The sequence below is a fragment of the Bubalus kerabau genome, chromosome 22 (genome assembly GCF_029407905.1).
Source record: "Bubalus kerabau isolate K-KA32 ecotype Philippines breed swamp buffalo chromosome 22, PCC_UOA_SB_1v2, whole genome shotgun sequence".
NCBI classification, from domain to species: domain Eukaryota; kingdom Metazoa; phylum Chordata; class Mammalia; order Artiodactyla; family Bovidae; genus Bubalus; species Bubalus kerabau.
In genome coordinates this window covers 24,344,856-24,483,730 of record NC_073645.1, presented here as the reverse complement: position 1 = coordinate 24,483,730, position 138,875 = coordinate 24,344,856, and the positions used below count along the sequence as shown (strand labels likewise).

Genomic DNA, 138,875 nt, shown 5'->3' with positions numbered 1-138,875 from the left:
GCGGACCAACCCCGAGAGTAAACTCATAATGGACTCGAGGCCTCCCTGGCCTCATCTTTTTCACTCCGCTGGCCAGACATTCTCGCCGTCCGGGACCCGGGAGCAACGCCACGAGGAGCCCCAAGTGCCGGGGGTCGGGACCCTGAGCCGTGCGTACCCGATTCGCAGGGCCCAGGATGCGCTACGGTGAGGTTGGCGTCCGGCCGAGCACGGGCCACCTCCTGCAGGCGGCAAATCTGGGCGTAGGTGCGGCCGTCGGAACCGCAGAGCGGGCGCTGAGAGCGGCAGACACACAACGGCTCGGGCACCTCTCCGCGACTCAGGTCGCCACCTGCGTCCAACCGGCACTCAAGCTGCTCGCCGCAGCGCCCGTAGAAATGGGCGCTGGGGTCCAGGTCGCAGAGCTGGCCCTCGAGGTTGGCGCATTCCCAACAGCAGCCGCACGCGTCGCGCACCCGGCCGGCCAGGCAGCCCCGCGGCGCGGCGCACTCGTCTGGCCGGCAGGGAGCGCAGCCCTCGCCCTCCTCCAGCAGCCGCAGCCAGCCGCGCCGCAGGTAATCAGGACCCGGGGATGGCCGCGCGCCAGTCGGAGGCGGCGTCCGCACCACCAGCAGTAACAGCAGCAGCAGCAGGGGCAGCGCCAAGGCAGCGGCGGGCGGCTGTGGCATGATTAGCTGGAAGCCGAGAGCACTCGGGGCATCAGCGCGTGAGCGGCACCCTGCCGAGAAGGAAAGCCAGGTCAGGAAGGTCAGAAGCAACCTCCCTGTTCCTCTTACCAACTTGAACTCTAGCACTGCCCCCTCCCATGTTACCTCGGAATCAAGTAGACCCTGGACACGGAGGCAGAGTGACCCTAAAGGGGTCATCAGTTATGCTGGGTGGTAATTGATTGGGATGTTCTTGAGGGTTGGGGAGAGGTGAGAGGAGGGAATGGTAAAGCTCAAGCACACACAGGCATCACCACCACCACTCTGAAGCTTCCTGCCCCAGAGGTGGATGCGGATGGATGGTCCCAGAAGGAGTTGTTAACAAGGGTGGAAAGGAAGTAGGGCGGAGGGGTGTGTGTGTTGCGGGGGTTGGGGGGTGATGCCCTGGGGCCCAGAGCGGCTCACCTAGTGTCCGGGACTACGCCCCTCAGAGCAGCCGTGACTCCTGTCCAAAAACGCAGGCAGTGGAAAGGGCCCGTCAGCCACCTCTGCTCCGACTTGAGAATCTCTCTGACAGAGCCCACGGACTTGCACTCGGAGATCAGCTCCTCCGCCCCCTCTCCCCGCCCCCTAGACGTCGCACACCCCACCCCCTCCCCTTGTTCTGAAGCTGCCAATTTTATGCAGCCGCACGGGACCCTCCTGGGCCACTTCCCTTAGCCTGGGCCAAAGTCACAGAACAGAAGAGCAGTAACCGGACACCCAAGCTGGGAAAGGACTAGAGTTGGGGTGGGGTGGGCTGGGATGGGCGTAGGGACTAGGGGGTAGGATGGGAGAGGAAGGTAATTGAGAAGCTAGAGTTGGTTGAAAGGCTAGGCCCTGTAGCATCTGACTTTACAGTCCCATCCGCTAGAAGAGCTGCATAACGGCAAAGCAGTAGGAATTCTGGTGCCAAGTCGAGCCGCTCCTGCAGGGCAAAGCCAACTAACGTCTCCCCGCCGCCCAAGGGCGATTGCAGGCCTGTCCACTCCACTTTCCTACCAAGTCGCCAAGAGACTCGGCGCTTAATTCTGCCTCCTCACATCTGGCCGCCTCCTCCCTCCCCACATCCGGCAGGTGCTTCAACCCCAGGAGCCGGGTGATTTAGAAGTTCCAGCCGACTAGCGGCCGCAGGGAGAGGTGGGCGGGGCAACACCCCAATGGGCAGCGTTCCGGGTCGGAATTACAGGTTATGCTTGCGAGGCAGGCAGCGCCGGAGGCATTCGGTCTCGAGGCCGCCACTAGCGCCAACGTGGCACTTCGGGCTGGGGGCGGGGAAGAGAGCATTCCTGGAGGCCTGCCCGCGGTACCCGGGGTCTGCCAGACCCCGCCCCGGCCTGCCCCCAGCAGCCTACAGAAGCTGCGCGGCAGTACAGTTTGTAGGGTCGGAAACTGAGCTCTGCAGCCAGGGAGGGGACGTTATTCAGTCAGGCTCGGTCCAGAAGGAGCTGGCCCGAGATAGAGCGGCTTGGGCTGGCCTCTTCATCAACCCCGAGGTTGGGGGCCGGGCCTCCGCCTGGGCCTCTGGACGGCCCAGAGGAATAGGATCCGCATGCGCACCGAGGGCTCTAGAAGACGGGCTCTCGGAAGCGGTCTGTAACTCTCAACGCAGCCAAGCCCTTTCATTTAGGGAGTCCTTAGCGGCGTAGACGCCACTCCTGACTAGAGGGACTCTGATGAGGTGGGGGTAGGCAGACACACAGTCCTGCAGGTCTCAAATGCAGAAGGGGTCGCAAAGCAAACTTCACGCGAGGCCTCCTAACTGTCGCGAGAATCAAAACAGGAAGTCTAGGAATGCAGAACAGGAAAAGCCCGCGGGTTTTAAATCGGAAAAAGAATGGGCGGAGCCAGGTGTGGCTGCTACGGGTAATTCTTTGTCCTTGGGCCTGGGGGCAACTGAAGTGTTGATCTGGAGCAGAAGTGAACTGTAAGAGAACTGCGGGGAGCCCTGAAAAAAAGAAAGGGATGGGGAACTTGAAATTGCGGGGCTAACTATTGGAGCCACCTAAGGATAGGTCTCTGGTTCTGGTTTACAAAGTATCTTAGGGCGGAGATCGATGTCCTGGTTACAGAGCGCAAGCAATCTGGGATCTCTTAATGAATTGTTGTTGTTGTCTGGTCGTTAAGTCGTGTCCTACTCTTTTGCAAACCCATGAACTATAGCCCTCCAGGCTCCTTTGCCCATGGGATTTTCTAGGCAAGAATACGTGTGTGGATTACCATTTCCTTCTCCGGGGGATCTTCCGGACCCAGGAGTAGAAGCCGCGTCTTCTGTTTTGGCAGGCGGATTCTTTACGACTGAGCCACCTGGGAAGCCCCTGGCTTCTAAAACCAGGAGCCAATATTTAAATTAACAGACTCCACAGATCTAGAAACTTTACTTATCCCACCTTGTTCCCGGCTATTTACTTTCAGCCTTTGCTATGCTCTTAGCGTCTGGTATTAGGAATTGTGACTAACACAATTCTGACTAACTCATTCTGATCTTGGGAACCTAGCTCTTCTCCTGGCAGCACAATAAATTCTAGGTAAATATTTATGGATTAAACATAAATTTTTCCAGACTGTACAAGTCAAGTTTAACGTGAATTTTTCTGAGTCGCTGACGAAGGGTGGATCGACAGGGAAGGAGCGCCCTCTGGTGGTCTTGTGGTTGGTGACTAGAACATGACCGTGAATACAGTAGGCATCAAAAATGTTGATTCTACAGATCTGCTTCTATTTTTTTTTTTTAAGGTTATAAAGGGGACCTGATTTAAATCGGAAGAGGGGTCAAAGTGGACAACTTCATTATTTATTTTTTCTTTTTGGCCTCCATACCGCGCAGCCTGTGGGATCTTAGTTATGGGACCAGGTGACCAGGGATGGAACCCCGCCTCCTCCCCGCAAGCGCTGAGTCCTAACTACAGGACTACCAGGGAATTCCCAGGAGATCTGATTTTATTAAGTAGAGATTTGTTCCGGGAAAACTCCACATATTGTAAAAATGCTTTCAGAAGGACATTTTTTGCTTAAGACACAATTGGAAAGTTTAGATTCTTCCCCATTTCCTTATCATCTGACACTTTGTCCACTAAGGCTCCAAAACACATTCTGTAACATTTATTTGCATCATAAATAGTAAAGAAATAGCAAAAAAAAAAAAAATGTGCATACTCATACTTTGAAAATGTTGACTCAGTTTGACCAGACCATGCAAAACTGTTGAGTCACAGGAAAAGGATCCTTTTTTTTTTAACTGGAAGATAATTATTTTACAATATTGTGATGGTTTCTGCCATACATCAGCATAAATCAGCCACAGGCTTATCCTTAAACCTCCTCCTTAAACCTCCTTCCCCATCCCACCCCTCTAGGTTGTCACAGAGCTTTGGGTTCCCTGCATCATACAGCAAATTCCCACTGGCTGTGTATTTTACATATGATAGTGTATATGTTTCAATACTACTCTCTCAAGTCATCTCACTCTCTCCCTCCCCCACTGTGACCAAAAGTCTGTTCTTTATGTCTGCATCTCTTTTGCTGCCCTGCAAGTAGGATGATCAGTACCATCTCTCTAGATTCCATATATATGTGTTATTATGTGATGTTTGTCTTTCTGGAAGGATTGTTTTAATTCAGATGATGTGGCTACAGCAAAGGATGCTGGGTGACAGCATCCTTTTGCACCAGCATGAGGGGGACTAGTTCAGATGAGGAGGGTTAAGTTAAAATTTGTTGAAGAACAGATAATCCTGCTTCTTACCCCTCCTCACTTTTTCCTGTAGATGCTTGTACTAAAGAAGGAATGAGTTATAGAATATAGTGTGCTTTCCACTGTGAATCACAGCCTGGAGCTCACAGGTTATCATACCTTTCCTTTTTTCAGCCACTGACCCATGAGATAATTTTTAAATATAATAACAGTATGAAATGGGTCCTAGATAGATGGGCAACATAAGATGACACAAGGCATAAAGGATCAATGAGGTAAGAAATTTCTTGGTAAGAAATTACTTAGGAGGACTCACACATTCTAACCTGTCACTTCTTGAACCCTGTTTTGACATGACTGGTGATAATAACAGGGTTGCAACTTTGAGGAAAAAGCAGAAGTGAAAGAATTGGTCCAGACTGACCCATTAGAGATGGATACAGAGGAATTGTGCTTCCCATGAACATTAGAATCAGTTAAGTCAAAAAAGGCTCAGCGTAGATAATTAAGACAGAATACCTTGTAGCTAGCTGGGCCTTCCCAGGTGGCACCTAGTGGTAAAGAACCTGCCTGCTAATGCAGGAGATATAGAGACACGGGTTCAATCCCTGGGTGGGGAAGATTCCTTGGAGGAGGGCATGGCAGCTCACCTCAGTATTCTTGCCTGGAGAACTCTTGGACAGAGGAGACTGGTGGGCTACAGCTCATAGGGTCGCAAAGAGTCAGACATGACTGAAGTGACTTAGCATGCATGCATGCACCTGGTAGCTACCTACTATGACAAATAGGTGAACTCAGTCAAAATAAAAAGTATGTGTAGGAAAATAGGGTTAAGTGACAAGGAGAAGTGTATGAATACTAATTTCAGCTGTGTAAATATTTATTACACATATCATCAACAAACACCCTAAGAGAATTTAGAATGAGGCATATGGTTGAGTGTAATGCTTATAATCCTTTATTTTGTAAAATTATTTTTTATAATAAAGTAGAAGCTGTTTTTATAGGTAAATTAGGATGGTGAGATAAATGTAAAATGTTGGGATAACCAGGTGAGAAGGTAGATATTATAAGTTAGCTGCAAAAAATGGTACCAAATGAAAGCTGCTATCCAGCAGACTAGCTCTCTGTAAAACAGAAGCATTAAGGCAACTTGAATGAGCTTTAAGACATGCAGAAAGAAATCAGGTGAAAATTTTCTTCAGTTTACTTTTCTTATGTCAGGGGAGGCAACTCCTCCTCCAGGCTCCCATTTTCCATGCACCTTTGAGATGGAAATCATAGTTCCATCTAACCTAATAACTTGGCCACATTTTTGTATTAGTAAACTTAGAAAAAATGTTAAAATCATTGAATCTTTCTACATTTCTGTTCACTTTGTTTTTAACCTTTTATTTCATTTCAAAGTATAACAGACAAGAGGAAAAGTGCACAAAGTATAGAGTTCAGTTAATTAATACAAAATGAACACTCACGTGATCATCTTCCAGGTCAAGAAATACAACATGGTTTACACCCCCAGAAGCTCCCGTCATGACTAGTCCCCCCTTTTCCTCCTAGATAACCACTTCTAAACTCTGTGTTTCAATTTTGCCTGGTTTTGACTTTTATATAAACCAGGACACGCCTAGGAATAGAATTGCTGCTGCATGTGATACGCTTGCATTCAACACTAGTTACCACCAAATTGTTTTTCCAAAATTTCTTCCCATTGTGCCACATCCTTGCCAACACTTGGTATCATCAGTCTTTTTCATCTTAGCCATTAAATACATTAGAGATTATGATTCTAAGATGACCAGTTCCACAAGGATTTCCTCCCCTTTATTTTGAAAAATGTTTAGACTTGCATAGAAATTACAAAAATAGCACAGAAGGTTCCAATGTACTTTTCACTCACCCTGTCCCAATGATAAATCTTATATGACCATGATATAACTATCAGAACCAGGACATTGATATTGCTACAATATTATAAACTATGGGCCTTAATTCACATTTTACCTGTTTTTACATACATGTATGTGTGTGTATATAATTGAAAATTTAAGGTGAGTTAATGGGTCTTGAAAGGACCCTGATGCTGGGAAAGATGGAGGGCAGGAGGAGAAACGGACGACAGAGGATGAGATGGTTGGATGGCGTCACCGACTCAATGGACATGGGTTTGGGTGGACTCTGGAAGTTGGTAATGGACAGGGAGGCCTGGTGTGCTGTGGTTCATGGGGTCACAAAGAGTTGGACATGACTGAGTGACTGAACTGAACTGAATGGGTCTTCGGACGGAGGAGCCTGGTGGGCTGCAATCCATGGGGTTGCTAAGAGTCCGACACGACTGAGCGACTTCACTTTCACTTTTCACTTTCAGGCACTGGAGAAGGAAATGGCAACCCACTCCAGTGTTCGTGCCTGGAGAATCCCAGGGACAGAGGAGCCTAGTGGGCTGCCGTCTATGGGGTCACACAGACTCAGACACGACTGAAGCGACTTAGCAGCAGCAGCAGCAATGGGTCTTCTGGTGTTTGAGAGGTAAAGTTCATGCTAAGGGAAAAGCCAGTAAAATCTGCAATACTAGACAAAATGTCCTTTAATATATAAGTTGCTTTTCCATTACCCAGAGTCATTGGAGGGAAGGGAGGCTAATTGTCAGGAAAGCTAGATACTCTCACACATTCACACTCCACATCTACCTGCTGGGATGAGTCCCAGGTACACTAACTGAAGACTACATGTTGTTATGGCACACTCAGAACGGAAGATCTGGTGATAATAAATGATGTCCTCCAAAGCAGCAGGCTCTTCAGTCCCGCCTGACTTTTTACTTGATGATTTTGTGTGAGGCCAGTGAGATACCTTCCTGCTAACACCTCTACAGTGATTCCTCATTTCTTCCACCTTTATTTTATATAACACCCAAATGATTACCAAACTATCTCTGGCGCAGACCTTTATACTAAAAGTCATACCAGTATATCCAAACTGATGAATCTATTTCTCATATTTTCTTCCAAGCAGCCAAGGAAGAAGGCCATAAGCAGCTCCAGCCTACATTATACTTACGGCCCCCAGAAAAAGCATTAGTACATCAAATTGCTCTAATACTTTGGCCACCTGATGTGAAGAGCTGACTCATCAGAAAAGGCCCTGGTGCTGGGAAAGATTGAAGGCAGGAGGAGAAGGGGATGACAGGACGAGATGGTCGGATAGCATCACAGACTCAGTGGACATGAGTTTGAGCAAGCTCCGGGAAATGGTGAAGGACAGGGAAGCCTGGTGTGCTGAGGTCCATGGGGTCACAAAGAGTCAGACACAACTGAGAGACTGAACGACAACAACAACATCAAATTGCAGGGAGCTATGTTGTTGACTCTGCTGGGGTGATGTGCTCAAAAGGAATTAGTCACATGGCCGAGGCCTGACCAGCCTGGAGCTTGTCTCCTCTGCATCAGATGCAGTCGATGCCCAACTCATTTACCATCGACCATCCCAAAGATTTCCTGCAGATGGTTCCTGTACCGTCTCATGGGTCTCTCTACCTGTTGAGTCTTCTGGCCCTTAGACAGCTCAGCTAGCAGGGCAGGCTAAAAATGCCAGGGTTAACTCAGGAGCAAGCTGTAGCCAGTGAAGCAAGAGTTGGAGGATAAATACCCCTGCTTCCTTTCCTTTCAGTGGATAATTCTGTGCTGTATTCTGTCCAGGCTTGTAGAAGAGTTCTCCCTCACTGATGCACCCTTTATTTGCTTTCCCTCACTTCTCTCACTTCCTCTTTCCCTCACTGTTCTCATGGATAACCTCCCAAACAGTCCTTATGTCAGATTCTGCTTTCTGGGGAACCAAAATTAAGATAAGTTCTGTAGAGGGAGGAGGCCAACTGAACAGTCCCATCAAGACCATATCGACCAGGAAAAGTTCTTGGACCCCAAACTACATTTGTTAGTGGCAATAGCCTTGCTTACGTCCCACTTTCAACCTTTACTCTTAAGACAAAATAGAGCTTAGCATTGGCTTCTGTGGCAAGTTAGACAATAGGTTAATATCCAAGATTTTCCTGAGCTGGTTGTTTCCCTGAAGCCAAGGAAGAAGCTGAGAAATGTACGCTAGAACCAAGGAAAAACTGGTGGGAGGCTTTTTCACAGGCTGATGGAAAATGGAGAGGACCTAACAGTAAGCCAGGAACTACTTGGCTTTTAGGTAACCAAATCACAGAGAATCCTAGACTCAGAGAGCATCACAATATGATATATATAATGCTGAGCAGAGAACAATTGCCACCTCTGTTCAGTGTGGACAATTTGGTACTAACAGAACAAACGTGTTAGAACATGGGCTAGAAAGAAGAAACATGAGGGTCAGCATAAACCTTACAGCATGTTCATGGGTCCATAAACCTTACATGTCAGTGTGAAACAGCCTTACAAATCCCCAATTCCTTCGTGTATTTTCCACCGTTTTCCCCAGGAATAAAATACAGGAAGAGAAGCACCTAAAGATGACAATCAGGCAAACTCTGCCTCACAAACCTCCTGCTGGCTCTGTCCCCTAACTGGGGGACACCTCAGGGAGAATGTGTTGAGTAGATTCACACTGAAGTTGAACTCAAGAATTATGTAGAAATAAGGCGCTTTAAATTAAGGAATTGAGATCTTTGGGCCCCTGGGACTTGATTTGCTGCCACACTGCCCTCTACAACATTTTTTTTTTTTAAGATTTATTTATTTATGTATATTATGGCTATGCAGGGTCTTCATTGCTGTGCGAGGGCCTTCGCCAGTTGCGGCAAGCCAGGACTACTGTCTAGTTGCGGTGGCCAAGCTTCTCTCATTGCAGTGGTCTCTTGTTGCGGGGCACGGGCTGGAGGCACATGGGCTCAGTAGCTGTGGTGCACAGGCTGAGTTGCTGTGCAGCATGTGGGATCTTAACCTCACCACAGATCGAACCCGTGTCCCCCTGCATTGGCAAGCAGATTCTTTACCACTGAACCACTAGGGAAGCCCCTTCTACAACATCTTAAAAGAATCTAGAATGTAGATTTATCACAAGAGAGAAGGCTGCTGTATATCAGTCTTGTGCTTTGGGAACTGTCAAGCTTCCAGCTGCTGAGTGCTGTCTGCAAAGCAGGCAGCAGCTGCAGTGGGAGGCAGCTTAAAAGGCCCCATAATCTAGGAAGGGCCTCTGAGAAGTTCTTATTTTACCATAGAATCCAGGCTTTCAGTCAGCTTGGCCAGCAGCTGTGACCCATCTGAACCGCAGTTTATTCTAAGAAACAAGGAATTCAGCCTTCAAACATGTTGTATTTGGCATAGTGGGTTTTCTTCTTAATTGCCAATATTTAAATAATGAGAAATTTTGTATAAATTTAGGGGCCAGAGTCATCAGGCCAGGATGTTAAGAGAGGCCTAAGGGCTCCTAGTGCTGTTCCTAATGCTAAGATTAGGAAGTGAGAAAAGTTGGACCTAGTGTCTAAGCTCTGAATGCTGCCAGATTTTTTGGAAAGAAGAAAACCCAGGGAATCTAATCCACCCTGCCACCATTGAAGATGAGCATTGGCTGCTGTTGGAGTGGGGCTGGTCCTACCCAGCTCACCACAGTCCTGACCAGGCTTACCTCCCTCACTTAAGATTCCTGCTGGTCCATCTGGCCTTTGAGTTTATGATCCTCGAACTAGACGGTTCCTTCAGCTCTAACATGCAGTAATAACAATGACAATAGTTACCGCTTATCAAACCATTCCAGCGTTTTAGGCACTGTGGCTAGCAATATACATACATCAGCTAGTTTCAGACTTAGAAAGGTGGTATTATTAACCTTACTTTTTAAATGAGAGGACTGAGGTACAGACCTAGAGGTAAAGTTGCCCACTATCACACTGACCAGTAAGCAACAGAGCCAAGACTTGAACCTGGGGCTAACAACATCCAAGGCCTGATTCTAACCATCACATTATCCTGACAGTATCACTGTATCTTTGTCAGGCCAGCTCTAGTGCAGCTAGAGCTGGAACTGCAGCTGGTGTCTTATCATTTAAATAACCCATATTCAGGAGCCAAGCTGTAGAAATACAGGTGAGCGTGTGCCCAGATCAGGAGATGGGGAGATGATGGGGAACCTCGTTGGTCACAGCATCTAAGCACCTGAGACCAAAGTGCTTCAGAGCTGGCATGAAGAGAGGGGACTTCCCAGGGGCAGTCTTTTAGACTCCCTGCTCCCAATGCTGGGGGCCCAGGTTCAATCACTGGTCAGGGAACTAGATCCCACATGCGGCAACTAAAAGTCCCACATGTTGCAACTAAGACTCAGCACAGTCAAAAAAAATGTTTTTCAAAACAGAGATGACAAGAGAGATGAGCTTGGGTTTCTGGGGAGGCAATAGGGGAAAGGCAGGCTAGTCCCCTGTTAGAGGCCTTGGAGAGAACCCCCAGCTGCTCCTAGTGCTGGGACAGGCAAGTGGGAGGTGAGAGCATTTACAGATGGCTGATACCTGAACTGCTGGTGTCTGCAGGAATCATCCTCCATATATGTGGTTGGGCTGGAGGGCCTGGTGAATGAAAATGAGGTGGTTTCCTGAGCTGGGGGGCAGTGTGAGCCTCAGAGCCGTGGGGCTTCAGGGCCTCTCTACCCTCCTTGCTTGAGTGGTTGGTCTGTGGTGACCAGGAGGCTCCTTTGCAGGAGGCAGCCCAGCTACCTCACAAGAAAATAAATGGCATTGGCGCCCTCCTTAGGTGTAGAAACACAGCAATTTACCCAAGGCCTCCGGACCACGGCCACATGCAATAATACATGGAAGCGGGAGGGGAAGGGAGGAAAGGTCACGTCCTGAGGCGCCTCAGCTCGGCCCAGGGCGCTGGGACGCCACACACCTGGCCCGGCGGGGAGCAGGCAGGAAGAGGCGCTGTCTGGGGGTGAGGGCACCAAGCGGTTCCGCGGCCCCATCAGGCGGGTGACCCGGAGCCCTGAGCCCGGCGGCTTGGCTGGGGAGCGGCCCCTGAGAGAGCCGAGAACGCCGCAGGCAGGTGGCAGCGCAGGGCGAGGAGGCCGACGGAGGGAGCTCTCCAGCCCCGCCGGAGCCCGGGGTGCGTCCGCGTCCCACCTGCGCGAGGGCACCTAGCCCGCCAGAGGAGGCCCGGGAGTCCGAGGCGGGTCGGATTCCCAGCCAGCTCTCTCCTCACAGGAGGCGGCCCATTATCCGGCGTCGTTAAAGAGCAATTAGATGGAAATTAAGCCGAGAACAAGTATTGATTATCTCATTAAGGCCGGGGGAGCCCTGTCTGTCGGCGAGAGTTTACTGCGGCTCACCCCATTATCTGCAAGGTGAAAGCCTGCGGTCATCAACACCTAGTGAAGTATCGATCTAGTCCCAAACCCAGTCCCGCCCCTTCCCCCTAGAGTAAGGGTTCTAAGAGGTGACACTAGGGGTGTGACAAGGTGGAGGAAGAACTCGGGCCCCCCACTCTCTCTGTCTTAGCTGTTCTCTGTAGCTGCCTTCCTTTCTTGCTCCCAAATCATTTCACACCCTGGTGCTGGCCAGGGGCAGGGCTGTAGGTGTAGGGACTGGAGAGGAAGGTCAGAGGTAGTTCACAACCCTCCAGGCCTGGAGAGATGAGACTCCCCTAGTTTTACATCCAAGGAAGAGAAACTAGAGTTGAGATTTAATGGAAAGAATTTGCCCCAGCTGACACAGCGCATAGGGCACCTCCGGACCCCAAGTCCCTGGAAGGAGGGGGAAAGGCTTCGTTCTGGTTGATGACCATCACCAAAGGCAGAGACACCTGGGACCACCCCACAGATTTCCCAATGCTTAGTAACCTCAGAATTCAGAAGACGTTTCCTCAGGATCCCAGATGATGTGACATTTGGAGAAAAATCACAGTGTGTTGGAGATGAGTTTTTTTCATCCCAGCTTAGCTTCTAGTTTGGTTGTGACCTTAGACAAGTCATTTTGCCTCTCCAGGCCACAGAATCCTCTAAAGAATGGCGTTGAAAGAGCACTATGGCTCTTGAGTCCTCAGACACCATAATCTGACCGACTAACTGCTGAGCTCCTGCCTGGTCTGACTCAGTGGTAAAGAATCTACTTGCCAATGCAGGAGACTCAGGTTCAATCTCTGGGTCGGGAAGATCCCCCATAGAAGACATGGCAACCACTCCAGTATTCTTGCCTTGGAAATCCCAGGGACAGAGGAGCCTGGTGGGCTATACAGTTCATGCGGTCACAGTAGAGTTGGACATGACAGTGACTAAACAACGAGAACCCAGCAGGTAGACACTAGGGAGCCAGCTGAGTGCCCAGCTTCTGCCCACACTCCACGAGTTATGACCTCAATGGAGAGAAGATATCAAACTGATAGTCACAGAAATAGTAATTCACAATTATGAATTAGAAGAGTACAGATGCTGTGAGGGTGTTTAAGAAGAGGGTGGTGGAATTTACATAGGAAACAGGTATTTCCATTAAAAAACAAAAAAAGCAAAAAAACAAAAACAAAAAAACAGGGAACAAGCCTGTTGCCCACTCATCCACTGACCACAAAATTACTGAAGGTGCTCCAGAGCCCATGGTGAGTAAAGTGATGGTCCCTTCCACCTGGAGACTGGTGTCAAGTAGGGGAGAGAGACAATGACATAATAAACAGATGAAGGTAAAAGCACACACATGGTCCGTATACTGAAAAATATGACATGGGGATATGAGTGAGAATAAGAAAAGGAATTTACTTAGGAGAGGGGGTCAAGGGAACCTCTCCGAGAAAGCGAAGTTCAGTCCATCATTTAAAATCAAAAGTCCTTCAGTCAAACCCGCAGGAGGAAGGGAGAGGGCTCACCTTCCTCCCCTACTGGCCTAGCCTCAGACCTCTGCCCAGGTCGGAGACGGAGAAGGAAATAGAATTGCAGTCTCTGGCACTCCTGACCCTTTTGTGGGGCTCACCTGATGGAAAGGAGGTGGAGAGAGGGATGGCGGCGGGTGGTGCGGCCGGCACCAGGTTGGCCAGCGCCGAGCGAGCGGCGCTGCAGCGATATCCGGGCTCATCTCCCTGCCCCGGAGCCCGGGAACTATTAATCTTGGTTGACGGTTTCTAATGTCCTAATTGGGAGGTGGGGAGAGCGGCCCAGTCCGCCCTAAAGGTAGAAGCAGCTAATGGGCCTCTTCATCACCGCCAGGAGCAAGTCCCTGGCGGAGAGCTAGGGGCGCTTCAGCAGGTGAGACGCGGAGCTGGCAGCGACCCTTAATGAAGCTGCCCGAGCGGCGGCGGACCGTGAGGGAGCTGGAGAGGGAGGCTGTTCCGGAGGTGAGTGGAGAGGTCGCACATTCCCGCCAGGCAGCCCAGCTCCGGAGCTCACCTGGGCACACTTTATCTGAGGAGACTTCCTGGGGGCTCAGTGCTGGGGGTGAAGGTGCTGAGTTAGCCTTGCCCAGATAGGAATCTTATCAGAGGTGAGGGGAGCTCGGTAGGCTACACAGGGAGGAGGAGTGTCTGAAAGCCCAAGCCCCCCCTACCGTAAGCAAGGGCTGGGCACGAAGTGGGCACTCTGATGTGTGTTGACCTACGAGGCCTGGGCCCTACGTGTGCGGGTAAGTAGATGTTAGGAACAAGTGTGAATTCGCAGGCCTCTGGGACCCCATAACTCCAGAGCGCCCGGTCTTTTCATAGTTGTGCCCCTCACCCCTCGGTGACTCACTTTCCCTTCTGGGGAGGGTTGGTAAGCTCCCAGTCCTCCAGCTCTCAAGCCCGTCTCTTCCACCAGCACCTGCGAGCGGGATCTGTCTCCAACCCAATACTTCCAACGCAGCCCTCCTCACCCCCGCCCCCATCCTGGTCCAAACTGCCCGAGGAAGAGAAGCGGGGCGGGGGTGTGGGGGGGAGGTGCCCCCATGCATCCGGGTCGGCGCCTCTCCTCCGCCCTCCCCAGGGGCCCGCCGTGCTTCTCTTCGGGATTCACTGTCTCTCACTTGCTGTCAGCCTCTTTCCCGCCCCCTCCCTCTTCCAGCCGCATCAGAAATATATTGTATTCTCGCCTAATCCCGTTCAATTACAGCATAATAAAACACATAATAAAAACCTAATTCATTTTTCTCCTGCGCCCCCCATTTCCCTGCATCTTCTTGCTCGGGATTAAAATTTGTCTTCATGTTTGTGGCACCGCAGTCCCGGCGCCTCCGCATCTTTAATGTATGAGCCGGGAGTTAGGGACCAGCGGGTTCTGCAGTCTTCGCGCCGGGAAGGCGCCCACCAGTCACCTAAGGATGCGGACTGGGAAGGAGAAAGAAGAGTAGACCAGCACTGGGCCTCACCAGCACCCACCCGCTCCCTCCCCAGGGATAGAGGCGGATCAAAGGCCAGCAGATTTGAGTGGCCTCGAGATAGCGCGTCCATTCTTCCAACGGATCCAGCGTGGCCTCCAGGGGGCTTAGTGTGGGACAGGTCTCTGGGGATTTTACCAAGGAGGCTGGGCTACCTGATGCAGCTTAGCTGAAGGTACAGAGCAGCGCTGTCTTTAGCCTCCATTCTCTCCTTTGCTTCTGATCTGAGCTGACCCCATCAACGCAGCTCTGGCTTCCAATATAGCAGCACCATCCCCAGTCCCTAGGGACACTCTACCACCGTCTGATCAGTGTGAACAACTGGATCACTGAAACAAGGTTAGAACTCCCCAGAAGGAATTATTAAGAATTCAGTAGGAGGACTTCCCTATTGGTCCAGTGGTGGGAGCTTGCTAATTCAGGGGGCATGGGTTCGATCCCTGGCCTGGGAAGATTCTACATGTCTTGGTCAGCTAAGCTCCACACCGGCTACTAAAGCCTGCAGGCCTAGAATCTGTGCTCTGAGAAGCCTCTGCAATGAGATGCCCGTGCACTGCAACTAGAGAGTAGCCACCACTCGCCATGACCAGAGAAAGTCTACACAAGAAAATTAAAAAAAAAAAAGTTTTATTATTAAAAAATAAATTAATTTTTAAAAATTAAATTTAATTTTCAAAAAAGAATTCAATAAGAGAAAATTTTCCCACAAAGGCACAGTACTTGGGGAACTTAGAGAGGGCAAGTCTGAGACCCAAGTGCAACCCAGTGATATTCCTTCATTTCTTCCTTCATTCATCTAGGGCAGGAGTTACCAAATTTTCTACATTAATGGAGCCCTTAGTTTTTCAGGAATTTTTTCACAGTACTCTAGGCCAAAAGAAATATCTAACGATTCCCTTTAAATATTTAGTTCCAAAACAACTTAATATTTACATCCTAACTTCTTTATGCAGCTGTTTGAAAACCTAACACACATAAATTGGAAGAAAAATAGAATGGTTTTACATTATTCTTACCAATGGATGGAAAGTGTGTGCCTGTTGGGTTCTGCATAACTTCTCAAACCTTGGAATCAGCTTGGATACTGCCATCATCTCCTATTCCACAGTGACTTTTGTATAGTTCTTGCTTTTTGTGATAGCAACTATCAAAAACCCAGTTTTGCAAAGACATCTTTAAAAGTAAGATAGCACAGTCTAATTTTGGAACTGTGAACTACCTCGAGCTAGTAGTTTGTGCAGTGTCCCAGCAATGTTGATTATTCTGGGGTTTCCCTGGAAGTCCTGAGTTTACTGTGGCACTCTGAGGTGCCTCAGTATACAGTTTGGAAACCACAGACTTAGAGTCTACCTGTTTTCCTTAAGCAACAAGCCTTCTCAGTGGTCTTAGAAAAGTGCAGTTCAGTTCAGTTCAGTTCAGTCACTCAGTCATGTCCGACTCTTTGAGACCCCATGGACTGCAGCACGCCAGGCCTCCCTGTGCATCACCAGCTCCCAGAGTTTACTCAAACTCATGCCCATTGAGTCAGTGATGCCATCCAACCATCTCATCCTCTGTCGTCCCCTTCTCCTCCTGCCTTCAATCTTTCCCAGCATCAGGATCTTTACAAATGAGTCAGTTCATCACATCAGGTGGCCAAAGTATTGGAGCTTCAGCTTCAACATCAGTCCTTCCAATGAATATTCAGGACTGATTTCCTTTAGAATGGAGTGGTAAGAAGTCATCTGATTTAGCCAAAGGAAAAGAACTAAAATCTTATCCACAGTTTATGGGTCAGATATAAACAGGGGAGTCTGATAGCCTGGGGGTTCAGGTGTTAGAAGCCAGCGTGCAGAATGTGGCTCTGAAAGAAAATCACTAGCAGTGATGATCAAGTCTAGCAGGATGAACCAGACACAGAAGCCTTGATTACCATAAAAAGCAGTTCCTTAATCTTATATCACCACTACCCACTACCACCCCTGATCCTACTGTGCCGTGATACCCTGGAAAGGAGGTCATGACAATGAAAGTATATCACCAGAGACCAGCAACTCTGCTGTGGGAAACCGAACAAGAATGAGGTGATGTCTCTTTCCCAGCATACCTTAAAAGATGGCAGCTCAAAAAAAAAAAAAAAAAAAAAAAATGGCAGCTCAGAGCCAGCCCCAAGAACTGGCAGGTCAGCACCACAGAAACTGCCAAGAGGAAAAGGCAATGGCGTGTAGAAGGAAGCAGATAGACAGCAGAGTTGGAGACAGTGGCTCTGATTACGTGTTAGATATTGTCCCCACCTCCCTGCATTTAGGACTCCTAGAGAGACAGAGAGGGAGGGCTGAGTTCCTTCTCTTGCTGGCTATCACATGTTGGAACATCTCTAGGAACAAGCTTCACTTTGCCTAGGGGACTTATCAAGTCACATTACCCCCAAGATTCTGACATACCTCCCTGGGAGGGTAAGCTGAAAATCCCTGAAGCTGTGAGCCACTGTTTCTGTTGTGAATATGTCATGTCTTTTAAGTTTGTTGAGGAGTAAAATAGATTGAGAGCCACTGTGTCAGTAAACTAACCTTGGACAAATATCTGAGTGGGGTTTAGAGCACTTTTGGATTCCACATTCATTTATTCAGGAAACATGTATCGTGTACCTACCGTGGATCGGGCACTATTACAGGTGCAGTGGGCATGCACACGAAAGTGAAGATATGAGTGGTTGCTTAATGGGTATAGAGTTTCAGACATGCAAGATGAAAAAGTTATGAAGATCTACTCCACAATGATGTGAATATACTTAACACTACTGAACTGTACACTTAAACATGGTTAAGGTGGTAAGGTTTATCTTACATGTTTTTTTAATCACAATAAAAAAATAGTGAAGATATGATGCCTGCCCTCAGCTTTTTTATTTAAACTGGAGAGAATCATTTGTATAGGATTAATAGGAAAACATACTGTAGCAAATACCACTCAGGTTAATTCCCAGCTCACGATAATTGCCCTTCTTTGAGAACAGCCCCAACCACAGAGAGGGACCTGAAGTAATGATGCACAATGCCCTTGCAACTTGACCCTGACCTCTGGCTACCTCCTAAGGGCAGACAACTGATCTAAGCTGCACCAATTTTTGAAACTTGAACAGAGAGACTGAAGCTGTTACCTTTATGACAGTGTCTGAGTACTGCCATTGCTGAGGCCTCTGGAACTGCTCAGCTTCTTGCCCTTTCTAAGGCCTGGTTGATTAGCTCCATCTCTGGTTCTGAGAGCTATGGCAGAATCCTTTCAATTTAATGAAGCTATCCACAATCATTCTCTACTGCTGTCCACAAATAACTTCAACTATAACTCAAACCAGTAGTGCTCCTTCTGGGAAATAAAAGGAGGATTTGCTGGTGACAGAGGAGGGGAGGTCTTCAGTCAGAAAAAGGCATAGGTGGTTAATTTACATATTGAAATAGCAATTTCTTGTTTCATAAGCACTTTACCCTGAAGGAGCTGCAGTGTTGCTTGTTACAGACGGAGTTATTTTCCTAGTGGATGTGAGGGGATGGTGGGGAGGACAGAGTTGTGTGAATAGCCTAAATTATTCACAGCCCCTCCCCCATTCTCCTCGTCCTTGTTATTCAGTTGCAAAATGTTGCTGGGAAGACTGGAAGGAGAAAGCTTGAGGAGGCTGTGGCCTGAAGTTAAGGCTGCTATGGTCCTTCTGGCAGCCTGGCCTGGGGCTGCCCGAGAGGGAAAATTTTTTATAAAAGAAGAGTGAAGGGGGCAGCTTCAGAGGCTCTCTTTGGGAAAATGATACAACTGGTTCGAGGTTCCTCCACAATTTCTAGCAAAAGATTGTTCGGCTTCAGGACCCGAGATCAGTGCAACATGCAGGGAGACTGACGAAGGGGGGACCGTCTGCCGAGCACTGGCTGTGTGCCAGCAGGTGGGATGGGACTCTTCACCCAACAGTCCATTTCTACTCAGCGCTGGGCACAGAGCCACACTTAGCAGAGTTTACTGAACTGTGGCATGCAAGGGTAGAGAGACGGAGAGACCGCGGAAGGCGCAAGATGCAGAGTCAACAGCCTCATAGGCCGCTGCGGGGCGGGGGTGGGTGGGGTGGGGGGGCGGACAGGCCTTGGAACCCAGGAAAGGCCTCGCGTGATTCCTCGAAAACCTCGCGTATTTCTGGGCGGGAAGTCAAAAGGCGGACGCTGGGGCGCTTGTGGGTTTCGAAACTGGAAACTAGGGAGGGGATTTGTTGGATTTAACGGCCCAGGACCCAGATGATCAACGAAGCGGATCTGTGATCTGTGACGCAGGTTCCAGGCTCAGGTAGGCGTAGAGAACTGTATCCTCAGCTTGCGGCGCTAAAGCCGTTGCCCGGGAAATGGGGAGGAGGCGGAGCCAACCGAACTTGGACTGACAGGAGCCACAGCAGGGGCGGGACTCTGCTTCTAACTGGTTATGTTCCTCGCGAGGGGCGTGCTCGCTTATGACCAAGCGGCCGCAGGGGCGGGTTGGCTTGAGACTGACAAGCTTGACTGGGGAGGAAATGAGACTTGGTTTTAACAAGTAGGGCACCAGCCAGGGCGGGACTAGGATAGTCTGATTGGCATAAGTCCATAGGGCAGGAGCTAAAGCTAGCCCGAACCACCTGTCCTACGCAGACATTTTAGACACAGTCAGGGGAAGGACATGGTGAGGTGATTTGGGAGAACAGCACTGAAACATTTATATTCAGTTCAGTTCAGTCACTCTGTCGTGTCCAACTCTTTGAGACTCCATGGACTGCAGCACACCAGGCCTCCCTGTCCATCACCAACTCCCAGAATTTACTCAAACTCATGCCCATTGGGTCAGTGATGCCATCCAGCCATGTCATCCTCTGTCGTCCCCTTCGCCTCCCACCTTGCCTTCAATCTTTCCCAGCATCAGGGTCTTTTCAAATGAGTCAGCTCTTCGCATCAGGTGGCCAAAGTATTGGAGTTTCAGCTTCAACATCAGTCCTTCCAATGAATATTCAGGACTGATTTCTTTTAGGATGGACTGGTTGGATCTCCTTGCAGTCCAAGGAACTCGCAAGAGTCTTCTCCAACACCACAGTTAATAAGCATCAATTCTTTGACGCTCAGCTTTCTTTATAGTCCAACTCTCACATTCATATTTGACTACTGGAAAAACCATAGTCTTGATTAGATGGACCTATGTTGGCAAAGTAAAGTCTCTGCTTTTTAATATTCTGTCTAGGTTGTCATAACTTTTCTTCTAAGGAGTAAGCATCTTTCATGGCTGCAGTCACCATCTGCAGTGACTTTGGAGCCCCCCAAAATAAAGTCTGCCACTGTTTCCAACATATATATATATATTACCATATGTAAAATAGCCAGCAGGAGTTAGATATATGAGGCAGGGAACCCAAAGCCAGGGTTTTGTGACAACCTCAAGGGGTTGGGATAGGGAGGGAGGTGGGAGGGGAGTTCAAGAGGGAAGGGACATATGCATACCTAATGCTGATTCACATTGATGGGTAGCAAAACCCATAACAATACTGTGAAGTAATAATTCTCTAATTTAAAAAAAGAATTAAAGAAGAAGAAAAAAAGATGTTGGCCTCCACTGGAAATATATACATTAAAAAAAAAAAAAAAAAAAAAGATGTCGAACTCATTAGCCCCAGTGGCCAAGGAAAACAGCCCCTGGCTCCCTCCTTATAGCCAGGGTAAGCCAGGCCTCCAGATCCAAGTCATTTTTCCCCCTTAGAACATGGACCAGGAGAGAGGAAGAAGGCTGGGGAGGAAGGCCAAGGATGCTGATACAAGTTCCAAGAGAAGGTTCCTGGAGTCTGAGCACTGGGAGGAAGACAGGAGGCCCAAGAATGGGGCAGATTACTTTCCAGTGAGTAAAGTGCTATCTCTGCGCAAATGCTAGCTTCCAAAGAAAATTCCAAGCATGTGGAAGCAGTTTAGAAAGCATACCTCACTAGGATTTGCCCCTAAAGAACCTGTGAAGTTAACCTTAGCCAAACTTTTTTTCTTTTGAGAACCTGGTGTGAAACTAGGAATTTTGGTGGCAGAAAAGCCTTCCTACTAACTGGCCCACTGGTGCCCTGGCCAGTCTTCTCTCTAACATGGTTTAGTATTATTTGCGGAGTACAATAATTGTTACTAAATGTTCTTAATGATTTTGTTTTACAAATATTCCTGCACCTCACTTCCTAAGTAGATTTCTTTTGCCTAGATTTTCCAGTAAAGTGCAAGGCCTCTTTTCAAGGGGATTGCCAATGGCCAAAGCTATAACTATAGAAAGAGGTTTCAAGATTTGACCCAGGGTGCCAGCTGGGCTTGGTGGGAGACACTGTTCCCTGGCAGGATGCAATTGAAACTGGTTATCTAACTGTCATCCCATAGTTAATCAAGAATGGGAATCTTTGCTTATACTCCTTGTTATAAAACCCTCAAGCTTGGAAACTCTTCAGTGGCTTTGGTGAAAGGTCTGTCCATTTTTTTCTGTCCTGTAAACAAATTGGGCCAGGGAGGAGATGCCCTGGAATGTCAAAAGGACTAGAAGAACGACCTCAAGTTTAACTGGTGGGTGAGGAAAAAGCATAGCACAGGCTTCAGAGGCACTCAACTTGGCTTGAATCCTGATTCCACCACCAGATAGTTGTGTAGCTGTAAGCAATTTTCTTAATGTCTTAAATAAGTCTGTTTTCTTGCTATAGTGAAAGCGATAGCCGCTTAGTCATGTCCAGTTCTTTGCAACCCATGAACTGTCACCTGCCAGGGTCCTCTCGCCATGGAATTCTCCAGGCAAGAATATTGGAGTGGGTATCCATTCCCTTCCAGAGGATCTTCCCAACCCAGGGATTGAACCATGGGTTTCCTGCATTTTTCTTGCTATGAATGGACATAATATGTCTGGCCTCACAAGGGTGTTTGTGGAGCTCAAAAGACACAATGGACTTACAGCACTTAGTTTCATTAAGCCTGCCTGGCATGACTGGCAGGACTCAATTAGCAGTAGCTAGTGCCACTCCAGTGTTCTTGCCTGGAGAATCCCATGGATGGAGAAGCCTGGTGGGCTGCAGTCCATGGGGTCGCACAGAGTCGGACACGACTGAAACGACTTGGCAGCGGCAGCGGCGTCACCCCCTGCTGTCCATCAAGTAAACTACTTTCCACAAGGAATGAGTGAGCTCAGGCTGGGGTAATAGGTCACTTGAGGCTGTTGTGGGACTATTCAGTCCTAAAGATTCCTAAAGATTTCTCTTGACAACCTACTGTGAGAGCTTTAGGCTGGGGAAAAAAGGAGATGAGTGCGTAGAGGTGTGTGGCACCCTAACAACTTCTCTGATGGAGCTAGGCAGTCCTTAGCCCTCTAGCCTTCCTCTCTTAGAGATCACCACCCTATCCCATGCCAAATGCCTGAAGACAACCAAGAAGCCTGAGCTGATTTGTAAGTGTGCGATCAGCCCCTTCCCACCCCCGTCCCCCACCCCAGCTCCCCTCTCCTCCAAGGGAATAGGAGGTGGAGTCATCATCTACCTGCATCCTTCCTGCTTTAGTCCTCTGGGTGCTGATGGAAGATTGATTTTTCTAATCTCAGAGCGCCCTCTGCTGGCGTCTGAGGCTCCCTACAAATAGGGAGGGAAGAGACTAAGACTCGAATTTTGTAGGGAGAGAAGGCTCCCTACGGAAGACTGCAGAAAGGAGGCTCTTCCCTGGCACTCAGGACGTGGAATTGAGTGACAAAGAAGAAACAGACAGGTGTTCAGTTTACTGAGTAACAATGGCACCATAGCTTTTATTACTGGTGGCGGTTGGTTGCGGGAAGCAGGAAGGTGCTCTTAGAGGATCTCACTGGGGCCTTCACCCCACTTCAGCCAGAGATCACAGGAGTTGGAAGCAAGGTCCAACTCTTCACTCTGTGAATTCACCAGCACATATTCCATCCCCAAGCCCACCTCCCCTTTGGACCAGCCATTGACATCTGGGCCCTTCTGCCTCTTGGAGATGGGGGTGGGGGTGGGAGCAGAACCAGCCTTCAAGAAAGAGAAGGAACTAGGATCAGGATGCTGCGGAATGTCTAACAAGATCAGTGGAACACAAAATCCCCTGTCTTAAGATTGTACCCTCAGGCTTCGTTGCCCTGAGGCGTCTTACAGCCACTCAGACACCTGTGGAGTGTAAGCACCATTCCCACAGCTGCTTCCCTCTGTCAGAGGGTGCTGTGGGGGCTCTTAAAAAGGAATGCTTGCTATGCCTTCAAGGCTTTTTGGTTGTGGGAGGTGCTGGGATTGTAAGTTTAGCTCGAGGTTATGATGTCAGAGTGGACTGAGAACTCCTGGGATTGTGCCCTAAGTAGTGGGAGGCAGGGAGAATGGGAAGCCGGCAAGAGCAGTACAGGATGCTGACACTCCTTTGTTCTATAGAGGAGAGGAAATGACCCATTCCGGGATGTGGGGGATGGGACAAGCCCCCTGCCTCCCTTATCCCCACATGTCCTCCTCTGCCAGCTCAGTTCTCGAGTCAGCTTTGGGAGCCAGAAAGCAGAAATCTGAAGGATTCAGCCCAGTTTGGCCTGCTAAATGTCCTTCAATCTCTGTCGTGAGATCCTGGGGCTCCTATGTCCAGAAGGGGCAAGGTCCCATCAGAAATGACTTGGCTGGTGAAACTGTTTAGGCAAGAAAGCCCTGTACTCTGGCTGGCAGATAGCCAAGAAGGGAAGCCAGACATGAGGACATCCCAGGACAGCCTGTACACACACACGTTATCACTTATGTACATACACAGACGTATTAGCGTAGGAGAAAGGGATTATGTGACCCTGCCTTTTGAAATCAGAGGAGAGAAAAAGGCTTATGGGGGCACCTCTCAGCCTAATGGATCGCTGGTCTCAATGGCTGCTCCCCCATCAGGCCCTCCGCCCAGCACCAGGCAGATGGAAAGCAGCAAAGATGGCAAGGCTCCACTAAGCAGCAGCCCAAGGAGGCGAGGAAGGAGGCCACGGGCTGACCCTGCCTCAGAGCCCCTTGTTGTAGTAAACCACTTCGATGCTGGGGTTTTGCTCCTGAATCTGAGCTCTCAGCTCCGGCTCCAGCCTGCTCACGTGTATGGAGCTGTAACAGAAGAGCAGGCTGGCTGAGTGTCCCCTGAGCCCACCCCTCACGCTCAGGGACCACCATCCCTCATCCTCCCAGGCTGCAGAATCTTCTGCTCCGACTGCCAGAGGCCCAGATCACAGTCATTCCCTCACCCCCAGGATAAGGTGAATGTCCATCAGGCCCCTTCTTGGAACACACTGATGGGACCTAAGGTCAGCTGCTACCACAGGTGTGGAAAAGTGGAAGTGAAAGTGTTAGTCCCTCAGTTGTGTCCAACTCTTTGCGACCCTATGGACCTGTCCAAAGCCCCCAGCCAAGCCCAGGGACAGCACTTACCTTCTCTGGGGGAACAGGGCACAGCACAGGGGGGTGGCAAATACCAGGCTGAGGGAGAAGAGTGTTAGAGAGGTTTGTGAAGCGCTGATCTAAGAGTGTTCCCTCCCAGTCCCCCACCCCATCTCTGGAGACCCTACGGATGGAAACTGATTAAAGCCAATGATGACAGATGACAGTACGTTCTCGCTGAGGAAAGAGCCTCCAGAGCAGTGATCCGGAGCGCCATAGCCAGTGACAGAACCGGGAATTAAATGTGCATCAAACTCTGAGATGGCACCAAAAGGCTTATTTCCATGGTGGATGCGGGACCCCTTCGAATAGACTCTTGACCTTCAAGAACAAACCTCACCCCTTAACACACACTATGCTTTACAGATGTCCAAGACCCCTACCACCTGACTGTATGAATGAATGACATATACAAACATCTTAAAAGCAATAATACCCACCCACATTCATCACAGAAAGGACACTCGCACACACTCTAGCTGTCTTCCTGCATACTTACCAGAAACCCACCAGGCCCATCTGCAGTGGGGCCCCCAGCCAGGGGCGGCGCTACGGGGAGAGAGAGAATATAACAGTGTGTGTCCCCTGCCCCCCTCACCCGTAAACCCATACCACGGCGGCAGTTCTATCCCATCAGCTCTACCTTTAAGCCTCTGATATATGGCCCTTTTCTTTCCCCTAATCCCATAACAGCGATTGGCCGCCTTCCACTCCAGCCAGGCATGCTTGCCAACACCCTTCCTAGCACACCATCCTAACCCTTACCTCTCAGAATCACTTCCTACACTTCCTCCAGGAGCATTTCTCCAGGAAGCCTTCTCTAACCCTCCACTCCCTCCCTCCCATCTCACTGCATCAATCTGTCCATTTCCAAACACACCTCCTGCTCTGCACACCCTTCTTGATTTGCTCCAGCCATAGAGACCACCAATGTGTTGCTCCGTGTGTGTGTGTGTGTGTGTGTGTGTAGCTGGCACTCAATAAATATTTGTGAATAAAGGATTCATCAAATGAGTCAGAGCTCATATTGTAAACTACAGGATGTTCTGTCCTGTTTACACACGTGTGAGCCTGTGTGTGTGTGTGTGCATGTGTCTCAGTGCTTTTCACAGCTGACAGCACGAGCATGATACCAGGTGTGACTGTGATGGTCCCCCCCTTGTGTGTCTCTGGAGCGACACCAGCTTCCTTCAGGACAGAAACCCTTTCCATTCTTTCCTGCCCTTCTCCTCCTGCACCCTCAGTGCTCCTTCACTCCAGTTCAATTTAGTCTTGCTGAATGAATTAATGAAGAGGGAGGGGGAGCACAGCGGTGCAGACAGGTGGCAAGTCTTAGACTTAGGTCAGGCTGCAGAGGAGGTTGGGGACTGGTCACTTCTGCCCCCAGGCACCACTACTTCCAGGATGGGAAAGGAGAAGGTGACCTACCTTCAGGAAGTCTTTCTTCTCCAGGGTGTCCATGATCACCGGGGGAATAGCTGAGGGAAGAGCAGGGCAGGGAGGGAGGGAGTGAATGGAGTGAAAGTCAGGACCCTCAGGAAGGGGTGATTCCCCCTTAGCAGCTCCTCCCACTCTCCCCAGAATCTTACAGCACCCAGAATCCTCACACCCCCTGGATAATGGCATCCCTTCTCTTAGGGCCTCCCGTGCCCCACGGAGCCACTCCTGCCTCACCCATGGCAGGAATCGCCATGCAGATTCTTGATATCACCACCTGGAAGATTCCTTTCTTGGCTGCAGCCACGGAATGGCCAAGCCTCTGACCCTGTTCATTGGTCACTGGGATGCCCACCTGAAGCTCCCTGAGAAGGGAAAGGGGTGGGGATCAGATCACAGGCAGCTGGTCCCTGGGGTCCCTCAGACAGCCTAGATTCAAAGGCTGGTTCTCCAACCCCACCATCCCCCCAGCACCAGATGGAGACTAGGCCCGGCAGTTTGCATGGCCAGCTGGTATGCCTACAAGCACTCTGTGCATGCACACGCCAGAAGCAGGGGCCACTCACCTTTGCCTCATCAGGGGGATGTTGATGCAGTTGGCAGCTGCAACGGCTGCAAAGGGCACAAATCTGCCAACCAGTGGGGGAAGATGCTGGGGGAGGAAAGGTGTCACTGAGTGGCCCTAAGGGCCATGGGGTGGTGGGGAACTCTGAGGAGAGTCACCAGGAGTCTGTAGGTTGGGTGGAGGAGGGGAAAGGGAAGAAGGAGGTAAGCAAAGAGCGAATGGGGGGGCATTTACCTTGGTCAGGGATTTGAGTCCTAGGGCCGTGGCCACAGCCCCGGTGGTGGCACTCACATATGCCGTTCCCAGCTGCCTGTGGGTGGAAGAGCTAGGTGAGGTGGAAATGAACCACCCAGCATGTGGCTCTTTGCTCCAGGGACACGCCAAATCCTCAGTAACTGAGGTGTGGGAGGCTGGCCTCACTGCAGAGAAACGTCTCCCCTGCTCCAGTGTAGACCTGTCCGGAAGCCGCAATCCCTCCACTTGAAGAGGGTCCCCCAAAGCATACACAAGAAGACCTCGCACCATCAGTCAGGCCAGGAAAGCGAGCAGGGGACTGGCTGAGAGGAGGGCATTGAGCCACGGGCTGCACAGGCCCGGGGGGACAAGAGAGAGAAATGGAGGGCCGGGAGGAGAGCCCCTGGGGTGAGCTCTCACCCCACAGTGATGGGAGCGTCGCCACTGCGGTTGGAGTAGTTCACGACGGCATTGAAGGACTGATTCAGCCACTGCCAGAATACCACGGTTGGGGTCTTCCTGAGGGAACAAAGGTCCTTATTTCCACAGTGTCCCACATCCTTGGACACCGACAATAAAACCCCAAAGGTTATCCCCAAACCCTCAAGAGAGGCCCCGGTGATGACCCCAGAACCTGCTCTGATGACCTGTGCATGACCCTCCTTACACAAACACACCTGAGTTTTGAGAAATGGAAGAGATTCTAATACAAGCTCTCAGCCACCCACTATTTTCTGCCCAAACTGGCCCTGAGGACATGCCTAATCATCAGGTTACCCTCTAGCCTGAACAGAGTACCAGGGAGGAGAATGGGATAGGACAAGATAGAACAAGATAGGACCTGCCTGTAGAAGATGAGCATGCAGCCAGTGATGGTCATGTTCATGGGCACCTGGGCCGACATGCGGCCAATCAGGACCACCTTCTCTCCTGTGTCTGGATGGAAGGCAGAGTCGTACACGTACTTGGCCCTCCACAGCTGGTCCTCGGTGAGCCCTGGCGTTACCACGCCAGCCCTGCAGAAGTTGGGAAGGAGCTGACAGGCAATTCTAGGGGGCAGATCCACCCTCCCAAGCCCTGCCCACCCAGCTCAGGGGTGATCTGGACAGAGGACCAGACACTCTGGCTCCCAATCTCAGAACAAATGAGCTTTTTGTCTCTGGGGAAGAATCAAATCTTCCAGAAAGAGCGCTCCTATTTCTATTTCCCTTCTGGCCACACAAAGAAGGGTGCCCTTCTGTTTCTGTCTAATGCCAGGTCATGGGTCATGGTGGTTTCCAATGGGTCAAAAATGGCTGGGGTGCTCTGAGGGTTTTTCCTCCTGGAAACAAGGAGGCTGCCCTCCTAATTTCTTGGGACTCAACTTTGAGCCCCTCCATCCTTGCAGAGGGTGGCCCAGCAGAGGGACAGGTCCTGTAGAGGGTTTGTGAAGCATAGAACAGCCCCCTACCTATAAATATCAACACCACCTCCTCTACCCAAACACCCTGAAATCCTTTGGGCTGAAGTTCTGTGTCTTAGTTGTCAGTGATTCCGACAGATAGAGTCAAGGAGTGAGGGGGTGGAGGAGTAGAACAGGGTCATGCTCAAGTGAGGGGAGATAGGTACAACAAGTACTGTATGAATAGCAGGGAATGAATCCCTGGGTCAGATGGGGTCAGGGGTCACCTGTAGTTCTGCACGATGTTCCGGGAAGCTTCCAGCTGTGCCCCAGACAGCAGCAGATTTCGGGGGTCCGTCACGGTGAAGAAGTGCCGTGCTCTGCCTAGGAAAGTGCTTTGGTCCCAGCGAGGTTCCTGGATATTGATATCTAAGGGCAACTCACCCATTTTCTGCAGGGCAGGGACCAAAGTCAGGGGACTCCAAGAAAGGGGTCCAAGGGCTCCACATGGGGGAGACTTCGGTGGTGCTGCCCTGGTCCCTGGGCCTATTGCCAATCCTTCTGGAGCTCAAGGTAACTCCAGATAGGTAAGCAAGTGGGGGAGGAGCTGCTCTCTAGGCAATGTTCCAGCCCAGGGACCTACAGCCACTGGAGGAGGGGACAGGAGAAAACAGGGCCAGGAAAGCAGATGTCCTTGTGCTCTGGCCTGCTGCAGATTTTCATGAGTGAGGATTTACACGTGTGTGGTTGACGCATGAGCGACAACTAATCCCATGCAGCTACTCTTGTGCTCTGTATGCACAAAAATGCAGATTATATGCATCACGCATCCACATTCATGTCAGCTTTAGGCCCCAGTTGCTTTGAGATCTACATACAAACACCCGAGGCTGTTTGGAAAAATGGCATAAGCTGTACCACACTCCAGGCCCTAAATGGAGGAGAGCAAGGGCTCAACAGCTCCAGGGCTTACCTATTCTGGTCTCAAACAGGGGACTGATGCCAGCCAGCCAGTATGCTCGCAGGCATCCACAAGTTCCCTCTCCAGACCCATCTCCCTCATCCACACTGAACTGCCCAACCCACACTGAATTGCCCAAAGTTCTCCTTGTTCCCCAGGTGGGCAGGGCTGGCATGGACACCCACTCACCTCTTCCTGAGCCACCTGCCTCTAAAGGAGCAGGATTCAGTAAGTGACCCCTTCACTCGGCATAGAGAGGAAAGCCTGAAGCAGCCATCTGGCCACGTTGGGCAAAATCCTACAAAATGACTAATCCTCTCCAACCACACTTCCTCACAGGCAGACACGCCCTCCCCTCTTGCACACTCACATTCACATACCCACACACAGAGACACCAGCATACTCGCCCTGTACAGACCTGGAGGCAGGGTGGACACACTCTGCACACCAAGACCGTTACTTACTTACTTACTTACTTACACACACACGCACAGCCTACATCCATCAGCTGCAGACACTTGAACGTGTGACCACACAGAGCCCCACCCTAACATTCCCTCCCTAACCAACCTCCCCTGTGCCCCATGAGCCGAAGATACTGAATCCTATAGGACAGGGGCAGCTTCCCTTTCTGACTCCCAGCCCTCAACCCTCTACTCCCCTGACCCCCGAGCCCCACCCGGCACAGCGAGCACTCACGCTTCCCTAGGTTCCTGGGCTCCGCTGTTCTGCAGCCCGCAAACTCGCCTTCCTCTCCGCGCTTCCCCCGCCTCCCCGCCCCCGCCTTCACATCCATCACGCGAAACGTCACGCGTGACGCTCACCGGCTTGCGAGGCGGGGGCTCCGCCCGACGAGGCCAGGGATTGGCAGGGCCTGGGGGCGATGAGTGTCATTAAGGGCGACGCCCCCAGCCCTGGCTGCCGAGACCCAGCCCTCCACAGCCTCCCAGAGCCAATCCGGGCTCGGGAATCAGTTCTGGCCGCGTCCCCAGCGCGAGAGAGGAGGGGAGGAGCTGCCCCGTTTACTTGCATTCCCTTGGCTGGCCTCGGGAGGCACCCGGCCTCTGCCCAAGGGGTCTAGGTGCCCCCGGAGAAGGCAGGAGGCGCGGAGGGGCATCCTCTGACGGTGCGCCCAGAGGGACTCGTGTTACCTCCAGGCTTGTTTACTTGATGGCTACCTTGGCCGTGGCCTTTGCCTACTTGGTCCCCTGGGCTCCTACCCCGGTTGCCATGAGGTCCTCTCGCAGCATCTGGACACTCTTACCCCATCACAGATCAGTTCTGCTCGCGCCTGTGTCCTTTCAGTGCCCGCACCTTTCCTCCTCTGTGTCTTCTATCCTCCCCTCTGTAACTTCTAGCTCCGCTGGGTCCCCAGTTTCCTTATGACTCCAGTCCCTATCCCTGCATCACAGACCCTGGCCCCTGGACCTGTCCCGGAGGTGAAGGGGCAGAGAGCTCAAGGTACCTCTGTCTGCATCAAGCAAGTGGATGAGACATTCTTCTTACTTCTGGTGGCCCGAAACCAGCTTCCCTGCTATGCGTCCTTTCCAGAACTGGAAGGCCAGAGAGACACTTTCTGACATAGAAGGAGGATCTATGTGAAGGCAACGTTCAAACACACACACACACACCCCTCAGTCATCATACAGAACATCCATGCCGCAAACTGAGGCTCCAGCTCGAGCTCCTGCCCACTGCAGGCTCACGCCTCTCTCTGCCCAAGTGACATTCCCTCGCTGAGGCCTCAGGGGTGACCGCAGAGAGGTGGCAATTCCATGAGCCCTAGTAAGTAGCTGGTTCGGCCTGGAAAGGACGCGGTTCTAGGCTCGCCTGCACCGAACCGGTAGCGGGAGCCGGGCGAGCCGAGATCCAGGCTTTAAGTTCATAGTGCAAGATGGAGTATCAGAACTCGAACTGGAGCGGGTAGAACCCACCGGCCCCAGCCCAGTTTACAGACGGCAGCCCCAGGCACCCAGGAGTGGTGGTGGGAGGGAGTGACTGGCGGCCTTCCCAGCCAATGGGAGCCCGAGGCTGAGCGGGCCAGCCCTATTCCTGCAGACTTGGCGGGGCGTGGGCGGGGATTCCCGGACCGCTGCTCTCTTTTCGCGCCTGCAGGCGGGCGAGGCCGGCGGCTGCTGCACGCGCGAGCAGGTGAGGGGGGACGGAAAGGGTAGAGCCCGGGGGTGGGCTGCTGCGTTCTGGATTCTGGAACTGCTATGCGGGATTTGGCCCGAGGTTTTGCGTGGGATGTTGTGGGTGGGATTCTCAGCAGCAGGTCCCGTCCCCAAGTCTGGGAGAGGTTCATGCACCTCTTTAGACCCAAGAGAAGGGGGAAGAGAGGAGACTGCAGCCTGGGGCTTGGAGATCTCTGGGGCCCTTGGCTGCAGCTGTCCCAGGTTCTGAAGTCCCTGGAGGCCTCAGCCCCTGGGACTGGCCCCCAGCCCACATACACAGGAGAGGTGGTGCAGTGAACTGTCCTGGCCCAAATCTCTCACAGTGCTTGCAGCCCTAGGGCCGGCAATAATCCTATCCCCATTCTGTCACCCTCTACTGAGGACTGGAGACCTACCTGAGTAGATGACTCAGCTGAGAGCAGGAACTAGGGGTAAAAGAGAGGTTCTCACCCACCTTGTTGTATAAATGGCTCCAAAGTTCACGATGGTGCCTGAAATGGGCAGTTCTCTAGCCAGGGGTGGGAGAGGTGAGAGACCTAAGGGTTGAGCAGGATGCTCAAGCCATGGGGAGAGGGGGTGGAGATCCTGGGGGGCAGCAGGGGCAGCATTTACACCCCTTCCCCAATCCCTGCTCTTCCTGTGCAGGCCTGGAGCACACACTCCTGAGAAGCAGCAGAGGTTGGGGGCTCCCAGTCCTTGAGACCCCGGTTGGCACAGAAGGCTCATGGAGCCCCAGGCGTGGGGGGCCCTCCTCTCGAGGGTCAGCAGGTTCCTTCCGGACCTGCAGGGCACCACTCCAATCTAGCCAGCATGGCACATGGTTTTGCAGTGGGCTTCAACCCGCTGGGTCTTGGAGACCTAAGCTCCAGCTCTCTGAGCTCCCTCTCCTCCCGAGGCCACCTGGGCAGCGAGTCGGGCTCCGCAACACGATATCTGCTGAGAAAGCAACGGCTGCTGAATGGGCCCCCCCGTGGAATCCGAGCCTCATCGCCCATGGGCCGAGTCATCCTCATCAACTCCCCTATTGAAGGTGGGGGCAGGGCCGGGAACTACCAGAGTGGGTAGGGGACAGCAGGCTTAAGTAGGTGAAGGGAGAGCCAGCGTGGGTGGGGAGTCCTAGGGATGCAGGGAGAGAGAGGGCCTCTGGTAACCCATAGATTCTTCCCCGTCTATCCTTTTCTCATCTTCAGACCGGTTTTTCAGTGTTGCAAGATAGTGGAGAGGTCAGAGCTGGGAGGTCTGGGCATGGAGGCGAAGAAGGGGTGTGTGGTATGCTAGCCCCCAAGTAAGCAAGGCCAAGTACTAAATTGGCCCCCTCCCTCCTGTGGACTCTTCCTTTTTCCAGGCTCATCTGAGTATGACTTTTGGGGGGTGGGACAGCATGGAGAAAGACATTCTTCATCAACCCACTCTTTGTGTGCCCAGCTCTATGCTGGGCTGTGGGAGTCAGTGTCCAGATGGGCAGACAGAACTAAAGGCTTCAGGTGTAGAGGATGGAGACAGAGGTAGACTGGAAGATGCTCCCTTAGCAAGAACGGGGAAGGATCGAGGGTCAGCACGGAGTCCCAGGTCTGGGCCCCGAGGGAGAGGGACACCTAATCTTATGCAGTTGCTTAGTGCTGTTTCATGGCACACCTATCTTATACCAGCTCTCATTAGGTCCTGAGGGGAACTTACAGGGAACTAAGTCTCAATTTTCACCTTCCAGAAATTTCCAGTGTAGCAGGGCTTGGAGACGGAGCCATGGTACCAGCTGGTAGTGGGGTAGAGATATCACAGGCAAGGTTGAAATGGAAAGTGTGGAATATGGCAGGTGGGCACTTAGGAGACAGCCTGGTGCAGTGACAGATGTGAGGTGACAAAAAGCCAGTGAACCAGGCAGGACCTTGCCTACCAGCAGGGGAGGGGGCCTCCCTGGGCATGGGCTTTCCCTGAGCAGAACCAGATAAGTATCTCCAGCTGCCCTCCTCTCTCAGCCAGCAGAGCTCCCCTGGCTGGCTCTCAGACTGGACCTTTCAGACCCTGCTCTTCCCTCTGACCTCACTGGGCCCCTCTGTCCCCTGCCCTGCCACAAGGGCAGGAGTGGAATATGCTGCTCAGAGAGCAGGCTTTCCCACGCCAGTGGCCCAGCATGCCCACCCCTGTCGTCCGCCACTCTGGCCTCACTTTCAGGTAAGCAGCAAGGCAGTATGTCATTCTGGACATGGAGCTGGAGTCCCCAGATGAACTAGGAGACACGGAGGAGCAGAAGGGAGGCACTGCAGTACAGCCCCTGCAAATCCCATCGTATTAGAATTACACCTATACCGATACACCTGTACCTCCCCCCGCATACTCCATGCTCGACTATGATGCACACTGTCCCTCAGAAGAGCCTCTTCCAGCAGTTCCATGAGTGCTCTCTCCCTCACCCCATGCCCCAGTCCAGTCAGGAGAGCAGCCTCCCTTAGCAATGATGGAAGGACTGGGGCATCAGTCCAACCAATTGGTCTGTCTGGGTTGGGAGCATGTGAGCTCAGAATTGTCCCCTCTACCTGAGCACAAACATCCCCCAACTCACCACAGGCTGGAGCCCCTCCCCCATGTTATTTTATATGTTATTCTTTAGACCCTTCCAGAGGCCTAACATAACTGATGAGGGAGACAAAGTAGAAAGGGGAACACTGCTACCCACATTGTCCTCGAGAGTTCCCACCAGCTCCTCAAACTCGTTGGGTCCCAGAGAAATGGCATTGTCTTTAATCTCAACCAGCCCCTTCTTCTTGCTCTCCTAACTCATTCATTTATTCATTATTCTGGTTATTATTTTATTCATCAAAAAAAGACTTAGCAGGGACTTCCCTGGAGATCCAGTGGTTAAGACTCCATGTTGCCACTGCAGAGGGCATGGGTTTGACCCCTAGTTGAGGAAATAAGATCCTACATGCTGTGCAGTGTGGCCAAAAAAAAATTTTTTTAAAGACTTAGCAAATATCAAGCACTGTGCAACATACTGGGGAATACCTTGGTGGAAAGAATTACTAAGTCCCTACCATGATTGACTTCCCTCGTGGCTCAGATGTTAAAGTGTCTGCCTACAATGCAGGGGACCCGGGTTCAATCCCTGGGTCGGGAATATCCTCTGGAGAAGGAAATGGCAATCCACTCCAGCACTCTTGCCTGGAAAATCCCATGGACAGAGGAGCATCTTAGGCTACAGTCCATGAGGTTGCAAAGAGTAGGACATGACTGAGCGACTTCAGTTTTTCACTTTACCACGATTGAGCTTATAGTCCAGTGAAAAGAGAGTGAGAATAAATAATATTACAAATGAACAAATTATGAGAAAGGATGGTAATAATCTTAAAGGTATTAATTTGGATGATAGGATAGAGTAGTGGTTATCAAACTTCAGAATACATCAGAATTGCCTGGGGGCTCGTGCAAAGATTACTGGATCCTGCACTCAGAGCATCTGATTCAGTGGGTCTGTGGTAAAACTCCAAATTCACATGTGTGATAATTTTCCAGGGGCTGCTGATGCTGATCTGGAGAGCTCACTTTGAGACTCCCTGGGAGGAGGGGGAGGGGCCTTTCTTCAGCAGGATCGCCCAGGAAGTCTTCTCTGAGAAAGTGGCACCCAAGCCAGGAGAACTGGAAATAGGAGGTGGCTTTACAAAGGCCTGGGCAATAGCACCTCAGGCAGAGGGAACACGGAAAGGACTGGCTGGTGAGAGGAACAGGGAGGAGGTCAGTGTGGCCCAAGGTCATGAGGCCAGGGAGGGTGGCCAGGGGTGAGTGTTGAGAGGTGGGCAGAAGGAAACCAGGGAGGGCCTTATTGGGCATGGAAGGAATGTGCAGCTCCTTCTAGAAGCCGGGGCAGGCATTGAGGTTTTTAATCAGGGCAAAGGCATGACTGTGTATAGAATGGATTAAAGGAGACAGAGGTGAAAGTGAGGAGATAGTGAGGCTGCTGGGTATCTGGAGAGATGCCTGGTGGCAGGGCTAGGGCACTGGAGGTAGAGAAACTTCCCTCCTCAGGGGCCCCAAGCTCCTAGGCTCGAAACCCAGATTTTGACATCCCCCTGGCCCAGGAAGCTGGCTCTCCGGGAGGGAATGAGGAGAAAGAGAATTGGAGGGCAGGAGAGCAAAAGTCTCCTTGTCTGGGCTGAGAAGGTCCTGGGACCTGTGCAGATAGAATCAGCTAGGAAGCCCCAGTGCCTCTCATGCCTCTGTCCTGCACTGTCCCTGACTGCAGGCTGCCCTTGGGGATTTCTTCCAGAGACACTCTGCTCCTGCACTGTAACTTGATTTCTCTTAGATCAAGTGTGTGTGTGTGTGTGTGTGTGTGTGTGATTTCCCCTCTCAAACACCTCTGAGTAAGCCTCACCCAAGAACTCTCACCTTCCCACCTGGGACCCAAGTTACCCCTCCAGTCCCCTCACTCTTCTCTAACCAGAAGACCACCTCTGAGCCTTTGCTCACTCCATCCCTTCATCAGTGCCTTTCCTTTCCCCTCCACCCACCCAAATCCCACCTTCCAAGAAGCCTTCCCCAATAGTTCTGGTCCCTAAAGTTGCCCTCCTCTGACTTTCCCTGTCTACTGATGGAGAGAACCACTTCTGTGCTCTAGGCACATGGTGGTGTTTTGGGTTTCTCTCCTCATGTAGTCAAATAGCTCCTAGAACCCTCCAGAACCCTCCAGAATCATAGAATCTACAAGGTAAAAGGAGCCTCAGGGATCCTTCCACAACATCCCAGACAGGGATTTACTATCAGCTTCTATGCCTCCAAATAATGAGGAATTCACTATCTTTCATGGAAAATTCATTCCATTGTCTGCCAGCTAAAGGTTTTAGAGAAAGTTTTCCCTTATTAAATCTCCTCCAAATAACTCCAGTGTGTGGGCTTGGTTCTGCCCTAGGGGTTACACAGACAAAAATATCTAATGCCTTTTATAGAATAGTTCTTCAACTATTTGAAGATAGGCTTGTCTCTGCTGTAAGCCAGAGAGCCCGGATTCCCTCGACTGTGCCTCATAGAATGGAATCTTTTTCATCCATCTGACTCTGAGTAGCAGGGTTTTTTAGAATTTGGCCTGTCCCAGTGAGTATGGGAAGCTTAGTAAGGATTACACACACACACACACACACACACACACACACACACACCCTACATTATAAAGGAAGGAAAACAGTGTCTTCCAGCATGGAGTTCTGTTCTGCCTGCTCCCACAGCCTTCCTGCCATGATCTCAAAATCACCCAGAGAGGACTCAGAAATTAGCTGCCTAATGGCCCCCGACTCCAATACTCTTGCCTGGGAAATCCCATGGACAGAGGAGCCTGGTAGGCTACAGTCCATGGGGCCGCTAAGAGTCAGACACGACTGAGCCACTTCACTTTCACTTTTCACTTTCATGCATTGGAGAAGGAAATGGCAACCCACTCCAGTGTTCTTGCCTGGAGAATCCCAGGGACAGGGGAGCCTGGTGGGCTGCCGTCTATGGGGTTGCACAGAGTAGGACACGACTGACGTGACTTAGCAGCAGCAGCAGCAGCCCACATTTAGGGTCCTGGGTGGCTGTGCCCAGCAACCCAGCCTTTGCAGGCCCTAAGTTAGGGTACTCAGGGACCCTCTGTGCCCAGAATGGGCAGGGGAGTCATGCCTGTGTCCCCACCGCCATCAGCCAACAGCGATGAAAGTGACATCATCCATGCAGTTCGAGTGGAGAAGAGTCCAGCTGGGAGGCTGGGGTTCAGTGTGCGGGGCGGCTCTGAGCACGGCCTGGGCATCTTCGTCAGCAAAGTGGAGGAGGGGAGCAGTGCAGGTGAGCGGGACCCCACGGGTGAAATCCTGGCTTAGGATGTGACCCCCCACTTCAGTGGTATGCGGAGCTGTTGGCAGGGATGAGAGGAGAGGACCCTCAGTTTTGGAGGGGCTGATCCAGTGGGGAGATGAAAGGGGCTAATGAATAGGTCCTTGGTCCGATGGGCTAATACTCAGACCCTACCTGGGGATCCCAATCTCATCGAAGAAGCTGTATCCCAGGAAGCTTCAGGGATGGGAGAGGCTCAGCCTCAACCTGGGGGACTTCTCCCCAGGGGCCCCTGCCCACCACCCCCTCCCCTGATACAGAGCAGGCTGGCTTGTGCGTGGGGGACAAGATCACCGAGGTGAATGGGCTGAGCCTGGAGAGCACCACAATGGGCAGCGCTGTGAAGGTGCTGACTGGCAGCAGCCGCCTGCACATGATGGTGAGACGCATGGGCCGCGTGCCGGGCATCAAGTTCTCCAAGGAGAAGACCACATGGTGAGCAGGCCTGGTCTCCACCCCCAGCCCAGCACCACCACCCAGAGCCATGGTGGGAGAGACCTAGAGTCCAGGGCTTCTGCTCTTCCCATCCCCTGGTACTGGAAACACAGGGATCTAATGGTCTGACCTTGAAATGAGAAAAGGCTGTGTCTTTCCCCCAGCCCTCCTCCCAACGCTGCTGTCTCAGACCCCAGTGACCCTGCCCCTCTATGCTGTAGCTGCCGCAGACCAGGAGACAGGGCAGTATGTCTCTCCCCAGCCCAGAGAGGATTTAAAATGGAGCCTGGCAGTTTCGTGTGTGCCTGCTAAGTCACTTCAGGGGTGTCTGACTCTTTGCCACCCCATGGACCACAGCTTGCCAGGCTTCTCTGTCCATGGGATTCTCCAGGCAAGAATACTGGAGTGGGTTGCTATACCCTCCTCCAGGGGTTCTTCCTGACCTGGTGATCAAACCCACGTCTCTCAGGTCTCCTGCATTGGCAGGCAGGCTCTTTACCACAAATGCCACCTGGAAAGCCCAAGCTGTTGCTGCCTTGGGCCTGAGGAAAATATAGTATCTCTCCCTCCTGGGCCTGGGGAGGATTTAAAATGGGGCTTGGCAGTTAGAACTGCTCAATAAAGAAAGATTTCCATGGTTTCCCTAACTTGATGAAATCTATGTCCCAGTGAAGATCTCAGGCCCCCCAGAGCAGTTCCTCCTTTCCTGTGCAATTGTCTTGGCTGCTGGGAGGAGAGGGGTGGGTGGTGGTGGATTGGGGCCCAGGCTGAGGGCCCCCTGTGATTGTCCAGGGTGGATGTGGTCAATCGGCGACTGGTGGTAGAAAAGTGCAGCTCAACACCCTCCGAAAGCAGCTCAGAGGACGGTGCACGGCGCATCGTCCACCTCTACACAACCTCCGATGACTTCTGCCTGGGCTTCAACATCCGCGGGGGCAAGGAGTTTGGCCTGGGCATCTACGTGTCCAAGTGAGACTGGGGCAGGGGATGAAACGGAGTCAGGCTGGGACCTGGGGGTACATCAGCAAGTGGATCCTGGCCAAAGACATGTCCCGGTGACCTAGGTTAGGGATAGGATCTGGAGAGGGGCTGGGGCTCCCCAGGAAGAGGGTCAAGGAGTTTGACCAGGTCATCCCTGTGTTCAAGTGAAGAGTCTGGAATGGGGGGTGAGGGAAGGCATCAGATTGCCCCTTTCCTGACCCCAGAGTGGACCACGGTGGACTGGCTGAGGAGAACGGCATCAAGGTGGGAGACCAGGTCCTGGCGGCCAACGGTGTCAGGTTTGACGACATCAGCCACAGCCAGGCCGTGGAGGTGCTGAAGGGTCAGACACACATCATGCTGACTGTCAAGGTGGGCAGGACTGTGGGAGTCAGGGAGAGGACAGACTCTAGGAAGGACTTCCCAGACCAGTCTAGCACTTAATGCTGCCCATTGCTGTGCAACTTGTGAATTTCCACAGCCTCCTGGGAGGCAAGGCAGGCATTGTCCTCATCTCTCTTCACAGAAGAAGGAACTGAGGCTCAGAAAGGCAAAGAAACTCAGGAATCAGTCATTTATACAGCTGATCAGTAGCAGGACCTGGTTTCAGCCTGCCCCCCCAACACCAGATGCAGTGGCCAGTGCCCCTTTGTATGAGTGGTGGTCTTGGAGGGTAAGGAGAAAATATCCTGCCCAGAAGGGGACGTGGTAGGACCAGGACCTGGATGGTGGGTGTCCTAGGGCACAGGGCAGGACAGAGATTGGATTTCAGGGGAGGTACCTGAATTCATTATTCATGTGGGTCTCACACTTGCCTAAGGATCAAGTCCTTCTCACCCTGGCTCCCACAGGAGGTGATGTCTTCCTCTCCCCAGGCCCCAACCCTGGCCCCTTCCCTGGTCCTCTCCTTTCTGAGCCTTCATCCTTCTCACCATTCAGTGCATCCTCTGCCATCCCCCCACCACCTCTATTTCCCACCTCTCCCACATGCCATTTGTCCCTTTCCTTCCTCTCAAATTATCCCAAACATTCCTCTTCTCCCACTCTGCCCTCATTCATTCACTCAATACTTTTGAATACCTACTATATGACAGCCATTGTGCCAGGTACTGGGCGACAACAGTGAAAAAGAGAGACGAGGTCTCTGCTGCTGGAGGGAAACAGACAGACTAGAGGCATGTGGATTGTGATTGCTGTTGCAAGGAAATTGATGGAGAGGTGGGATAGGGTAATCTGGGAAGGCCCTTTTAGCCAGGGGGATCTAAGGAGGAGACGCCTGAAGAGCTGGCCATAAGATGAGCTGAAGGAAGAGAATTCAGGCAGAAGACACAGCATGTGCAAAGCCCTAAAGTGTAGAGGAAGTTGGCACATTCAGAAATGAAGCGGCTGGTGTCGCTGGAATATGATAAGCTCAGAGCAGAGTAATTGGGTTGAAAAGTTGACTCCTATCCTATTGCTCCCGTATTCTTACCCTCCCTTCCCACTCCCTGCTCACTCACTCCCCTCTGCCCTCCTATCTCCACCATACCCTCCCCAGGAGACCGGCCGGTACCCTGCCTACAAGGAGATGGTCTCTGAGTACTGTTGGCTGGACCGACGTAAGTTCCCAGCTCCCCGAGGTTGGAGGGAAAGGGCCCTAAAGTGGAACTGGGATCTCTGAAGAATAAGTGGGAGGGGCACCAAAATCTCCTCAGGACTCCTGTCTCTGGGCTCCTCTCTAAGAAGTTGCAGGTTCTGATCCAGGCTCTCCTGGGGGCAAGTCTGGGGGTGGTTGGAGAAGTGCCTTGCCTAAGGTCCCGCAACCAGTTAGCAGGACTGCTGAGTAGTGGCTGGTTCCCGAGACCCCATGCTCACAACCTTGCTGCTGCCCAGCACTCCCACTCCAAGCTCATGAGTGGTCTGCAGCCCCGGCAGGGCCCCAGAGTCACCCGGCCAGACCTCTGAGATGTCCCTGCCCTCCCCACTGCCTGCAGTGAGCAACGGGGTGCTGCAGCAGCTGTCCCCCACCTCGGAGAGCAGCTCCAGCGTCTCCTCCTTCACCTCCAGTGCCCCCTACAGCTCAGCCGAGGGCTCCCTGCCCTCGGACCGCATGGATGTCTGCCTGGGGCCTGAGGAGCCCGGCAGCTGGGGCCCGGGCTGGGGGCGGGCGGACACAGCCATGCAGACGGAGCCCGACGCGGGGAGCCTCGTGGAGACCTGGTGCAGTGTGCGGCCCACAGTCATCCTCAGGGACACCGCCATCCGTTCCAACGACCCGCCACCCACCCGCCACCTTGACTCTGCGCTCTCTGAGTCCCCCAAGACTGCTCTGTTGCTGGCCCTCAGCCGACCCCGGCCCCCCATCACCCGCTCCCAGAGCCACCTGACCTTGTGGGGTACGTGGGGGACAGGTTGCTGCTGCTCCCCCCAAAAGCTCTGGGTCCAAAATCTGTCTTGCACCCTGTCCTGGGCCCCAAACTTTCCTTTGCACCAGGCTTTGCCCAGCCACAGCTCCAGAACACACTCAGATCCTGCTTTGGGTTCCATTTTAAACTAGTCCTGGGACCCAAACCAGCCCTAACCAGACCCTCCATCCTTAGGTTCCCAGACCTGTCCACACACACACACACACACACACATACATACATACACACAGTCCTCACATAGTTGGAGCTGTGGGTGGAGGAGGGGTGGGAAGTTGGAAGAGGAACCCCATCCCCATCTTCATCCCCACCTCCCCACACAGCTGCAGATCCTGTCTGCCCCCAACTCTCCCTTCTCTCTGCCCTTCCCCACACCCCTGCCCCTAGTCCTTCCCTTCTGCCCACCCCTCCCTCCTGTCTACAGAGGAGAAGAAGCAGCGGAGGAAGGAGAAGTCAGGGTCCCCTGGGGAGAAGGGGGCCCTGCAGCGCTCCAAGACCCTGATGAACCTCTTCTTCAAGGGAGGATGGCAGGGGCGGCTGGCAGGGGATGGGCACAGAGAGGCCTGGACGCTGGACAGCAGGAGCCCAGCCAAGCCCCGCCCTCGCCTGGACCTGGAGAAAGGTAGGTACATGGGTCAGATGGGAGGACAGAGGAAAAGTCGACTTCCTATTCCACAGCTCTGAGTCTAAATCCCACACTGCCTCATCCCAGCTGTGGGCCACCACCTTGCCCTGCAAGCCACAGGAGTAAAATAGGAGTAATAATACCTGTTGGTGCTAGTGGTAAAGAACCTGCCTGCCAATGCAGGAGATATGGGTTAGATCCCTGGGTCGGGAAGATCCCCTGGGAAAGAAAATGGCAACCCACTCTAGTATTCTTGCTTGGGAAATCCCATTGACAGAGGAGCCTGGTGGTCTACGGTCCACAGGGTTGCAAAGAATCCGACACGACTGAAGCAACTTAGCACACACACACGCAATACTATTTCTTTAGGAATAATGATGAATCAGTGAATCAGTGTATGTTAATCACTTAGTACATGGTCTGACATACAGTAGGTGCTCAGAATATGTAGTGGTCTTTGTTGTACTGCCTCATCTTCCCATTTTACAGATGGGAAAACTGATGAGTCACAGCACAGACAAGAAGACCTTGGGTCAGATGCCCATGCTCTTGGTGCTCTTGGGAGTCAGGGCACTCCTTTCCTAGAGCATTTGGCTTCATCTCCCCTGGCCAGAGCTCCACAGGCTCTAGCCAGTTCTATTTTTTTATTTTATTTTTATTTATTTATTTTACTTTACAATATTGTATTGGTTTTGCCATACATTGACATGAATCTGCCATGGGTGTACATGTGTTCCCCATCCTGAACCCCCCTCCCACCTCCCTTCCCATCCCATCCCTCTGGGTCATCCCAGTGCACCAGCCCCGAGTACCCTGTATCATGGATCAAACCTGAACTGGCTCTAGCCAGTTAGAGCAAGGCCATTTCTAGAGCAAGGCCTTTTCTAAATCAAGGCCCAGGCAGGAGGGCCTAGACAGGCTTCACTCATGTTAAAGGCTTCCTGAGGACTCTTCCAGAGAGCATCTCTTCTCTCTGGTGAGATTCAAAGGCTGGACCAAAAGTGAATAAGTTGAGACTCTTGGGGTTGTCTGTGAGAAAAACTTAATTGAAGCTAGCTTTAAAAAGCACTTCTTGGTTCAGCTATGGATGTAAACTGGGTCTAAAGGTTTAAACAGTCTCCTCAGCCACCTGCACTCTTCATCTTTTGGTTCCTCTTTCCCCTGGTTTGTCTTCATCATCTTGCTGGCTTTGCCATTTGAAGGTAAGAAGGCCACTGTCACTTAGCAACCCGGGGGAAAGAGCCTCTCCTTAAATAGTTCCAGATGATGTCTCAGGCTCTGGTTGGCCCAGCTGGGATCACATGCCCAACACATCACTTGTGACCTGGGAGAGAGAGAGGGTGCTTTCATTGGCCAGCCTGGGGTCATGTGTCCACCCTGGAGTACAGGGACTGAGAATGCTGGGGGTGGGGGATGGGATGGATCCCCTGGTGAAATCAGGGTGCTGTTTCTAGAAGGGAGAGTGAATGTTGGGTAGGCAAAAAGGGCCTGGGCCCTGCCCCTGCCTGGGTCTCATGGGAGAGACAATCCCTTCAAATCAGGGCAGTCTAACCCCCTCCCTAAACTCATCTCTCTTTTCACAGCCCCCAGGGCCCTTCTCTCTCCTGGTTCTCTTCCCAGTTCTCTGGCTACTCCTCTCCCTCCTTCAAAGGCTCCTCTTTTTCTCTCTGTGCCCTGAAGGTAGGTGATTTGCCCTTGGGGTTCTTCCATCCATTCATGTGCTTTCCAATGGACCTCTATGAGCAGGGCACACGCTGTGCCCTCTCTTGATCCAAAGCCTTTACTAACTCCCCACTGCCTGTGAATGAAGCTACTGGCCTGACCTTGGCCTTCAAGACCCACCTCAATAGCCTGGCCTCTTGCTTCCCAGTCATACCGCATTCCAGCCTTGAACTCTCCATTCCAGCCCACGATCCTGCCAGTTCTGAGTCCCCAACCCCCATTTTCAGATGGGAGACCAGGGCTACAACTGAGCCTCTTTCTTCTTCTTAGCAGGGGGAGTGGGGCCCGTGCAGAAGTTTGTCACCTGGAGGCTGAGATGTGGTAATGCTTGCTTCCCCCACTCTGAGCCTGGTCTACAATAGAGCTGCAGATGGGGTGCATGTTGGGGGTGCTAAGGGACTTTGGGCTAAACTCATGGTTAAGCATGGGGTATCAGACAGATTGAGAGGTGCACATTAGGGGCAACTAAAAGAATTGGACTATGCTTTCTAGGAATATAGGGTTACACATAGATATTAGGGTGCATTTTTTGAGGACTTGGAGCCTAAGCTGGGACTCCCAAAGACAGATTTTTGGGGAGATGAGGGAGGGGGCCTTGCTAGAACTCCAATGGGGACAGACTAGTAGGACAGTACATATTCAGGGGGCCCAGGGGCTCTGGGCCAGGGCTCAACTAAGGAGCATACTGGGCTAGGGGTCTGGGATGGGGGCTGAAAGGCCTGAATTGGAACTCCAGTGATAGGCAGATTGCTGTGGGAGACCATGGTGGGGAATATCCGGGCTAGGCTGGGATTCCACCTGAGGAACCTGGGACCCTTAGCCAGTCTATTCTGGAGTCTGACCCCACTGAGGGGAGTCCCTGCCTTGGCTTATGATGGCTTCTGTTTCCTTCATTGTATCCTTTTGCTCCCGCCCTGCAGACCGGGAGAGGGGTTGGGCTCTGCTCTCTGCCAGGTCTGGGAGCCCCTCCAGCCACCTGCCCAATGTGGATGAGCGGGTGCAGGCCTGGGAGAGCCGTCGGCCCCTGATTCAGGACCTGGCCCGGCGATTGCTGACCGATGATGAGGTGCTGGCTGTCACCCGCCACTGCGCCCGGGTGAGCCACCAGCCCACTCTCAGCCCCAGTACTTGGTCACTCAGTCACCCAACCCCTCACTCATTCAGGCCACTATCTGCTGGCCAGTATCTGGGTTTAACACTGTGACCCCACTGGTAAGTAAAGCAGAAGTCACCCCTCTGACATGGTTGCTCAGGAGTGCACACAGACACATGGACGCACACACTGAGTTCACAGTCAGGAAGGAAAGATAGATAGTAACTAGAACCTAAACACCCATAGAGACAAATCATGTGAAGTATTATGAAGGAAAAGGACATGAGAAAATAACCTGAGGCACAAACTAGATGGTGTGGTCTGGGAGGGCCTCCCAGAGGAAGTAATATTTAAGCTGAGGAGAGAAGAAGGCAGACCAGACAGGTGATGAGTTTGGGACCTCAGTCCCTGCAGTCACCTGCTCTGTTTTCTGTTCTCTTCTAAACCTCAGCCTTCCCCAGCTCATGGCTCCTTCCACTTCTGGGTCAGCCGTCAGGCCTGGCCTCTCCCCTGTTACCCAAGTAAGTAATCTTTTGTTCTCCCAACATACCCCAAACCTCCCTCAATATCTACACTGTTTCTCACTGTTCCTTTCTACTTCAGCCAGAAGCAGAGGTTCCCACCGTAGGGTCAAGGATAGATTTGAGGGAGTCTTTGTAGCCTGAATGTTGGGGAGACTGTAAGAGGCACAGGTCACCCCCTCCAGGAGAACTGGAAGTCCCTCTCCTATCCTTCTGTCTCAGGAAGCCCCAGGTTTCCTGTGATGGGTTCCCTTATCTGCATCTGCATCAGTGCATGCATGATCCTCTGTACCAGGGCAAACGGAAGAGTTTCAGGAAATTGTTTGTGGTTCCCCCCCCACACTCCCTCACCTTGGTCAGGGTGGGGCTGTGTTATGTCTGTGTGATGTGTACATTTGTTTATCTGGGTTTGTGTTGACTTAACTACATGATTTGGGCTTCCCTGTTGGCTCAGTGGTGAAGAATCCAGCCGCCAATGCAGGAGACACAGGTTCCATCCCTGGGTCAGGAAGGTCCCCTGGAGAAGGAAATGGCAACCCACAGCAGTGTTCTTGCTGGGAAATCCCCAGGACAGAGGAGCATGGCAGGCTACAATCCATGGGGTCGCAGAGTCGAGACTTTAGGGACTAAACAACACTGTATGATTGTATCTGTGTGCATGTCACCTGGAGACTGAGGCACCGTAATACATGCATCCTTTTCCCAATGCTTGGTTTACAGCAGAGCTACATATGGAGATGCATGTTGGGGGCAGCTAAAGGCCTTTGGGCTAAATTCACTTGAGTGTCATGCTCAGCTTAGACTGCCAAGTGGGGCTGAGTATACCGTCTTTGTAAGCCTGCGACTCTGGGCTCTGGCCACCAGGTGGAGCTCTGTGTCAGTTTCTTTGGATGCTGTTCCCCCATCCCTGGGCTCCTCCCACCGTGCCCAGACCAGGAAGGCCTCTCCCAGAGCCCCGTAGCACCTAGGGAGCAATGCCCACCACCCAAGTCTGACCCAAGCCCCACCCATACCAAGAGATCAGACCTTTGGGGTAGTGTCCTGGCTGGAATGATTAGTAAAGCTCCCTTAGATGTGTGGTCCTGAACCCAAAGCCTCCCTTCTATCTCCCACTCTGAGCCATCTCCCCATCTCCTGACCAGGCATTATAAACTACCTCTCTGATCACTTTACAAACTCTCCAAAGCCCCTTGCAGCCTCTTGTCTTTGGCAGAATAGAGTACAAGTTCCTTATCCTCACATTCAAGGCGCTCCCTGATTTGACTCCCCAGCTCACTAACCTCTGCTTTCCCATGGTCACCATATCATCTTCCCCGGGTATAACATGTAACGGGATTTATACAGGTTACGACTGCGCAACTCTAGGAGCACCACCTGCACTGTAGTCCCAACCCGCACAGCCTATATGGAGGCCCCTTCATGTACCCTGTGTGTGCGTGTGTGTGTGTCCTCTGTCCATGGAATTCTCCAGACAAGAACACTGGAGTGGGTTGCCATGCCCTCCTCCTGGGGATCTTCCTGACCCAAGGATCAAACCCCCATGTCCTGCGTTTTCTGCATTGCAGGCGGATTTTTTACCCACTGAGCCATAGGGGAAGCCCTGTTAAACTTCTATGAACCCATTACTCCACACCACCCTTTCTTCTCAACTTTCTTGTATTTCTTTCATTTATCCGTAAGAGTCAGTGTAAATGCCACCACCTCCGTGAGGCTTACTCTGATCTTCCCAGCCCGCTCTGAGGCGCCCTCTGTGCCGTCGCCAGCGGTTTGTAGTTTGCTGGGGTTGGTGGCTCTCTGTCCTTGTGCCCCTACTGCCCAGTACAGGACCTGGCACTTAGTGGATGCTGAATGCAGGATTGTGGACTTGAAGTGTGTGCACATATGTCATTGGTTCTTTGCCATTACGTGTATCTCTCTCCAGACAAAAGGGGGTGTATTGTCGTCAGTATGTGTATGTGTCAGTCCCTGCAACTTTGTGTGTGGTTCATTTCCAGCTATTTATGAATGTCTCGCTCTGGCCACCAGGGTGTGCTGTTTCCCAGTGTCCTGTGCTTGCCAGGGATGCTCTGTGTGTGTCTGTCGTGGCACTAGGGGGCGGTGTGCTATCCAAGTTGGGTGACTCCCAGTATTCAGTTTGTCAGTTTGCGACGGTGGGGTGTGGCTGGAGGCATCCGGGCAGTGCCAGGCAGAAATGCCTCCACTGCCCTGGCTAAAGACTGGAGAGACTTTCTATAGGGCCACTCCTTCCCCAAACTCCCCATTCCAGCCTTGAACAAAGCCTAATTTGTCGGTCTGTATGCAGACACAAGCTGGGACAGCCAGGCACACAGCCTAGCCTCTGGCTCAAATTCCTTCCTTCAGCCTGGGAGGTGGGGGTGGGGAGGAGAGTCCACTCCCTGCATATCCTTTTCCGGTACAATAGTAGGTAGGAGCCAGATTTCTCAATTTTCAATTTCTCTTCACACTTCCTCATCTGTGTGGCCTGGGGCAAAGTCCTCTCTGAGCCTCAGTTCCCTCATCTGTAAAACAGGAATAAATGATGTCACCTCTCAAAGTGGGAGACCATGTGTAAAAGGCCTAGAAAAAGGCCCAAAGCTGTTACTGGTGTTGCTGTTACCGCTCTGCCATTATTATTGCACGTTCCACCCAGTCACTGAGTAAGACCATCCTGTGGACAGCCCGGGCCTGGGGGAGAAGCTTTCCTAAACATAGGGACCCCCGCATGCCCAGGCATGCCCCCTTACCGGGCTCTGGAGGTCCCTGCTGCTATCTGACCTGTGGTGCCTCTCTCTGCAGTACGTGCACGAGGGCGGCGTGGAGGACCTAGTGAGGCCCCTGCTGGCCATTCTGGACAGGCCGGCAAAGCTGCTGCTGCTGAGGGACATCAGGTGGGGAGGGCTTGGGGGCAGGGAGGGGACCCCCGATATCTACCCTAACCTCTCCAGGGTGGAAGCCCCTCCAGGCCCCCCTGGAACTGAGCCCTGCCCACACCTCATCTCTTACCCTCCCCCAGGAGTGTGGTGGCCCCCACAGACCTGGGTCGCTTCGACAGCATGGTGATGCCTGTGGAGCTGGAGGCTTTTGAGGCCCTCAAGAGTCAGGCAGGTCAGCAGCCAGGGGGCAGGACTGAGGCTCCTGGGCCCTAAGTGGGGCTGGGGGTGGGGGGCCTCCCAGGGGAGAGGGGCAGAGATGCCTGGGCCCTTTCAGCTGTGTCCCTCAGGGAGCCTCATTCCTAACCTGCTCTCCTCTCCAACCAGTTCGGCCTCCTGCCTTGAGACCCACCCGACAAGACACACTACCCAAGCGTCACCTCATCACCCCCGTGCCTGGTCAGTCAGAGTCCCAGAGCACAGGGAGGGGACACACCCCAGGGGGACTCGGGAAGGGAAAATGGGCGTTCCATCCCTGTTCCCACATAGGACTTCGTGGCTTCAGAGATACGTGTGGTGTGGTTCCCTGAAGGGAATCCCTCATCTGCCAGGACCATTTTTATCACGTCCACTAACCATCTGTACTATTATTTACTTACTAATTGGTTTTAAAACCCACTCACTTGTTAAATCATCTCATTCTATGCAATAATCTCTGAGAAGTTACCAGCTTGGTGTGGGAGTCAAATTTTTACTCAGACATGATAAGATAAAACTGTAACTATTCCAATAGAAAGTATTAAAATACTCTTGCAATAGAGCTGGGGCAGTGTCGTAACACTGCCGTAAGAGCACCCCCAGGTCTCCCTACCCCCACGCGGTGAGGACTGGGCTCTGGCCAGGCAGTTTGGGCTGTTGAGGAGAGGGCGGCCTGACCTTGGCCCTCTTCCCCAGACAGTCGTGGTGGCTTCTACCTGCTTCCTGTGAATGGCTTCTCAGAAGAGGAAGATGATGGGGAGCTGAGGGAGCGGCTGGGGGGCCTCCAGGTCTCCCTGGGTGCCTCTGCCCTCTGCCACCCTCATAAAGGGATCCCCCCTCTCCAAGACGTGCCAGTAGATGCCTTCGCCCCACGCCGAAGTGCCTGCACACCCCCTCCTCAGCCACCTCCCGTGGCTCCCCGGCCCCCGAGGCCTAACTGGCTGCTGACCGAACCGTTGACCCTAGAGGACCCTCGGCAGAGCCGGAGCCAGGGCCCAGCCCAGAGCCGCAGCCGTAGCCGTAGCCGCAGCCGGGGCCGAGTCAAGTCCCCCGGCCGCAGGCGTTCGCCATCCCCGGCACCCATCCCCACTCCCAGCACAGCCAATGGGCGCTACCACAAGCCTCGGAAAGCCAGGCCCCCTCTGCCACGACCTATGGATGGGCAGGTGGCCAAGGCAGGGGGCAGTCAAGGGCCCTCTGAGAATGGAACTGGCAGGACAGCTGAGGAGACAGCCACGAAGGTCCCTAGTGGGGAGCTGAGGACCGTCACGCTGTCCAAGATGAAACAGTCTTTGGGTGAGTCCCGGCAGGACTGGGCCTGGTGGGGGGTGAGGGCTCAGGTGTGGGTGAGGTTGGTGGGCTTGGTTTTGGGGTGTGACTTGGGGACCTGGGACAAGGGAAAGAATCAGGGTATAGTTGGGAAGGTCTAAATTTGGGAGGCTTAGGGTTAGAGTGAGTTGAGGATGGAGTAGTAGTAGAATCTGGGGGTTGGCTTGGGGGCCTCTCTATTTGGGGATGGGTCCTAGGTTCTCCAGGGAGCTCTAGGCTTTAGGCGTGTGGCTGCACTGTCATCCAGGATTTCTCCCTCTCACTAGGTATCAGCATTTCTGGGGGCATTGAGTCCAAGGTACAGCCCATGGTGAAGATAGAAAAGATCTTCCCCGGGGGCGCCGCCTTCCTCAGCGGGGCCCTTCAGGTGGGTGAAGGGCACCCAGACCCACTCTTTAGGCCCAGATCTGAATTCTGGCAGGGGGCAGGACCAGTGCATGCTCATCTCCCAGCCAGACATGTGTCGACTAGGTCGTGGGAGGAGGCTTGGAGCAGGGGGTTAACCTGCAGGTTGAGCAGACCTAGGGGAAAATCTGTGCCCTTATGCCAGCCTGGGCCTGAGGGTGGCCCATCCTGTTCCACCCCTAGCCCCAAGGGACAAAAGGCCATTGTCTGTGCCCCACCCTGCCCCCATCGGGCTCCGGGCACAAAAGTCCCATTGTCCATCCCCTCCGCCCAGTTGGGGAGGAGTGTCCCAGCTGGTGGAGGTGAGAGGTTGGGGGTGGGGTGGGGTTGACCTGAGGAGGGAGGTCTGTGATTCTCCCACCCCCATCCCAGGCTGGCTTCGAGCTTGTGGCTGTGGATGGAGAGAGCCTGGAGCAGGTGACGCACCAGCGGGCAGTAGATACCATCCGCCGGGCTTATCGAAACAAGGCTCGGGAGCCCATGGAGCTTGTGGTCAGGGTCCCCAAGCCTGGCCCACTGCCCTTGCCCTCTGACTCATCAGCCCTCAATGAACAGCGGCTTCCTGCTGACCATTCCCCTGCCCACTGACCCCTTGATGGCACTCCAGCTGCCTCCCAGAACTTTCCATTAATGCCCTTCCCACCCAAACCCAGACCCCTCCTGCTGACGCCGGGCTTCTCCAGCTGACCCCAAGCCCAGGCCTCTCTCCAAGCCTCCTGTCTCCTGATACTAATTCCAGGTTCTCCCCAGTTATCCCATAACTCTTTCCACTGACCTCGGAGAATCCTCCTGCCATCCCCTAGACCTTACCTACTAACCTCTTCAGGCTTCAGGAACCTCCCACTCCTGCCTGCCTTGCCTTCTCCACACAGGTGGCTCAGATCCCCTCCCTCGCGTCTCCCTCCCCAGTTGTCACTAAGGCTCTACCTGTTCCAGATAAACTCAGTGTCAAGGACAAGGTGCTACTGGGTAGCCGTGTCACCAGCTCACTGCCCCCAACTTCCCAGGACAGGAAGGGGACACCCAGGGTCTGGAGTTGGGGATTGGTATGCACTTTCTCATGATTCCCTGAAGCAGTGAGGGACAGGGACTTTCAGAGATGGCCCTCAACGGGGTCACCACATCCAGCCCCCAGCCCCAAGCAGTATTCTGTTCAAGGGAGAGGAAGGTCTTTTCTAGTTTCTCAAACCCTGAGAGCCCATTTCATGTTTTAGTCCACTAGGACCTCAGATTTTCTACTGGATTTGCCCTTCCCCATCACCCTTTCCCTACCGAAGATCTCTATGAGGGATATGGGAATAGCCATCAAATAAAAGAGCAAGGGGGTCAAGCAAGTTCCCCTAATCTTTATCCACCACACTCATCTTTTTTTAAAAACAAACAAAAAATTTTTTAATTTTTTTCTTTGGGTTTGTACAAGAAATTTACAATGTGAAAAATATACAAGTGAAAAACGAGGCCAAAAACCTGGGTGTGGGGAGGGGCCACTTGGTCACAAACACAAATAAACATTTCTGAGTTCTTCCTTTGGTCTGACTACAGCCCCCTCTCCCCAGGAGAGGGGGTGCAGAGCTGGGACCTGGAGATCAGACCCCAGTCCTAGCCCTGTCCCCCAAAATGGGCAGGGTTGGGGGGCAGGCACATCTGGAGCAGCTGGCGCTATCTGGCTCGCTCTCGCTTTGGGATGGTGAGGAGAACGTGGAGATGAGGGAGCCCCTTCCTTTTCCGAGACCCCTGGCTGAGTGGGCTGGGAGCGCTGGGGGTGTGTCGGGTTGGCAAAGTAGCAATGGCAGTATTTGGGGAGTGAATGAAATAGGTCGAGTGAGTAGGAGCCTTTGGGTGACAGTGAACACAGGGACCTTCAGGGAGTCTGATCCAAGTCATCGGGCAGCCCTGAGTCCTTGGCAGAGGCCCAGAGACCTGTATCCCAGGGACTAAAGGCCCTTGGGCCCTCAGACTTTGAGGCCCTCAGTGGATCTGAGGCTACTGCCTGCTTTCAGGAGACCTCCGTGCAGGGGGGGTGCTAAGGCCCTAGATTTCGGTGGCAGTGATCTCCTCCAGGCAGATGCAGGGTGCTGGCTCCGCCAGGCCCAGGTCTGCGAGTTCCCGGGCCTCCAGCTCCAGACTGAGCTGCTGCAGCTCCTGCTCCAGCTGCCGGTTACGTCGGTACATCTGGATGTAGTTGTGCTGCAGCTGCTTCTGGTATCGGATCACCTGCTCCTTCTCTGCCTGCCAGGCCAGCCGCTCCCCCTCGAAGCTGTCCCGCTGCTCCTCACCTCGCCGCCGCTCCCGCTGTAGCTCTGCCCGGAGCCGCTCCACCTGGGCCCGCAGGCTGCCCCCGACCCCAGCGGCGGCCCGCTGTGCCTTGGCTTCATCACTCTCTGCCAGGAGGAATGGGTCAGCAGCGGCAGGTGGCACAGGGGGTTCCCGGAGTCCGGCAGCCTCACTGTCCAACTGCCCAGCTTTCTCCCGCAGCCGCTCAGCCTCTTGACGGTGCCGCTGCAGCTCCTGGGAACAGGCCTCCAGCTCCAGCTCCCGTGTCCGGGCCGCCTCCTGGAGGCCCCGTGCCCGGCCCTCACTGACCCGAAGCGCTGCCCGGGCCTCCCGCAGTGCCACGCGCAGGGCCACCAGCTCGCTGCCCTTCTGTACCAGCTCTGCCTGAGATTCCTTCAGTTGCTGCTTCAGCAGGGAGATCTCACCTGACTTCTGGCACACCTAGGGGTAGGAGACAGTTGGAAAAGATGGTGAGAAGGTTCTCCCAGGTGGCCAGGCCCTGACATCAAGCTGGGCATTTGGGGAGAGGCAGTTTGATCACTGTACCTATTTTACAGATGAAGACACTGAGGCAGCTATTCATTGGCTAAGGTGGAATATAGACCCAGATCTTCTGGTTTCAAAGCTGGGGTCTTTAAACCATCATGAAGCAGCAGCTTCATGCAGGTTTGGCAGGAGTGGAAGCAGCAAAGGGCAGTGCCTGCATTTCCAGTTGGGAGGCACTGCAGTATCTTGATGAAAAGCACAGACACTGGAGCCAGACTGCCTGGGTTCAGATCTCAGCTCCACCACTGTGTGTGGAGTGTGATCTCAGGCTGGGTGTGATCTCAGGCTCTATCCCTTCTGGGTCTCATTTTCCTCACCGATGAAATGAGGGTGTGAACAGCACCCAACTCACAGGGTTATTACAAGGATTAGATGATACTCTACGTTACTTGCTTCGAGTAGCAGTACCTGTCAAGGAGTAAGCACTACATTCTCATTCTTACTATTGGTGGGAAGGCAGTGGATGGGAATGTCACTAGCTACCTGAGCACTTAGAGCAGAGCCATGAGGAGACCAAATGTGAAGGCCCCCAAGGAGACCCATACCCAGAAAGGGAGGTCAGAGTGGGGAGCCTCATCTCACAAAGGTGAGGAAGGGGAGGCCCTCTGGGGATGGCAGGTGAGGGGATGTGGCTGGGCCCCTCCTTTCAAGGCTTACCCCCTCACTGAAGGCCCTGCTCCCTGCCCCTCCTGGTACAGCTCACCTCCCACTTGGTCTCCTCTAGCCGTGGCCCGAGCTCCCGTTGCTCCCGCTCGAAGGCGGCGCAGCGCCGCTCCAGCTGCTCACGTTCCTGCAGCAGCTGCGCAAAGTCGTCCTGTAGCTGCCGCTTCTCCTGCTGCAGCTGGAACACCTGAAGCTGCAGCAGCTGTTGGGCCCGCTGGGCCCGGGCCACGCCATCCTCTCGCAGAGCCTCTCGCTCACGGGGCCAGTGCCGCTGCCGCTCCTCGTACACCTGTGGGCGAGAGGACAGGCCTGGGTCCTGGAGGCTTCCCCACACCTCAAACCCTGGCCACCCCCAGCACCCCAGTCACCAACTGCCCTGGTGGCCCACTGTCCTGGGCTCAGGGAAGATGGATTCAACAGTGACAATAATTAGGATACCAACAGTTACAACTACTTTTATGAAAAGAAAGACAACAACAATAGCAAGCATGTGTGTGGCACTTCCCAGGTGCCAGGCATTGATCTAAACACTTTACACCCTTCACCCTGCTTAATCCTCAATGATAACCCTCAGGCTAGGAATATCCCCATTTATGGTGAGTAAACTGAGGCTCAGTACAACTGAGTAACGTGCTCAATCAAGTCTGAAAGACAGTATATGGTGGTGCCATGTCAACCACTCTACAGTTTAAGCCAGACAGCTGGGGTGGGGATGGGGGTCACCAGCCCAACACCTGCCTCTTAGCAGACAGAAATGCGTCTTGTATGCCCAGCACCTGTGGATGTCCTGCCATGCCACCCCCATCACTGCCACTGACCACACCTGGCACATGGTCACCTCACTCTCGTCCAGACTGTCCCGCAGCTGCTGCAGCTCTGCCTCCCGGTCTCGGAGCTTTCCTTCCAGGACACAGTGCAGCAGGGCCTCGTCCGAAGGGGGTGGAGGGGGTGGAGGGGGTGGGGGTGGGGAGCGTTCCCCACAAGAGCTGCTGTCAGGGGAGGCCCGGGGACCGCTGCCCAAGAGCCCCCCAGCCATGCGACCCCCCAGGGAGCCTGTGCTCTTGCTGGAGGAAGATCGGCCGCTGTCTGAGTGGGAGGGCCCAGTGGGGGCTCCTCGGGCTGGCCCCGGCAGGGCGCCCCGCCCAGGGCCGTGGGAGGGCAGGTGCCCGCCTGGGGAGTTGGTAGCCGGCTCGGCACCCCCGGTGCTGTAAGTGGGCAAGCTGGACAATGAGTTTCGGCCGGAGTCAGACAGAGTCCCCGATGGGCAGCCGCTGGCCCAGCCACTCAGTATCAGGGGTTTGTCGGCAGCCGAGGAGGAGGAGGAAGAGGAAGAGGAGGCCGGGCCCCCAAACAGCTGCGTTAGGCTGCCTTGGCTCCCCGACGGTCCGGTGGCCCGAGGACCCAGGAAGCTAGGTAGGGATGGTACCCCTCGAGGTTTGGGCAGCACTGGCTTGAAGGCTGTTGGGCGGATCACAATTTTCTCCATGTTCTGAAATGAGGTGCCATTTGACAATAGGGATGAGCCGCCCAATCTCTCAAAGCCCTTATCACACTCCCTGCCCTCCCATCCGGAGCCCCCAATCCCCATATAGTAATAACAATTGCTACCACTGGCTGAGGGCCTCCTGTGTCAGCTTTACTTACGTCAGGCAACTTAAAATGTACTTCTCAGGTTATTACAAAATCCATGCAAGCAAAATATTATCAGTATTGCATACATAGATGAGGCAATGGAGGCTGAGGGAGTTACAGGCCTTGCTCAAATGCAAACACACAGTAGCTATATAAAACAGTATTTCTAAGAAGTTAACATTTATTGAGTACCTATTATGTGCCAGGTACTAGACTAAACACTTTACACATGTTATTAGATTTAATTCTCCCAACAGTCCTATGAGCATTGACCTGTTACCTCCATTTTACAAACACAGAAACTGAGGCTCAGAAAGGTTAAATGACTTCCCTGAGTGAGGTAGAGCTGGGATGAGAACCCAAGTCTGGTGAATCTGGAGCCCATACTCCTTTCTATAAATAGATCTCCAAATTTCAGCTTCTCCAGGGGACCTCTGGTTCCACCCAGACCCTCAAAGGAAGGGCTGGTCCTCACCTTCTCTAGCTTTCCAGAGACAGGGATGAGCTTTGGTGGGGGACCACGGAGGTGGGCATTGCGTGCCCGCTGCTCTCGGGCATCTTCAAGGTCACTGCTTGGGCTGGGGGGTGACTCTGTCCGGAAGTCCTCGTTGATGTAGGTAAAGTTGGTACCAGGGACAGCCTTCCTGGGGGGCACAGCTGGGCACAGTGGCTCCTGTGCCTCGTAGCCACCCCGCAGCAGCCCATCCTGCTGGCGGAAGAAGGTGGGTCCAGGGGGACCATGGTGGCGAGGAGGAGCCGGCCCCCCAGGGCAGGGCCGGCCTGAGATGAGGCTGCTCACGCTGCCCATGACTGGAGCTTGTGGGGCAGTAGCGGCCTCAGGAGCGGGTTCCAGGGGCACTGGCAGTGTCTGCACAATGGCCATGGCAGCAGAGGCTCAGGCCTGGCCAAGGGCCTCCAGGGAAACCTGTGAGCAGGGAAGTGGCATCAGAGTCTCTCCATCTTGAGCTCCCTCCCTGTATGAAGTCCTGAGTCCCTCCTGGTCCTTAGTCTCAGGTCAAACAGTCCACCCAACACCAGTGAAAACCACTGATATCCTCCCCCTAACACATCCCCTCTTGCATCTTGGCAAGAACCTCCATCCTCCCTGGGCCCCAGACCACTGCCCAATTCTGGTCTGAATAGGGCTGAGGACTGAATCTATCAAGTAGGGATGATGAGGGAATGGGGGTCCCACAGATGCCAGGAATCAGGGAGGGAGCCCTCTGTACCAGCTCCTGGCACTGGTCCCTGTTTCCCTGGGACAGGTGGACTCATTAGATGCAGTCTGGGCAAACTCAGGGGCGCAGTCAGCAACTCAAATGGTAATTAGGGAACAAAGAGCTAAGGCCAGGCAGTGCCCAGCCTCACCCAGCTGGGCCTCAGTTTCTCCCAGACAGAGAGGCGGCAAGGGTGGAGCTGGTCAAACAAGAACCAGAGCTCTTAGGGAGCCCACAGGTGCCCTCTGGGGTCTCCTGCCTCCCAGAGGTGGATGCAGGCTCATGCCTATTTCCATGACAATTCCTAGCCTCACAGCACCCAGTCAGTCAGACCTAAAGAAGCCTCTACAGGCCCACTGCCAACCTCTATGAAACCTTTTAGCTTTTGACATTCCCCAGAGTAACTCCAAAGGGATGAGAATAGAGGCTCTACCATCACCTCTGGCAGCTGCTCCAGGGAAGAGGGCTCCACCTCCCCAGGCCCTGCTCCTTCCTGGAAGCGGATAGCAAGCCTCCACCCGGAACTCCCTCCCTAGTCCTGAGGATGAAGACCAGGGCTCAGGCATCTGCTGAAGTCATCATGCAGAGCGGGGGCCAAGAAGTGGACAGAGAACTGCGTAGGAGTAGGAGTGTATGCATTTTACTTATTTGTGCGTGTGAAACTGCACAAGAACATGAGCACTGTGTGTGAAAACATGAGTGTATGTGAGTACACGTATGTTTGGATAGATGTATCAATACATTCAGATATATACATGCATGTATACATGAAATCATATGGGCATACCTTACAAAAATCTGTGCAGCTCTCTCAGAAAGTATGTGAAAATTATAAATGCATACATCAGTGAATCTGTGATGTATGAGTGTGACTATGTCAGAGAATGGTTCGATGTCCATTCATATATACATGAGTTTATGTATCCGACACAAGTGTGTGAACGGGAAATACTGCACAAGTGTGTACAGAGTGTTGTGTGTGTATGTGAGAGGGTGAGAGTCTGGGTGGCATGCAGGGCCAAATGGGTGAGTGGGAGCCTGGTTTTTGTCACTCACTGGAGTGTGTGGAGAGGAGAGACACATTATTCTTTGCTTGATCTGTTCTCCTTCATTCTTGCTTGTGTTCCATTAAGTCCACCCTCCCCCACCTCCCCGCTCAAGTCAAAAGATCTGGAGGTGTCCAGACTGAGGGAGGAGGAGCTGGGAGCCAGGGGTGGGGGTGACTGGTGCCCTCGGAGCAGGGGTGGGGATTGAGTCCACCCCACAAGTGCCAGTCCTGAGCAAAGCCGATAGAACACCCCCTCCTCTGCCCTCTCCCAGACCATCCAGGGCATGCAGGAAACCGCGGGGAAGGGGCTTCCCCTAAGGCGCCAAGAAGGCTGGCATCTCGGTGTGTTTCCCCACTTCAGTGAGCACAGAGAAAGTGGAAACTGAGGGGAGGAGACAGAGAGATTCAGACAGGGGCCCAAAGGACAGGAGACAAAGACGAAGAGCGGCTTCAGGGCCAGGCGGACCCAGTGAGCTGGGGTCCCCGCGAAGCCAGGGGCCCCTAAACCGAAAAGAGACGCTGAGCTGGGCCCTGAGCGCCAGACACCCACGGAGCCAAAGCCAGGCGCCTGGAAAGCCAGGCCCAGCCAGCCTGGCTCCCGCTCTTGGAGCCCGAGAGAAAAGGAGGGGCAAGTGGAGGCTCCATTTTGAGAAATGCGTTTGTGGCTGTGGGAAGGGAACCCCTCGCACTCCCCAACATCCTTGAGAAACCGCTCCCGTACAGCACACACTGCCCTGCTCGGTGGGCCGGGGGCGGTTGAGGGCTGGATGCAGCCGGGGCCCGAGGAAGGTCTGGCCTAGGTCGGAGTTTCCCACAGACCTGTTTTGGGGGCAGAAGAGTTCGGGAAAGTCTCCCCCTCACCAAACTCCAGGACCATCCAGCGGGATCAAGTCTGAGATCACGAGTTTCCATTACGAGACAGGAAGCTGAGAGCCCCCAATCCGCCCTCCGGAGTTCACCCCCCTCCTTCCGCCTCTTCCAGAAAGTGGGGGCAGCTGTGGAATGCCGCCTCCCCACGGGACCTCCGCCGCGCAGAAGTTGGGGGCGCCCCCAGGTCGCCTCCCAGCCCCGGCCCCCCCTCACCTCCACCGCGCCGCTCCATGCTCAGCCCCGGGCCGCCCCCAGCGCTCCACAGGCGCGCCGCCCGGCTCCAGCCTGCCGCGCGCGGCCACTCGGAGCGGCCCGGTCCGACCCGGCCCCGCCTCCGCGGCGCCCCCGGCCCGGCCTGGCCCCCGCCCTGCCCAGGTGGGCGGTGCAGCGCGGGGGAGGGTCCGAGGGGTGACCCCGCCCCCGGGGCGCGGACACGCGCAGGCACCCGGCGTCACGCGTGTCCGGCGGGGCGCACGCTGGAGCGACGCAGCGGGGCTCAGATTCCCTCCCTCCGAGGCGCGATGGCTGTGTGTCTGGGGCTCGGTCGGCTCAAGACTAGGCGGCGGCGGGTCACCCTCTACCCTTACTTGGGCCCCGGGGCCAGCGGCAGCTGGTCATTGTTCGAGCACAAAGGGACAGGCGCCGCGGCAGCCGCCCTTCCCCCTCCGCTCCTCTAGTCGATGCCTCACCCCCAGGCACACTCTCCGGCTTCAAGAGTACAGAGAGGGAGGTTGGGGGTAACCTAACCCCCAACTCTGGGCCCTGCGTCCCGGCACAAGTCAGGGGCCGACGCTTGGTGGGTGCCTGCCCCACCCCCAGCGGCTTGCAGAAGGCACTCTAGAATTTGCGGAGGCGGCGCCACCTGGCGGCCCGTTCGGAGAACACACCCAGCTACCCCCAACCTTGGGGGGCCCCTACCCTTCTCCCCAGTGCTGTACTCCCTCTCCGGAGAGCCCAGGCCTTCCTCGAGCGCGGTTTTTTGCTCCCCAACCTTCCCTCAGACTCATTTGCTAAGAGGTCAATGCTCAGAGAGAGACGTCCCCTGGGCCCCCAAAAGTCACCCCAGTGGGTGAGCTGCTCCAAACCTACAGGCCAAGCTTACGCCAGCCTCACAGCAGACAACGTTCCAGTCTTCTCAGGGTCAGGGATACTCTCACCCTCTGGCAAACAACACGGTCTAAACACCCACACGACCTTTCCCACACTCAGTCTCAGACACAATCACTCAGTCTGTCTGGTCCATCAGAAGATTCCATGTCCCTTCTTGCCATAATCAGGCCAACTCACAGAGATACACTCAGTATCACGGCTAGTTCCTTTGTACCCAGTCACAATCTTGACTATACTTGTCTCCCAAGCATTTTTCACACTATGACAGTCTTTTTCACAGTCACAAAGACAACTTCTTAAACATATACGTCGTATTTCACAAACATTTTATCACACAGACTTTCCCATAGGGGTCTCTGTGACCTAACCAGGTCAGCTGATGCCCGCATCCCTGGGCAAGGACAGCCTTCTGCCCCCTAACCCCGCCCCCCAGAACTAAGGCCTGCCAGAGCTCCTCTGCCCCAGGAAGGAGCATTCCCCCCGCCCCGCACCCCCCTTCCAGGCCGCAGCCTGGCCGGCTCTCAGTTCTATTTTTAGCTCCATGGAAAGAGTTGTTTTCTTTCTTTTTCCCTGGAAAGGGAAACATAGCCCAGCCACCCTCAGGCTCACCCTAGACCCTCTTGCCTCACAAGTACAGACTGAGCCCCACCCCCATAGAGACCCCCTCTTCTGGCCTTGCCCTGATCCCAGCCTCCTGGGGCACCAGGAGCCTCCTCCCCTTTCTGGCAGCCTGCCCAGAAGCTCAGGCAGCAGCTGGGCTCAGCGTGTGTGTAGGGGTGGGGGGGTGAGGGGTAGCGGGGGAGAAGGAGGCCGAGGGCCGCTGCCCACTCTCATTCGCTGGGGGGAGGGGGCCGTGTTCCCTTCTACCAGAGGGAGATAGGCCCACTCTGGTATAGAGAGGATGTGTACGGTTATGCATTCTCTGGGGAAGGGGGACTCCTACTCTTGCATGAGTGGGCTTTCTGCTCCTACTTTGAGGGGAGGAGCTCCCAGTTCCGCAAGGAGGAGTGTAGTAAGAAAGGGGACCCACAGGCGCTCGCGCAGCTGCTCCCCGGGGCTGGAGGTCCCGGAGGAGGCTGCTGTACACTGCCAGAATTGCGCCCCCCTCGGGTATCTTCAGGAATGGGGGCAACATGTTCCGGGGAAGGAAGGTGAGGAGCCCAGGTAACCAGCCCAACAGTCTCTTGTCCTCCTGCGCTACCCCAACTCCAGGGGGCGTTGTGCTCCCATTCCTGGGGAAGGGCTTATCCCCTCCGGGTGGAGAATGGAATACAGCCCGGCAAGGTATCTTTCAAACTCGCTTAGTACGGGGGAGGGAAGTTCCCGCCGCGAGGCTCCCCCCGTACAGCCCACGGGTCTGCGAAGCGATCACGTGCTCAACGCCTGTTTACGTCTTAGTCTTCACCTGCGGGCAGCAGGGAAGCCGGAACCTCCGGAGGCGTCCCACCTGGCCCGCCCCCGTCCGCGGTCACTGGGAGGCCCTTTTCTCCCACCTTCGTCAAGTACGCGACGGCAGCACACCCTGCCCACTGGGGGTCCGCGCGGGCCAGCGGCGCTGATCTGCCGACAGCAAGCGAAACTCATTAGGCGCGTCCGCCCCGCAGTGCACGTGTTTTCGGGTGTCTCCAGTACGCGCGTGGGTCTATGTACACGCGTGTGTGCGCCCGTCGGTGTGAGTTTTCGTGTAGGTTCCCTGTTCAGACTCTTCGCCCGCGGCCCCTGGACTGCGGGGCCCATCTCTTCACCCCAATCCCCCGCTTCCCGGGATCGGGAAAGTTCACTCCGGGGCGGGGGTGTGCAGGAGGCGAGAGTTCCTACACCGCCGCGGCGCCCCCACTCACTCACCCAGCGCTACCCGAACCGCCGTTCCAGCTCCCGCCTGGCTCCTGACCCAGGGCCGGCACCTCCTGGCCGCAGATCCGCCGGCTCCCCAGCGCGCTCGCCCGGGCTTGGTGGAGGGGGCGGGGCGGCTGAGGCCGCGCCCCCGACCAAGGCAGGGGAGTGGTCTGCCCAGCACCCCCTCAGCAGCAGATCTGGTACCCTGCCAAGCAGTGTCGCGACGGTGGCCCAAGACTGCCCCTCAGACTTCTGACTTCGCAGCTTCTGGAACTGGCTTTTGATCTAGGAAGGGGCCAGTGGCGCCACAGCTAAGCTAAGCTACCTGGCTGCCCTAACCAAGTTGGCTATAGGGCTTTACTGCCACCAGCCTCTGGTCTGTAGGGAGCCCAGCCTGGTCCACTCTCAGCCCACTCCCCAGACACAGGGAAAACCCCTGGGAAGCAGACGCAGTAGGCTCGGATTTCACCAAAACAGACCCAGCCCTTCCTCACACACACCTCTGAGGTTGGGGCTGCTCAAGCAGAACCAACACTTCCCCCTCCCCCGGAGTAGGTGTCTGCCCGGTGAGCAGGCTTGCCAGTTCTGGCCCCACAGAGTGTGGTCAGGCTTCTCTTAGACTTATAAAGTTCCACCCACAGGCACAAACAGGAAGTTGACCTGTATTGCACCAAAGGGTCCCTCCCTCCATGGCACCCAAGGCAGCCTGTGGGAGGGCAGACCGTGATGTCTACAGGTATCTGGGTCATATCTGCAGCCTGAGTACTTGAGCAGCAGGAGCCCTTTGAGTTGATTCTCTTCTGAGACCCATCCCCAGTGAAGGGATGGAGGACCAAAGCTGCCCCCTTACAGCCAAGTGGGTTAGTTAATCTGAGGACAAGGCTGCAGATCCAGTTGGACTCTACTGGGCCAGGCTGTGCCTCAGCTCTCAGGAAGATTCCAGTTGGGCACAGGCTGAGTCCTGGTTCTAGCCCAGGCAGTTTGCCTCAATCCACTTTGGCGGGGTACAGAAACAGTGACTCCTAGGGACCTTACATAGGACCCAGGGATTAACTGCTACTTTTTGGGCTCCAGGGGCTCCTGAAATACTTTGGGCTAATTTTCACGTGAGGGGTTTAAGACAGGTGTGTAATGGAATGTGTGTGTGTGTAGGGGTGGGGCTGGGGGATCATTAGCTTCCCCTCCCCCCTACCATTCTGGTTTGCTCTGTGGGCTGTCTGCTAGGAGGGTGGGGCAAGACAGACAAGTGTAAGTGTGTATCTATCCCTCTATCCCCAATTCATAGACCTCATAAAAGTCTCCTATTGGAAATCCCTGAAAGATTTCCTGAGCACAGAAGACCAGAATGTGGAACCCACATCCTTATAGGTAGGATTGACCTGGTAGTATGCATCTGGAAGGCATGGCTGACGTTCAACGTTATAGACCCTGGATGAGGCCTAGACCAGCCAGCGGCTGGTAATGATTACTGCAGGATTAGGAGGCCTGGCTCCAGCCAGTCTGGGAGAGACCCCCAAGAAGGGAGGCCCTGGAGGAGGTCCCCCTTCCCTCCCCCCAGAGAACAGCTTTGTTCCAGGGTCTGTTTCAGGAAACAACTGTAGTCACAGTTCTCACACACAACAGACCAGAGACCCCAAACCATTCCACAGGGTTCCAGACCTCCCTCTTAGGTTGACAGGGAATGCTTGATAAAGTAGCCTTGCTTCCAGGAAGCAGGACACCCCCCCTCCCCCACCACCCCACCTCAAATACCCTCCTTAACAAAAGGCTTCTCCCCAGACCCCCTTAGAACATCTTGCATTCTCACTACTCTTGCAGGCAAATCTAAAGGGAAACAGACTTTAGAATATCAGAGGAAGTGACATGGGAAAGTGTTATCATTTACCAATATTTCTGACATGGTCTCTTTCTGCGTAAGTTATTTTTATTTTACAATCTCCTTCAAAGTTTCTTAAAAACAAGGAGTCCTGCAACCTCTCCTGCAACCTCCAGAATCAGAAATGCCTGTGTGTCAGGAATGGGGGAAGAGTAGGGCCTAGGTTCTGCATTTTTAAACAAGAGACCGAGTACTAACACACACTAACATAAGAGAAACCCGGAGAGGGTACAAGGAGAGGGAAATGGAAGTGGGTGGGGAGCAGATAAGAATATGCTGAGCCTGAATCCACAATGAGCGAGGCCCTGAGTGACTCATGTCACAGAGGGACAGCTGGTCAGGAAAGGTCTTAGGCATGGGGCCTAGTGACCCACACGTCTGCCAGGGATCACGTGGAGATCCTCAGGGAAGACAGGAATAAAGAAGCACCATCCTATCTTCCCTAGGCCATGAAGAGGTATAAGGGTGTGCATGCATGCAAATCCTGCTTTCTTGGGAGCACGCAGCTCAGATGGAGTTGGGGAGGGGGCTTATCCACTCCCAATTCAAAAAGTGAGAGGTAAATTCAGGTCAAGGAAAATCCAGTTAAAGACTAGGGAGACACCTGGTGGTCAAATAAGAAAAAGCAGAGTAACAAAGGCAATGGAAAAAAATATATGGAAAAATATATATATATATTTTTTTTTCAGTAAAACTGGAAAAGCCTCTACAAAAAGTCATGATTGCATCCACTCCAGCAGTCCCAAGCAGCATACCATGGAATGAGTGTCTAGGTGGCAGGCACTCTGGGCTCACAGCGCCCTTCCATGGCTCTCTTCCAGGCTTCCACCTTTGTAGCTAGCCCTGGTGTTATATACAAGGGTGAAGCACCTAGATCAGATGGTAGTAAGCACCACTTCAGGGGAGGCTTCAGAGTGGCGGGTAGAGGAGTTTGGTGTCCACCATGTCACCCCTTGGCTCTGAAAGCCTGGGCTGGAGTTTTGGCAAGAAGTTCCCTATACCCCTACAGGTTCAGGGAGCCTGACCCCCCTGCTTTGACCTCACCTTGCTCGTTCTCACCTCAGGGCCTCTGTATTTACTTTTCCCTCTGCCTGGATTCCTCTTTCTCCACATGTTCACATGGCTCCATCCTAGTTCTTTAAAGGTCCCAGCTCAAATGTCCTCTGCTCAGAGATACCTTTTCAAATCTTACTCTAAACTAGCCTGTAAGCACTATCACATTACTGTATTTTTCTCCTTTAGAGCATATATTCACCATTGAGAACTATGTTTTTTGTGTGTTTGCACACTGCTTGTCTCTTCTACCAGATTACAGGTTCCATGGAAGCAGGGACCTCATCTGTCTTGTCAGTGCTGTATTCCCAGAATCTGGAACCAAGCCCAGCACATAGTAGGTTCTCAAATATTTGCTAAATTGAATTATCTCGCAATGAAACCATTCCCTATGCTAGGCCCCTCAGACTGAGACAGGGGCCCATAGCTCACAACTACAGGACAGAGGCAGCCCTAGCAGAGGACTGACAGCCTCTATCCCAGACTGTCCTGCTAGGCTTGTTTCAATGTCCAGCTCTGCAGTGTCTTCACCTTGAAGGCTTGGAGAGGTCTGGCTGGTTGGGCTTGCGGGCCTGGTTGGAACAAGTCTCAGAGATCTGGGGCATAGCCCCCTTTTTGCCAGAAGAGGGCTTTTTGGCCACTAGTCCATTGTCATCCTTGATCTTCTTGAGCCGGGCCTTGCTCTTTGGTGGTATGGAGAAGGTGAGAGAACTCTTGTTGAACTCAAGTGGGAAGACACCTACATCTCCATCAAAGCGGTTCTTGGACACCTGCAGATACCGTTTCCCTGGCCCAGTTACCAGTTTCCTGTCCTGCAGGATCAGAACGTTGTCTGCTTCCTGGCTTGCCTGGGAGATAAGGGGCAGAAGGAAGAAGGAGCAAGAAGATATATCAGAGGAGCACAAAGGAAGGCTGAGCGTGCAGGAATAGCAAGAATGTGGAAAGGCAAAAGTACTTCCCCCGTCACCAAAGCTCTCTGAACTACTGACCAAAATGCTGGGGTCACTTGAGTATTTTAGTTCCCTGACAACCCTGTTGCTGTCCCAGATTGTGTACATGCTGTTCCCTCTGCTGCTAACACATCTGGCTGCTTGGCTCGCCACCTCACTCAACCTGAGCTCCTTACATTTAGGTCCCAGTCTAAATGTCTCACTTCCCTGGAGAGAACATTCTTGATCCCCATAAATAAGAAAGGCACCAGCATCTTTCTACTTCTGTCATTCTTTCCCTCAGTTCCATGTCTGTTTCATCATGGCACATAGTTTACGTTCCTTGCCCTGCCTTCCTTGTGTCCAGCCCAGGCCTGGCACGTAGTAGGCATTCACTCAGTGTGCCATGGAAGCTCCAGGATCCCAGGCTGGTCCTGCTGCCCAGAGGGCTCTCCCACTTACTTGCTTATTTCATACCTATTGTTGGCCAAAACCCAACCCAACCTTTGTTGACACCTCTTCTAAGAAGTCTCCCCAGATGTCCCAGGCTGACTCAGATGCCTTTTCTCCCCAAATACCTGTGCTGCCTATCATAGTTCTTAGTATTATCATGAAAGTGAAACTCACTCAGTCATGTCCGACTCTTTGCCACCCCATGGACTATACAGTCCATGGAATTCTCCAGGCCGGAATACTGGAGTAGGTAGCCTTTCCCTTCTCTAGGGGATCTGCCCAACCTAGGGATTGAGCCCAGGTCTCCCACGTTGCAGGCGGATTCTTTACCAGCTGAGCCACAAGGGAAGCCCCAAGTATTATCATATTGCGTTGTAATCACTGTCTCCTTTTTTTGTGTGCTGTGCTACATGGCATGTGGGATCTCAGTTCCCTGACCAGGTCTCCAACCCTCGCTCCTTGCATTGGAAGCACAGTCTTCACCACTGCACTGTCAGAATACATAGCACATATAGTCTTCATGTCATGACTCCAGAGGCAGCTGCCTCCTGCCTGTTCCAGATGGGTAGTCAAAATGATTTAAGGCTGAATGAGGGCTGTCCCTGGTCATACCTGCCCCCTCTACTCTCCATAGCTTGAGATCCTCTAAAGTCCACTTACTTTGGCTGAGCCAAAAATGGATGCTGTCTGTAGTTCTTTATCATCATCCTCTTTTCGGGGGTGAATGACCAGTGTTACATGGCAGCTACTGTCTGTTGCAAACTTCCGAAAGGCCCCGACAATGTAGTCTTGAGCTGCAATCCTGCCCAACAGAGCAAAGAGGTTATCAGACACAGAAGGACAAGAATGAACACATACTCCTGATTCGTTCACATCTTACCACAACATCCCTCTACTTCCCTTTACCCAAGGACTCACACTTAAATCCCTGTCCACACTTACCACTGTCATACTGCACACCTCTATAAAGACAGAAATACATACAGAGAGGTATGTGCCTGCACATATGTCAGAAAACAAGCGTACAGCGTTTACCCAGAGGCCAGCTGCCTGAGAAGATGTGTGTTTAAGTGGGTTACAGCTAGACAAGAGGAGGATGTCACCTGTCTGTGGACAGCTGCTCATGACCCATCATGAACTGCAGATTGTCGATGACCACATGACAAATGTCGTAAACATAGACTGCATGTTGCATTGTGTCTATTACAGTCCTGGGAAGAGGAAGAGACAATGAATTCAAGAGTCAGTTACAAGTAATCTCTAGACCATGGCAGTCTGAAGACTCTGTTGGGAGTCTGTTCTCCTGCCCTCCTGTTCTTTGAAAGTCCCAGGCCTGGAAACCTCACCTGATGCTCTGTTGCCCATGAAAAGTCATGAAATAGAGGGGCAAGTCCTCAAAGCGGTCAGCCCACTCATCGTATTTGTCCAGTTGCTCTTCCAGTCGTCCCACAGCGAACTGTGTCAGCATGACACGGGCTAGTCTCACGTTGCTGATCTCAAAGCTACCCCACAGTGTGTTCACTCCTTGGGTACACAAATCCAGGGCATACTCACTGATGAATGTTGTCTTTCCACTGCCTGTTGGCCCTGCACAGGGGTTGAACACAGACCTGGGTGAGGGAGTAAAGCCCTAACCTTGAAACCAAGATCCACAAGAAGCTTCAAAGTTGGGAGGGGAAGGCTCCTCTTAAACATTTACTATGGCCCAAACCCACATGCTTTAGTCATCTAATCCTCTGCCCCCAAACCCACCCAAGCAGTAAGTTCCCAAAGGGTTACCTGTGAACACTGTCAGCTCGCCCTTCCGATGTCCCTTCAAAAGACGATTGAGGTCTGGGAAGCGGCTCCAGCGAACACCAGCTGCCTGCTCCACGTTTGACAGTTCTCCTAGCACCTCCTCCCGAAGCTGCCGGAAAGACACGATAGACTTGTGCCAGGCGGGCAGGGCAGTACGCAGAATACGAGAAAGATTTAAGCCTTGGTTCAGAGCCTCCAGGGGAGAGGGCTGCTTGTCCCCAGGCCGCACCAAGGAGCATCGTTTGGGGTTCAGTTTTCGGGCAAACAACTTGGCAGCTTCCCAGGACCGAAGGTCATTCCCCAGCCAGAGCACGACCCGTCGGAACTGTTCGAGGTAAGGAAGCAGGGCAGGGGGTAAGCAGGCTGTTCCTCGGGGTAGGGCTAGAGTGGGCAGCCCTGTGGACTGGTTCAAGGCCAGACTGTCCAGCTCACGACTTGTCAATACCACTTCAACATCTCGTCGACTGATCAGTGGTAACCCAAACAGGTTGTGGTAGGCACCAGGCCGGGGAATGGTGGTCTCCACATACTGCACCCCATTGCCCTGGGTTTCGGCCCCTAGTAGCTTCAGGCCTCGCAATCCCAAACCTCCAGGGGAGAACCAAGGGAAGACAAGCCTGCAAGCAGGCCGCAGATAGCGCACGCTGAAACGCTTAAGTGTGTCATCTGTCACTTTGGTGAGGCCAAACATCATGCGAGCTAGCTGGGCCTCCTCTGACTCAGGCAGCTCCCAGAGAGGTATGGCTCGGTCCCAGATCCTCCGGACCTCCTCACTGTCCTCAGCTTCTGGGGTCTCACTGAGTAGGACCCCTTCTCTGGCCCCACCCCCTTGCCCCTCCACGCTGGCCTGAAAGTCTTCCCAGCTCCCCTCTGCTAGGGTGGTCATGCAGAGAAAGCGGCCAGTGGTCTTGTCAATGAAGAGGCTGAAGGAAGTGGCTGCACCAGTCTGGTCCTTGAGCTTTGAGGCCCCCACAAAGGGACTCGGTGCCCGCAGGCAGCTGTGTCCATCCTGGAAGGGGATCCCACGGGCCCGCAAATACTGGCGGATTTCAGTTGTGGTTACAGGCAACACTGGTGCCTCCAAGGCGGGAAGAGCCTCCTTCCTGTACCGTCTGCGAGGAGGGCCGGGGGCCAAGCTTCGGGGCAGGCCTCTCCGTCCCATCCACGCCCCACGCAGGGGCAGCAGGATGCGGAGGGGGTACCCGCTTCGGAGGAGGACCCACATTCCTACTCAAACGGAGGAAGTTACTGCTTGAAATGCCTTAGCCTGGTTCGGGTGCCTTCACTACTAGGTCATACCCTAGGGACCCTGCACGCAGCTCTCTTCTCCCTCTGAATCCTCTTCAGCCCCTCTACATTGCCACCTCACATCCACGCCAGAGGACTTTTTCAAGTCCGCGTTCCTCTGGCCGGTCCCTCCACAGCTACCTCACCTTTGCCACCTTCCGCGCTGCCCCTTCCTGACGCGGTTTCTCTCGATCATCTCCTCGCCACTACCGCCCCTCCACTGCCCCTCTTCGTCGTCCTCATCTCTGCAGCCGTCTGTGTCCCTTCCGTGGTCCCTCGCCTCTGGGCCCCCTGCTAAAGGACCGCTCCACCGCTCCTCTCAAGGGGACTCCAGGCGACTAGTGTCGCTCCGCCGCTCCCGCCGAGGGGCGCCCGTCGTGCCTCCGCCGTGTGGCTTCCTCGGCTCCACGGCTAGGAGCTCCGCCGCTCCTGACCCCAGCCCCCGGGTCACCACTCTCGTCTAACCCCTGTCGCCTGCAACACGGGTCACACGCGAGCCACTAGCCGTGACTTCGGAAGCAAAACTGCCGCCTTGCAAGTGTTCCCGGAAGCGGAAGCCTCTGGTTCGTCCCGCCCCCACTCCGCGAGACCCGGCTTGGCGACTGGAGAGCTGTGGCCATGACTGCCCGCGGGACCGCGAGCCGCTTCCTGACGAGTGTCCTGCACAACGGGCTGGGTCGCTACGTGCAGCAGCTGCAGCGGCTCAGTTTTAGCCTCAGCCGTGACGCGCCCTCGTCCCGCGGCGCCAGGTGAGCCGAGGAAGGGCGCGGGGATGCGACTCCAGCCGCTGTCGCCCCGGGTCAGGGGTCACCTTGCTCACCCTTCTCGGGTCCCTCAGGGAGTTCGTGGAACGGGAGGTGACCGATTTCGCCCGCCGGAATCCCGGGGTCGTCATATATGTGAACCCGCGGCCGTGCTGTGTGCCGAGAGTAGTGGCCGAATACCGTGAGTGGGGCCGGGCGAGGGCTGGAGGGCGGCGTCGGAGGGGGGTTCGGCCCGTTTGCCTGCCGCTCGTCTGACCCCTGCTTCGCTTCTGTTATCCCCATCTCCCTTCGACCAGTTAATGGGGCTGTGCGCGAGGAGAGCCTCAATTGCAAGTCGGTCGAGGAGATCGCCACGCTGGTGCAGAAGCTGGCCGACCAGTCGGGCTTGGACGTGATCCGTATCCGCAAGCCCTTCCACACGGACAGTCCTAGCATCCAGGGTCAGTGGCACCCCTTCACCAACAAACCGACAGCACTGGGTGGGCTGTGCCCTCGAGAGGTCCAGAATCCTGCCCCGACCCAGCGGCTAGCACAATAAAGACCAACTCCATACCCACAGTTTGGACTCTCACTCCAGCAGAGGTGGTTCTTGCTCCTGGTTTGCTTCACGGGAGACAGATGGAGCCCACCAATGGGTACTTTTGCTTGGGATAAAGAAGAGCTGCCTATCTCTTTTGATGTCCACCGTGAGGGGCAAGGGACTGTGAGTCTCCTCATTCTTAGCGAGTTGACATCCTGAAACCTGAGAATCTTCAGAGATTTGACTTGGTCTTCATTTCTTAAATCCAAATCAATAATAGTGATCTCAAATCACAGTGAGGGCTTTCAAGGCTGGCTTCTGAAGAATTCCTTTTGGCCTGTTTCTGTAGCCAGTGACCAAGAGAGTCTGCTGTGAGCCTGGCATTGGGCTAGGCCCTTTATATCTATGTGAATGTTTGTGTGCAGATTAGAAAACTGAAGTTAATAAATTTGCCAAGGTCACACTTGAAGTCTGCTTCAAAATATGTGCATTTTAAAACTGTAACACCATTTTTTGACTATCCTAAAACCAGAAGCAAAATGAATAATAACTCTTCAGGATGGTGTAGTATCAAAGGCCATATGATTAATCTAGGCTTAACCCTTGGAAAGAGTGATTCTCAGACCATCTGATTAAAAGGCAGCATCTTCTAGACCTAGGGAGGGGAGGAGATGATGAGAAAAAGAGCCAGGAGGTAAAAACCTAGAAACTTTTGTATGAATTCTTGAATTATCATTAATTTTGTCATCCCCTTATCACCATGATCAGTAAATAGTGATCATTTTAAAAAGCCTGTGTGCCTGCTCAGGACAATCAGGATGGAAGCTGAGGATCCCAACTTCTGCAAAATTAAAAAAATAATTTATTTCTGGCTGTGTCGGGTCCTCATTGCTGCACACTGGCTTTCTCTAGTTGTGCATAGCCTTCTCGTTGCGGTGGCTTCTCTTGTTGTGAAGCACAGACTCTAGTGCACATGGGCTTCAGTAGTTGTGGCGAATAGCTCAGTAGTTGTATTCCCGGGCTCTAGAGCACAGGCTCAGTAGCTGTGACGCACGGGCTTAGATGCTTATGGGATCTTTCCGGACCATGTCTCTTGCATTGGCAGCCGAATTCTTTACCACTGGGCCACTAGGGAAGCCCTGAAAATGGTTTTATGGAAAGCAAAGCCCACCCTGAAGCATCTTTATCAAAAGCTTAGAAGCCTGTCTCCGGGTGATCAGGGGAAGACCAGCCTAGACCAAGCAGACCACTCATAGTAGCTGTGGGGAAAAGGGTATTTATTAACCAACAGTACGGGGAGGAGCTGAGCCCAGCCTCCCCACTCTGTCACATGCCTGTCCCGCCTACCTGCGTGGTGAGCGGGGGCATTTCTAAAGAAGTGTAGCCAGTTTACAATAAATACATTCATTGTGGGGTAGAGGAAGGAGAGGTTGGGTGAAGAGCAGTAAAAATCCGTGGGATTCCACGTTCTCAGCTACAAAAATAACAGTCATCCTCATCCGAGGGAAATGGGGGAGCTCAGTCAGGTTTTGATTGTCCCATGTGGGCCTGGAGACTTCAGAGGCCCCTGGACCCTGAAAGTGCCCCGGTGAGGTAGGACAGGGGTGGGAGCCAAGCATCCAGACTCCCAGCCTCTGCCCTTTGCATAGTTCCGAGAACGGGCATCAGTGCCAGGTGAGACATCAGATCTCTCCTCCCCCTGCTGTGATCTAGGGGCAGCAAATGCTTGGTCCCCAAAAGGGAGGCTGGCTCATTGAGTGCAGTGTTGGTCACCCGTCCTAAGGAAGTGTCTGCAAGGACAGCTAAATGGGAGACAGGTCTCCCTCTGAAATGTTCATGGACCAAATCCGACAGACACAGGTTCGATGCAGCAAGGGGAGGCTCACAAGGTGCATGTGAATGGAAATGTAAGCACATGTGCGTGAGGAAGACCATGCCCGGAGCTGTCTCTGGCACTCCTGAGAGTGACCAGGGAGTAGGGAGGCTGACTCACAAGGGCTACACATTAGGGAAGAGGGAAGGATGCAGTAGTCTTACCTTCCCAGGCTGGCCTGTTGCCAAGCTCTTGCCAAAGAGGTCATCACATGGGGCTGGGACTACAGGAAGACTAGATAGGATGGGAGGTGGCAATTGAGAGGGTACCCAAAGTCCAGAAGAAGGGATGAAATGCAGGAATGCACCAGGAGGTGGGGGTGGGGCCCTGCAGCCCAGCTGATAGGCATTCTTCCATGTGCGCACGTGAATGCACGCAGGGTTCAGGTGGCTCTGGTGGCTGGCAGAGGTCTGGTTTGTTTTCAGGACCATCCAGCACATAGGGCCAGGCAGAGGGTGGTGACCTTGAGGCCACCTGGACCTGCAGAGCCCTGCCTGGGAGAAAGAGGAAGGGTGTAAGCAGACGAATGGGGCAGGAGGATGGCATCCTCTCCTCCCAAGTGCTTAGGTTAAAAGGGAAGAGGAGTGGGGGCTAGGACTGCAGAGCCTGAGGGGCACCTACCTCTGAGGAGCACCGGTTGACCTGGGCTGCTCACAGATGGGTCTGTGGAGAGACTGAGAAGGGGGCTTTGGCTGGGCCTGACGCTGGCCAGCCCTACAGGGACATCACAATGTTGGGAGAAGGGCCTGGAGTTGCGGGGATGAGGGTAAGGTGTCCGTTGGGGAGGCAGCGGCCCAGCCTGGTACAGGCAGGCTGGTTTGGAAGAGCATTTGTCCTGGGAGGCTGGGCTCAGACAGAGCTCTCATCCAGGTGCTCTACGAGCTGTGTGTGCTTCCTCTTCTCCAGGATGCGGCTGAGCTCCTCCGCGAAGGAGCAGGGCCCCGCTGGCACTCCATTGTTGCTCTGCCTCAGGAGCACGTAGCTGTTGCCATTCATCCTGCGCAGCCGGCTGGGCAGTGTCACCAACCCATTGGTCAGCTCAGTTGGTGGCGGTGGGGGGGGCGGTGGCGGCGGGGCTGGGGTTCCCTCTCCAGGGATGATCTGGAGGCAGCCACCCTCTAGGCCCCCGGCCCGTTCCCCATCATCACCGTCATCATCCTCTCCAGGACACTGGCCTGAGACTGTCTGCAGCTGCACAGCAGAGCCCCCTGCCCGGCCAGCCCGACCCAGTGAGTATTTTTGACGGTGCCCTCGTCCACTTCCCCGAAGACAGGCCACATAGAAGAGGGAGGAAGCCAGGATAAGGCAGAGGCCACCAAGTGCAGCAATGGCTAACACGTAGAGCAGCCGCACATCCGGTGCCAGCTGTGCCCCAGGCATGGCAGGGGCTTGTGGAGCAGGGGCTGGAGTGGCTGGCCGCACCGTGAGGCTGTAGGAGGCCAGCAGGGTGCGGAGGCCATTCTCTTCAGCATAGCAGCCGTAGTTGCCGCTGTGCTCAGGCTGCGTGTCTGTTACCAGCAGCCCATCCACACCCACGCGGTAGCCATCCTGCCCATCACTCAGGCCCATGCTCCCATTGAGCAGCCACAAGGCCCGGGCCAGGTTGGATGGCTGGTCACAGGGCAATAGGACATCATCACCCCGGAGCACAGAACGGGTCTTCAGTGGTGGTGGTGGCCCTGGAGGGAGCAAGGGACAGGAGAACGTGGTCAGTGCCTGCTTATCCTGGGAGGGCACTGGAGATGGCAAGCCAGGTGGTTCACTGTTAGGTCCCCAGCACCACGCACAGAATCTAAAATTGCAGGACTAAGCCCTCTGTGCTCATGGTCCCACGCAAGGTTCAGTGGGCCCGTCTCACTGGTTTCAGTTCCTGACATCTACCAGTGATTCCTCATCTCTGCCTCCAACAAAGAGTTTTCTACTGAGTGTAGACTTGACTTTCTTCTATGTGCCATACATCTCTTGGACATGTCACAGGAACTGAGGCCAAAAGCTCCCTCTTAGATTACACTGGGTATTTTTCTTGAATTGTCATCACCGTGTATGGCACCACCAGCCATTTCCCAGAAACCTGAGTTTCCCTTGTCTCTTTCTCCCCTTCACCTTTGTATCTAACCCTCATTAAGATTCTGCTTCCAGAATCTTTCTCAGACCTGTTCACGTCTCTCCTTCCCCAGCTGCTGGCCCTCACCTAATCCATTCTTTATGCAGCAGTGGGGTGACCTTTTAAAAACACTAAGCTGATGATGCCATCCCCCTGCCTCAGCACAGTCTTGCCCATCTCTCCAGCCTCTTCTCTTGTTCAAACACCAAGCTTGCTCTTCCCTCTACTTGGGTGTCATCCCCTTCCTCGTGCCCTGTATTAGCCAGGTTAACTTGGAGGAGAAAGCATAACAGTGAACAAAAGCTCAGATTCCAGTCAGCCTGCTTGGGGTTAGGCTCAAATTCTCAAAGAGCTGATCGATTTTGGGTAGTTTACTTATTCTCTGTGTTACTCAGAGAGATTGCCCCTCATGGAGATGGTAATAATGGCACCTTTCTCATAGGAATGCTCTGAGAACAAATGAAATGCGTGTGTTTGATCAGTGCTTGCCGCATGGTAAATCCTCGGTACATATTAGCTATGATTATTATGATTATTGCTCTTGCTTCAGATATCAGCTCAGTCATCTGATCTTCCTTGGGGAAGAACCTATTATCTCTCAAACCCTTGTCATAGTTGTAATTATTTCTTTTGTATCAAAAAAAGCCAAAGAAAAGAAGTGTAATTTATTGTGGGATCATTTAATTGCCTGTGCACAGACTTGGCTGTAAGCTCCAGAAATGAAAAACTTCACATCTTGAACCTGTTTGCTTATTTATAACTTTTCGTTTTGCAACAGATGCTTGTTGAATACTTACTCTGTGCTGGGTCATTCTCAGTGAAAGCACAGACAGAGTCATTCAGATATATATATGCACATACGGATGGCATCAGATGGTATAGAGGACAGACTATGCTGCCAGACCCACACACGGCCATGATGGCACTTACCTGTGTCCCTGTTGCCCTCGCAGCCTCGGTTTCCTCTCTCCATGTCCTGTATGAGTGCTGTCCTGGAGACAGAGGATTGGGATTCAAGAACAAGGGGAACTGGGCTGTAGTTTGGCCAGTGGAAGGGTCAGTAAAGCTGTTACTAACAACCGGACCCTACTGCCCGCAGCTGGCAGGCCCTCCTTCACCCCTTAGGCCCTGATCCCGGGGGCAAATGGGACCCTTGAGCCTCCCCCGACCCCCATGCCTCTCACCTGCTATTTTGGGACCTGTTGGCTACGGTGGTGGTCACCATGCAGGCATGGGTGCTGGGGTCCCAGCCACAGTAGGGGTCCCGGGCCAGGATGCAGTCATAGCAGGAGCGGTAGCGGGAGCAGCTGGACAGTGGTAGCTGGATGACGCCACTTGGGGCCCCCACGTAGAGGCTATGCTAGGAGTCAGAGAGAACAGCTGGTTGGCAGCACCTCACTCCCACTTACAGACACACACACACACACACAGCCAGTGTCCAGCCTCCCACCTCCCTCTGTCTACTCTGGCAAGACCAGAATATTGAGGGTCATGAATCAGGGGCTACCTGCATCAGAGAGATGACCAGGTTCTCCACAGACTGGGGATCCTTGAACACCTGTGTCTCTTCAATAATGTGCATCCCAGAGCCCAGGACCACAGCCTTGTGGATCCAGCCATCAGCTGGTATGGGAATGGCAGAAGGTCAGACTCCAGTGGAATCTACTCTCAGCCCCCTGCAATAAATAGCCTAACGGGAACCGCTTGGAGTCCTGAGGTCAGGGACAAGGATTCAGCCAGTAGCAGTGGGTTCTCCCGAGATTGGAAACTCCAAACTAGTCATGGCAAGAATTATTGGATTTAGAAGCATTAGTGACCAGAGTCAAATGTCATTGTGGTTGGTGACAGGAGTCAGCAGTCACCAAGAGCTAGTGGTCCTTGGGGACCAGTAGTGATTGTTCACTGAAGAATCAACATCAGTGGTCACCAGGGGTTTGTGATCGGGGTCCTCCAGGGGACTGGACGTCAATAGGGATCAAGGACTCAGGCCAGCAGTCACCAAAGGGCTCAGGCCAGGGGTCAGAAGCACCTGTGCCCAGAAAGAGCAGGTCATAGGTGGGTCCGGCGGGTGTGCTGACAGGTGTCCCCGTGAGGTGTGTGTAGCGCACACTGCGCTTGAGCAGCAGGGGCCGTCCACGTGTGGGCACTACAGGCCGAGCCATCAGTGGGTGTAACTTCACAAAGTCCAGAACCAGAGATGGCAAGTCCTGGGATGAGTTGTAGCCTTGGCTTCGCAGTGAATCTGTAATGCACTGTGGTGGGGGATAGGGTGGTGAATCTTAGAATTCTACCACTGGCCCACCCTCCCCACAAGGTTAGACCTCCTCCCCATCTTAGGGGTCCTGTCTACTCAGCACTGACCCCAGGCCTCAGCACTCACCGAGCCAGGCCGGGGCTCTGGCACCCCGCCCTCGTAGCGGCCCCAGCGCCGGACACCATCCTGGTATTCCATGTAGGGGCCTGCGAAGACAGCCTGCACCTCGGCCAGGTCATAGCGGCATATGGCTGAGGCCTCGAGGGTCTTCCTAAGGATGGGATGGAGGGGACGAGGCTGAGTCACACTGAAAGGAGCCTGCCTACCTGCCCAGCCTGGAGCCCCCTGTCGCCCTGACCAATGCCAGCTCCAAGTCCACAGGCCCTCTCCTGAGTGGCAGCAGACCCCTGGACGTGCCTGAAGTTCTCTGTCTGCGGCTGGCTTCCCCCCAGGGGGTCCTATCTCATCTCCCCTGACCTCTGCTCCAGTCCCTATGCTGTCCCCATCCCTCGCCTTCCCGCCATCCCTGAACTGACCACTGTGTGGTCAGCGTGAAGGCCGCATAGAAGTGTGTGTGTGCTGAGGTGTCAGCTTGCAGGCTGCAGACACTGCGCAGCGTCTCATACTGTGGGATGTGGCAGATGAGGCGCGCCTTCAAGAAGGAGGTCCATTTCTTCTGCAGGATCTTCTTCCCTCCCAGGTCTCCCTGGGGGGGCAGGGGGCAGGGGGTCAATGGCCAGGGTCAGAGATTCAGCCACTACACCCTTGCCCTGACCTCAGTCCTCCTCACCTTGCACACCCGGGCCACACGGGCCACGCGGTGACTGCTGCGGCTCTGAGCAAAGCTGCCTGCACCCTCCTCAGCAGCACGCTCCGTGAAGAAGTAGTAAACTTTGTCGTCGTCACCCACGGCACTGGCCTGGCTCTCCCGCACCAGGACGGAGAACACAAACTCAGCATCTGTGGGTCAGGTGGCTTCTGAGATAGTTTGGGGATCTCCACCCACTGCCCCCACCCCCACCGCACTGCCCTTATTCAACCACACCCAGGAAGAGACAGGCTCACCTGGGGATTTGGGGATGGGATGATGGTCAACTGCCCAAGGGAGTACGGATGCAGAAACAGTCCCCTGCCCCCCATCACCCTGGGCCTCATCCTCCTAACCATTGAGCCAGTGCATTGGTGCCTCCTCTGTCCTCAGGGAGTGTGGGTGCCGGCTCCGGCGGATGTCAGGGATGCTCCGGAATTCATACCGAGTGGCTGTGTAGAGGCCTCCATCTGAGGCACGAACATGCCCCGCGTGAGAGACACGTCACACACAAGACACATAATACTACATGGGTGGCAAGTCCTAGCAATGAGATCCATGTCTCACAGACAGCATGCCTGTGGTTGAGGGGCCTGTGTGGAGAGGAGAGCATGCTTACCAATGATGAGGCCAGTGAAGCCGCGGGCTGGGTCATAAGGACACTTCTCTTTCCCCTCCTCGAAGCTGGTTGGCAAGGTGAAGGCCTCAGCATCCTAGGGGAGGAAGGGCCCAAAGTCAGTGATCCTGAGGACAGGCAGGGGTTGTCGCCGAAGGTCAGACGGGTCCAGGGTCAGGGAGCAGGGGCGGCAGTCAGGGCAGGGGCAAACACACTCACAATGGCTGCACAGAGAGGCTGGAAGGCGTGAGTCCCACATGCGTAGAGGTGGGTGGCATTGAGCCGCTGCAGGAATCGCACATGGTTGAAGCACTCGGTCTGTGGGATAGATGAGGAGGGCTGTGAGCTCCGGGCCTCCTTAGAGACCGCTTCCATTAGGCCAGCTCTGTGGTCTGGCTCTTGCTCCCACCCACAGGACAAACGGTTCCTTCTAAGATCCTGGTGGGTGTTCTCACTGCTCAGGACACAGACTGTTCCCGGGAACTCGCTGTCCTTTGGTCTCCCAGGGGCATGACTGCTCTTTCCTTGGCTAGCTCAGCTTACCTGACACACTTGGCTGGCTTCTCCTGCATCTTCTGTAGTCCCCTAGTCTGGGGGCTCCAAGGGCTCTTACCACCTGAAGATGCTTCTCTCTTGCATGTTCACAGCACCGTCTGCCAGTCATGGAGCTCCCACACCCGCTTCAGGGTGGCATTACCAAACCTACCCCCCAGGTTCCAGCCATTGCTCCACCTGCTAGCCCACAGACATGTCGAACTCATGCTGTCAGAAACTAGGCTCATCCCCTCCTCCGTCCTGTGCATCTTCTCCCTTAAACCTGTTCTTCCAGTCTTTCCCACCTCACTTCATCCATCCATCCTATTACTCAGTCCAGAAACCAGGCGTCATCTTTGCTGCTTCCCATTCCCTCACCCCCACATTCAGTCTCTCCGTGATTAAGTCTTTATCCTACACGTCCCATGACTTGGTCCACTTCCCCTCCACTGCCACCACCCTAGTCCACATTATCACCGTCATCTCTTCCCTGGGCAGCCACAGCGACCACCTGACAGCTCCCCCACCTCTCTGCCTGTCTTTACAAAAGCTGTTTATTGATTCAGTAAATGAGGAATACATGCACACGGTGTAAAATTCAAAAGGTACAAAGGGATATGTTGTAAACAGCCTCCTTTTTTATCCTGTTGCCTTCAAAGGAGACTGCTGTTACCATTGTCTGGATTTTCCTTTCAGAGAGATTCTACCAGTCAGCACCCTCTTGCAACCCACTTTCCGAGGCATATTTTAAAAATGTAAACCAGATCATGTCACTGCTGTATTTAAAACCCTCTGTGACTCACCAGAGTCCTGAACATAGGGCCCCACATGCTCCTGGCCCTACATGACAGAGCCCTGCCCCTTCCTCTGGCCTCATTCACCCTCCTGCAGCCACAGTGGCCTTCTCTGCCTATCAAATGCCCTAAGCCGATGCCCTCTTGACTTCTTTGCCTTGTTAATGATTCCTCCTCCTGTCTGTTACCCAGGGTTTGAGTTCATGCAGGCCTCTATGTCTTTACCCCACCCTCACCAGGTGCAGACTTTGGCATCCAGCCCTCCTCTCCACCAGCTTGCTCAGGCCTCCCTCCTCTGACCCATATGATGCCCCCCACCTCCGCACTACCTTTCTTCCCTCCAGACTCACTCTATTTTAATTCATTTAGTGCCTGAGACCAGATAAGTATTCTTAAAATAGTGTTTCTCCAAGATGTTTCCATTAAAAAGGGGGGAGCGGGGAGGGGGAGTTCTGTGGTCAAATGAATAGAAAACCACAGGTAAAAGCTACCTTTACTGGAGACACCTTAAAGCCTTAAGGGTATTGCTGTGCATTGTAGGATTGAGCATGCAGCATTTTCCAAACTCATCTAACTATTAAACATCTCTTTTGAAAATTATTGCTTCTGAGAACATGCATTGGGAAATGTTCTTCTAAAGTCAAAGATGGTCCGGGACCAGCAGTGTGTCAGCTCCATCTGGAAGCTCATTAGAATCGCAGAATTGCAGGCCTTTCCCCAGACCTTCTGAGTTAGCATCCACATTTATAATACACCCAGGTGATTCGAGGGCACGTTAAAGTTTGAAAGTCTCTAAAATATCAAATGGTGAGGGTACTACTGTCATAGAATAAAATCCAACCCCCCAGCTGGGTGTTAACAGCCCTCCATAAATTGGGCTCCATATGCTTCACCAGCTCCATTTTCCACCCATGTTACACTTAGAGGCATCCTTTGATGAAATCTCCTGGAGACGCCTTTAAGTGCCGCAGACCCACTAAGTCAGAATCCCCCAGCTTGTGGGCCTTGGGGTATTTTTAAAAAGCTCTCCAGGTTCTTCCCTGGCAGTCCAGTGGTTAAGACTTTGTCCTTCCACTGCAGGGGGTGCCAGTTCAATCCCTGATTGGGGAACTAAGATTCCGATATGCCACGCCACAAAAATATAAAAACACTGTAAAAAGCTCTCCAGGTGAATCTGTTACATAGCCAGATATAGGACCCCTGCAGACATTCTGTTCTTTAGCTAGAAGGGGCTGACACTTCACTAGAGAGTGTTAGTTTCTCAGTCATGTCCAGTGTCCGACTCTTTGCGACCCCATGGATTGTAGCCCACCAGGCTCCTCTGTCCATGGGATTCTCCAGGCAAGAGTACTGGAGTGGGTTGCCATGCCCTTCTCCAGGGGATCTTCCTGACCCAGGGATTGAACCCAGGTCTCCCGCATTAAGGATAGACACTTTACTGTCTGAGCCACCAAGGAAGCCTGACACTTCACTAATACCTATGGAAAAGTGGGTATTTGAGCTATTCCTTGACCAAAGCCTCATTTTTCTCATTGAAAGTGGAGGATAACACCATTTCCTAGGATTATTTTAGAACGAAATTAGATAATAGCTAAGTCAACACTTACTAGAGATTACCTATTGTTATCATGATTATTATTTGGGAGCCCAGAGGAGATTAAGATAATATCCAAAACCACGCTAGTAGGTCACCAGATGTTTGCATTTCAAGTATCGCTCCCAGGCCAGCCCCTCCAGTGGCACTCACAGTGTCTACTGTGGTTGCAGCAACTGACTGGCTGATCTGTTTCTCCATCTGTGTCCCCACCAACTGTGATAGCCCCCACTGAAGAGAAAGAGGAAAGGAGTTGGGAACAGGGCGGATCACATACCTGGTTGTTTTTCCCTTTTTGATGACATTTGCTTTGCATCTCTGGAGAGGCCTCCCAGTGAATCTGGAGGGGGTGGTAAAGGGAATAGGCTGATACATAGAACCCGATGCCTTTGCCTCTCCCAATTACCTGTGGGACAAGGTGATAGGGCCCCAGGGTGAGGTAAGTGTCAGAAGGAGCATTGGATGTAAAGGAGACCTGGGCCAGGAAAGGCAGTGCTGTCTGACCAGGGGGTTACAGAGGACTGACAGGGTTTCCAGGAAGTTGAGGTCCTACGATGCTGAATGAAGCTGGATACCCTCTGGGCAGTCTAGGCTCCAGGGGCTGACCTCTTTGTGAGTCCCATCTCCTATGTCTTGCGCATTGAGAGAGAACAGGGCACCTCGGGCTCCCACCAGCAGCCTTGCGGAGGCCTCCTCCAGCAGCAGTGTTGAGTAGTTCTGGGCTTGGCCCTTGAAGTGCCGGGTCCCAGAGAGCTCTGGGGAGAGCGGGATCAGTGAGCCCAGCCCTGGGACTGCCTGCCTCCCCACCTCCAGCCCCCAGCTCCTGCTGCCTTTCGAGGTTGGGGCTGTCAAACCTTCATAGGGGATGGTCATCCGTGGGGTGGCATCTAGTTCTCTGGATGGTCTCCGCAGTGAGGGTCCAGGGACTGCAGTTGCTGTGAGGAAGCTCAGGAGGAGGGGCCAGAGCCTCCCCCACATCTTCCTGGGGAGGCCCAGACCAACAAGACCCCCAAAAGGAGCCTGGGCCAGAGGTTGGGGGATGATGGGAAGAATAGTCACAGGGTATTAAGGTCCAGGGAGGTTGCTTAGAAGGTCAGAGGTCATGGGGCCAGGGAGGGTCCTGGAATCGGGAAGACATGGAATCACATGATTGTGCGGCCATGGAATCCCAGGTAAGAGGTCAAGAAGAGGGGTGGATTCTAGACTGCCTCTCGGCATCAGTTACAAACTCCATGGTGGGGTCACACAGGGGTTGTAGATCACTGGTGGGGTCACCCTGCCCCAACAGCAGGGCTAGTTCTGGTTCACTGAGGTCTGTTTTCTGAAGAAAAGAAAAAACAAACAGAAAAAAAGTCTTTTCTTCTGTGTGTAGATGGAAAGTAGATAGTATTACCCTCTGAGTTCAGGTGGTATCAAAGCGAGGAGGCCCAGCATCTACGAAACTCCCACAAGAGGATGAACCCCATCATTCTGTGCTCCTTGCTGTTCAGATGCAGGAAGCTGGGTGGAGCTTGCCCACTTTACAAGACCCTAGACTCCCTTCAACCCAAATCTCAGGTGACAGCCCTTCTGTAACCTAGTCAGAAGCTAAGCTAGGCCTCCATCTTGGTAGAGCCCAGGTTCTCAGGAAGAATGCCTTCTCCCAGCAGTGAGACCCAACTCGGGCAGCAGCTGCCCCTCCGCCTGCGGGGGTGCCTTATGCAGGAAGGCCTGGGCAGAGATGCTTAATGGGCCTTTGTTTATTTTGCCCTATTTTCCCTTTGTTTTTTCTTTTCCCTGGCGTGAAAGCTCCCTCTGGAATTTCTCTTTAATTAGATACTTCTCCTCCTCAGCATTCCTCTCCAAGGGGGTGCACATCTCTGCCTTGCCCATGCGAGTCTGTACTGTCCTCTGGCTAAGCATCCACACATGCCCCCACCTGCAAACAGGCACTCACAGGCACCAGGGTGGGTATCTGCCCCTCTTCCCTCCCCACCCTCAGCAGTGCAGTTGTCAGACCTGAACAGGAAGCTCGAGCGTGCAAGGCCACTTAACTGAGGCATGAGCAACAAGGGAAAGGTGAACGATAGGATCCCTGAGACCTTGGCCACCTCCCTTGGTACATCTTGGAGACTGTTACCACAACTGGACCCTGCCTCATGGCAACCAGCTGGGGATGGGGTTGGGATAGGTGGTAGGTCTGATCTGACCCCTGAACTTCAGGCCTGATCTCTGAAGTTCCTTGGTTGGGCTAGGTGTGGAGAAAACCTGACTCACCCAATCTCATGAGACAAAGCCAGAAGGGCCACTGGCCTCTCCCTTTCCTTCCAGGTCAAATATTAACTAGGTGGCCTTGAAGAGAGGGCAGGGGCTGGGAATTGGCCACGGGGAAAACCGGAATTTGGAGGGTTTTTTCAAGAGGTAAAGGTCACTACTGTTCTGGAGCAGAGCCCAAAAATGGAGAATGGCGTATGAGTAGACTGAAGAGGCTCCCTGGACCACAGGAGGGGCATTGGATCCTGGCCTGGGGCTGGGGCAGTAAGAGGCCCCAGACAAACCGCCCAGGCCCCATCTCTCCCTGTGGAGGCACACCTGTTTACCTTTGGGGCCTCCTATTTGCTTAGTGCAGAAGTGGGGCAGGGGCGGGGGGAGCCCTAAGGCTAGGAGGGATCAGTCTCTAGGATTGGGCAAGAGGAATACACCCCAGGTCAGAGGAACCACTCAGAGCATGGTGCCTGGCACACTGACAGAGGTTTAAATGAGTCACGTGTGTCCAGAGGAGGGAGATGTGCATGCACATAGATACACACACATACATATTCATAGGAGGGCTATGAGCACACATACACATGAAGAGTCAGCCACACACATTCACAGTGAGGTCTGCACACATATGTTTACCTAAAGGGCCTGCCACCTGTCTATACATATTTACATGTAAAGTTGTATTCACATGCCTGTTCAATTAGCAAGGCACCCAGTCTCAGGGATTAACAAAGAGGGTTATACACCCAGACATGTCCCTATGGAAGACTGTACACCTATTCACAGGAGGGTCCTGCCCCTGTAGGGACACGCACACAATCCCACGGATACAGTGAGTCAGGCACCATCATGTCCACAAAAGGATCAACTACATTTATATGCACACAGTCCTCAAACACACAATTACATCTACGCAGAGACAAGCGTATGTACACATAGGGGTCCATTTCTCACGGCAGGCTTGGAGGCTACCAGTATCCACTGGGGGTGAGATGTAGAGCAGAACCCTGCCTCCCTTCCCCAAAGTCCTAATTCTAAGGCCAGAATCCAAGTTTGTGTTTGTGAGTGTGTGTGTGTAAAGATGAGGGAAGTTTCTGATCTCAGATGCTCAAATAGGATGCGTGCAAGGGTCAAGGCCAGTCTGACAAGGGAGGGAGGGGCTACATAACCCAGGCAGGAGGAGGCCCCTTGATGTAGCAAAGTAAAGATGCAATGAAACAGGTAACTTAACCCACCTCTACTGCAGTTCTAGATATGGAATTTGGGCTGGGAGTGCTCAGCCTGCATTTAACCTGTTGGGCAGGAGGGTGGGGCTAAATGGGGCGGGGGGACGGGCGGAGCTGCCATCCCCTTCCCCCAGTGACCACAAGGCTTCAAGGTCTCCAGTCCACATCCCGCACACCATCTCCGGTTTCAAAGCTTGCGATCCTCCCCCAGGGCCGGCCCCCTGAACTCTGACCACCTTCCCGCTATTAGATCTTGGGGTGGAGGGAACTGAGGAGGGTAGCCAACAGGATCAATGTAGGATAGGCAGGCTGTCAACCTTCATCCCAGATGTCCACCTGCCTAGTGTAGGCGGTATCCCTCTCTGCCCAGTAGGATGATGGTCTCTCCTGGCCTGAGAGCCCCTCCCCCGCTACCCTCGCCTTCCTTCATCCTGGACAGTTCGCGGTTCTCTCCTCTCCTCAGATCTAACCTCAGTCTCTCCTGCTGCAGCTCGAGGACAAGCTCTCCTTCGATCCCGCCAGACGCCAGGAGACGTGACCCAGATCCCGGGGAGCACTGTTCACCACGCGGGCCCCCGCCCCACTCCAGATCCCGACTCTGCGGTGGCAGGTCTGCGACCAGCGCCGCCCGAGGCCTGGCCCGCGCACCTCTAGAGCTTTTATGCGGGACTAGGGGACTTGGCGGTGAGAAAGGCCTGGCCGAGCCTGGAAGGTTTAACAGACGTAGGGAAGGCCTGGCCTGGCCCCCGCCCCCCGGCGCAGGCCCTACCGCTGCCCGCACTCCACTCCTGTCTCACCTTTGCTCGCAGATCCCCGGCCATGCAGACGGCGATGCGCGGCTCCGCGGCCCCACAGCACCAGCTGCGGGAGGAAGGGGCCGCGGCCGGAGGCGGGGCTGGTGGAGGCGGAGCCGGGGGTGGAGTAGGGGCCTGGAAGGCGGGGCCAGGGAGGCGGGGCCAGCAGGGAAGGGTGCGGGGAAAGGCGCTCTCTGCTTTCGCATCCCCACCCTATACTATAGGTCAAGGCTCACACAGAGCCCTCGGGCGTCTGGCGTGTCCCGCCCCCTAAGGCCGCGCCCCCTGGTGGTGGTTTCATCACCCTGTGCGCTCTGTAAGGACTTATCCCACCTTCCTACCCCTCAGACCTAGGACCCCTTGGGCTTGCTTTCTCCGGGGGATGTGCACACCTGTCCTCTGGCCGACTTAACTCTCCGAAGGCCCTCTGGCCAGTCCTCTAATGCGGAGCTCACTTTTTGCGCTCCTGCTACCTGCTTCTGCTCTCTGCCTAGGGCGGAGGGGCAGAGTAGGTGGACACCAAGTGTTGGGGCAGCTCTCAACCCAGATGAGGGTCTTGATTCTAGCTCAAGTGTCTCCAGCCGCCTGCTCTTTCAGCTTGAGGTCTGAGGGGGTCAGTCTTGAAGGGATGAATAAAAATTTGACCGGAAGTGCATAAAAGACAAATGCTGTTTTTCTGATTAAAGAAGCCACAAACATTTGCACTTGTCCACTCAGACCAACTCTCAGATGTAACTGGGGTCTACCTCCTCAGGGACTGGGTCACTCAGACACCTGCGTTCCCTTCCAGTTCATGTTGAATATCATTCTTACTCCAGATCTTACAGTGAGCTCCTCCTAGGCGAGCAAATATCCCTCCCTTTCTAGACTTGATCACCTTATCCAGAAGCAATCTAAGAAGCCTCCTAAGAATCAACTCTCCAGCTCCGTATTCAACTAGGGTAGTCCTCCCATGCACCCTGGCCCTGCAATTTCCCCTCAACTCGGGTCATGCTTCCTTCCCAACACCTATTAAATCTCCCTCTAGGGTTTAAAATCAGACCTGAGCTCTAGCCACAACCTGGTCTGATCCTCCCTCTCTCATTTGTGACAGTACTGATATGGTGTAAGAATAAGACCAAAATGATAAGAGCCACAGGGTCATAGGTAACTGAGCCTCACATGTGCCTAGGAATCTGAGCTCTGGAGGAGCAGGGAGTAGGGGAACAGGCAGATGAGCACTGGCCTAACAGAGGGTCAACAAGATTGAAGTAGCTGTCATTATTTAACTGAAGGGACCCTGGAAAAGACATGTCATCCCTTTTCTCAGAATTCCCCAAAGCTCAGTTTGGCACTTCATCACATACAGTCTGTAGTTTGTGCGGCTGTGAGACTGCATGTCGCTAGACAGCAGGGCCCACGTCCCGCTTCCACCACCCCCAGCACTCCGTAAATAGGATGTGTGTGTATGTGGAAGGGGAGGTAGCTGGGAAGAAATGTTTACATTCAAGTGTACACAGGGAATTTCCCTGGCAGTCCAGTGGGTAGGACTTTGCACTTCTACTGCAGTGGGGCACAGATTCAATCCCCAGTTGGGGAATTAAGATTCTGTAAGCCTCGTGGTGCAGCCAAAAATTAAAGTGTACACAAACTTTTACAAAGAGTGTCCAACTGAATATTTTTCGTTGTAGCTTCATTCCACCCTGATGGATTATCAGGCCTATTTATTAGATGGGAAACAGGCTCTAAGGTATTAAGTGACTTGCCTTGAAATCAGGACTGGAAAAGCCTGAGAAGAGGGAAGCAGGGTGGAGAACTGTCTGAGCAAAGGTAGAGAAGAGAGAAGCAGCGTAAACCTAAAGAATTGTCTGAGCAAAGGCAGAAATATGCAAGCTTGTGCACAGATGAGTGTTGGGGGAGTGGGCAGAAGGGAAGGGGCATGAAAGAGAAAAGTGAGTTTCATTTGATAAGATGGTTCCTAGTAGGAAAAAGAAGGGAAAAGTCAGCAAGTAATTCAGAAAAGAACACAGAAAAAAAATCTTAAAAGAGCTGATGGATTGAGTAAGTGCAAGCTGGGAAGACCAGGAGACACATGGCTATGAAAAGTAAATCTGCAGTCCTTGTGGGAAAGTGGGCTGGGGATAGTGGGAGGGAGGGCAGGAAGACTACCACCTTATGGTAAAGACAGCAGAGAAATTAAAGGGCAGGGGCCCAGGGGGCTAAGGGACATAGCTCCTCATGTTCACATAGAACTCAGTGCTGATTTAGGTACCTCAGGTGGCGGCAAGTAGGCCAACATGGTTTGGTCAGTTCAGCATTTAACTCACCTACACTCTACATGAGGCAAGCCTTTCTCCTCTAAGGTGCTCTGATGGCTGACTCAGAATCTTACACATTTTTAAATAAACAATGTATAAATCACAATGCTGAATTCTAGCATGGAATGCTAAACTGTAGCTGGGCAGTTACTTCACCATCTCTGATAATATAGATTCAGACCAAATCCATTTCTCTCTGCTGTCCTCCCACTTCAATCTCTGAACTTAATGTGTGACAGGAATTAATGGAACTTTCTATAGGAAGCCCTTTTGATTGATAATACTCCTCTCTGCAAATCAAGTATAAAATATGAATGAGGGGATAGTGACAATGGAAGAGACAAGAAATCAAACCAAGAAATTAACCTCAACTTAGCCATGAATCTGAATCTGGGGACACAAGGTCATTCTTTGTGCAGATTATTACTTACCCTCAAAGTCACTACCCTGGCAGCTTCATAGCTTCCTTCATAGCTTCATAGGGTGGCTATGAGAGGACCCCACTTGAAAAGATTCTAGTGTACTTCACACAGAACACAAATGTGGGTCTTGTTGTTGCTAGGTTATTCTCCCCAACTAGGCTATAAGAAAGTGGCAGAGGCCAGTGCTGGTTGTCCTCAGCCACCTATACACCAGTGTTTAGCTCCAGGATTTGCACAGACCGAGTTCCTCACTGTAGCAGGGGTCCTGGGTGAAGGTATGAAGTCCTGAAACTTGAGCACAGGTTCCCTAAGAGAACTCTGGCCTAGTCACGCTGTCCTGCTTCGCCGTTCCCTGTGGCAGCACTTCCGTTCCGGTCTTGCCCTCTCCACCTCGTTTGCCCAGCACTCTCCCTTGAGGCGGCGTGACCTTTATTTTGTGTGCATACAGCTCTGGCGCTGCTTCAGCAGGCAGTCACCAGTGTAACAACGTAGTCTCACTATTCCAGTGCCTCAAGAGCCTGTTCTGCCTGTTGCTTTTCCTTCCAGCTGGTCATCTTGGGAGTCAAACCCAAAGCTGGGCCTTCTGGTTTGCCCTCTGATTCCAGCCTGGGGAATGGTTAGCAAGGAAAAGGGAGTATCAGGACATGTCCACATAGGATGGAAAACCATCACCCACCACCCCGTCCTCAGCTTTAGAATGCTGAGTTTAGGGGGAGGGGGAAAATCACAATTTTTTTTGCCAGCAGGGACAAAGCAGGACAGAGCAGCCTCTGGAGCTCCCTGTATCAGAATAGAGAACACATACACTGTAATTTTAAGAGATATGGTTTGCTCAGAGGACAGTGAACCCCAAAATACTAAGATCAATTTTAATTATCATCTGAGAAAAGCCTCAGATTAAAACTAATAACAGCTATTATTTATTGAAGTTCTTGCTTTATGCTAGACATTTGGCTAAGCACTTTTCACTCCACTAGCTTACTTAGCGCTCACTAATCCTGAGGTAGACACTAACAGATGAAGAAACTCAAGCTCAGAAAAATAACTTGCCAAAGATCACATGGTTGATACCGTGAATCTGGGATCTGAGGTCAGGACTAAGGGCAAGGGCAAGGCGCTTATCTTGGGCAAGGCTGTGCTACCTGCCTCCCAGTTAAGTACTTGAGGCAGTGTCTGTTTTTGCCTAGGCTGTGGCTCCCCACCCCAGTTGGAGAAAAGTGCTCACAGGTGGTCAGTTCAGTTCAGTCGCATCCAACTCTTTGCGACCCCATGGACTGCGGCACACCAGGCTTCCCTATCCATCACTAATTCCCGAAGCTTACTCAAACTCATGTCCAATGAGTTGGTGATGCTATCCAACAATCTCATCCTCTGTTGTCCCCTTCTCCTTCCGCCTTCAATCTTTACCAGCATCAGTGTCTTTTCCAATGAGTCAGTTCTTCGCATCAGGTGGCCAAAGTATTCGGAGTTTCAGCTTCAGCCTCAGTCTTTCCAATGAATATTCAGGACTGATTTTCTTTAGGATCAACTGGTTTGACAGGTGGTCAGTTTCCTCTTAACCAGCCCATCAGAAGAGAGAAGGAAATACTGGCATGGTTCTGGAACCCGAGGCCTCTGGCAATCATGCCTAGTCCTTCTGTGAACTTGGGAGAACAGTTTCTCCTGTGAGGTCGGCTCAGCCTATGTCTCCCTTTGGCTGGCACGAAAAAAGTGTAAGTGAAAGTTGCTCAGTCGTGTCTGATTCTTTGTGACCCCATGGACTATACATTCCATGGAACTCTCCAGGCCAGAATACTGGAGTGGGTAGCCTTTCCCTTCTCCAGGAGATCTTCCTAACCCAGGGATCAAACCCAGGCCTCCTGCACTGCAGGTGGATTCTTTACCAGCTGAGCCACAAGGGATGCCCTCAGCTGGCATATCCAGAGCTATATATCTGCCTGGCAGGTTGGAGGTGGTCCTAAGCTCTGCCTCTACTCTGCATGGCTTCCCCTTTTTTTGCCCTGAGCTCCAGAAAAAGGAAGCCAGGCCAAAAGTATTCTTTTCCAGTCCTCTTTGCCTAATAAAATACCTTCACCTGGACTTCAGAAGGTAAGTTTCATGAGAGATCTTTGTGTTGTTCACCACTGAATCTTAAAAACAGTGCCTGACATGCAGTAGCAATACAGCTGTTGAATGCTTGTACTGAATGAGGTGATGTAAGAAGGAGATGATCACATTTCCAATGGCAGAGTATATAGCAAATTAACTGGGTATGTAACAGTGAACTGTGTACAACTATGGGGTCAACATGGTTCCTTTCCAGAAAGAGGAAATATCAAACTAAAAAACTGACTGAAGAATCCAATCCAAGAGGAAGAAATAGGTTTAAAAACCAGGTGGGGCAAAGGAAGAAACAGGACGTCCCAGATACTTAACCATCCCCACTCCCAAACAAATATTACCAAACACGTGTTCAAACTGAGAAAAAGCCATTTTAATAGCAGACACATACATTCATAGGACTTTAAACAAGACGTAGTATAAAATCTGTTAAAAAAAAAAAAGGGGGGAAGAAAAAGGAAATCTGCATTTACCTGTAAACTTCCTAAAAGCTGGTGGATTACCTGGCTCACAGGACTGCCCAGAGAAAGCAAATGCACAGATAATGAGGTGCGCCGACACTGTTGATGAGTAAGAAATAACCGCAGATCACACGCTACATGCCCAAGCCACCTGTACTCCAACGTGCCTTCTAAAGAGACAAGCCAGAACGGTCCTCCTCTAATTCTCCAACTCAGTCACTCGCTAATGGGTCACCTCTTCAATTTTTATTTTAATTTCAAAATTACTCTTGGTTTAAAGACTCCACACATTATTACTGGCCCATCCCCACCAACTATACTTATTTTGACAGATATAAAAATGAAAATACTCCAACTGAGCCTGGATGACAACGCACCATTTTCTCCTACGTCCGGGGAGATTTTTGTGAAGTCAAAAGCAAGCTGTTACTTGTATTAAAAAACAAAAACAAAATGCCAACCTTCTAAAAGGTGACAAAGGCACCATTGCCATCAGGAGAGAAACAGAAAATGTACAAATATGACTTTACTGCTACATAGATGCATTTTGTGCATGGAAAGCCTCTTCACTTAACATGATATAACCAACAGAATTATACTTCAGGATAACAAGAAAAGCAGTTTAGATAAGGCAAACAGTTACACACAAAAGCATAAACACTTACAAGTACCTTAAGTTTCAGCTTGCAATAAGGGCAATAAGTTTGACATACAGATCCAGAAAATTAGACAAGGTGATTTTTGACACAGTAATATTGCCAAACACACCACCTCTCAGTGCAAGCTTTGTTTGCCAAGTCCAAAAAGTGACCTGACATTCTCTGTGCAACAAACATATTCGCCCCCCACTACCATCCCATTCACAGGGCAACAGCAGCAGGAGGGAGACAAAGCATGGGGACTCAGAGGGTGAAGGATAATACTTGATTTGGGAGAAAAACCATGGGCTACTTGTGCTAAAGAGACTCACAAAAATTTCTGAGAGCCCCAATGAAAATACTGTTGGAATATGACCTGGAGACTAAGGCTATCTACCAAGTCATAAATATAACGGTTCAAATTGATGTTCGGCCATTTATTTTAAAGGGACAGATGAACTTTTTTTCCAATGGAGAGAGACAATTAAAAATAGAGATTTCTTATTGGAACTCCTAAATAAAACGTATCAAAGTGGTTTTAAATTTGATGAGCAGTTATCTGCTGAAACTGCAATACAAAAGGGTCACTTTAAAAAAAAAACACCTGAATAACCCACTCGTTCCCCCTTTCAATGTACACGATTAGAAAATATTTACACACTGTAATTACAAGCAATATAAGCAGTATTTTATACTTTGAGATATTGTACACTTTACACAATGCAAAATGAGAAAAATATGAACACTTATAAAATTACACACAAATAATGTATATGTACAAAATATTAAATTACAGAGAGTGAAAGCCCCCACTGTTGGGCAGATAGATGCCAGAGTTTCAAGCTTCTGTCAATATAACTCTTTGTATCTATCTCATTAACCATAAGTGGCATTTTCTAACAATACCCTTGAGAGGTAGTATCAAGATAATAATATTCTTACCAGTAAACGCAACACAGAATAAAACTTTTGTTGGTCTGACTCTTGAAGCCTCATTCAGTCAGGGTTCTTAGGGACTAGATTAACTTAAGTCTTCCCTATAAAATCTCTAACTGCTCAATGTTTGACATGGGCTCAAAAGTTACTATTTTAAATGAAAATTTAAGATAAAATGCTTTTTACTGCTAAGCCTCAATTAGAGGTAGAAAGCTATTTTTCAAAATTTATTTTCTCCCCTCTCAAACTATAAACATCAAGTCCAAATCCCTTCCCCTTCATCCTTATCCCACAACTGGAGGCAACAGAGTGCTCAGGAGAGCAGTGTCATCCAAGTCAATACTGAAAGAAAGAAAAACAAAGCTGGCATCATCTTTCAGGAAACCAACTCTCCTAAAGGGACACTCAGTCAACAAAAGAATTCTTCAGTTAGCTAGTAAGAGTCTATTACTACCGAAGGCTTCAAAGGGCCCTGGGCTAAGACTAGCATGTGCATTTCTCCTAACCCTCCACCATTGAAACCAAAGGATGGCTTTCCAGTGTTTAAGAATTTAGAGCAGCTGTGGTTTTCAAGTGCAACAAATTTAAAATACAAGCACGCACACACATACATACATACACACGCGTGCGCAGTGTACCAAAGAATAAATGTTATTCAGGTCTCTGCTAAGGTTATATCCTCATGAAAGTAAAGTTTTTGGAAACCTGTTCAGACCTTTAGCTTTTACAATACAGACTTCTGAAATATGGCTACGAAGGGCCAGAATTCTAAGATTTAGCCAAGATGCTAAGATTTAACCAGTATTAAAAAATATATAAACGCATGTAAAATAAATCCAAAACAAACAGCAGATGTATGTTTTGGAATAAAAACAAAGCCACTATTTTATAGCTTAAACTCTTCCCCTTAAGGGGATCTGACAAGGTACCAAACTTCTGTTTCTCAACTGTTTGTTTAAATGTATTTTAAAAACCCAACAGATTTATAATCTTGAATAGTGAAGAAAAATGCATGGATTAAAACACCCCAGTGGTTTTACAAGAGTAACAGAAAAGATTTATCCTTTCAATTATTAAACTCAGTTTTAAGCTTTCCCCTTTGAGTCATAAAATAACTAAAAAGGAAAATTAAATCAAACTGGAACTTGATCTTGGTTTCCAGGTCCAGCTTTTCAAGTTGGTCTAAGCCCTTTCTTACATACTTCCTGTGATTATCCAAGTGCTGCAAATATAATCCAAAAAAAAAAAGATAACAGGCTTACAATTTAACAAGAGTAAACAGGGGAAGGTTAGATATGCAACTGTCAGCTGCTTCTACCTCTCCCCTCTCAAGGAATTCTTCTCTTTTAAAAGGCCAGTTGCTGTAATTAATCAGATTATATTTCATATCTGCTTCAGAAATGGCAATTTCTTCATTACCAGCTTAATTCTAGATACTCAAGTAGCACATCTGCTGCACAGTTCTTAGCTTTCCATTGGATTCTGTAGTATTCCTTTAGGAAAGGCTCTTACTGAATTTCTCTTAGTTCATAATTTTTTTGTTGCAACTCCTGTTAAGAATCTGGTACCCAAAAGTCATGAAGTTGCCCCTAGAAAAGGGAAGGGAAGGAAAAAAACAGGATAAAGGAAAATCAGATTATGAATTAATCCATATAAAACCACTAATCACCAGACAATGGGCTTTGATAATGAAATTAATAAAATGTTGACATAGTACATTTCTCTGATAATTTATCGTAATCAGATTCAAGTTTCACATTTTATAGTCTAACAATTTAAACTAAGTATAAATTAGTACAAGATGTTTTCCTCAGCAACACACACAGGTGGAGGGATGTATTTTAAAAGATTAATGAAAACATTAAGCTGATTAACAAAGTTTTGGTATTAAATTCTTTTGTTTTAATGCTACATCAGCAAAAAAGGCTGGCCTAAAAGAAGTCTATGGAGATTAGTAACTAAAACAGGAACAACAAAACATTAACATAATATTTCTCGAAGACTTCTGTGTTCCTGTTACTTTGATACAATCCCATTTATTACTGTGGTTGGTCTGTAAATAAACAGGATGGTAAACTTAATAGCAAGTGTTTAAACAATGCCCTTCTTATGGAAAGTATCCTTAGACATAATACCAAATCCCTAAGTGACAAAAGAAAAAAAAAACAAAACTGGACTTTATCATAATGAAAAACTTCTGTTCTTTGAATAACATCATCAAAACAATGAAAGACAACACAGAGAATGGGAGAAAATATTGGCAAATTATGTACCTCATGGGGGAATTTATATTTAGAACATATGCAGAATTCTCACAGTTAAAAAAATGGACAAAGGATTTGAATAGAGACTTCTTCAAAGAAAATGTGTGAATGGCCAACAAACACATAAAAAGATGCTCAACATCAGGGAAATGCAAGTTAAAATCACAATGACATTCCTTGTCCCTATGTCTATATCTGAAAAACAGATAATAACAAATGTTGGCAAGAATGTGGAAAAACTGGAAACGTCAAACATTCTGGTAGGAATGTAAAACAGTGCAGCCACTTTACCTACACACAAATGTTCATGGAAGCAGTATTCACAACAGCCAGGAAGTGGAGACAATTCATAATAAGTAGACACAGAAAAGCAGATATATAAATCTACTAAGTAGATATATAAAATATGATATATGCATATAGTGGAATATTATTTGGCAATACAAAGGATATACAACATGCCAAACATGCATTAACTTAACATTATGTTATGTAAAAGAAGCCAGTCGTACAAGACTACATCATATATGATTCCATTTGTATGAAATATAAAGAATAGGCAAATCTATTTAGACAGAAAGTGGATTAGTGGTAGCCTAGGGCTTGCGGGGAGTGGGGATGGGAGTGCAGGTGCCTGGGGAATGAGGAGTGACTGCTAATGGGTATGAGTGTCACTTTTTGGAGTGACAGATGTACTAAACTGTGGTGATGACTGAACTGTGCATATACTAAAAAAATACTGTATACTTTAATTGGGTGAAATGTATGACATGTGAATTTTATCTCAATAAAGATATTAAGAAATACTCCACATGAAATAAACACCATTGGATGCAATGCAACATTTTAAAATCGGGTCAACCACCTTTGAAAATAAATTAATGAATATAAGAACAAACAAAAATTTTAAAAACATACATAAAGGAGTATATTGGAATTTTCAGTTTATCTTAACATATCTAGAAGTAAGTACTTTGTCATGCTTTTTTAGAACAGTATGAAGAAATAACATCATCAAACCAGTCAATCCTAAAGGAAATCAACTCTGAATATTCACTGGAAGGACTGATGTTAAAGCTGAAGCTCCAAAACTTTGGCCACTTGATGCGAAGAGCCAACTCATGGAAAAGAACCAGATGCTGGGAAAGATTGAAGGCAGGAGGAGAAGGGGACAACAGAGGATGAGATGGTTGGATGGCATCAGCGACTAAATGGACATTAAGTCTGAGCAAACTCTGGGAAATGGTGATGGACAGGGAAGCCTGGTGTGCCGCAGTCCATGGGCTTGCAGAGTCAGAAACGACTGACTAAACAACAACAAATTGAGAACAAATAAAACTGTTTAATAAAATGACACCTGAGTAGGCCGACAGTTCTGTATTATTTCCTGCCATTTTCCATGTATCCTGGCAACCAAGTCTTTTACCTTAAAAATACAAAGAAGGGGAAAAGAGATCAGATCAAAACAATTTAAGACTTGACACACAAGACCTGATAATTGTGACAGACCCACCCCCAACAACTCAATGTAGTTTCTATCAAGAAAGAAGAAACTCCTCAACTTCTAGAGGGGTTTTCAAGTCACAGTGATTAACTAAGACTGTTCTTCATCAGTATGTCTAAGATACTGAATGCTTAGGACTCCATTTTCACATTAGTTAACTAAAGATCATCCAAAAAAACATATTTTCTGCCTTCAAGACACCTATTTTCAACTCACTGGCTTCTGAACACCCAACAGGAAAGCTAAAGAGTAGGCTTTCCACTCTTACAGGACCCAAGGCTTTGGTTGTTCCTTGCCTTTCAAGTTCTATTTGATTCAAGGTCACAAAAGAGGGTTGTTATTTGTTCCTTTTCACATTATCAGGAGATCCAAAATTTAGAGTTAAGTCTCTCTAGGTTCTGCAAAGTATAGATGACTCGTGAACAATGTGGGGGGGTTAGCGGTGCCAAGTCCCTGCACCATAGAAAACCCTACTGCTATCTCAGCCTCAAAAACAAAAGTGATAAATAATGACTCACTCAAGAGCAGGAAGTGAGATAGTTTGGAAAGAACGAAAGGTAGACTGCACAATGAATCCTCTTTACATATAAATACCTGATGCATTCCTACATTTGAAGGTCTAGTAAGTCTTTGTATGAAACTCAAACTTTCCTACCACACTAGAGGATTCTCAATTAGTTCTCAGACATGACAGCCTGACAAAATATTTGTATGTATTTATGTATGTCTATTTTGGGCTGTGCCATGCAGTATGTGGGATCTCAGTTTTCTGACTAGGGATTGACCTCGTGCCCCCTGAAGTGGAAGTGTGGAGTCTTAACCACTGGACTGCCAGGGAAGTCCCAGCAAAATATTTTAAAAGGGTCAGGAATTTTAGAGTTGCTTTAAGTTTATAAAGTAAACTGTAAGGTCTGCTTTTTTGTCCATTTACAGTTTGGCAGATTCGGTTTCTCCAAAACAATCAGCACCTTTTCTACTAGAGGCTTGTGGAGAGGCATGCAATTCATTCACTTCAGCAGGACTGCCCCCGAAGCAATTTCCATAGATCTCCGTGTCACTCTCCACTCTAAGTAAGAGGAGCCCTGGCACCAGTCTATGTCCAGCCTCTTGGCTTTAAGAAACAAACAACTTGGGGGTGGTCCCCTGTAGCATGTCTGTCAGCAGTAGCCATCACCACCAAGTTCTACGGGCCAGTAACTAGTCGATGTTCAAAAGAATGTGTTTCTGAAACTGGTTTTCACTCTAAGCCAAAGAGCTATCTCCACCTGCATTTGAAAATCTGCAATCTAATACAATTTTGTTAGTTGCTCCTTTTAGTATTTAACTTAAATCTATTAAAACAAATACAGATACTAAATCTACATAGGCATTGTTGAAATGACTTTACAGCTAATTACAAACCTGAAATCTCACTTTTAATGACTATCTAAACAAATGGCAAGAAAGAATCACCCCTACACTGCAAAAGCTAAAGAATGATTAAGAATAAAAAAAAAAAAATCCTTAGAAGAAAATGTTTTAAAAAATAGTGGTGTTTATGTTTCAGGAAAAATTGTCAAATTGTTTTATTAATACTAAAGTTGCTTTCCTAACTCCATATTCTTATATTCAGCTTTTCTGTTCAGCTTCTTGTCTTAAATGTTTTGCTTTGAGATTTTTCCCTTTCACTTTCAATCTAGCTAGAAGTACTTAGACGAACCTAATTTGTTATTAAACGAGAAAGTCTTATTTCTAATGCTATATGTTCTTAAAAAAGAGGCTTATAGGCTTCTCTTACTCAAATATTAATAAAGCCAAGGATAAACAAACAACGAAACTATTAGGAAAAAGGCATACTTACCTTGGTTCTATAAAACAGTCTTGCATCTTCCCTAATATCACACTTAACGTGCTTTTCCAAAGCCCCACAGAGGTGCACAAAGTGTTTCTGTGTAAAACAAATACAAAGGATGAAAACAATTTTAAAGCATTACAAATGAACAAAGAAGAGATTATGTAGCTAGAACTGACAATCATTTAAAAAAAATCTACCTTAGCAATTTCTGATATTAACTGTCCAACACAGAAGCAGTCATATGAGTAAAATGTAGTGACTGCTGCAATAATCAGACAGTTACAGCTTATTGCTAGCTTTTTGCATTAAGACACATTAGTGAAAATTAGCCCGAGTTCAGACTATGATGTAGTGCCCAGAAATATAAGTCCTTCTGTTAACACGATCTCTAATGAAATATTCAAGTAACAGCTGACCTATTTTCTCTATGAACAAAACAATGTTTACTAATAGTTCTTTGAAAAATTAAGTGTCCTAAGTTTTAGAAGTATACAGTTCCAAAGAGTCACACTTGTATATATACTAAGGTGAGAATGTAAATGGACACTTTTGAGGAGGGAAATATGATAATAATCATTTTACAATAATTAAAATTTGAAAACTTTATAAATTTTGATTTAGCATTTCTACTTCTAGGAATTTACCCTACAGAAATGCTTCCAAAGGTTCATGTTAGTATTGTGTGTAATCACAGAAAAAGGAATGTTCATCAGTAAAGATTTTGGAATACTATAGTTTAATTACACAGAAGTGCTAAGTAATTTACAGTGGAGGAGAAAAAACAATTTGCAAATAATGTGAATAGCATGACAGCATTTTTTAAAAAGTAATTATGTTAGGATATCCATAAATTATGGCGAAATTTACAGGAGGGCACTGGATTATAAAGTCTTTCACTTTCTACCTTACATGGTTTTATAGTAATTGAGTTTTAACACAATATTGTTTTCTAATCAGAAAAAAAAATTAAAAAATTTAAAGGCCATATATAAGAACAGATAGATGACTGCATGCATGCTAAGTTGCTTCAGTTGCGTCCAACTCTTTGCAATCCTATGGACTGTAGCTTGCCAGGCTCATCTGTTCATGGGATTCTCCAGGCAAGATACTGGAGTGGGTTGCTCTGCCCTCCTCCAGGGGATCTTCCTGATCCTGGGATGGAACCCATGTCTCTTCTGTCTCCTGCATTGGCAGGCAGGTTCTTTACCACTAGGGCCACTAGGGAAGCCCCACAGATGATTATATTAGGTTCCAATCAGGAGAGCAAACACAGTTCTATGCACAACAGTGTTTATAAAAACACAGGAAGCAGTCTTGTGTCCTTTTTGATCATGTCTAAGGAGATACAAAATTTTAAACAGGGGTTGGATTACCTAAAATGTGAAACATGGAGAATTAAACAAGAATTCTCCCCACAAATAAGGAACATGATAGTACTGGAAGAATAAACTAATTCAAAATGAAAATCTTAACATGAGGAGATAATTTAGGAATGTAGATCTCGAGTAGCCTGATTTACCATCAGTTTAATTTTGAAGGCAAACATTATTTTTAAAGAAAAAAGGAAATGGAGTGGGAGCAGAGATGGGAAGAATGGAGCTAAGAGCTAGCTCATTTAGTATTTGGTGATCTTGATTACTGCCAAGTTATCACGGTTAAGTTCCACTCCAATAAACAGAACAAACATCTCTAGATGAATAATTGTCAACAATATGGCTGCAATCCCTGGTTGAGGAACTAAGATTCTGCAAGTTGTATAGCAAGGCAAGAAAAAAAAAGGTTGAGTTTGGACTTCCCTGGTGGTCCAGCAGTTAAGAATCCGCCTGCCAATACTAGGGACGCAGGTTGGTCCAGGAACATTCCACATGCCATGGGGCAACTCAGCCTGTGAACCACAACTACTAAAGCCCACACACTCTATAGAGACTGTGTGCCCTAACTATGGAGCCTGCAAGTTGCTACTACAAAGCCCACATACCCTAGGGCCTGTGCCCCATAACAAGAGAAGTCACCGCAATGAGAAGCCCACACACTCCAATGAGAGAGTAGCTCCTGCTTGCTGCAACTGGAGAAAGCCTGCACAGCAATGAAGACTCAGTGCAGACAACAACAAAAGAAGGCTGCAAGGTTACCATCACTTCTCCCTTTCCAGTGTACAGTTATTTCAACAGTGAATCCAAAGTGAATTTGATAAAAGTTATTATATTTTCTCCTATATAAAAAATGATCATTAGTCCATCAATAGTGACATTTATTAAAAATAAAAAGGATGAAAAAATACCTACCCGCTGTCCAGAAGAAAAGGAGTGAGAACAACTAACCTCACCGATTAAATGAAGAAGAATGTAGGTCAGGTAATATGCCTGGTACAGAAATGAATAAAGTCAACACCCATGGATGAAATTAGTTAGAGTACATGTCATCCCAGTTTAAACAAACATTAGGGAAGTTGCCCAGGAAGGACTGGATTTGCTAAAGTTAACTGGACTGGTAAGTAAGCAAAAGTCAAGCATTTATCCCAGGTTTCTGATTTCTAATTCAAGTTCATTCCTTTTACCACCTCATGACTGCCCTAGTAAAGGGCTACGAAAAATACTCAACAGTATTAAATTACCAACAACAATCCTTTTATTTCAATCTTCAAGTTAGCTGAAGGATTTTTATGACAGCAATAAACAAAAATATCATTCACCATATAACTATGCTACAATGTATCTAGTCTCTAAATTCAGAAATGTCAAAAAATAAATAAATAAATAAATAAATAAATTCAGAAATGTCTATGGTTAGGAAGCTATCACAGGTTGTGCTCAAATGTCCTCTTTTGAGATGATCTAGCCCTGGATACCTGCTTTTCAAGTTCCAAATGAAGACTATCATCAATAGTGCTGTTTGGTTGTTCAGCTCTTTTCTTCAAGACCATTTTCTTCAACAAATCTGAAGGCTTCATTTGCACAAGATAGCGATGTAAGACTGATATCTATCAAAGGAAAGAGGAGACAATGAAACATATTAGGCAATACACTTACTCTTTCTTAGGCATGTTTTTTTTCAGTGTCCTCTGTTCATTTTGTCTTTTCTAATTTAGCTTCTTAAAGTTCAGTGATATTCATTTATTCTTTACTTAAAAGTTCCCAACCGAGGGACTTCCTTGGCAGTCAGTGGTTAAAAACTACACACTCCCAATGTAGGGGGCACAGGTCTGATCCCTAGTCAGGGAAGATTCTGCATGCCACGTGGTGCAACCAAAAAAACAAAGTCTCCAACTGACCCACCAAGGTTTATATGTCTTTTATATACTGTTAAACTTCATTGTAATAAAATGAGAGGGGGAAAAAAAGTCAACTGCTTAAAGGGGATCTTAATTTTAATTTTTTTGGTTGTACTTTGAGGCTTGTAGGATCTTAGTTCCCCAATCAGGCAATCAGGGATTGAACCCAGGCCCTGGCAGTGAAAGTGCCAAGTGCTAACCACTGAATCACCAGGAAATTCCCTAAAAGGGATATTAAATTTAAGATTTAGTACTTTTAATTGAAGATGAAAACTTAAGGAGGAGACCAAATTGCATTACCAAAGAGGTCAAAGGGAATACTTTTTATGAAAAATTATTCGAAAGTCAGCAAAGTTAAATCTTCATCCTTGTGAGTCGAAGTCACTGAATTTTGGAAAGAATTCTCTTTTGATGGCAGTAATATCACTGAAAGGACTGAGAGCTATTTCTAATTACCTTGGTGGCTCAGGTGTGGTCCCCCCATAAATCTAGAATCAAATCTACTTCAACTCTACTAATACAGAAACAGCTGTCCTCTTCAATCTCTCTGTCCCACAGCACCCTGAGCATACTTCTGTCCCTGCTCTTGCTACACTGTACCACAATGGTTGGTTAATTGTTTCAACCACTACAGTTTGTTTTCAAGGCCAGAATCTCTATCTCCAATTTATTTATTTTTACTCTGTAGGACATGACAGATTATCTTATACTGCACTGCAATTCAAACAAGAACACCACATCTAGATCGGATTCTATGTTTCAAATTCAACTACAAATAGCCCCACTAGTGCTACTGATGTTTGTAAAAAGCCTTCTGGACTTCTCAGAATGGGTTTTCTATAGGACATGTTTATATATGTGCATATATACATAATATGTTCACTACTGAACCAAGTACTTAATTAAAGGGCAACCACATTTAAGCTCTATAATTTAAAGAGCTATAATTTAAAAATATAAACACAGGATGTAATTAACATTTAATAGTTTTACAATTTCTAATCTCATGATAAAATTGCTAATGTTGACAAGGTGAAATAATTAAATAATTTATATAGTATATTTTCATTTTCCCAGCACTTTTACAAATTAATTCATCTAATTGTCCACAACCATCCTATGTGGTAGATGGTGTAATACTGTCTCCATTTCACAGATAAAGAAACTGGGTCTCATTGGTTAAATACCATGCAAAAGATTACATGAACAGTACTTGGCCTAAGAGTTAAGCCCTAACTGCAGGACTTTTGACATAGGACCCATCATTTTTTTCTATATGTCTCTCCCATTTATTAAAAGAAAACAAAAGTGCTATTTATACCTGCAGATTATTCACATTAGGGATATCTTCACGTTTTTCATCCAAAAGCTTTGAAATAATCACTAGGCTGAGGCACTGTCTCAGTTGCCTGAAATTAGAATTTTTAGGATGCACTTAATCAATACTGTTTAAGAAGCAAATGAATGAGCCAAAAGAAGTTCTATTCTAATTTGCAACACAGCTAATGTTTCAAGAGAATGCTATATAAGAATATATAAACTTTATTAGAATAGTAACATTTCCATGTAAAATATATGTACACAAAGTTAAAGTTGTCTGAAGTGGAGGAAAACCATTAACAGCCTTTATCTTTGACCCTGACGATTTACTGTTAGAAAATCTATTTTATTGCTGGAATTCCTTTTTATTAAAGGAAAAAAAAAAAAGCGAATTGATTCATTTTTGTGGTATATGCCATCTATATTAAGTTATCAGATAAGCTAAAGCTAAAATTAACAATCAAGACTATTACAAAGTGATGTGAGCTGAAAATCAGAATCAGGCTATCAATTCCTTTTCTTATAATTTAATATCAAATAAAAGACTCTGATCTAACATTTAAGAAATGATGAAAGGAAATAAAGGACCTAAAAGCATTTCATTAATGTAAACATATATCATTCTAATGTTTCATTCTCACTTTTCAATACCTTCCACGTGATGTCCAATTAGGGACCAGCTGTACCAACCAGAGAAGGTTGTGGGGATGAGTGGAGAGTTCGTTTATGGCCAGAGAGAGTTCAGGCACCTGAAAACAAACCATGAGCACAATTTTTCACCTAAGTTAGTGGAATCAAGTATCTAACACCATCCATGTCCCTTCTTGACTTAAGATTACAAAAAGAGCACACAGATTCAGTTTTATCTTAAACTCTAGAGTAAACTGAATAAATACATTTATCAGAACTTTATTTAACTTTTGTGTTTTGTGCTACATTCTATCTACATTGATTTTATGTCCTTCAAAGAATAATCTAAATACACCATTGTGTATATGTACCACAGCTTTCTTATCCATTCATCTGCTGATGGACATCTAGGATGCTTCCATGTCGTGAAGTTTAAAAAAAAAAAAAAAAAAAAGAATAATCTAAATACAAATACCAGTTTTCAAAGGTATATAGTAAGAGTTGTACAATACATGTTCCTGAACAGGAATTTTTTGAATTTAGGAATACTCAAGTTTAAATACTATTTCAGTATTCAAAATAATCCCTTAGCAAGAGTCGGGAAGATGCCCTGGAGAAGGAAATGGCAACCCACTCCAGTGTTTTTGCCCGGGAAATCCCATGGAGAGAAGAACCTGGTGGGCTATAGTGAATGGGGTTCCAAAGAGCCAGACACGACTGGTCAACCGAATTTAAAAAAAAAAAAAAGGAAAGGAAATATAGGATAGGGTAAGAGATAAGATTGATTGTGTGCTGTGCTAAGTCGCTGCAGTCATGTCCAACTCTGTGCGACCCAATGGACTGTAGCCCGCCAGGTTCCTGTGTCCATGGGATTCTCCAGGCAAGATACTGGAGTGGGTTGCCATGGCCTCCTCCAGGGGCTCTTCCCAACCCAGGGATCAAACCTATGTCTCTCATGTCTCCTGCATTGGCAGGCAGGTTCTTTATCACTAGTGCCACCTAGGAAGCTGAAAATTGATTAATGTTGATAATTGCTGAAGCTGGGTGATAAGTACTTAGGGGTTCATTAAACTGTTTCCCCTACTTTAGCACGTTTGACATTTTCTTCCAAAAAAAAGGTGGAAAAACATAATTTTAAAAAACCTAACAAAAATTATACATGTTTACCCTCAATGGCCACAGAAATTTAACTCAAATTCTTGTACGCGTGATTCAGTCTACCACTTCATTTAGGGCTCTGTTCAAAGGTTACTTCAGAAAGGCCTTCTCTAACTGCCTCATATCAAATAGCAGAGGACCCCTGCCTTGTCCTGCTTTATTGTAATTTGTAGCATTTACTATAACTTAATATGATATTGTAATCTACATTTACACTGTTTGTAACCTAACCCTTTGACTAAAAAGTGTGGGTAGAGCAAGGGTTTTATCTTCACACAGCTTTGTCTCTAGCACCTGTATTAATAATACTTGGCTCACAGTTAATCCCCAATAAACATAACACATTTTTTGTTGAATGAATGGCTTCAGTTTTATTAAGATTCAGTTTCATGAATTAAACACAGTTCCAGCAAAGACAGTCTTTTCCTCAGTTAAGTTTTCATCTGCTGAAGATCTCAACTTAGGTTAGAAACTGTCAATTCTGCATGCACTATGAAAGTCAAACTGTGATGCTATACAAAAAACAATACTAAAGTTTTAAGTAATGTTACCTTTGTGTTCCAATCTCTGATGTTTTTCATCAGGTTTATTAAGAGGCTCTGAAAGTCCACTAGAGGAATCTGTTTCAATTCTTTTTCCAAACTCATTTTAAACAACATTAAGATCAGTAACATTATTTCACGATCCTGGTAACCTTCTGGATGTATAGATGTACACAAGCCTAGAAACTTTGACACACATCAGAGACAAAACAACTTAAGGAAATATATTCTGCTTGAAGAGTTTACAGTATAAAAACTTTTTGACAAAAAATGCAAATGGGAACTACACAGAAACCAAAACATCAGCTGTCTAGGAAAAGGCAAAAAACATTCATGTTAATAGTTGAATTGCTAAGTATTTTCTTCTCCATTTTTAATTTTCAAGATTTTAACAGTTCAATATCACGATTGATTCGATTCAGTCACTAAAGATGTTTAACACTTATTAATTCTTGGTCACTAAGGTATACTGTAAATAACAATTTTTCTTTGTATATTTTAATTCTAGAAAATTATTATTTTCAAAAATACTAGTTTCAAAAAGCTTCTTGGTAAAGGTATTCCTAGAACTAATTTAATCACATAATGCTGATTTAAAGTTCCCTTTTGCTCGTAATATTAAAACAAAAATAAAAACAGCAAAATCAAGTTTTAATACAAAGACTATTGCTAAGGAATTTCAGACACTAGAAATGCCATGGTAAAACACCAGTGATTTTGTTTGAAAATCGCTAAGCAAAAAACTAAATGGTTCCAGCTCTGTGCTAAAGACATACAAAACAGTTTTTTTCCTACCTTAACCACATTTAAAATGTTGGTTTCAGGGAGAGAAGAAAAAATTGGCTTGTAAGATGAATCTTCATTTTCTTTCACCCCCAACGTCATCTGTGTTTCAGAACTACAGAAAAGTGAATAAGTAAGTGAGAAATTAGGAATAAAATTCTGAGAAGCACTGAACAACAAAAATTTTACTGAGGTATAATTACATACGATAAAAGAAATATACACATTTAAAACTTTGATGAATATGTATATACTAGTGTAACCACCATCCCAACCAAGAAATAGAACATTTCTATTACTTCCCAGAGTCCTTGTCAGATCTGAGTTAATCAGCTATCTCCTACTCCAGGTATATTTGATTCTCATCTCTACACATTAGTTTTCCCTCAAACAGCTGCTTTTTATAAAGCAATCTCCCTGTTGCTCTTGGTGTCTGAGAGCTATGTAGAAGGTGGCTCTGACTACAAAGAACTCAAAATACCAGTGGCCAATAAAACTGCCACAGCAATATAAACAATTCTAAGCATTTCAATTTTGGTTGAGGAAATCAGTGAAGGTTCATGGTAGAGAGACAAATGAACCTAGCCTTCAAAATACAGGTAATGTTTTATTTAATGTTTTTGAATAAATAAGCCTTTCATATGGTTAAAAAAAGGTTGAGAGATATGAAGGCACAGTGTGCTAAAGAGAATGGTCCTTGCAGTCTAGGCCCTCATCAGCTCATTCCCCTTCCCGTGGACGATCACTACTAGCTTCAGCCCTTCCTCCCGCAGGTGTTTTATATACATACAAGTAAATATGAATGCACCTCTCTCCAATGCTTTAATACTTGTATCTTGGAGATACTCCTATAACTACATGTGCAGAACCTTCTTATTTCTTAAAATATCTGAGTAGCTGTAGTGACTATCAGATGAAGTACCATATATTAAGCCCCCAGAACCATGTCTGGCACACAGTAAAAATATGTAAGTATTGGTAGCTCCACTCAAATGAACAGTGCTTCAGGAAGTGAGACAGATAAGATCTTGGTAAGCAGACACTGAGGATGGAGGTGAGGGACTTGCATGAGGAAGATCCAATGCAACAATGGCTAATATGAAGAAAGAGCAAGAGAATCAATTTGGTTAGAACAAAAGGGTGAACAAAATAGAAAACAGGTCAGAGTCAATTGTAGAGTCTTAAATACAGGTGTAAAGGTTTAAAAGTGGAGAAGAAAATTTTCATAAAAGGAATCCTCTAACAGTGAAAAGAAGAAGTATATTGGAGGTGGGAAGCTTCCAGGAGGAAGATTTTTGCCACGCTAGACATGAGAGGAGGATCTGAATAAGGCTGATGCTAGGAATGAAAAGAAAAGAATAGCTGTGAGATAGGTACAGGTGCAGGAAGAGAACACAGCGATGTAAAACAGTGATGGAATGTAGAATAGAAAGAGGTTAGAACTAAGTCTGTATATCCTGCAGACTAATGCTAAAGAACTGTTACTTGAATCCTTTAATGTCTTACTCTCCTATCTGAATATTTACTCTAACAACCTTCAAATCTACTATTTGGATGCATATTTGTGAGTATGCATACACATAACAGCAAAAATAGATAGGTTGCACTTGAGTCCTAGTAAAAGAAGAGTGAGTTGTGGTCATATCTCAACAGGATTTAGTCTTGTACTCCATGCTGTTTAAACAGGTATTTCATTATGCTTCACTCATTTCTTCACCAGCTCACTCTTGCTCATCTGTGTTCATCTTTGCCTACCACTATACAGCAACAGTAACTTACAGCCACCACCTCCTGGCTGCAGTCACCAGACCTGACTGAGGCAACTCTTCAGTTGGTAAATAATCAGAAAAACTATTATTGGCATTTATTATGTCTTAATGAAATCATTATATCTTTACTTCACTATTGCCACTATAGTTCCTGTTCACTACAGTGAAGAGAAAAAATTCAAATCTGTTGCATACATACAAAATCACCACATACTACTCAGTTCATTAAATGTTAAATAATAAAATAGTATTAACTTTCTAAATATAGGTATTTGAGTATTTTGGTCTTCTTTTTGGGGGGGAAACATTGGAGCTTTTGAATGCTCTGAGAAAGCATTATGTTTCCTATTTAAAGTGATAGAATACAGTCTTCATGTGAAAATTTGCTATCTAACGTATTTTCAGATACAGGTTACATCTAAGCAACAAGGAGGAATCCTGTATGTGGTGGAAAGAGATGGAGGGATGAAGATTTTGGTTCTAGATATACCAAATAACAAAATTTGCATTTTTAAAAAAAGTAAAGGTGAGTGCATTTTCATAAAGTTTAAGAACTGTTTTTCCTTTTTTATTTACTTCCTTTGTCCATTTTTCTAATAGTTATTGAACTTTTTCTTATTAATTTGAAATTAAGCCTTTATCCATGACCAGAGTTCCATTCATAGTTGATGATTACACAATGCAGGGGTTGGAGCACCCACCCGCCACAAAGTCTAGAATCCTTGTACTAGGTATAACTGGCTCTGTATACATCTGCAGATTCAATCAACTGATGATTGTATAGTACTGCAGACTCTTCAACAACCTGGTTTGAACTGCACAGGTCTACTTAAAAGTGGGTTTTTTTAAATAGTAAATAATATAGTACTATTATGATATACATATTCTCCCTTCCACCCCTCAATTTTGACTTTTGTTTATGGTGATTACTGTCATAGAGATTTTTCTTTAAAAAAGTGGTCAAATATGTGAAATATCTCCTTTTATGGATTTTGCATATTCAAACAAAATCATCTTCCCTTCTTCTAGGATTATTAAAAAAAGTTATTCTATTACTCTGTGATTTCATTATACACATTTAAATCTTCATCAGTTTGAAGTATGGAAAGATTTTTTTTCCTAAAAATCCACCTCATTCCCAAATAATGGGTAATATCAGATACTGAATAGCTCACTCTTTCCTCATTTTTTGAAACACTACCTTTAGCATTTACCAAGTATCTGTTTCTTTTCCAGGCTTATTTTCTTCCACTTATGGAGCTTTGAATCTCTATACCTGTCCCATGTTATTATCTGCTAAGGTCAATCCTGCCTCATAACTTCTCAAAACTTTCCTGGGCATTATTTTTTCTATATGACTTTAGAATCACTTGTAGAGTCCCAATTCCCCTTGTCTCCACAAAAACCTGACTAGCGTTTCTTTAATTTTGCTGGAGTATAGTTGATTTACAGGGTTGTGTAAGTTTTAATTTTTATTTAGGATCTCATCAAGTTCAGTGTACCTTAGGGGGAGCTCTAATGTATTTATGATGAATTTTCCTACTGTTCTTTTTTGTTCTTTAGTAATTTTACACACACATACACAACTTCTATTTAAGCTTATTCCTAGGTATTTAGCATATTTTTCTTACTTACTATTGTAAATTAAGTATATCTTTTAGTTAGCTCATATATCCAAAGGTTAGTAACTTTTCTTTAACATCGTACCCTGGCATCCATACCAAATTTTCTTACTAGTTTGTCATTGCTTTTCAATTGACTCTTAGGCTTCTATATATACATTAAATCACCTTTTCGGCAAACAATGAATCTTTCACCACTTCCAATCTTTGTATCTTTTTTTTATTATCTAATTATTTTGACTTATTGTGTTTGAGCTTTCCTCTTCCCAGGCTTCAAGGCTGAATTCTTTCTTTTGGTTTATGCCCTCTAAGGTTGGTCCAGAGGTTTGTGTAAGCTTCTTATAGGGTGAGATCTGTGCTGAGTTTTGGTTTGTTTTGTTTCTCCTCTGATGGGCAAGGCTGAATGAGGGGGTAATCCTGTCTGCTGATGATTGGGTTTGTATATTTGTTTTGTTTGTTGTTTAGATGAGGCGTCCTGCTATTGGTGGTAGGGTGATGCTGGGTCTTGTATTCCAATGGTTCCCTTTGTGTGAGTTCTCACTATTTGATATGGTTCCCTTTGTGTGAGTTCTCACTATTTGATATCTCCTAGGGTTAGTTCTCTGGTAGTCTAGGGTCTTGGAGTCAGTGCTCCCACTCCAAAGCCTCAGGGCTTGATCTTGAGTTTTGCGTGGGGGCCTATATATTCTTTTCCACTGGTCAGGTACTCCTGTCTGCTCTCAATTGGTGTTTGGCATGCACTTCAGTGTCTGAAGGTGTATTCCTGATGTACTGTGCAGAGAGATGTACTCCATGCCCACCTACTCCTCCGCCATCTTGTTCTTCCCCTGAATTAAACAATTTTTTTCATGGAGAATAGAGAAAGTGTTTGTATGAAGATTCGGTAGTTCAAAATTTTTCCAAGGGGAGCTGATGGAGAAAGTTCCTTTTCTTCTTATAGACCATGGACTCCACTACACAGAAGAGCCTTGCTGGCATGGGCAAGCAGCTAGGCTTGCAGCTCCTTCAGCTCCCACCATATCTTCCCTTCAGCCTCTCCAAGTCTTGGGCCTCTCTGTATATTTTACTTGATGAGGTCAGATACAAAAATGATCAGGTAGATGGAACCACTTGAAGAGCTTCTCTCTGTAGGCAGCCCTGTCCTGCAGCCAAGGGTGTGCCTTCAGGCCGGGCCACAGGAGGGCGGCTAGGGTGGGGCTGGGGGTGAGCCAGAAGACCAAGCCTGAAGGAACTGAGGTGATTGAGGCGGCAGTAGCTGCTCATGACCTAATTGTTTTGGCCAGTAATCCCCAAATAGTTGTAAATAACAACGGGCAGTCTCATAAAAAAAAAATTTTTTTTTTAATTTAAAAATGTTTCCATTTTTTCCCTGTTAAATATGATGATGGCATTTAGATTTAGATGTTAAGAATGTCTCTCATTCAAGATCCATTTCAACTTTGAGAGATTTTTAAAAAACCAAGAATGAATACTGAATTATCAAATGAATATTAACTGTTGTTATATAAATCATTTAAAAGATGATTTTGGGAGTTAATAGTGAAAAGAACACTTACACTAGATTGTCTTCATTAAAGTCTGGCTGAAGATTCTCCAGAGGAAATAAAGATCTAAAATCAATTCCCATATTGAAAAACACAGCAGCTATATCAGACAATGATGGAATCCAGGGCCAAATTGGTGAATCACTGAAGGTATCTAGTTAACAGAAGAAAATATTTTATCCCAAATCTTGGGTTCACAAACCCTCAGTTGTAAGATGATAGTTTGCATGTGAAACATGGATTATTACCATGATTTCATAGAAATGGCAGCTGGTAATAAATTAACTATATAGTCATCTAGAATAATCATATAGGAATTATAGATTTTCAATTAAATATGAAGGAAATGACATTTATGAACAAAATATCTGTGAGTGATGGATGATAAAAAGGTTAACGTGGGAGGAACATTTTGAGAAGACTGGAAAACAACAACAGTAAGAACAGTAAAAAACCAAATACTGCTAACACAAAGATTTTATCATGTACAGTGTCTATGTAGTCCCAAGTCTTACAGGTAAAGCATAATGTTTCATTAAAAGGGATCCCAAAGGTGAGAATGCAACTGTCATACTCTTACGGTGGATACTTTCAATCTTTTCAGGCATAATCAGTACAATACTGTTGCTCACCAAAAAGCCATCAAAGTTAATTGGCTAATTAAACAAATAAAGAATTTCTCTTTACCCAGCACAGCAGGCCATGACTTGGTAAAAATTATGTAGGGGCTGCCACTTGTAAGATCTTATACCCCTTTTCTCAATGCAACTAGAAAAATGCACTCTCTTATTAGTTTCATTTTATTATTAAAGACTCTATATTAAAAAAATAATTTTTATTCTATATTTCCAAATATCCTAATGTTTAGTAATATGAAAGAGATCATGAAAAAGCAACCAAAAATTCATGCTACTAATCACAGTAAATTTGTATACTCACCATTTCTTATTGTTATTTCCATTAATGTACTTAGAATCTGCATAGATACAATACAGTCTGTATGAACTGACATCATCTGTTAAAAGTAGTAAAGAGTATTGAGAGAGAAGAAAGAGCAAAGAGGGTCAGAGAGATTAACATACTCCACCCAACATAAAATATGAGTTGGAATTTAAATACAGAGCTGATTCATAAGTCAGAGCCCTTTCCATTCCAACACGCTGCTTTTTCTTTTTCTTTTTCTTACAACTTTCATTTATAATTAGATAAATATAATATTTAAAATGATCAAAAGTACATTTCTAGTTCATATCATACCATGAAACCAAAAGACCATAAAGGAGAAGGCTACTAAGCTGATTGTCACATCACGGGCAAAAATCAAATCACGAACTAGTAAGAAATATTTTACAAATATACAAATTAATATGTCAATGTGAATTTTTAAAAGCTACTCAATATCACTAATAATCAAAGAAATGCAAAAAAAAAAAAAAAAAAAAAAGACGTATCATTAGTTGACTTCAGGATTGGTAAAGATCAGGAGTTGTGATAATAGTGTTCACAAGAGTACTAAGGAAAGAGGTAGTATGCCCAATGTGAGTGTGATCTGGTAAAAACTGTAAAGTCTATTTGGCAATGTTTATGCAAAGTCATTGTCCTTATACTTTGATCTACTCAGGCTTTTTTATGTACAAAAATTAACATACGGAAGCATATCATTAGTGTAATTTCTACAAGACAACTTTTGGAAATAAAATCTCAAGTTTAACAGACATTAAAAAAATCATAACATATCAAGTTATTTTAAAACGGTTTTGTAGAGGAAAACATATCGTGCTTCTATTTCTTTTGTTTTGGAACCATAGATTATAATAATGAATAAATTTAAATCTATGTAAGGATGAATAACCTAAACTCTGGTTTCAGTCAGGCATATAACATGTGTCATTTCAAAATCAACCTATGTGAAAAAAAAAAGTCTCTGCTATGATGTTTGAGTCATCATTACACTCTGCCAGCAGGGGCAGAATCATTCAAAGGCCTGGTTACAGGACAAGTTCTAGATAAACAACCTTTTTGTAGGGGGTGATGAACTTAAAGGTGGGCAATACAGTGAAAGTGAAAGCTCTCAGTTGTGTCTGACTCTGCAACCCCTTGGAATTCTCCAGGCCAGAATACAGGAGTGGGTATCCATTCCCTTCTCCAGAGGATCTTCTTAACCCAGGTCTCCCATATGAGCCACCAGGAAAGCCTGGCGGCAATACAGAATTTGGAGATAAGTAGAGATATATATACATAAAACAATCTAATGTCTGTCAATTGAGATTGGGTTAAATGAATCAATCATGATATAGCACTACAAAGGAATACTTATAAAGCAATTAAGAAGAATGATAACATGTCTGTATCAAGATGAAAATAAGTCAATAATTTATAGTTATCTGAAGAAAAAAAAAGTTATAGAACAGCTCATACTCTGTTCACATTGTCTTTCTGGACAACTACATTAAGACATGATAAAATCATGAAGAGGCAAACATTTCAATTAACAATTCAATTTCAAACTATTAGGATTATAGAATTAAAGTGAATTCTGACACATTTTCTGGGGGGGAAAAAAAAATATATATATATATATATGTAAGTTGGTAAGTCTCTCCATCATGAAAAATGGACTTGGAATTAAAAAGAAGAAATGAGACAAAGTGTCTTACATGGAAAAAAGCACTTAACAAATGGTTATTAGTTTGCTTTTCAAAGAATAAATATGAAGAGTATAAAAAACTGCTTACATGAAGGTATGTTTATATGTCATTATTAGGGTTTTAAAGGCTATAATAATGGGCCCACATCAACATGATGAAAACACAGATGAATGCAAAATCTTACTTGTAAGTTTAAGAAAAAATATATTACACAGAGAATAATGGAGTCCTGGCATGACAACAAATGAGGTTCTGAATTGTTATAAATATCTGGGGGCAGGGGTTGATGGGTAGAGTCTTGCTGGAAACTGCTGGCAATAAAGATCTTATATGGAGCACTTGTTCATTCATTGGGGAGAACAAATTAACAATTTAGGAGTGAAAGTGACAAGCTAAAGGTCATTCAGGAGGGTGACCAGTAAAGGGACTTGAGAATATTTAGTGTGGGAAGTGATGAGTCATGACAGTTGTTTAAATAACTGAAGGACTGTTAGATGAGGTATATTGTGGGGAGCTATAGAAACGATAATTAGTATTACTAGATAAAAAGTATTTGGAGGCAAATTTTGATTTAATTAGGATTGTTAAGAAAAAAAAAATTACTGGAATCTAAGAAGTGAGCAATTAAGCACAGGAAGCAAATGTTCCTGCTCCATAGTCTGTCCCACCTGTTATTCTCTGTGCCTAGAATGCTCTTCTCTCCTCTCATTTATCATTTGACATATCTATTAATATAAATGTACACACACACATTTACGGTCTGTCTCCTCTATACTAGAACATGGGTTTCAAGAAATCAGAAACAGTTTTTTTATTACTGCTCTCTCCAGTACCTGGCACAGTTGGCACTCAAATATGCCAGCTATATGAAAAATGAATGAGAAACTATACTGGAGTATCTAGTTTTTGCCAAATATGAGATTTTTTGAAATGCAATCTTAGAAGTCCAAAATAGAAACTGCATGTTTCCCCTACTTCTCGCTTCATACATTTAGTAGTTCTCTGATACCACTGATATTTATAAAGTTACCATGTAGATACCACAAAATTAAGGTAATTATTTAAGTGGATTTAAAAGTTAAATATGGAACTTCCCTGGTGGTATGAGTGAAGTCGCTCAGTCATGTCCCACTCTTTGCAACCCCATGGACCGCAGTTCTCCAGGCAAGAGTACTAGAATGGGCTGCCATTTCCTTCTCCAGAGGATCTTCCCGACCCAGGGATCGAACCCGGGTCTCCCGTATAGTAGGCAGATGCTTTACCGTCTGAGCCACCAGGGAAGTAGTGGATAAGAATCCGCCCACCAATGCAGGAGACAAGGGTCCGATCCCTAGTCCAGGAAGATTCCACACACCATGGAGCAACTAAGCCTGTGCACCACAACTACTGAGCCTGTGTTCCAGACCCTGGGACTCACAAATAGTGAAGCCTGTGCACCCTAGAGCCTGTGCCCCTCAAAAAGAGAAGCCACAGCAATGAGAAGCCCTCGTACTCCAACGAAGAGTAGCCCCCATTCACAACTAGAAAAAGCCTGCACAGCAACAAAGAACTAGTGCAGCCAAAAATAAAATAAATTTAAAAGTTCAATATGAACAGGGGTGAGAAATACTCAGGTGGATTTGCACCTCCCCAAATATGAATGGGGGAATATTAACATACAGTTCAGATCCTAACAATGTATGGAGCTGCTGGCAAAAAATAGGGGGAATAGGTAGGAGAAAAACTCCAGGTACATAAGCATTAGAAGACCTTTTCTAAAGCGAACTACAATAGTGATTTACCAGTGTGATGAAATGTCTTAGGCACAACGAGCAGTACTGCCTATCCTGCACACTGTCTACATTGGCATTTCTTTGGCAAACCTTTTCCTTAAATTAGTATTTATTTATTGGCTGCACTGGGTCTTCGTTGCTGCATACAGACTTTCTCTAGTTGTGGCAAGCAAGGGCTACTCTTTGTTGTGGTGCTTGGATTTCATTGGCTCCTCTTGTTGCAGAGCACAGGCTCTAGGAACTTGGGCTTCAGTATCTGCACCACACCTGGGCTCAGTAGCTGAGGCGTGCAGGCTCTAGGGCATATGGGCTTCAGCAGTTGTGGCACATGGGTTTAGCTGCTCTGCAGCATGTGCAATCTTCCCAGACTAGGGATCAGAACCCGTGTCCCCTGCATTGGCGGGTGGATTCTTATCCACTGTACCACCCAGGAAGTGCTGGTAACCTCTTTATGCCAGTTTTTAACCCACTAAAATCATGGGTTTAATATGCTAGATTTTTTTTCTTTAGCAATATGCAAATAAGATTACATTTTAAAAGTTTACTTTTGACTGAAAAGTATAGACAGAGACGATATCTCAAAAACATTTCTCTTACCCGAAATAGCCACTTCAACACAGGTACAGGACACTGGACATAGTGATAAGCCGAGGTAAGGAAGCCTTGTGTTGTCAAAAAAATTTGATCTGTTTTTCCTGATCTGAAAAAATACAGTGAAATCAATATGACTGCTATATTCATGGCAAGAAACGTGTACCACATCTGACATAACCAGGGAAATGAACAAGCAAACCATTGCAGTCCATAGAGGTGGACTCGGCCCTAATGTGGATAGGTTACTCATTAAAAAAATTCAATCAATGGCCTCAAGATGAACCAACCTGTTGGCCTGGCTCCAGATTTATCTGGTGGATGAATCTACATTAGCTGGCAGTGTTAAAGTGTTAAAGAGCCTATCAAGTCTCAGAACACTGTCCACTTTTGCCAGCCTGGGTTTGTACTTCCAAAAGGCTCAGCACCAGAATTAGTGCTCTCTCTCTCTCTGGGTCTGAACTATCACACACCGAGAGAAATTAGACTAGTCTGGGTATTGTGGTAGAGACTGTTAGTTGCCTATTCTGACATCTATTCACGTCTTTCCTCTTGGTAAATGAACTCTGGGGTTTTTAGCTGGGCACACTGGCTGCCTGAAATAAAAATCACTCCCAGGCTTCCTTGCAAAGGTAGGTGTGGCCATGCTGACTAAGTTCTACCCAACTAACCCTAAGCTGAAGTGTTATGTGGGGCTTCTGGGAATTTAAATGTAAAGGCTGGAGCTCCAGTAGCACCTGAAGCAACCAAGTGCTAAAAATGGTGAAGAAGAAAGACTATATTTCTTGTGTAAGCTCTTGTTATTTTGACAGTCATTGTTATTAGATACTGATCTTAATCCTAACCAGTAGAGGCACGGGATATGCCAAACGACTATCTTACACTGCTTCCTATAATAATAAACACAAAGAGCAATAGTAATTAGAGGACTAAGAAACAGGATAAGTCATAATAGAAATTAACCTTTCAGAAGAATTGCATCAAGTCAGTAATCTTTTAATTCTTATACAGGAAAAAGTAAAATGTCTATTTTCCTACTTACTTAAGAATAAGCTTTTCTACAGCACTTTGTCCGATAAAACCAGAGTCTCTTAAATCCAAAGTATACTGACTGAAAATTTTTCCAGAATTAAGGAAATTAAATATTTCTTCGCCTGGATGATGATCAGGAATAGCATCGATTGTAATTGAAAATTTCTTTAGAAATTCTCTGGGAAAAAAGAAAAAAAAAAGAAGTTATTGAATACTGAACAATTATACTGCATATAGTTTTGTATTTAAAGACTGGGTGCAAAAAACCTTTATCTTAGGACCACTATTAACCCTAGATTAGAAGGCGAACATGAGAGCACATGTTCTGCTCCTCCCACTTTTTGCTAGTAGTTAATAGTGCAAAGCCACTAAACGTGTCTGTGCAAAAAGAAAAACTAGGAAAGACAAAGAAATGTAACTTGGCCTTAACATTTGCCTTTCAAGTCCACCCCAGATGGATTAAGAACCCACCATATATTATTCATAAAGTAAACAACCACCAATGTTCCATTTATTTTATGAAAAACAATTTTTAAATGTATTTTTAATAGAGTGTATTTATGAAAAACACTGAGTGCTCTTTTTTTCCTCCGAATGATTTGTTTATCTAGTTTTATTGAGGTATAATAGACATACAGCATGGTATAAGTTTAAAATATACAGCATAAAGATGTGACTTACATACATCTGGAAATGATGATCACAAGTTTAGTGAACCACCACCATCTTATACTGGTACAAAATTAAAGAAATAGGAAAAAATTTTTTTTCTTGTGATAAGAACTCTTAGGATTTACTCTTTTATCAACTTTCACTACAACATACAACAGTGTTAACTTTATTTCTCACGTTGTACATTACAACCCTAGTACTTATTTATCTTATAATTGGAAGTTTGTACCTTGTGATCACCTTCATCCAATCCATCCTTCCTCTGAACCCTCTGCCTCTGGTAACCACAAATCTGATCTTTTTCTGTGGTTTGTTCTCAAGTAAAACTGACCTACAACACTGTTAGTTCCTGTTAACACAGTATAGTGACTTTGTACTTGTATACATTTCAAAATGATCACCATGACAAGTCTAGTTATGATGTACCACCATTTATAGCTATTTACTAATTCCCCACATACTTGTGCTCTTCTAAGAGGCCATCTTCATCATCAGTACTGTCGTGATCACCAATTCTGATTGGGGATTTAATCCCTCGGCCCTGCCTGATGTCTTCCTGTAGTTGCTTTTGCAGTTCATCTAGCCTGAGAATCAAAAGAATGTTATAATAAATGGCTTAACCTAAAAATAAAAAATCTTTAGTTTATGTCTAAAAGCAGTACCTACAAAAACTCATTAAAAGACTTGACTATTTCTTTATGGCTAAGACTTCATGAGGGCTTCGTGGATGGCTCAGCGGGTAAAGAATCCGCTTGCCAATGCAGGAGACACAACAGACCAGAGTTCAATCCTGGGTCAGGAAGATTCCCTGTAGAAGGAAATGGCAACCTGGGTACTCCAGTATTCTCGCCTGGGAAATTCCATGGACAAGGAGCCTGATGGGATACAGTGCATGGGGTCAAAAAGAGTTGGACACAACTAAGCACGTGTCACTGAGGGTTGGACGTGACTGGGCGACTTCACTTTCAATTTTCACTTTCATGCATTGGAGAAGGAAATGGCAACCCACTCCAGTGTTCTTGCCTGGAGAATCCCAGGGACGGGGGAGCCTGGTGGGCTGCCGTCTATGGGGTCGCACAGAGTCGGACACGACTGAAGCGACTTAGCAGCAGCAGCAGCAAGCACACACTCACACAGGAATTCAAGAATGATGTCCAAACCATTTAGAGAAAGGGGAAGAAAAAAATCACAAAGAATGAAAACTACTGACTTGATTACCCCTTCTAATTTTTAATGCTCCTCTGACTTCCAGTTAACTAGGCTTTCAGGTAGCAGTAGTCTTTACCATTGTCACTGTCATGATCACAACACTCAACACTTACTAAGCAGCTACTATGACACTGTCCTAAGGACTTTATTAACTCTTAACCCTCACAACAACCCCAGGAGATAGTTTATTATTATCCATTTTATACAACAAGGAAACAGATATAGAAAAGCTAACTTGCTCAAGCTCACAATATAAAGGAGCTGGGATCCAACTAGAGAGTCTAGTTCTGGAGTCCTTGCTCAGAGTGCTTGCCAAGATTAAGTTATCTTAACCAAGGTCCTTATTCCTAGCTCCAGCCCCACAGTACATGAGTAAACACACTGCTTTATCACTAAAGGAGTCATTAGATCAAACCAGAATCTCTCCCCTTGGTCTGTGAATGTTCAGTTTTAAATAAGAAACTTCAGATTTGACCTCAGAAATCATGAAACTTTAAAAGAATTTTACAGTAGACAGGAATTCCCTGGTGGTCCAGTGACTACAAATCCATGCTTCCACTGCAGGAGGCACCAATTCGACCTCTGGTTGGGGAACTAAGATCCTACATGCTGTGCAATGTGCACCACTCCCTCATCGAAAGACTTTTACAGTAGAGACAAATTTATTTCTCTGTTAAATTCAGAAAGGGGAATATTTCTTACTTACTAATTGTCTGTAATTCCTATACTTAGCTACTTGGAGACACGTATATACCAACTTCAGGACAGTTGAGGTTTTAGTGAAGTTCTCTGAGTTGGTTTTAAGGACAGTCTTTGAATTAATAAGGAATATTATTTTTTCCCTCTAATAAGCAAAAGCAGTTTGCAACTAGTTACATAAATTTCACTACGGTTATTATAATTTTCAAACTTTGATTTCTGTGTATGTGTGGGTGGTGGTGGGGTATCAGTCATAATTCTAAACTTCTTCCTCAAAAGAGTAACTTGATGTGAAAACGCCCTGTCTAGTTATACTGGTTTCAAAACTTGGACTAGGTGGGCATACAAACATTTAACAAGTATGAAGGTGCTGCTTCATACTTGTTAGGATGGCTATCATTAAAAAAATCAGAAAAACCAAGTGTTAGTGAGTACGTGGGGAAACGGAAACCTATGTGCACTTGCAGGAATGCAAAGTGGTATAGCCACTATGGATGACAGTATACCAATTCCTCAAAAAATTATTCATAGAATTACCAATGATCCAGAAATTCCACTTCTAGATACATACGCAAAAGAACTTAAAGTGGGGACTTGACGAGAGAATTTGTACACCCATGCTGACAGCAGAAAAATTTACAGTAGTCAAAAAAAAGAAGCATCCCAAGTGTGTCAATCAACAGATAAATGGATAAACAAAATGAAGTATATACATACAATGGAGTATTATTCAGCTTTAAAAAGGAAGGAAATTCTGACACATGCTACAACATGGATAAACCTTGAAGACCTTACATAAATACAACAAACCAGTCATAAAAGGACAAATACTGTATGATCCCATTGACATGAGGTACCTAGAACGGTCAATTTCATAGTAAAAGAAAGAGATGTGGCTGCCAGGAGCTAGAGGCAAGGAGAGAATAGGGAGTTACTGTTTAATGGGTATACAATTTCAGTTAGGGAAAATGGAAAAAAGAAAAGTTCTGGAGGTGCATGGTGGTGACGGTTGTACAACAACGCAAATGAGTGCTAGGTGATGCTTCTGAAGTATTTAAAAATAATTGAAATGGTCAGTTTTATGTGATATATTTTTGGTCACACACACACACACAAAATACAAAAAATCTTTTCTACCCATGCTTTTGATCAAGAATTTTAGCTACCAGATACTAGCTGCGGTAAGCAGAAAGGAATTCATACTACTAATTGATACAGTATACAATAAAAACCAGTATCTTCCAATTTAGCCTGTAAACAAGAACACCTTATTTTTAACACAAATGACAGTGAAACTATAATAGCACTAGCACAAAATACCTGCTAATTTCTCTATTTTTTAAGGTAAATTAAAAGCCAGTCATACGAACAGTACGTTAAACTTAGCAAGACAGTCATGATGCTAACCTACCTGTGTGTGTCTTCCATCTCCTTCACTAGACGCTCTAAAGTATTTGTATAAGTCCCACTATGAGCGTGTTCCTAAAATAAAAGAAAATTTAGGAATACTTCATAACGTATCTTAGCAGAAGAATTGGGATGTTTTAAGTTACTCAGAAACTAAAAAACAATTTCTTTTTCAATAACCTGGGCCAGGAGGATATATATATATTTTTTAAATAATTTTCACCATCATGCTTTAAATTGAGAATTTTGTAGTGCAGTCAATTTGATTTTACCATCTATTAGGAAAGGGCACTACTTATAAAAACCCTGCTAGTCTTAGGAACTGACTGCCAACACCCAAGGGCTCCATGGCTACCCTGTCTTTATTTTTAAATTCTATTTTACTGGAATTAAACTACTAATTTTTAGGTGTTACTATGAAACAGTAACACCTTCCCCACCAAATTTTACACACATATGAAAATTTAATTCAGCTTATTCCCAAGATAGCATGAAGCACTTCATAAATAAAATTGCACACCACAATTAACAACATTTCTACACTCTACCTTCATTTACAGCAGTGGTCTCCAAAGCAGGGGGTGTGCAAGGTGATCCATTGGGGTGCAGGAAGAAAATAATAGAACTTCTATTTATATGGAACTTCTATAGAAACTCCAGTAGAACTTACTCTATATTAACTTCTATATAACTTCTATAGAAAAATACTTTTTCTTCTTCCTTTCATAGTTTTTTTCATATCTTTAGATACACAGTAGTATAGTAGTACATGTATATAATCTATAAGTATACATATATATTGGGCTACATGCTCTAAATTTGTTTTACTAATAAAAGTGTGTCTGATCAAAGAAGTTTGGAGACCACTGATTTACAGTTATAAAGCTAAAAATGTGGGAAACCCGTTCACCAAAAAAGAACTATACTGCTTTCAGTCTGAGTTGTAACAAATACTGAATTTTAAAGTAAGTCCTAATAGATCTATTGCTCTTTCACTAGTCAATCCATTTTTCTCTCTTCAAGTAAAGATAGATGTCGTAGAATTACTTACTGTATAGTCTGATGACTGAGATCTAAGCCCTTTAGAAAGAGCTGGAGGCTTTCCTGTAGCTGTAGGAGTCTGATTGAAGTTCAAAGCCATTATTTCTTCCAGTGATTTTAATGTTTCCTCTTCCTCATCGCTCTCTAGGTTATAACCTAAACTTTCTTCATCACTATCAAAATCACCCCTTAGTTTCCTTTTCAGTGCACTGCTACCTGCATTAGAATTTCCTGAACTCTCTTTATCTGAAGGGGCTTTATCTGAAGGTGCTGATGGGCTTGGAATACATGGCACAACTTCCAAAGCAGTTGGGGGAGACTTTGTAGGAGTGCCATATTCTGAACGTAAAGATCCCTCAGAAATTTTCCCTGAAGATATGTTAGAATCAGCCTTATTAGTCTTTGCTTTGTGTTCCTTGTGTTTGGAGGACTCTGTAGAATGCCCAGAACACTCTTTAGGTGAAGAACGCTCTTTATCTTTTTTAGGAACTGGAAGAGTGCAATTTTTAGCATTTAATGGAACCCGAGAGGAACCAGCACTTGGAACATGGGAAAGCAAAGGTAGAAGTTTTGTCTCCTGCGATGCCACAGAGCTAGCAGTTTTATCTTTCTGAAGGTTGCTAGCTTTTTTAACTGCAGACTTTTCCTGAGGTAAAGATAAGTGGGGTTTCGGTATCTTAGTCTCTTTGGTACTTGCCACACGGTTTTGGTCACTACCACGGATCTGGTACCCAGAATTTGTAGGTGTCAAGCCTGCAGAGGAGCAATCAGCTTCTTCATCTGGGTCCTTGGATATATCTTCCAACCGCAATACATCACCAGGTGTCTTCAGTGCAATATGTTTTATAAATTTTTCTTTCTGATGTGGTCCATCGGGACGCTTCTCAAGGAAGGACTCTTTTGCTTTTGGCATTATAGATTCTCTTGTGCTTTTCAGATCTGAGTCCACAGAGTTCCTTTTTCTTTTGTCAGGGAATTTATTCTGCTTAGAGCCTGCTAAAATTTAATTTTTGCCAGATTAGTGAAAGTATACTTTTCTATCTTATTAAAGTTTATTCAAAGAGTGTCTGACAAAGTATTTAAATTCTAAAAGCTTAGGCTGAGATTATCACATATGGAATGAGGAAAAAGTTAATAATATATTTATTTCTTTGACATACTCATGTCAAATAAATTTAGTCCAAAGCAAATGACAAATGCTCTTTTTCACTCAAAAGCTATTAAAAGTTTATTATCTAAATAGAATTAAAGGTGTTACCTGCTAAAACACTAAAAAGCTGTATATCCGTATCAAGGAAAGGTTTCTCAATTAAAAAAACTTCCTGTAAGTATTTTCCCCTACTATTAAATTGTTTATTCTTTCCCATTTATCCCTCTAATCCTCAGCTGTGTTATGGGCTGAACTGTAGCTCCCAAAATAATATGCTTAAGTGTTAACTCCCAGAACCTCAGACTATGACTTAAATTAGAAACAGGGTTTTTATAGGGGCAATCAAATTAAAATGAGGTCATTAGGGTGAGTCCTAATCCAATATAACAGGTGTCCTTATAAAAAGGGGAAATTTGGACATAGAGAAAGACATGCAGAGGGAAGATAATATGAAGACACATACAAAGAAGATGCCATGTGACCAGAGTGATGCACCTGCAAATCAAGGAATGCCAAGAATTGTAGATAAACACAAAAAGCTGGAAGAAGGAAGGAAGGATTCTTCTAGAGTTATTGAGAGCATGGCCCTGCTGATAACCTTAGTTGGGGAATTCTAGCTTCCAGAATCATGAGACAATAAATTTTTGTTGTTTTAAGCCATCTAGTTTTAGATACTTTGTATGGTAGCTCTAGGAAACTAATACAACTTGACTCCGTGTTAGGAACTCCATCCAGAAGCACTTTAATTTTAAACACCACATATACATGAATTAACCAGTTTTTTTTTTTTTAATTTCCGTGTTTAAAAATGTGATGTTTCATTAATTCACTCTGAAAATTTCACTTTATATAATTAGTATTCTCAAATTTCCCTAAACCAAGTTTCTACACATGGACAGATGTCCCCACATCTCAAGTTGGATTTAAAAAACAAAAAAACTCAAGAGTTAAGCAATTATTTGGATAAGCTTATCAATACACAGTCTGGAAAATCAATATGTAAGAATGAAAAATTAATTAATAATCAAATGTTCCAGGACTTCCTTGGCGGTCCAAGTGGTTAATAATCTGCCTGCCAATGCAGGGGACGTGCGTTTGATCCCTGGTCTGGGAAGATTCCACGTGCTGTGGAGTAACTAAGTCTGTGTGCTACAACTACTGAGCCCAGCTGCCACACCTACTGCCCCTGTGCCGTAAAGCCTGTGTTCCACAAAAGAAACCACTGCAATGAGAAGCCCAAGCACCACAATCGAAGAGTACCCCTCACTTGCTGCCAACTAGAGAAAAGCCTGTGCATAGCAATGAAGACCAAGTGCAGCCATAAATATACAATTTATATAAAACAAACAAACCAACCCAGGGGAACTTCCCTGGTAGTCCAGTGGCTAAGACTGTGCTCCCAATGCAGGTGGCCTGGGTTCAATCCCTGGTCAAGGAACTAGACCCCACATGCTACAACTAAGACCCAGTATAGCTAAGAAATTAAAACAAAAACAAACTCAATCCCCAAGAGCTCTTGTCTGCATTCTTCTACAGATATTTCCTATTAGCTGATAAATCATTCTATGCTCTCAGTTTTCTGGGGTTAAATGTCTTAAAATGACAGGGATCCTTTATAGGGCAGGATGACAAATCAAATAACCAAGAAAAGAGAAGACTTGGAGAAGACAAGTCTTCATGATTCTTTCTTTGTCTCCTGTACAATCTGTAGGCTGATACTTTACAACATTTCAAATACCTATTAATATAGAAAATACTCAGATAAGACAAGGACTGAGTTTGTAAAAAGAAAAAAAGGAAAAATCCAAATGCTCAATAAAAGATTGGCTATTACTAAATAATATAATAGAATAAATTAGGGAGGGATTAAGTTGATCCTCAGAATTCAACCATAGGACAGGACTCTGGAAGATCAATAAGCTAAATAAATGTCTATCCTACTAATATTGCTGAAGTCCCTGAACTTGTATGTGATTAATGAATGTGTGATTATGTGTATCATCACAACTGTTAAGTGTAATAACAATAATATAAATATAGCATAACATCTGGATTAATATCTATTCACATTTTAGGGAATACCCACATGTGATGTGAAGAACCAACTCATTGGAAAAGACCCTGATGCTAAGAAAGACTGAGAGCAGAAGAAGGGGGCTACAGAGGATGGGATGGTTGCATGGCATCATTAACTCAATGGACAGGAGTTTAAGCAAACTCTGGGAGATAGTGAAGAACAAGGAAGCCTGGTGTGCTGCAGTCCATGGAGTTGGAAAGAATTGGATATGACTTAGTGGCTGAACAACCACAAATTCACTATCAGATTAACATGCTTCATGTTCTCTAGAAAAAAAAAAATCCCCTTATGCTCTTTATAGTCTGCTGCTGCTGCTAAGTCACTTCAGTCGTGTGCGACTCTGTGCAACCCCATAGACGGCAGCCCAGCAGGCTCCCCCGTCCCTGGGATTCTCCAGGCAAGAACACTGGAGTGGGTCTATTGATATTCAATTGAAGTATAAATGTATATTAAGATTATTATACCATAATTATTAATGGGGATTATGGAAATAAAAATATAAATGAAACCAATCATCTTAAACCTGCCTCTGAAAATAGAAAGAACCTTTTTCAAGTGGTTTTCAGGAAGTGCAGTATATGGGATTATATAAAAGGAAACCACTTCAGTCACCACTAGTGAAATCTGCAAACCCATGAACTGAAAAGAACTGCTATCTTAGTCATTATCAGAGAAAAAAATGCTGAACAGCTTGTTGGCAACACCATTACCAGTGGCCCCTTATACTAGCAGAGCTAGTGTAAAGATACCTTGTTTTTCCCTTCAACAAATACGTTACACAGTGAGTACATGAGCAATATCACAGCTGAGAACTTATTGTTCTTTTACTGTAATGTCAAAATCCACTAAAATGTGATCACTAAAACCAAAAATGTGAAAATTAAAACAAACAAACAATATAGATCACTTGGTCAAAATGCAATACACCTCTAGAATGTACAGAAAACAGTTTTACATGAAACCAGAAGAAGGAGTCAACTGTCTCTTTGTACCTGTTTTTTCATCTCTAAAAGCAAGGCCACGAATCAAATGATGATTCACAAAGCACACAGTAAGTGCTCAGTAAATGTTGGCTATTATCAGTACGTCCAATGTATCTTACTGATTGTGGTAATCTGTAAAGCCCACTTTTCAAATCTGCAGTCACAGCAGGAAAAACGAGATATACCAGATTAATAATTATTAACAGCAGACATTTTTGGTGGCCTTTTTCTATGTTATATAAACTTTTGTGGTGGTTGAATTTCACAGGGTTTTATCTTCTAGTTAAAAAGAATACTTTAAGAATTACTGAATTAACAGTAGCTGTTTTTTATGTATTTTATCAACAGATACTGAAAGTATAAACCAATATCATATAGGTATCCTTGAATTTGATAATAAAAGGGATCTTTATATTTGAAATACTAAGAAACATTGTCTTGAACCATAAGTTTCACACTTAAACAAAGCATCTGCAATATCAAGACCTCAGTCCATAATTCAAGAATGTAAGGTTATGGTTCTTAACGTAGCCAAAGATTCAGAAGTAGAACACTGATTTCCAATATGAGAAACACATTGTAAGGAACTGTTGAAGAAGGCAGAGAAGAGTCAAGACAAACTACTGTTTACACATACTGAATTCAAGAACTGTTCCTTCTGAATATAACTTTCCCAAACTTTAACCTGAGACACCCAATTTACCTCTAGCAAGGAAACTATACATTTAAACAAAGTAAAAACCAGTGCCATTAATAGGCAAATTTATTTAGAATTCTTAAATTTATTTTGATTCTACCTGAAGTAGGTCCCCATGAATCAGAAGAGGATCTTTTTCTTGAGAGATGTCCGTTTTCCTATTAGCAAAATGAGAAAAAATTAATTAGGAGTTGAGAGCAGTCAAGAATGTGAACTTTTCTTCATTATATTTAAACAAAGACTTCTAGACTGACTAAAGCAAGCATTAAATTTGGAGGTAAATCCAAACTTCTACAGTAAAATATTTTAAACTCAAGTCTTTCCTGAAAACTGAAGTACCTCTGTATTATATGTAAAAATGTTAATTTTCATAATGTAAATTTAGAAATTTTTATTAATAGCTCAAAATTAATACTAGAGCACTGTACTATTTATTTTAATAAAGACATAGCCTAATATTTGCCAATCAAATGGGTACAACTCCCTCTTCAATACTTCTGTTTAGGTACTAATGCACCACCAAACATTGAAATCTTATGAAAATGAACCAAACATTACTACATCTATTGATCATTAGCAAATCTCACTGGTAAAGGCACCAAAGTCCTTGTAAGTAAACCCATGAGTTTACAAATATATTTCCAGCTATTCACTCTTAGAATGTCATAGTTTGGTTTATTTTTGTCCATCTGGTTTTAAAACCATAGCATCTTATATTAACATAGCACTTTGTTATCTCATCTTCCTTTAGTTGTTCAATACGTAGAGAAGCTCTTTGAAACAGGTATACTTAACAACTTGACTTTCCAGGAGAGAGGGACAGTTTTTACGCTAATCTAAGTTTGGTCTATTCTCAAAAGAGAAATCTGATGAACTTAAGACGTATTTGAATAGTTTTCTAAGACGTCATCATTTTGTAGGTTTTCCAGGGCCCATACTTAATTATTTAAGACATACATAATATAAACCAGTGATTCTCAAACTTCAGGGCAGCCTAATTTAAAAATGACTGTACTTACCTTAAAAAAAAAAAGAAAAAGAATGCTTATTTTCCTGATTAAGGAACATCTTTGTTCCTGGTCTGAAAAAATTAAGGGCAGAAAACATTGCTTTACATCAGCCATCAGAAATGTTTTGATGGACAGTTAGAGGAAACTTAATGAAACTAGCTTCTGTATCAGTATTTCCCTAACAAAAGGCACCGTATTGTTATCAAACATTTTTGTATTTAGTATTCTAAATATGATAAAACAGTAGCAAGCTAATTTAGCATTTATTGCACATACCAGGTTTGAAAGATTACTGTTTCCAGCTGTGACATCATTCTGTTTACTCAGTTCCTGCCTTGGTTTGCATTTTCTTTCTATACTAGAAGATTTTAAGGAAAGATTGCTTGCTTCTGAGAAAGAATTTTCTGAGTTGATTCTCTGCTCCATTTGCTCCCTTCTCAATCTCTTTAGTTCTCTTTCTCTGCAGTAAGAAGCTAGAGATAACTGGAACTTAGCTCCCAGTGGGCTTTCTCCTGGGTGGTGCCTGGATAGGCTGCTCCTGCTGCTAAGACTTCGGGAGCTGTTCTTGAAGATGTCAGCTTCTGTCACCGTGGCCTGCTTCTTAGAATCTGCACTGATCCTGCCTCGATTGCCATCATTCTTCTCCCTGCTATTTTCATGAATGAAATGTGACTTCCTTCCCTCTGGAGACTGATGTTTTTTCTTGGTCTCTTTTGACAAGAGATATGAAGGAGGAACGTATTTTGTAACTGCCTTTGAATATTTGGTGTCCAGTGACACACAAGGCTGACGTGACTCATGTACACCACGGTCTCTATGGTGCTCCTTAACACCTTTTATGAATGCCTCTAAGACGGGGCTCTTTTCTGATGGCACTCTTTTGGGTTTAGAACTTTTTGGTGAGGATAGTTTCCTTTCAAACTGCTCTGTCCCACTGATGGACAATCCACTTTCTCCATATTTGATGTTCGATTTTTGTGGAGAATCCAACATACGTCTATCTGAATAGCCAATTAAAACAAATGCACATTGTATGTTATTAAAAATAGCACAAACTATTACACTTGTATAAATATTATAAATTAACACTTAAAATATTAAGCTATCACAAATGTTTTCAAATTTATATTTAAATAATGATACACATTTTATGGGGGGTAGAATTAAGACATGATTTTAAAGCCTTACTTTCATAAAACTCTCTTCCACATCATGTAAGTTCTCCATGGCTCTATTTATGAAGTTACTTTAATCCAGAATCAAAACAGTATTCTTAATGAACATTATTGACTTGAATATTTTAAATGTAAGAAAGCATAACAGCAAAGAGTTTCTTCATGATTTTAGAACTTGTTTATCTTTGTAAACAACACCGTATCTTCTTTATATTTTCAATTTTGAACACCATGTTTCATCATATTAGTAAGTTTAGAGTAGATTTGAAAATCAACTCCATTTACCTCCCCAAAAGATCCCATAAAAAAATGCATGAATAGTATACATACCTTGTTTTGAAGCTGGTTTGAAGAAATCTATAATTGACTGTTTCCTGAAAATAAAAGCATAACTAATATGGGATCACATTGGCAAATATTAAAACTTCAATAATTCAGATTAAGTTGAGAATACTAGTAGATTTACAGACTAGAGGCTGAATTTCACTATCTGGCTTAATCATGTTCTGACAATACTGCTTTACTAAGCTGATTATAAAAAAATTTTTTTTTAATATAGTTCACCAGTTCCTGTAGGAGTAAATTTATAAAAGCAAAACTGAAGTTTATATACTTCATAGTACAAAAATAATAAGACTGGAGTGTGGATCTAAGGAATCGGTAGACAGCTTTTTAGGACTGAAAGGCTTGCTACTATGTGGGAAAATAAAAGAACCTGAAGGAATCTGATCCTATTCCTTGAAATCTCCAGTGACAGGTACAAAATTTGTTCTAGAGATGTTTGCTGAATGAATAATGGAGATTATAAAAACCCATTAAAACTTGAGCAGACTCTTACGAAGAGTAGATGGTAGAATGGCAAATATGGTTGATTTTGCTGGTTTGGAGAGGCAGCTAAAGAGTGTGCTGAGCAGAAGGCAGAAAAAGATCTAAGCTTATACTATATTCTTCATACACTACAGTGAGATGTTAATCTAAGTAATAGCAAAAACTGGAATGAGGAGTGTTTCAAAGTCTTAATTTACTAAATCAATGTGTTGCCCAGGAAAAAGAACAAAACAGAGAAAAAGACGTTAAGGAATAAAGGATAACAAAAACCAAACTTTTTAATTTTTAAGGATTTCTGCACTCTACAATGAACACAGTGAAGTAGGACCATATTACTAGAATTTGTGTTCTGATTTATGTATTTAGTTTCCAACTGCACAGAGCGGTGTTACTACTAAGTAGAACAAAAAAAATCACCTTTCTGACAAATTTTACTAAAATTTCTTCATTTTAGCTGAAAGAAAATAAGCAGTAGACAAGTTCCCCTAAACATTTATCCACTATGAGACTGGACTGCTCAGAGAAAACTTGAACAATGGAAGTCCCTGAAGCTTATGCTGCTTTTACATCTTGCAATCTTTACTGGCCACATCAGAATAGCAATACCCATCTTTAAGGGTGTACAGAGAGTCTACAATGTTTGTTTGAGATATTAATAGAAAAGCCAAGCAGCCCTGAAATGAATGAGTGACACGCTAAGGGAGAATCTATGCATTTTTTCCCTCACGAAATAAATTACATCAGAGTAAAGAAATACTACAGGTTTTGCAAAGGGGAGAAGGATAATACCTTGCTATTGGTTGAGTAAAGGGAGGTGAGAATGGACTAAAAAGCAGCTAATTAACTCAAAGCAAGGTAATACTGAATGTTTTTAAATTACTAAAAGTAACACTGTATCTCTTCCCTAAAGTATTACATCTTTTTGTTCATTACCCCTGGGAGAAAAATGGCTTTGGGTATAACACACAAGAAACCTGTAAAATAACCATGAATGTAACTTTCAAGAAGTAACAATCCCCTAAATTCAAATGCACAGAAAGGTCCATTATTTACTTATAACTAGTTAAACAAAATCATTTGTAACAGCACAGCACAAACCCTCATCTGAAACTTTTGGGAACCAATGTGTTTTAGAATTCTGAATTTACTGGATTTTAGAAAGGCGGTAACTTGATGCATTATGAAAAGCCCCCAGTGGGGTCTGAGACTGCACTCTGTAAGGAAATACGTAAATGTTTTTCCAGCAAAACTTAGACTCACACTTAAAGAGATGACCAACTATAGCCTTCCTCTAGTTCTGGTCAGGTCTGGCTGCCAAGTTAGATGTGGTGCCAAACTTACTAGAAACTTTCGGTTTTAGTAACTTTCTGGCTTTCAGAATTAAGATAAGGGGTTGTGGACCTGTACCACAAGATCAGAAGATAAATTTACTGTTAAACTAATATTACAAGTCTTCAAACTTAAAAAAGACAGTACCCAAGTTTGAAGAGAATTTAAACATGTTTTATTGTCAGAGAATGTCATTTGATGAAATTCTCCATCTTTTTACATAGCTCCAACAAAATCTTTACAAGAAAACCTGGCCTCTTGGAGAGAAAACACAACACACTCCTAATCTGCATGTTCTTTAAATTTAGACTTATCGTGTGTACTAGACTTTAAAGCAATTCGTCGAAGTTGTTTCCGTCATCACATCTTACATAATTTCACCCACAATATAGAAAATGCTTATACCATTCAACCACTAGGATGAGGAGAACCGACAATGCAGAGAAAACCACTTAAGTATGCATTTAGCAGTTAGGGCCCAGAGTCCAGCTAAAATAAAGGACAAAAATCACGTTCTACCTAATGCGGTTGGTTCGAAGCCATCCAGGTTGTGGTCACTAGACCGAGAACACCGTCCCAACTACAGAAAACGAGACTCGAGCTCCCAGCAGTCCCCGCGTGGAGGCGGGGCAGGGGTTTGCCAGGCCCCGGACGCGGAGGCCTGAGCTCGCGGAGGATGGCGGGAACTGGAAGAGCGACCGTCCGCAGACCTCCCTCATACCCTTGCCCCCGCGACCCGGCCCCTTCTCAAGCCCTCTGCACGGTACCTGTCCCCAGGCCTCTCTGTTTTCTTTCCCGCTGCAGCAGGGACGGTACTACCGGGTCTCAGATGGCAGCGCGGGGGCGACGACCCCGGGGCTGGGGATGAGGGGAAACCTGGCCTAGCGGGCATGCAGCGCCTTGTCATGTCGGCGCCGCTGGCGACGGCGGCATGAGCTGTAGCTGGAGAAGTTGGATGCGTGGTTGCCGTCTTGCTGCTGGGACTCGGGGATGCTGTCGGAGCAGAGGTGGGCGGCACCCCCTTCCCTCTTCATGGCGGTTCTCTCTCTTCGGAAGTGACTCCGGTGTGAGCGGGAAGGAACCTGAGGACCCACAGGGGGCGGGTCTTACTTGAAGCGGCACGTTCTTACTGGCCGGCACGGGGGTCATTCCAGTAGTGGTGCAATAGAAAGCCGTAGCTTCTCAAGAGAAGGCAGGGTTTCGGGGGAGGGGGTGGGGAGGAGGGGAGGAACACTGTCTCCCCCCCCCCCCCGTCACGTGCACGGGGTGGGGGGTGGGGCGCCTCGGCGTTCGGGCCGCGTCCGCCTTGGCGGGCATGCGGGGGCCGGAAGGCGCGGGCTGCCAAGGGCGCTGCGGTAGCTGGCGATACCCGTCTTGAGGAGGGCGAGGGGCAAGATTTGCTGAAGCAAACTTGAGTCCATCATCTTCCCTCAATGAAGATGGCCAATAAATAGTTGAGCTTCTTGTGTCACACAATTGTGCCTCAGAAATCCCCAGCTGTTCATTACATCGTTCCCTTAACATCTTAGGCCGAAGTGTGCTGATGCTGTCACCATTTCCTCGGTAGTCGGCACAACCCAACGTGAAGACTTGTTCATTGTGTGAGGGTTCTTGTTGAATGCTGGAGTGGCTCCTCTGTCTCTCTCTTTCTTTTTTTATAAGAAGGGAAAAAACCTCATTGAAATAAAGACTTTTTATTACACAAACGCATTTTGTTTCTCAGTTGCTGTGATGAGTTATCCATAAAGTCTCTGGAACCAGATTCCGTGGAGATTTTTGAAAGGAACATAAGGTCAGCTTTCAATTACTCATGTTAAGTGTGGACTGCATAGATTAGTGAAAAGTGCCAGCAGTCTCCCATCCTTTGTAAAGGGTTTGTGCTTTGGAGGCTGTTAGCTAGGGTTTTCCCTACAAACTGAGAGGCTGGTCTGAGTAGCTCTGAGCTTCAGTTTCCACATCTATAAAATGGGCATTCTACTTTTCTGGGCAATTGCTTATAAAAATGATAAGCCAGGCAAAGTGCACAGCTCAGAGACTCATGTAGTAAGTACTGTGTGAATTAATGTTCTCTTGCCATTGTTCTTTAAACAGACTGTTTAACTTACTATAAAATCTTCCAGAGATGAGTTTGATATTGTTATAATAACTATTAACCAAAATATCAGTCTTAATGATGTTCAAGCCATAACTGTCAGGCCTGTTCAATCAGTTGGATGGAACAAAATCTTAAATGACAATGAAGAATTTAGACAGGTCTTTCAAGTTTATTGTACTGAGATTTAACTGCTTCTGTAGCTAAGCATGCCTAACTGGCCTGAAGTTCACCTCCTTCCCTCACCTGTTTTAGCCCTCAGGAGAAAGAATTAATGAGGAATAAAGTGGCTAACAGGGAGGGCAAAGTGGAGGGTAGAAGGTAAACTGAACATACAGGTCTCTCCTTCATCCCCAAAGTATATATACGCGGATACTAGGTAGTAGGGATGTAGGAAAGGAGCTACTGAAATAAGGGGCATTTTTCTGCTCCCAGTATCTGAGAAGTTACTATACCTAGCATTGTTTCTTAGATAAAAAAGAATATAATAGATGCTCAAAATGTGTTGGATGGTTAGTGACATATTTATTAAGGGTTTTTACACATTATTTGCAACCTCTTGTATAACTGTGTTCTGAATGTTAGGACACTAGCAAGTTCCTATTTCTGTAACTGCACATCTATAAAACATTTAATCGGATTCGTTTCACTGCATGCTCAGTCTGTAAAAAAGAGTAATGCATAAAAGCACGTTCTGCATGATCAATTAGTTGCTTTTCTTGGATTATAGTATTTGAATCATCCAGCCTCCAAGGTATCACTTTAAAGGCTGTACTTATGCTACCAAACAATAGTTTTTGAATTTTCTTAATCTGAGCAACAGATTATGGAGTTAAGTGAGGCAAGAAATCCCTTGATCAATAAATGGAGATGGAGTCATAATAAAAACATAATTTTAAAAATCTCTTCTTAACAGGGAAGTAGTTATCTAAATCCTCAATAAGCATCAAGGCTCTTCTTTGTTTAAACTGTGTTTGAGAATGATGCAGATTTAGGTTGCAGGATGAAATATGCTCTACATATCAACCAGAACATCTAGGAGCTTCTGAAGCTCTTCCCCCCTCCTGTAAATAGTGTTAGTCTTATTATGTGTTTTTAATCCCTTCTCTTACTTTGAATTTGTGTGGGTATATATCTCTATCTCTATGTACATAAATGGCCTGAAAGCTGTACTAAGTGAAAGATGTTGCCGGTGAGGAGACCAGGGTAGAGAAAAACGGCTGAGGCGAGAGGATGATGAATAAAGTAGACAGGGCTGAATTAGAGACTTAAGACAAAACCTCAGCCAAGATTGGAAAAGTAAATGAAGAAATGAAGGCCAATGACCATAAAAGACTAGTTTAAGATTTCTGTGGATGAGGAAACAAAGACCACAGGAAGGGAGTGGCTTCTAGGCACGAGGGTTCTATGGGGTACTCAGCACAATTTAGCACCCTGTATTGTTAAAGACAATAGAGGAGCACAGACCTTGGCCTTGATGAGAAGGGACGAGTCAGTCAGTGACAGAAACAATGTTACATGCAAAACAGATCAAATCTGCTGGGAGCGTCAAGTCCAGCGTGGGAATCCTGAAAGGAGTGACAGAATAGCTGATGCCAGAGATACAAACAGTCACAAAAAGAGAAAACAATTTAGGGAGATGGGCTCATGAAGTACCTTTGCAGGCAGGGACTCTGAGAACAAAAGGTCAGTAAGTTACACAGAATGTTACTAACAAGCTGGGAACGCTTGATTCTACAGTAATGACACAGTTTTGCTCTAACATTGCTACACTCTGGAAGAAACCCCAAGGCTCTTATTGGAGGGTGCTCCAGGGTAGACTGAGAGACAAAGATGGGTTTGCTGCAGAACTGCCTGCTGGTGGCCAAGAATGTGTGTGTGGAGGGGAGGGTAGAGGGTGACCTGGGAAAGGGGATAAGGAGCAGACTCTGAAAAACAGGAAATAATTAACTTGAAAGCCTGACTGAAAAAGACCACGTGATGATCTGAAGGAGGGAAGGCAACCTCCAGCCTCTCAAGATCTGCACGAATCACTTTGCAAATAGATGCAGAACTCAAAACTGCCCAACGAGTGCTTCGAAAAAGCACTGTGCTCAGTCACTCGGTCGTGTCCAACTCTTTGTGGCCCCATGGATTATAGCCCACCAGGCTCCCCTGTCCATGGTATTTTCCAGGCTAGAATACTGAAGTGGGGGTGCCATTTCCTATTTCAGGGGATCTACCTGACCCACTAGCTTGGTTTTAAAGGGCTGCTGGGGAAAAATCAAATGTAATATGATATCATGTCATGTCCTGAAACTTAAACTTCCTGAGAGTTAATTAGAAAAACTGCAGAAGCAGATCTAATGTTAAGGAAAGTTTCTTGTTATTTCATTACAGAATGGTGCAAGATACTGTTTCCCACGCTTTAGAACATAAGTAACATATTTGTAATTTTTGACATACCTGAATGTTTCCTATATTAATATTTAACTAATATTTTTCTGTAAATCACTTTTTTTTAAATGTATGCTATACTTAAAGTTTTATTAAGAGGCTAACTCTCCTGTTAAATGATTTTTCCACAATTAAAAAAAAAATTAGGGAATTCCCTGGCAGTTCAGTGGTTAGGAGTCCAAACTTTCATTACCAAGGGCCCAGGTTCAGTCCTTGGTTGGGGAGCTAAGATCCCACAAGCCGCGTGGCATGGCCAAAAAATTAACAACAACAACAACAAAAACACAGAAATTTAAAAATCCATAGGACAACCAGTTAAATTTGAATTACTTCTAAATCACTTTTTAAATGTAAACATTTATTTTAGAAGAAAACTTAAAAATCATTCTCCAACTTAGGGCTAACTTTCTAAATGAAAGCTAATTCTAAAAACTAATAAATAATAACCAGATAATAATAACCAGATAATAAATAATTACTAGTTTGGGAGGCATAGATATCATTCATCTTATCTGAAAAATAAGAGACTGTAAATATTGGTTTGGAACTCCAGCCTGAATCAGGTATTTTTCACACTGGGTGAGCCACTCATTAGAGGGTTTTGAAATTGATGTAATGAGTCACAGGCCACATGAAAAAAGAAAGACAATGGAATAGAGAGTGCATACAGTGTATGAGTATGTGTTTTTTCACAAGACTTTTACTTATTTCAGTTGCACATGTGTATTTTATATGGCAATGATGTAAAAGCTATTTCTGTGGCCCTACTGTGGGCAGTAGTGGAAACTTGTGAAAGTTGTTGCTGTAATCTGTATTCATATTTCACACTTTTGTGTATTAGTGAAATAGAACAGCAGAAGCTGCTTGGAGGGCAAAAGATAGGCTTTCTTTTGTCACTGCTGCTGGTGGGGAGGGTGGAGAGACATAACTCGGGCTCCCCTTATGCCCTTTAAAGACCATATTTTCCAGGAGTGGGGGAGGCTTGAAGAGGAGGGCAGACTGTCTTTTCAAAGGAGAGTGCCTTTACCCTTCCTGGGCTATAAGAACTTCAAGATGGGTAGGAGTGGCTCAAGTGGCCCTATCAGATCCCTCCTTGTCTTCAGTAATCTTGAGACTGTGAGGAAGAAATAGGAGGAAAGGGAAAATGATACAAAAGAGGTAGAAGGACCTTATATACCTTGTCCAACTCATCTCTCACGTGAAACCCTACCACCCTGCAACGAAGAGAGTCTCTCTGAGGATAATACATCTGATCTCATACTTTTGCAATGCTCTTCCCAGAATTCAACACACCTGTGATGACCTGTAAGACCTTTCTTTATTGGGTTATGACTTGCCTCTTCAGAGGCATTCTTCCACCACTGTTCCTTAAGCTGTAAACTTGCATAGCACCAAAGTACTGAACCCTCTATGCCAGGCATGACAAGATGGCCTCCTGAAGGAGCCATCTTTCATCACCTTCTTTTTAAACTTCCAAAGAGTTCTTTTGTAAAAGTATGGGGCAACATTGAAAAATCAAGAGATTTCACACAAAATTCTAGATTTCTGGCTCCAAGAAGTACAAAGAGGGGTCTCATATTTCTGTCTACAGAGGCTAGATAGATAGGTACGTGAATCAGGTCAGTTCAAGGCCACCAAAGCCTGCTTGGCCACACAACATGGATGCTGAGGTAGCAATAAAATGGAGTAATTTAGCTGAACTCTCAACACTTGTGATGGCTTCCCAGGTGGCTCAGTGGTAAAGAATCTGCACGCCAATGCAGGAAGTACTGGAGACGTGAGTTCGATCCCTGGGTCCAGAAGATCCCCTGGAGAAGGAATGGCAACCCTCTCCAGTATTCTTGTCTGGAGAATCCCATGGACTGGGAGCCTGGTAGACTACAGTCCTTGGAGTTGCAGAGTTGGACAGGACTGAGCACGCATGCACTCAACCCTTGTTAATAATATAAACTAGTATGGAACAATCTCTGACATACCCTAAGTGAAAAACTGAGTTGCAGAACAATGTATGCTACAGTGTATACATGTGCTATTGCTTGTATAAATAAAAAGAGTTATTTGTATGTATGTGCCAAGACTATCTCTGGAAGGATGCTGTGCTTTCCAAGTAACTTCCTAATGCAACATAGTATTCTACTGTACCCACTGGCCGGAAACTTAGTTAAGTTAGTTCCCTTTCAGCCTTATATTACTGATCATGATGCAATGAACCTTTATACCTTCATATTCACCTTTGTGAACATAGAAGCATATCTCTATACATTGGGAAGGGAATTGCTGAGTCAAAGGACATGTATGTTTTATATTTTGATAGACAGCAGTCATTGGTACTTTTGAGTGTCTAACCTGAGCATAGGTAAAGAAGCTCATAACAGCAGTTGCCTCTGGATAGAGGTTTTCCCCTATTTGTGAAAATTATTTTATCAAGTGCATATATTACTTTTCCAAAGAAACACATATCCCTATCTCTGCCTATCTATTTATCTATTATATCTATCATCTATCTATCATAAAATAAAAGGACCAATGGTTTTGGATGAAAAGTTACACTGTGTTACATTAATTGCTTTCCGTGAAGACTTCACCAGATATCCTCCACTATTTCTATTAGCTTCTGTTCATTTCTCCTTCATTTCCCTTCCACTTGCCACTGACATCCTTGTTCCTACTGCCTCTTTTGGAGGGCAACGTGGAGACCATTAAGTTACCTTCTCTGACCAGGGATTTGGTAGTAAAAACATTTGTGGTTTGGGTTCTCAAACTCAAGGTGTCTTTAGCAACCTATTATCTTCCCTCCCTGACCTCCAGATTTAAAGTTCTCTCCTCCTGTATTTCTTATCTCAGTGGATGGTTTCATCATCTTCCCTCACCTGTCACTCAAACTGCAAACCTGAGAGTCCTACTAATCTCTCCCCCGTCACCCTCAGCTTCCACCTGTTATGTCTTCAAATCAGTGATTTTGCCCTCTAAATATCACTTTCTCCTTTCTTAGCAAAAATAAAAAGGATGACAATATAAAATATTTGAGCAGACATGAGGAAAACAGTGCTCTCATATATTGCTAGTGGGACTGTAAATTAATTTAGCCATAACCACACACACACACACACACACCACATATCTGATTCTTTTTAGAACAAAGATATAGGCAAATACAAAGAATAATATTACAACGTATTCACCATTCTGAACTCACAACTATTAAACAATTTTAATCTTTTACTTCTCTTTCCTGGTTTTCCTTAGTTTTCCTTTATTTTTTTATAAGTCTTTATTGAATTTCTTACGACATTGCTTCCATTGTGTATGTTCTGACATTTTGGCCACAAGTCACGTGGGATCTTAGCTCCCCGACCAGTGATCGAACCCACACTCCCTGGGTTGGAAGGTGGAGAGTCCCAACAACTGGACTGCCAAACAAGTTCCTGGTTTTCTTTAATTTCATAATAAAACATTGTATGTTTTAAAAACATATAACATTATTTATGGGAGTAGGTAAGTCTTTTTTTATTGACACTCCAGTTTAATTCTCTTCTCTCCTACTCCTTTTCAAGTCTGCAAGCCTCATATTCCTCATGTTTTCAGTTCAGTTCAGTCGTTCAGTCTTGTCCGACTCTTTGTGACCCCATGAACCACAGCACGCCAGGTCTCCCTGTCTATCACCAACTCCCGGAGTTTACTCAGACTCATGTCCATTGAGTTGGTGATACCGTCTAACCATCTCATCCTCTGTCGTCCCCTTCTCCTCCTGCCTTCAATCTTTCCCAACATCAGGGTCTTTTTTTTTTAATGTAATCAAGTTTTATTAAAGTATAAAGGAGATAGAGAAAGATTCTGGCATAGACATCAGAAGGGGGCAGAAAGACTGCCCTCGCCCCCGCCCCCGCCCCAGCTAGTCTTTAGCAGGCAGTTATATACTGACTAGCAGGCTGCTAATTAGACAAAGGAAATGTCTCAACACTCAGAGATTGGCACCAGGCCCTTCACCCACAACATGTATCTTGAGATAACATTGGCACAAGGTGAGTCATCCTGGGCCTTTAATCGATTGACATGAATCTTGAAGAAAGGCAGATTTCCAAGCAAATGCTGCTGCTGCTAAGTCGCTTCAGTCATATCTGACTCTGTGCGACCCCATAGACGGCATCTCACCAGGCTCCCCCGTCCCTGGGATTCTCCAGGCAAGAACACTGGAGTGGGTTGCCATTTCCTTCTCCAACACATGAAAGTGAAAAGTGAAAGTGAAGTCGCTCAGTCGTGTCCTATTCTTCGCAACCGCATGGACTGCAGCGCGACCTCATGGACTGCAGCCTTCCAGGCTCCTCCGTCCATGGGATTTTCCAGGTAAGAGTACTGGAGTGGGGTGCCATTGCCTTCTCTGATCAGGGTCTTTTCAAATGAGTCAGCTCTTTGCATCAGGTGGCCAAAATGTTGGAGTTTCAGCTTCAATATCAGTCCTTCCAATGAACACCCAGGACTGATCTCCTTTAGAATGGACTGGTTGGATCTCCTTGCAGTCCAAGGGACTCTCAAGAGTCTTCTCCAACACCACAGTTCAAAAGCATCAATTCTTTGGCGCTCAGCTTTCTTTATACTTCAACTCTCACATCCATACATGACTACTGGAAAAACCATAGCCTTGACTAGACAGACCTTTGTTGGCAAAGTAACGTCTCTGCTCTTTAATATGCTGTCTAGGTTGGTCATAACTTTCCTTCCAAGGAGTAAGCGTCTTTTAATTTCATGGCTGCAATCCCCATCTGCAGTGATTTTGGGGTCCAAAAAAATAAATAAAGTCAGCCACTGTTTCCCCTTCTATTTCCCATGAAGTGATGGGACCGGATGCCATGATCTTAGTTTTCTTAATGTTG

General features: G+C 47.5%; 8 protein-coding genes across 21 annotated transcripts in view; 2 read left to right on the top strand and 6 right to left on the bottom strand.

Moving 5' to 3' along the window:
- Positions 1-1,234, bottom strand: part of KAZALD1 (Kazal type serine peptidase inhibitor domain 1) — a 4,997-nt gene extending 3,763 nt beyond the window's left edge. For both annotated transcript variants that reach the window (XM_055560183.1, XM_055560184.1), the window contains exons 1-2: positions 1,113-1,234; positions 158-718 (exon numbers count right to left, since the gene is read on the bottom strand). In XM_055560183.1, coding sequence (XP_055416158.1) covers positions 158-668 — 511 coding nt within the window. In that variant the 5' untranslated portion in view covers positions 669-718; positions 1,113-1,234. The remainder of the gene's footprint in view (positions 1-157; positions 719-1,112) is intronic.
- Positions 1,235-19,010: 17,776 nt separating this feature from the next.
- On the bottom strand, positions 19,011-29,483 carry SFXN3 (sideroflexin 3). 4 transcript variants are annotated; one of them, XM_055559885.1, is made up of 11 exons: positions 29,374-29,483; positions 28,000-28,163; positions 27,173-27,347; positions 26,752-26,846; positions 26,332-26,407; positions 26,099-26,184; positions 25,770-25,897; positions 25,524-25,573; positions 24,595-24,644; positions 24,087-24,134; positions 19,011-19,188 (listed from the first exon to the last, which is right to left on the bottom strand). In XM_055559885.1, exons 2-11 carry the CDS (start codon positions 28,158-28,160, stop codon positions 19,110-19,112), a joined length of 948 nt encoding a protein of 315 aa, XP_055415860.1. In that variant the 5' UTR covers positions 28,161-28,163; positions 29,374-29,483; the 3' UTR covers positions 19,011-19,109. The 4 variants fall into 4 exon arrangements, with proteins under 4 accessions (XP_055415860.1, XP_055415861.1, XP_055415858.1 ...); XM_055559884.1 differs by lacking the exon at positions 19,011-19,188 and adding an exon at positions 23,525-23,765; XM_055559886.1 differs by lacking the exon at positions 25,770-25,897 and having other exon boundaries at positions 19,069-19,188.
- Positions 29,484-31,658: 2,175 nt separating this feature from the next.
- Positions 31,659-50,106, top strand: PDZD7 (PDZ domain containing 7). Its single transcript, XM_055561086.1, is given in 17 exon segments — positions 31,659-31,878; positions 36,516-36,656; positions 36,965-37,139; positions 37,932-38,108; positions 38,345-38,492; positions 39,658-39,718; positions 40,094-40,495; positions 40,947-41,144; positions 43,140-43,190; positions 43,790-43,965; positions 47,280-47,371; positions 47,497-47,588; positions 47,741-47,812; positions 48,308-48,907; positions 49,207-49,307; positions 49,718-49,975; positions 49,978-50,106. Coding segments are annotated over 17 exon segments (3,093 nt in total).
- A 604-nt stretch (positions 50,107-50,710) lies between these two features.
- Positions 50,711-60,652, bottom strand: LZTS2 (leucine zipper tumor suppressor 2). 5 transcript variants are annotated; one of them, XM_055560366.1, is made up of 5 exons: positions 60,551-60,652; positions 54,936-55,385; positions 53,652-54,317; positions 52,869-53,117; positions 50,711-52,060 (listed from the first exon to the last, which is right to left on the bottom strand). In XM_055560366.1, exons 2-5 carry the CDS (start codon positions 55,341-55,343, stop codon positions 51,377-51,379), a joined length of 2,007 nt encoding a protein of 668 aa, XP_055416341.1. In that variant the 5' UTR covers positions 55,344-55,385; positions 60,551-60,652; the 3' UTR covers positions 50,711-51,376. The 5 variants fall into 5 exon arrangements, with proteins under 5 accessions (XP_055416341.1, XP_055416345.1, XP_055416343.1 ...); XM_055560370.1 differs by having other exon boundaries at positions 53,667-54,317; XM_055560368.1 differs by lacking the exon at positions 60,551-60,652 and adding an exon at positions 57,809-57,938.
- A 2,423-nt stretch (positions 60,653-63,075) lies between these two features.
- Positions 63,076-68,440, bottom strand: TWNK (twinkle mtDNA helicase). Of its 3 annotated transcripts, XM_055560629.1 has the most exons (6): positions 68,083-68,426; positions 66,632-66,758; positions 66,199-66,439; positions 65,956-66,063; positions 65,513-65,654; positions 63,076-64,318 (listed from the first exon to the last, which is right to left on the bottom strand). In XM_055560629.1, exons 3-6 carry the CDS (start codon positions 66,318-66,320, stop codon positions 63,998-64,000), a joined length of 693 nt encoding a protein of 230 aa, XP_055416604.1. In that variant the 5' UTR covers positions 66,321-66,439; positions 66,632-66,758; positions 68,083-68,426; the 3' UTR covers positions 63,076-63,997. The 3 variants fall into 3 exon arrangements, with proteins under 3 accessions (XP_055416604.1, XP_055416603.1, XP_055416602.1); XM_055560628.1 differs by having other exon boundaries at positions 66,199-66,376; positions 66,632-68,440; XM_055560627.1 differs by having other exon boundaries at positions 66,632-68,438.
- Positions 68,441-68,488: 48 nt separating this feature from the next.
- Positions 68,489-69,687, top strand: MRPL43 (mitochondrial ribosomal protein L43). The gene is made up of 3 exons (XM_055560630.1): positions 68,489-68,685; positions 68,775-68,881; positions 68,997-69,687. Exons 1-3 carry the CDS (start codon positions 68,555-68,557, stop codon positions 69,236-69,238), a joined length of 480 nt encoding a protein of 159 aa, XP_055416605.1. The 5' UTR covers positions 68,489-68,554; the 3' UTR covers positions 69,239-69,687.
- Positions 69,688-71,450: 1,763 nt separating this feature from the next.
- SEMA4G (semaphorin 4G) lies at positions 71,451-84,138 on the bottom strand. The gene is made up of 16 exons (XM_055560631.1): positions 84,065-84,138; positions 80,652-81,118; positions 80,404-80,552; positions 80,075-80,137; positions 77,095-77,193; positions 76,879-76,972; positions 76,616-76,729; positions 76,242-76,411; positions 75,988-76,157; positions 75,578-75,722; positions 75,227-75,449; positions 74,705-74,820; positions 74,382-74,557; positions 74,128-74,189; positions 71,715-72,772; positions 71,451-71,587 (listed from the first exon to the last, which is right to left on the bottom strand). The coding sequence occupies exons 2-15, from the start codon at positions 80,773-80,775 to the stop codon at positions 71,943-71,945; spliced, it is 2,535 nt and encodes an 844-aa protein (XP_055416606.1). The 5' UTR covers positions 80,776-81,118; positions 84,065-84,138; the 3' UTR covers positions 71,451-71,587; positions 71,715-71,942.
- Positions 84,139-89,236: 5,098 nt separating this feature from the next.
- On the bottom strand, positions 89,237-130,554 carry SLF2 (SMC5-SMC6 complex localization factor 2). 4 transcript variants are annotated; one of them, XM_055560623.1, is made up of 20 exons: positions 130,244-130,553; positions 127,650-127,693; positions 126,421-127,145; positions 125,235-125,292; positions 120,238-121,223; positions 119,191-119,261; positions 116,333-116,455; positions 115,210-115,377; positions 114,174-114,276; positions 110,096-110,171; positions 109,169-109,310; positions 104,234-104,336; positions 103,448-103,624; positions 101,760-101,857; positions 101,110-101,197; positions 99,366-99,497; positions 98,803-98,880; positions 96,524-96,610; positions 94,537-94,605; positions 89,237-92,504 (listed from the first exon to the last, which is right to left on the bottom strand). In XM_055560623.1, the coding sequence occupies exons 1-20, from the start codon at positions 130,381-130,383 to the stop codon at positions 92,469-92,471; spliced, it is 3,504 nt and encodes a 1,167-aa protein (XP_055416598.1). In that variant the 5' UTR covers positions 130,384-130,553; the 3' UTR covers positions 89,237-92,468. The 4 variants fall into 4 exon arrangements, 3 of the variants coding, with proteins under 3 accessions (XP_055416598.1, XP_055416599.1, XP_055416600.1); XM_055560624.1 differs by having other exon boundaries at positions 120,238-121,220; XM_055560625.1 differs by lacking the exon at positions 130,244-130,553 and adding an exon at positions 129,996-130,135.
- Between the last annotated feature and the right edge of the window lie 8,321 nt (positions 130,555-138,875).

What these genes read in the sequence shown, in the direction of transcription:
- SFXN3 (XM_055559883.1), bottom strand. Translation starts at nt 28,160, where the DNA reads ATGGGTGAGTTGCCCTTAGATATCAATATCCAGGAACCTCGCTGGGAC. An exon ending in TGCTCATCTTCTACAGGCAG is followed by an intron (nt 26,847 to 27,172) that starts GTCCTATCTTGT and finishes TCCCTCAGGAAG; the next exon opens with ACCCCAACCGTGGTATTCTG. An exon ending in GCCCTGTTCCCCCAGAGAAG is followed by an intron (nt 23,766 to 24,086) that starts GTAAGTGCTGTC and finishes CTTCTGTTACAG; the next exon opens with CTCCATACACGTGAGCAGGC.
- LZTS2 (XM_055560366.1), bottom strand. Translation starts at nt 55,343, where the DNA reads ATGGCCATTGTGCAGACACTGCCAGTGCCCCTGGAACCCGCTCCTGAG. An exon ending in GTGAGGTGACCATGTGCCAG is followed by an intron (nt 53,118 to 53,651) that starts GTGTGGTCAGTG and finishes TCTCGCCCACAG; the next exon opens with GTGTACGAGGAGCGGCAGCG. An exon ending in TAGAGGAGACCAAGTGGGAG is followed by an intron (nt 52,061 to 52,868) that starts GTGAGCTGTACC and finishes TCCTACCCCTAG; the next exon opens with GTGTGCCAGAAGTCAGGTGA.
- TWNK (XM_055560627.1), bottom strand. Translation starts at nt 67,874, where the DNA reads ATGTGGGTCCTCCTCCGAAGCGGGTACCCCCTCCGCATCCTGCTGCCC. An exon ending in CATGGGCAACAGAGCATCAG is followed by an intron (nt 66,064 to 66,198) that starts GTGAGGTTTCCA and finishes TCCTCTTCCCAG; the next exon opens with GACTGTAATAGACACAATGC. An exon ending in CCATTTTTGGCTCAGCCAAA is followed by an intron (nt 64,319 to 65,512) that starts GTAAGTGGACTT and finishes CTTATCTCCCAG; the next exon opens with GCAAGCCAGGAAGCAGACAA.
- MRPL43 (XM_055560630.1), top strand. Translation starts at nt 68,555, where the DNA reads ATGACTGCCCGCGGGACCGCGAGCCGCTTCCTGACGAGTGTCCTGCAC. An exon ending in CCCTCGTCCCGCGGCGCCAG is followed by an intron (nt 68,686 to 68,774) that starts GTGAGCCGAGGA and finishes CGGGTCCCTCAG; the next exon opens with GGAGTTCGTGGAACGGGAGG. An exon ending in GAGAGTAGTGGCCGAATACC is followed by an intron (nt 68,882 to 68,996) that starts GTGAGTGGGGCC and finishes CCCTTCGACCAG; the next exon opens with TTAATGGGGCTGTGCGCGAG.
- SEMA4G (XM_055560631.1), bottom strand. Translation starts at nt 80,775, where the DNA reads ATGTGGGGGAGGCTCTGGCCCCTCCTCCTGAGCTTCCTCACAGCAACT. An exon ending in GATGACCATCCCCTATGAAG is followed by an intron (nt 80,553 to 80,651) that starts GTTTGACAGCCC and finishes CGCTCTCCCCAG; the next exon opens with AGCTCTCTGGGACCCGGCAC. An exon ending in AAAAAGGGAAAAACAACCAG is followed by an intron (nt 77,194 to 80,074) that starts GTATGTGATCCG and finishes TCTATCCCACAG; the next exon opens with ACCGAGTGCTTCAACCATGT.
- SLF2 (XM_055560623.1), bottom strand. Translation starts at nt 130,383, where the DNA reads ATGACAAGGCGCTGCATGCCCGCTAGGCCAGGTTTCCCCTCATCCCCA. An exon ending in GAGATGGAAGACACACACAG is followed by an intron (nt 116,456 to 119,190) that starts GTAGGTTAGCAT and finishes TTTGATTCTCAG; the next exon opens with GCTAGATGAACTGCAAAAGC. An exon ending in TTTAATGAAGACAATCTAGT is followed by an intron (nt 104,337 to 109,168) that starts GTAAGTGTTCTT and finishes ACTTTTCTGTAG; the next exon opens with TTCTGAAACACAGATGACGT.